Source organism: Glycine soja, chromosome 3, assembly GCF_004193775.1.
Source record: "Glycine soja cultivar W05 chromosome 3, ASM419377v2, whole genome shotgun sequence".
Classification (NCBI taxonomy): domain Eukaryota; kingdom Viridiplantae; phylum Streptophyta; class Magnoliopsida; order Fabales; family Fabaceae; genus Glycine; species Glycine soja.
This window is the reverse complement of record NC_041004.1, coordinates 43,007,238-43,114,541: the sequence shown is the minus strand read 5'-3', so window position 1 is coordinate 43,114,541 and position 107,304 is coordinate 43,007,238. Positions and strand designations below refer to the sequence as shown.

The 107,304-nt window shown below is 31.1% G+C and overlaps 12 protein-coding genes and 1 pseudogene across 19 annotated transcripts; 4 read left to right on the top strand and 9 right to left on the bottom strand.

The window, feature by feature from the left end:
- Positions 1-2,107: 2,107 nt before the first annotated feature.
- On the top strand, positions 2,108-7,437 carry LOC114407287 (E3 ubiquitin-protein ligase RHF2A-like). 3 transcript variants are annotated; one of them, XM_028370335.1, is made up of 10 exons: positions 2,108-2,239; positions 2,329-2,395; positions 3,123-3,260; positions 3,360-3,406; positions 3,772-3,834; positions 3,918-4,026; positions 4,139-4,497; positions 5,338-5,445; positions 5,529-5,897; positions 7,170-7,437. In XM_028370335.1, exons 2-9 carry the CDS (start codon positions 2,384-2,386, stop codon positions 5,842-5,844), a joined length of 1,152 nt encoding a protein of 383 aa, XP_028226136.1. In that variant the 5' UTR covers positions 2,108-2,239; positions 2,329-2,383; the 3' UTR covers positions 5,845-5,897; positions 7,170-7,437. The 3 variants fall into 3 exon arrangements, with proteins under 3 accessions (XP_028226136.1, XP_028226137.1, XP_028226138.1); XM_028370336.1 differs by having other exon boundaries at positions 2,145-2,245; XM_028370337.1 differs by lacking the exon at positions 2,108-2,239 and having other exon boundaries at positions 2,355-2,395; positions 3,064-3,260.
- Positions 7,438-9,301: 1,864 nt separating this feature from the next.
- LOC114407286 (fasciclin-like arabinogalactan protein 15) lies at positions 9,302-12,239 on the top strand. 2 transcript variants are annotated; one of them, XR_003665630.1, is made up of 3 exons: positions 9,304-10,773; positions 11,744-11,864; positions 11,965-12,236. XR_003665630.1 is itself a non-coding variant. In XM_028370334.1 (2 exons), exons 1-2 carry the CDS (start codon positions 9,471-9,473, stop codon positions 11,800-11,802), a joined length of 1,362 nt encoding a protein of 453 aa, XP_028226135.1. In that variant the 5' UTR covers positions 9,302-9,470; the 3' UTR covers positions 11,803-12,239. The 2 variants fall into 2 exon arrangements, 1 of the variants encoding a protein (XP_028226135.1); XM_028370334.1 differs by having other exon boundaries at positions 9,302-10,773; positions 11,744-12,239.
- Positions 12,240-15,446: 3,207 nt separating this feature from the next.
- Positions 15,447-20,200, bottom strand: LOC114407285 (protein WVD2-like 4). Its single transcript, XM_028370333.1, has 9 exons — positions 19,838-20,200; positions 17,890-18,127; positions 17,434-17,754; positions 17,273-17,331; positions 17,074-17,151; positions 16,836-16,917; positions 16,683-16,742; positions 16,213-16,320; positions 15,447-15,987 (listed from the first exon to the last, which is right to left on the bottom strand). The coding sequence occupies exons 2-9, from the start codon at positions 18,121-18,123 to the stop codon at positions 15,889-15,891; spliced, it is 1,041 nt and encodes a 346-aa protein (XP_028226134.1). The 5' UTR covers positions 18,124-18,127; positions 19,838-20,200; the 3' UTR covers positions 15,447-15,888.
- Positions 20,201-26,580: 6,380 nt separating this feature from the next.
- LOC114407284 (calcium-dependent protein kinase 26-like) lies at positions 26,581-31,041 on the bottom strand. Its single transcript, XM_028370331.1, has 7 exons — positions 29,870-31,041; positions 28,942-29,085; positions 28,680-28,832; positions 28,208-28,323; positions 27,912-28,079; positions 27,266-27,490; positions 26,581-27,082 (listed from the first exon to the last, which is right to left on the bottom strand). The coding sequence occupies exons 1-7, from the start codon at positions 30,705-30,707 to the stop codon at positions 26,954-26,956; spliced, it is 1,773 nt and encodes a 590-aa protein (XP_028226132.1). The 5' UTR covers positions 30,708-31,041; the 3' UTR covers positions 26,581-26,953.
- A 2,943-nt stretch (positions 31,042-33,984) lies between these two features.
- Positions 33,985-36,451, bottom strand: LOC114407283. The gene is made up of 2 exons (XM_028370330.1): positions 36,163-36,451; positions 33,985-34,593 (listed from the first exon to the last, which is right to left on the bottom strand). Exons 1-2 carry the CDS (start codon positions 36,336-36,338, stop codon positions 34,221-34,223), a joined length of 549 nt encoding a protein of 182 aa, XP_028226131.1. The 5' UTR covers positions 36,339-36,451; the 3' UTR covers positions 33,985-34,220.
- Positions 36,452-38,504: 2,053 nt separating this feature from the next.
- Positions 38,505-43,956, bottom strand: LOC114407282. Of its 2 annotated transcripts, none has more exons than XM_028370328.1 (11): positions 43,777-43,956; positions 43,122-43,270; positions 42,875-42,996; positions 42,249-42,357; positions 42,068-42,107; positions 41,756-41,845; positions 41,550-41,649; positions 41,329-41,453; positions 40,665-40,767; positions 39,188-39,957; positions 38,505-39,025 (listed from the first exon to the last, which is right to left on the bottom strand). In XM_028370328.1, exons 2-11 carry the CDS (start codon positions 43,258-43,260, stop codon positions 38,770-38,772), a joined length of 1,854 nt encoding a protein of 617 aa, XP_028226129.1. In that variant the 5' UTR covers positions 43,261-43,270; positions 43,777-43,956; the 3' UTR covers positions 38,505-38,769. The 2 variants fall into 2 exon arrangements, with proteins under 2 accessions (XP_028226129.1, XP_028226130.1); XM_028370329.1 differs by having other exon boundaries at positions 43,122-43,262.
- Positions 43,957-50,248: 6,292 nt separating this feature from the next.
- On the bottom strand, positions 50,249-52,993 carry LOC114407281 (dihydroneopterin aldolase 2-like). 3 transcript variants are annotated; one of them, XM_028370325.1, is made up of 3 exons: positions 52,853-52,993; positions 50,737-50,935; positions 50,249-50,594 (listed from the first exon to the last, which is right to left on the bottom strand). In XM_028370325.1, exons 2-3 carry the CDS (start codon positions 50,931-50,933, stop codon positions 50,393-50,395), a joined length of 399 nt encoding a protein of 132 aa, XP_028226126.1. In that variant the 5' UTR covers positions 50,934-50,935; positions 52,853-52,993; the 3' UTR covers positions 50,249-50,392. The 3 variants fall into 3 exon arrangements, with proteins under 3 accessions (XP_028226126.1, XP_028226127.1, XP_028226128.1); XM_028370326.1 differs by having other exon boundaries at positions 50,737-50,938; positions 52,853-52,992; XM_028370327.1 differs by lacking the exon at positions 52,853-52,993 and adding an exon at positions 52,236-52,376.
- A 3,386-nt stretch (positions 52,994-56,379) lies between these two features.
- Positions 56,380-63,355, bottom strand: LOC114407280 (ubiquitin carboxyl-terminal hydrolase 8-like). The gene is made up of 12 exons (XM_028370324.1): positions 62,824-63,355; positions 61,634-61,775; positions 61,460-61,519; positions 61,270-61,365; positions 60,686-61,030; positions 60,428-60,568; positions 60,058-60,228; positions 59,413-59,670; positions 59,138-59,289; positions 58,070-58,624; positions 57,595-57,868; positions 56,380-57,071 (listed from the first exon to the last, which is right to left on the bottom strand). The coding sequence occupies exons 1-12, from the start codon at positions 63,306-63,308 to the stop codon at positions 56,964-56,966; spliced, it is 2,787 nt and encodes a 928-aa protein (XP_028226125.1). The 5' UTR covers positions 63,309-63,355; the 3' UTR covers positions 56,380-56,963.
- A 10,589-nt stretch (positions 63,356-73,944) lies between these two features.
- LOC114407279 lies at positions 73,945-77,936 on the top strand. Of its 2 annotated transcripts, XM_028370322.1 has the most exons (5): positions 73,945-74,139; positions 74,238-74,603; positions 75,281-75,436; positions 75,549-76,232; positions 76,516-77,936. In XM_028370322.1, the coding sequence occupies exons 2-5, from the start codon at positions 74,256-74,258 to the stop codon at positions 77,611-77,613; spliced, it is 2,286 nt and encodes a 761-aa protein (XP_028226123.1). In that variant the 5' UTR covers positions 73,945-74,139; positions 74,238-74,255; the 3' UTR covers positions 77,614-77,936. The 2 variants fall into 2 exon arrangements, with proteins under 2 accessions (XP_028226123.1, XP_028226122.1); XM_028370321.1 differs by having other exon boundaries at positions 73,945-74,603.
- A 1,473-nt stretch (positions 77,937-79,409) lies between these two features.
- Positions 79,410-82,395, bottom strand: LOC114407278 (uncharacterized protein At5g39865-like). The gene is made up of 2 exons (XM_028370320.1): positions 81,397-82,395; positions 79,410-79,709 (listed from the first exon to the last, which is right to left on the bottom strand). Exon 1 carries the CDS (start codon positions 82,213-82,215, stop codon positions 81,421-81,423), a length of 795 nt encoding a protein of 264 aa, XP_028226121.1. The 5' UTR covers positions 82,216-82,395; the 3' UTR covers positions 79,410-79,709; positions 81,397-81,420.
- A 1,449-nt stretch (positions 82,396-83,844) lies between these two features.
- LOC114405307 lies at positions 83,845-86,768 on the bottom strand (annotated as a pseudogene).
- Positions 86,769-86,977: 209 nt separating this feature from the next.
- Positions 86,978-87,984, bottom strand: LOC114407276 (RING-H2 finger protein ATL70-like). Its single transcript, XM_028370319.1, has one exon. It carries the CDS (start codon positions 87,863-87,865, stop codon positions 87,350-87,352), a length of 516 nt encoding a protein of 171 aa, XP_028226120.1. The 5' UTR covers positions 87,866-87,984; the 3' UTR covers positions 86,978-87,349.
- A 6,505-nt stretch (positions 87,985-94,489) lies between these two features.
- Positions 94,490-95,605, top strand: LOC114405306. Its single transcript, XM_028367899.1, has one exon. The coding sequence runs from the start codon at positions 94,490-94,492 to the stop codon at positions 95,603-95,605; it is 1,116 nt and encodes a 371-aa protein (XP_028223700.1).
- Positions 95,606-107,304: the final 11,699 nt, after the last annotated feature.

Sequence of the window (107,304 nt, the reverse complement as noted above, 5' to 3'; positions counted from 1 at the left end):
ACTTTATATGTGTGTGTAGGGAGTGTATACTATGATAACAAGGATGTCCAGTCTCAACCATGATAAACTCAATTCCCAGAATCGTGCGACTTTGCGACTTTACAACAACTATACAGTTTGTTCCCACATAGAATCACAAAAGACCTAATGGTTGATACAATACAATCGCCGCGGAAGATTGTGGAAGTAAAGAAATGTGTGTCTTGCATTTCTGTTTGGCAGATCAAGTTGTTGTTTTTTTTTTTTGGTCATTTGAAAGCCTAAACCCTAGAAGCCCAAAACTCAAAACAAGTTTTTTAACCCCAATTTAGAGGTCTAGCATAGGTGTTCATGTGTTGTGTTTTGGTAATGAGGGTAGGCACTAAGCATTATAGCAATATTTTAAGTTGTTTTGTTTCCTTGTTTGTCAGTTTACTTCTTTTTGAATTACGTGTGGAGTTTATTTAGTCATTGACTTATGCAATTATGCTTATGAGTTTGATTATGAATTTCAGCTTAATTAAGTATGTGATGTGCGGTATAAGTGCTTTTCTTTTATCATAAACTTTTTATTATGTTGGATGCATATATTTTAATTTTAAAAGTTTGATAGAATCCATGTTTCAAGTTAAGAGTTCATAATGTAGGATTATGTGATCTATTTTTAAGTCAGATATGACTATCACAATTTTAATCTTTAAATTATAGTAGATGATTAAAAGATTTAAATGAATATTCACATAAGTAGTGGTACTTCTAGTATTATTGTCATTGTCGTTATTGTTACCATCAATGTTGTTATTAGTGGCGCTAGTAACAACAACAATAGTGTTGATAGCGACAATAATGACGATAGCAACACTAGTAGGGATTTCATGGTAACAACAATAAGGATGATGATGTTGGCCTAAGTGAATTTTCAAGTTGATATTTTCATCTCAACATTCATTTTTATTTAAGGATCATTCAACATTATCATTCTCACCTAAAAAGGTTAAATGTTATCATTTAAATTAGTCAATAATACTCATGTCAAAGTACTTATTTCTTTTATGAGGTCACACATATAGAACACAAGAGAATACAATTTTTTAAAATTTTTTCACAAAAATACATTGTCTTATTAAATATATGATATGAGATAGACTCATCATTATCTATTTTTTTAAAAACAAAATGTATTCACGTAATAATTATAAAATTATACAAAATAAACCAATAGTAGTAACATTTATAAACAAAATTCATCAATTAAATTATAATGTGCACTCGTGTTAGAATATTTAATTTGTTTATAAATAAAGTTTGACTAAGAATTATTTTCGTCAAGAATCAAACTTGGACTTAACGCCAACACATTACTCAGTTATACCCAATCACCTAGTTACACAAAATTATTCTAAGATGTGATTGGCCAAAAAGTATCACTTTCAAAAGCAAACTTTTTCTTACTGAAAATTAATTTTTTTTTAAAATTGATCTCATTCTTATCCTAATTTGAAGTCTTATAATCAACTGGACTGTTGATTTGGGCCCATTCCAAGCGATGACCAGGCCTTGTTTTGGATTGGTAAAAAAGAGTTTTTGGGCCATTGAATGACTTTCAGAAGGACCACACTTCAAAATAAGTTTAAAACGGACTTTAAAAAGCATGAACTTATGAAAAATGTTTTAAAATAAAGTTTCAAATATATTAACATAATATTAATGAATTTATAAATATATAATAATTTTTCTCCTAATTTTTAAATTTAATAATTTGAATCCGTTTATCTTTTATAAATATATTTTTACTTATAATATCTTTATTTTGATATTATTTTTTGTATATATGCTTAATAATTTGACTACATATTATATATACTAAATAAAATATTTAATATTATTGGGTATTCATTTTTTATATATTTAATTTTATTCTTTAATTACAATATTTTCTATAAGACTATTTAAGATATTATATTAAATAGTTGAAGAAAATTTTTTCTGTTTATAATATTTTATATGATTTAAATAAGATTAATTCTAATAAAAAAATAAAAAATAAGTATTTTCTGAAACAAAAATTACTATTGGATATTGATTAAGATGAAAATGGTGAATGAAGTGATATTTGGAAAACACAAAAATAACTGCGTCCAACGGAATTGAGTGGATATGTAAATGAAGCAGGAGAAAGATGAATAGTTTTGGGTTTTCCCTCCCCTCTGTCTCTGATGCGGTGGGGAGTGGGGACAGGGAGGGTTTGTCATTTCTCAAGGTAAAGGTGAACCACCGCACTCTTTTTTTTTTTTTGGTTTTTTCGTCATCATTACTGATTCGATTCATTTCTCTGCAATGGATTTCTAGCATTCAACCCTTCCTTTTCTCCTTGCCTCTGTCCTGACCCGTTCTTTTCTTCTCCATGCATTCCCAGGTATCTATCTTTTCATCCATTCTATTTCTTTCCCCTTAAATTCCTTATTGCAAACACTTTTTTTTATACGGGGTTGGTTTTGATTCCGTCCTTACATATGATCCTCTTCCTTTGGTATTTTACAGTTTTATTTTTGTGATGTATACGTAAGAAGAATGAATAACCTCGGTTTTCTGCCGCCTTATATATTCCATCTTATATTTTATGGATAATCGATAACTGTTAACGAATTGATCAAATGTTCGAGCCATACTTCCGAAACGGAAATGCTTTTTTTTTTAATCATCAAATAATTTCAGAATGTAAGAAACTGCATTTATTATTACATTTTATTGTGTTTGTTTGTTCTATTTCATTTTAACAACAGTTGTTCTTTATTCTCCGGTGAACTTTCTATTAGTTGGACCCTTTTTTTTTACTTTATCATCTGTGCTGGGGATTGTGATGGGGAGAAATAATTGAAATGGTGAGATTATGTACTTAGTTCAAACTAGTTGGGAGTTTGGCGAAGTAGAGTAGTATTGTGAGGCATTATTTCCTTGTTAGCTTTCTGCTTCGCTAGGTGATTTCGGGTAGAATCTGAATTTTACATGTACTTATTGAAATGAATTTTTGGATAATGAATCTAAATGGATTTCCTTTTGTGTTCACAATATTGTGCATTCAAGAGCACCCCTTGCACAATTCAAAGTATTGCATCTTACTAAGGTTGTGGGCTGATATGTAGAAAGTTGTAGAGATGGAAGACAAGACAGAAAGTCATATGAGTTCAGCTGCGGCCTTTGTTGAAGGGGGGATTCAAGAATCCTGTGATGATGCTTGCAGCATATGCCTTGAGGAGTTTGGTGCAAGTGATCCTTCGACGGTAATATCCACTTTTGTTTCTCAAGTATATTGAAAATCAAATACGGCTTGCTTGAAAAACAGATTTGCTTACTTCTTTTCTTTCTCTTGCTTTTTTCAGGTCACTACCTGCAAGCATGAGTTTCATCTGCAGTGCATTCTCGAATGGTACATCTTAATATCCATTAATTTTTCATATGTTTTATCTCTCAAAATTCAGACTTCTATTTTTGTATGTTTTTCCAGAATCCATTCTCCTGACTTTTATCAATGTTAAGGCCATTCACACTGGTTATGACTTGTGATCTGAGATTGGACTTTGCTGATTGTTTTGTCTGGAAAATTAGTCAACTGGCCTATAAATTTTTAGTATGGATTTGAGTGGGAGGAGGGTCTTTTCACTGTTGAAGATATTCTTGTTATATCTGTATTTCTTAATAGTTAATGCATTAAAAGTTTCTCTTCTCATAAACAAAAAATAAAATAAAATGGAAGAATATACTCTAGCCTTTGCTACTGGCTCTTGTTTCCAGGTGTCAGAGAAGCTCCCAGTGTCCTATGTGTTGGCAACCTATTAGCTTGAAGGATCCTACTAGGTTGGTTATGATTTTGCTTGTAGGATCTATGTTATCATTCTTTTGCTGATTGTGTTATTAAACTTTTATGCATTTTGTGGCAGTCAGGAATTGTTTGAGGTAGTAGAGCAGGAGAGAAGCTTGAGGGCTACCCCATCAAGAAATGCTGCTATTTTTCATCACCCTGCCTTTGGAGATTTTGAGTTGCAGCATGTCAGTTACCAGTCTCTTTGTGTCTATTTGATTGTCTTACATCTTAAGCACATCATAAATCTTTTGTTTGTTTATGTTAGTACTACTTTTTTTTTTTTTTATCATTGTGCAGTTACGCATGAGTCTAAATGATGCTGATTTTAAAGAGAGAATTATTCAACATTTAGCTGCTGCTGCAGCAATGAGGAGAGCTAACCAACTTGGTTGGAGGGAAGGGCAGCGAGCTCGTTCATCAGCTCATGGTCATCCACAATTCTTAGTGTTCTCTAATCAGCCTATTGCACCTTCATCAGTTGCTGGAGGAGAAAATGACCCAACTGCAATTCCTAATAGAAGTCCATCTACCCCAATAACATCCGTTGGAAATGAAGCATCGCAGCAGATCCTGCACCTTCAAACTCAAAGTTCTTCTTCAGCTTCTGGATCTCCTGTCATGGCTACAAATCCTCGAGGAATTTACTCTAATGAAAGGTCATTATGGCCTTATTATTTATTTTCATAAATCATTCTCCTCTCCTTGACATTATGTCTTAGAATTTGGACTTAGGGCCTAACTCAACCCACAAAGTTGGCTTGTAAGCCAAGGATTGCCCTTGCCTTATAAGGACAACATTGACCATTTCTCTAGTTGATGTGGGATCTCAACGCACTTCATCACGTCCAAGACTGGGCATTTGGAGACTGGAGTGTGGACAAATGTAGTTGGCCAAATAACATCAATCCCTTCGCCTAGGAATAAACATCTAGGGCATAAACAAATATGGGTGGATCAATAACAAATCTAAGATATATTCTAATACCATTTTAGACTTTAGACATAGGCCTTGCAGGTGGCCAAATAACAAATGTAGAATAGACTTTGATCCCATATTAGAATTTGGACTTAAGGTCTAAATGAACTCCACAAAAGTGGCTTAAAAGGCGAGGATTGTCCACACCTTATAAGGACTACATTGGTCTTATCTCTAGTTGATGTGAGATCTTAAGAATGTGTTTACTTGGCACACCTTCTTTCTATCTTGAAAAGCTACTAAAAATTCATTTGTATTTATATAAAATGGTACAATTAAATCCAAAATGTTGTCATGCCTAATGGATTCATTATCAGAATTAGAAACTGTTAATGTCTGAATTTCATTGTAAAGTATTTCTGTAAATATAATAGAGTTTTATGTAGATTTTCATAACAGAGGCAAAGTATGCACAATAAACATAAGGAGGGAAGAGTAATTTACTCAATTTATTTTCTTCGATCAATTATTGGTTATGTGGATTAATGAAATTATACCCTGTGCATTTATTTGCTTGCAGAGGCTCTACTGCTTGTTCTTCAACAGCAAACCAAGATAGAGCAGAGCCATCAGAGTTGCAGTCATTTTCTGATTCTCTGCGATCCAGACTTAATGCAGTGTCCATGAGGTATGTTTTTCTAGAATATAATGGATGTGCAAACTGTATTCGTCTAATCAACTTATCTGATATTAACCTATTTTGTGACTAAGATACAAAGAGTCAATCTCAAAAGGCACAAGGGGATGGAAGGAGAGGCTGTTCTCTCGTAGTTCTTCCATGTCAAAACTTGGTTCAGAAACAAGGAGGAGAGAGATAAATTCTGGAATTGCTAGTGTATCCCGATTGATGGAATCCCTTGAAACTAGTGAAAATAATAGAGTTGTGGGTACTTCTTTGTCAAATCATACGGAGGGTTGTTCCATAGGAGGGGTGAGCAACCAGAACAATGTTGAAGCTAGAGGGGAGAACTCTTCACATGATGACAATACTCCAGCTGCTTGTTCTGCTAACTCACATTTAAATTGAGCTCTTTTTTGGTTTCTGTTAATGCATCTCTCCTCAGCATCTCATATTTGGAGGTAAGCTTTGATCTATGTCTAAACCTTCAGAGCAGAATTAACAGATCCTGCCTTCAGTTTATTAACTAAATAGCTGCTTTGGTTCTTATTATAAACGTCACCAATTACTGGGGGGTACCTTTGTACTGAAGGGTTTAGTCTGCCTGGTTCAGGTGGCATAAGGACTTAGAAATGTGTATTAGGATATCATTGTAAAAAACCAAAACAAATTTTCATAGGAATAAGTAACTCATTCATCAAAGCTTGGAAGGTTGAGGGAGCATTTGTCAAACCAAAAGGCATCACTAAGAATTCATGTTGTCCTTCATGATGAGTACCAAATGCTGTCTTAGGGATAATTTGGTGATAAACAGATTTGAGAAAGCCATGGCAGCACCCGATTCATCTAATAATTCAGCAATGATAGGGATGGGAAATTTATTTGGGCTTGATAGTCATCATAAAACCTCCCCCCTCCATCCTTTTGACCAAAATCACAGGGCTTGATTAGGGGACACTACTTGGTCTAATGATTCAAGCCATCAACATGTCATTAATCATTCTCTCCATTCTATTCTTTTGATAATGGTGGTTTTGAAATGTTGCTCCTTCCTTGAGGACTATGATCATGCCTTCTAAGGTACTCCATCAATATTTCCTCAATTATTGGAGAGTTCTCCTCTTACTTGCAGTGTAAGTTAAATAAAATTCCATCCCATCCTTCAAAATTGATTTAAATGATGCTGAGGTTCTAGACAATGACGGGTCTCTTCTTAAATCCATGGCGCCACCCTTCTATGGAGTTTTAATTGTAAGCTCATTAAAATTTGTTGTAATCTCCCTAAGCTTGATAGATAGCTACTCCATTCCCAACATTACTTCAGCCTCTCCAAAAGGAAAAATAAATGAAGAAGTCCAAGTCCTGTTGTTTATCAAAACCCTGTATCAACAAGGTCAAATTAGGACATTTACCTATGGATTTTTCTGCCATTGCCAACTTCCACATGAAAGGGGGAAGTCTCTATAGCCTTCAATTCCATTTCCAATGCCAATTCAGTTGAATTGGTACCAGAAGTCACACATTTGATGCCTTTTTTTCTTCCTAAATTTTCCTAAAGGATGAAGCTATGATAAATTGTTGCTGTGTTATTTCATATGGTGTGATATTTCAGTCTAGCATGATTATAACTTCTTTGTCACGCTGTTGAAACAAAACTAAATGATCAATTTTATTTTACTAACCTTTGGTGCGTATTATATATTTGGTCTCACCCGAGTTTTTTAACCCGTCAGGTAACTTTCTCACGACATGGTGAGGAGCAGATGCTTTGGAAATAGTCGTGTGGCATTTACGTCGTGGTTTGCAATAAAGATTAAGATCTGAAAAACAGCTGTGCTTATAGCTAAAAAGTTAATGTTTCTATGTATATAAATTATGCCTGGAACAGTGAAGAGTTGTGCGTGTCTGGGTGAACGGATTTTTAAACTGGCATGTACTCTGGACATCAATCTATCCATGGGAGAAAAATGCTATGAAATTCAACAGAACTTATGCCCGTGATTTGTCCTAATTCTTTTACTTTTTGCTTATCAATAAGTCGATATAAGATGAAGGTGGCAGCTAGATTGCATGCTGTTTCTGCAACATTTCAACTATTTCATATGCACGGTTACTTGCGGTTGCAGTGAAAAGCCTAAACAAGTAGTTGTTTCAGTTTCTAATAATTGAAGCTAGAGGTCAAGGAGTAACAATGTATAAAATCTTAATATTAGGCGTTAATTGGAAAGTAGGGGAAATTACACTCATATTTCCTGTGGTTTCTTAAATTGCACTTTCTCTAATTTTTAAAAACATCTACACACTTTGTATATTTAACAAAGTGGCACATCCCTTTTTATTTTTATCTAGGAAATGTAAAATTAGAAAATCTTATAGTAATAAGGTGATATACACCCCTTCTTTAATGGAGCAGTTAGTGTTTATTACTTAGGTTTTATAATATATAAGATTTTTTTAACTAATTTATCTTCTTTAAGAAAAACAATTAATTTAATTAATCATATTAAATTTATCAGCAATTTATACTATTCTTTTAAGATTATCTTCCTTTTTCTCTTCATTTAAATTTAATTGTTTCTCACTTAATCAATGTGATTTGTTTTATTCTCTCATCCTAATAAGAGAGAGAATATAATTAATTATTGTAGAAAACAAATAATTAGAAGATGATCTTATAAAAAAAATAAGTAATAAAATAAAAATGATTTTATATATAGAGAAGGAAGTAGTAAAGATTAAAAAGGGTGTGAATGTCATTTAAGAAGAACTCAAAGGCAGGTAAATACAAATTGATCATTTAATTTTTAAAATTAATTTAATTTGATCATTTGATTTTTTTTTAAATTTAATTTGATCATCTAATTTTTAAAATTGATTCATTTTTGTGATTTTGAATTATCACAAAATATGATTTTTTATTATCTAAAATAAAGAATCAAATTGAATTAATTTAAAAAATTAAAAGATTAATTAAATCCAAAAAAATTTAAAAATAAATTAAAGAACTAAAGAACAAATTTAACCTATAAATTCTAGAAAAAAATATAGTTAAATTAGGTTTTCACTTTATAAAAATTATGTTATAAAAGTGTTTTGTACACAAGTGATTCTTGAGATCGCGACAAATTTTGCCAAAAGAAACAAGCATCAGAAATCTAGATACAAATTGTAATGTTAAGTTCACACGTAATTATTTCATACATAAAAGAAGTTTACGATGAAACTGGATCTATGTACAAAAGATATAAAACGTAATAATTGTAGAGATCAAGATATAGAATGAAGCACATGTTGGAAGGTGGATATTATTATAATTTGCTAATGTGTTGCTTTAAATTTTGTGATTTTTCTAAAAACAAGAAGGTTCTAAGAAGAGGGGAGATGTCCCGGTTTAAGGCGAGGGAAACCAGACGGTGATTGAAGAGCAAGTGAAAAAGAAATGTGGACGTCAAACTGTAAGTGAGAAGTGAAAATGAAAATTGACAAAAGAACCACCGCAGGAAGGGAAGTCACCGTCGTCTCCGAGGAAGGCAGAGAAGAGAGGCTTTGGTTTTGGTGACACAATCACGAGTCACGGTTGAAATGGAAAGAAAGGGAGCGTAGAAAATAAATGAACACCGACACTTTGCCTTTAACACACATCACACAACATTCACGTTTCCGCTCGCCCCTCAAAAACAATGCATCTGCTTTCATCTTCATTTGTCATTTAATTTAAGACGAAAGCCTAATAATTAAATTAAACAATGTTATAGTAGTAGTTTACATCAATTTGTTGATTAATTAGACCAATAATGAAATACTAGTACTTATACTTACTTGACTAAAATGGAGTTGTGGCGTGGCTTGGAAAGAAACACATGGAGCTCTGAGTTGCCGTATGGTCCCCACACACAGGCTGTAAAAGAATAGTATATGCTATATGTTCATTTGACATGAAGGCAAAGGAAGAGTTGAGATAGAGACCGAGCAACCATACCCCACACCCACGCATCCTTCTTCTCTTGTCATTTCCCCACACTCTCTTTCCCTCCATGAGCGCCATGGATTTCTCTTCCATCTATGGTGTCTCACACAAACCCTTCCTCACCCTCTTCCTTCTCTTCCTTCTACCTCTCCATTCTCACTCTCACAACTCTACAACCTCAGCTCAGATTAACTCTAACTCCATCCTCGTCGCTCTTCTCGATTCCCATTACACCGAACTCGCCGAACTTGTTGAGAAAGCGCTTCTTCTCCAGCAGCTTGAAGACGCCGTCGGCAACCACAACATCACCATCTTCGCCCCCCGAAACCAAGCCCTTGAACGCGACTTAGACCCTGAATTCAAGCGTTTCTTGCTCGAGCCTCGCAATCTCAGGTCCCTCCAGACTCTCTTGATGTCTCACATTCTCCCCACGCGAATCGCCTCTCACCACTGGCCCGCCGCCGACCTCCTCCACCGCACTCTCTCCGACCACCACCTGCATTTGGCCTCCAAGCCCTCCGGCCAGAGAACCGTCGACTCCGCCGAGATCCTCCGCGCCGACGACGTCCTCCGCCCCGACGGCGTCATCCACGGTATCGAGCGCCTCATCGTCCCCCGATCCGTCCAGGAGGATTTCAACCGCCGCCGCAACCTCGCCGCCATCTCCGCCGTCCTCCCCGAGGGAGCGCCGGAGGTCGATCCCCGCACTCACCGCCTCAAGAAGCCCGCTCCCGTCCCCGCTGGCGCGCCTCCGGTCCTCCCAATCTACGACGCCCTGGCACCGGGACCGTTCATCGCTCCTGCGCCGGCGCCGGGACCGGGAGGCCCGAAACACCACTTCAACGGCGAGCGTCAGGTGAAGGACTTCATCCACACACTCTTGCATTACGGAGGCTACAACGAAATGGCTGATATTCTGGTAAACCTAACGTCTCTGGCCACCGAAATGGGAAGGCTAGTTTCGGAAGGCTACGTTCTCACCGTTTTGGCCCCAAACGACGAAGCCATGGCGAAGTTAACGACGGATCAGTTGAGCGAACCCGGCGCACCGGAACAGATCATGTACTATCACATTATTCCTGAGTATCAAACCGAAGAGAGTATGTACAATGCGGTTAGAAGGTTCGGTAAGGTTAGCTACGATACACTTCGCTTACCGCACAAGGTTCTGGCGCAGGAGTCTGACGGCTCCGTTAAATTCGGTCACGGCGATTCCTCCGCTTACCTGTTCGACCCTGATATTTACACCGATGGAAGGATCTCCGTTCAGGGAATTGACGGCGTTCTTATCCCTCCCGAAGAAGAAGAAGAAGAACGCACTCGCCGCATCAGTCCACTTGTCAAGGTTGCTGCTCCTAAACCAAGAAGAGGTATTCCTTTTTATTAATTAATTAATAATCAATGCTTTTAGTTTTCCTTGCTTGCTTCAGTTTATTATAATTATTTATTTGTTAGGGATTGATTTAGTTTTTGGTATTCGGTGAGTAGTGTTTGGTCGGAGTGAATTGAGGGAAAACTTGTTTGGGTTAAGCACCTTTATTTTTATGTTGGCCGGCAATTCGTGTCTATATTTATGGCATTGTGCTTTCCGGAAAGGACTGGTGTGGAATAGAATACCACGTGTGAAGCCATGGTTTCGTTTCACTTTTTTCGGAAGGGAGTTTTTGTGATTCGCGTGTATGTATGGTAAACTAGTTTAGGGTTTTGGTATCCACTTTGCAACGCATTATTAAACTATTTCGGGTTAATTGAAGAGGAGAAAAGCTTCCCATTGCAGTAGTATTATGCTCTGTTGAGTAAAGCACTATGTATCTATGTGAGATTCTTAGAAGCGGTGAGGAACTTGCCAAATATCAAAGATGCAGACAAAAAGGGTGGTGAAATGAATTTTCATTTCTGTATAGTCTGATTAGCCTGTCCCTTTGTCTTGGCTAGTCCATGTGATTGATTAATAAGAATAATTCGGTGTGCCAAGCTGTAAGCCACATTCTACTTTTCCCACCCAGCCCAACTTAGGTGCTAAAACAGTCTTTCTGTCCATATTATAATCTGATTATTATATACACCCACACCCTCCATTTTGTTGCTTCATATCTTTTATTTACACTCTATTAATTCTAGTCAACTTACATATATTTGGATTCCTTTTTTTTTTTTAATTTAATTGTTTGGTACGAATTTAGGAGGGATATAAAATTCATTGATTCCAAATTTCCAATCACCTTCTGAATAAAAAAACTTGTTTTCTTTCTTTTTATTGTATGCATGTGAAAGTGTAATAGAATTGCCTGGCTATTAGTTGACTTAACATTTTATTTTTTACCTAAACGTATGTGGCAGGGAAGTTGATGGAAGTCGCCTGTAGCATGTTTGGATCTTTTGGACAAGTCTGCCAATGAAATCGCTTTCTCAACTAATTACAAAAATAATAAAGAGTGAATGTATGTAAACTCGATGAATGGTAAGTTTTACTTTTACCCACCACTCATTGCTTGCTTTTATTCATTTCTTGCAATAGCAGGTCTGATCTGATTCATATTTTCCCCCCATGCATTATGCAGTTGTAGAGTAATGATTTCAATACAAAAAGGATGGAAGCATCGTGAATCTATAGTTGGAGAGCGATTACACCGAAGATAACAAAAACAAATTTTCTGTCATTTTGGTCTCATACTGTAATTACATACCATTTTTTTATTAAATTTTATTTTATGTTGATTCTCCGTCTTTATGCGTAAATAACCGACACCCCTTCTTGGTTGCCTTTTTTTTTTTTTCTTCTTGTTTGTATGTATGTGAATCAATTCATACATAATCTACTTTATTATTATTATGCCTTCCAAATGATTATTATGCCTTCTCAATTTCCAACTCGTTTTCTTTAGCACATTTTTTTTAAAAAGAAGAACAACTAACGATGAAAAGGACAGCATAAGATTTATTTATTTAAAATAAACTAATGAAGTGGACATCTGAACTAAATTTTTTTTTCTTCTAAAAAAAGAAAGGAAAGAAATGGACCAGTGCTTAGTTTTGAAGCAGGTGTGTGTGTGCTTCATTTCCTTGTGATTGTAAGCGAAGCTGTTGTTGAGGGGTTTATTTCATGGAAAGCTAAAGCAATGGTGGCGATGATACTGTGGCAGGAAGGAAAGGAAGTAGTTGTGGGATTAATTATTTGCCGAATAAGACAGAGCAGCCAATGGTCTTGCATTGCTGGGCCTAAGCTGGTGCCGGTTATTATAATATTCAATAAAAGCCTCTTAATGGACTAAAAATAAATTAAAGCCTCTTGATGTAACGTCACGTTTGTGCTTTTGTAGGAAACCATTACTCTTAAAGTTGACCCTAACTTTTATAGATCTAACAAATTCTACTCTCTTTTCCAAATTTCTTTCCCGATTAAACTATGGAGTGAGAAAAATTACAGCACTTTCAAATTTCAATACGAAGTTAATTTTCTTTCTTGCACCCAAGATTTATTCCTTTACTCTCGCGTAAGAAAAGTCCTTTAGCTAGACGTATTCCTTGTATGTGTGCGTGCTAGACCTTTAGATGTTATCCTAATCTGTAATCCTTTGGAAGCATTGACATTTGTACTAGCCAAGAGGTGATATTTGTATAATACTTACACTATAGTAACATTCGTTGACAAAACCTAGCTTGCATACTAATTGCACGTCATCATCTTGTCTTTCTCTATTTGTTTATTGCCGATTTCAGGACTTAGGTATGGTGGAGGCAATTTAATAAAAAATAGGCTTAATTGTATATTTATACCCAACTTATTCTCTTCTTAAGAATTTTGCTTCCAATTTTTTTTTCTCTGCATTTTGTCTCTTATTTTTTAATATATAGCAAATTTACATGGCCGCAAGTCTAAAACCTAAGAACCTAATCTCATAATAGATTTTAAACATCCTGCTAAAGTAAGCAAGTGTTTTTTAACTCAAATATTCGAACAACTTAGGTTCTAAGTTATGGCAGAGAAAACATTAAAGCTAATTTTTAATTGTTCTATTAGATGAAAAATTTGTTTGACCTATAGATAGTATTTGATAAACAAATTTTTTTATTAGTTTGTAGTATTTTTTTAAACACCACTTCAAGTAATGTTTTTTGGAGAGGTAATTAAATTTTAAAATAGGTTCTCTTTGTGATTATGGTTTTCATGAACACCTGAGAATGAAAATAAGTATAAAAATTATTTTTTATTATTTAGAACTTATTCTTTGCTGCAACAAAAAAGAATGTAACATATGGGTGAGTACCTATTATGGCTATCATTTATTATAACAAAAAAGATAATGCAGTCTATAAGTATCCTTAGTCCTATTATCACTGTTTGTCAAAATAAAGAGATAATGTGATTATATATATATATATATATATATATATATATATATATATATAAAAGAATGAAAGCTCATATCAAATTTGTTATTATTTATTATTGATTATGATTTCTAATGAGTTCAGGAGAGAGTAGATATCGTTCCTTTTTACAATACCCTATCCTATTCAGAAAATTATCTTTCTCTTTTTTATAAGACGCTTTATTCACTTCACTTTCCTTCTTTTTTTTTTTCTTTTTTTTTTTCCTGTTTTCACTTTCCTTTTATCGTCTCCCACAATCACACGTTTTTTTTTCCTGTGTTCATTTTATTCACTGGCGATAGGTATGCCTCTTGCCATTTTCCCCGCTTTTTGTTTTTTCCTTTCTATAGTTCGTTCCGGAATCTTAATGCCGGATCATTGTTTGCTTGGTTAGGGAAACTAACATCTAGAACATAGTTTTTGCTTTCTAGTATTGCTCCAGAATAAAAAATATTCCAAGGAGCTATGATTTTTTATAGTAGCAGAAATTCAAACAATATAACGATTAAGAACATTCGGTTGGATGATAGCCTCAACACAAAAGTTAGTGAATAACATTCCATAGCCATCCGAGGTTAGAACATAATGTATGTAATTTGACTTGTCTCCGTAATATTTGCATTCAGTGCCTCTCTCAAAGTCTATAACTTCAATGAAATCTGCATTTGTCAATTTTTAGAAAGGTCCTAACTGCAAATTTTGTGAACAAAGAGACCCAATCAAATCGTTTCTCAGTTTATATATATCTTTCTTCTGCTGATGCATCCAAAGTATAACATGCTATCCCTACGTGCAATACTAAAGAGTGTTTGGTTTGGTTGTTTTCTATCTTTATTAAGTGATGAAAATGTGTTTGGTTGGATTTCTAAAGACATCTTCAGTAAAAATGAAAATAGGAAACAATCAGAAAATGAAAACAATAAATTCTTGTTTTTAGTGTTTTCAGTTGAGAACAGAAATCTTATTTCGGATAAAATGAAATTGCGGGATGACAATGAATGTAATTTTAAGCAAATATAAAAATACAAAAAGACAAGAAGTCAATATATCATAAATTTTTAATATTTTTATTTAATAAAAACAGAAAATAAAAAATCAAATCAAACATGTTTTCAGAATTCTAATATTTTAAAAATGAAAACAATTTTCAAAAAATAAAAACAGGAAATAAAAATAAAAAATGAAAATGCAAACCAAACATACCCTAATAATGCAGAAAAGGAAGACATCTATCAGTATGATGATGGAAGGCCACCATTTTTTTTATATATAAAAAGGGTATTTAAGTAAATAAAAAAAACAAAAAAAAATGAAACGGAAATTCATTTAGTAATTAGTTACAAATAAATTTATAATAAACAAGAATACTGATTAAATTTTTAATTATATACTCTCTTTCAAAATGAACATAAAAAAAGGAATAAGATATGCGCAGTAAAAATTGAGGTACTGAGCTTCAATGACTACTCTATATGCGTAGCCTAAAATGTCTTGGTGTTTCTTTCAACATGTGTATGTTACTGAATCAAATCATTTGTCTCAAGTGCATGTTTTATTCCTCCAACACCTTACTAAAAGCACAATTGTAACTAAGAAAAGAGTTGTAAGAGATTTTTCTTCCAGTGTCATTTTTCAATTAACGAAAAAGAGAGAATTTTAATCCGTCAAATACATGGACGACTTGCTAAATAATGAATTAATAAGGCATTTTAATGTACATCACGGAGGGTAAAAGCTCAACATAATAAAACAACTCTTATTTGCAATACACGTTTATGATGAACATGAACCAACCTCTATTCACAATGATAATGAAATAGTTGACAACATAGGGCTCTAATCTTACATAATTATCAAGTCCGATGATATAAATCTACACTCCAACAGTAACCTTATATGACACAAGTTCGGGTGTTGTTCAATTTAGAAGCAGTGCACTATTTGGTGCATGAACTGTTTCAGATTGTAACTCCATTTCATTTTTGCATTCAGAATTGTTAACATCATGTGGATCTTGGCATTCTTCTTTGTTTTCTGTGGTTACATTTTCCTTAGAATTCAGCTTGGCTTGGGTTTTCCGGATTGGTTTCTTTGAAACCACATCTTTATTATCAAGTCCGAAGATAAGACTTATCTTCTCCTGAATTGTTGTTCATAGTAGGTTCTTTGTGCCTGCCAAGCTTTGGGGATCTTGGGCGTGTTGTTGGTATCTAATTGGTAGATAAAATACATCAGAATGTGTAACGAAAAAAAAAACGATAGAATATCAAGAGAGAGATTAAAAACATTGTAGCAATACGAGATAGCTATATTATATTACTTCAAGATGAGAATCTATTACCATAAAAAATTAAGGAAAAGGGATAGATGGTAGATTGTGAATGTAGACAAACATTTCGTGACCACAATTGGAAGTTAACTTTTAGATTAGTTACCTTCTTCAGCTCAACTTTGGGAGGTGGTTCCTTATAGAAACTTGGCATTGGAGTTGCTTTGAATGCCATGCTCTTCCTCAATAGCTTGATCTCTGCCTCTTGGTTTTCCTGCCGGAAATCCAGAACAAAATATGGAGAGAATAAGCTTAAAGCAGCAGATAAGCTGTTAGTGAAAACTTAAGCATCAAGATGAAATAGAAATATGTTGAAGTCAGTTTGTATAAATTTTTCAACAAGTACTAATGAGAGAGAAGAAAAATAGAATCAATTAATGCATTTCAACCTATGAAAAAAATTAGATGAGAGATCTTTTAAGAAATGTTGGCATTACATCAGTTAATTTTAATTTAAAAGAAAGTTTGATTCATTTACCTCTTTATTTTTTTTTCTTTATAAGTAGTTATTGATAAGTTTATCTATAATATTTCCAAGATAGTTTAGTTAAGTTATTGTGATGAATGATGATATACCTTTGATTTAACTTGTAGGTTAGTTTTCTCTGCTTCCTTGGCTAGAATTTTTGAGAAAAACTGAGTAAAAAGGGATAAAATGGGATTAACATCTGGTTTAGGCATTTGCAATAGTAAATCAATGGGGCTGTAAGGTTCAATTCAAGCAACAACCTCCTTCCGCTTCTCAGCTCTTTCTTCCAATCTAAAGGAAAATCCACTTCCATTGCTTCTCAGACAAGGGGTAGCACTTCTGCTAACATATATATAAAAAAGTTTTCACCAACATTTTAGCTAAAGTCAGAGAAGAAAGGAAGCTAGTTCATTAAGAATTGAAAGAACTCAAATCCTATAAGAAATAGAAGAGCAAGGATGACAATATGTCCACAGAGTAATAGGGTATAAATCATACGAAGTTGTGGAATGAGAATCATCATCCTCTTTATTTGCTTTTGCAGTTTTTGCTGTGCTTGACACCTGATCAACGGGTCTGCAATAATGTAAAAAACCTTAAATCGATAATTCTTGATGGCAACACTACAAACCTTAAGACTGAAACAGAATGTAAAGATGGATTTAGTAAATCCTAATCTTGGGAGGTTGTAACTTACAACGATGCCTCAGAAGTTTGGCTCTTGGTGAATGCAGTAACTGTAGTGGACCTACCAAACTGGTACAAAAAACTAATGTCATGAACATAGAAACAAACCATTGATAAGAGGCAATGAAATTACACAAAGAAACGACGATGAGGAGAATTGAAAGTCTCTACCGCAGAGCGTTTCAAAGCAGGCATGCCAGTGTTGGTTTTTGCCAGGGAGTTGCCTTCAGAGTTTGTTGACTTGTTTAAATGACGAATGTGGCCCTCACCTCTGATCCCATTACCTTGAATATGTCTAACTTTTGGCTTCACAAGATACCCATCAATGCTTTTCTGCATAGCATCTTCACCAGCTGATTTGGCTGGGAAAGAAAGGCTTTGTGAAAGGGATGGCCTTAGTTTTTGAGATATTGAAATTGGACCCTTCAAAATGGGTTTGTCTTTGGCATATTTGTTGCTCCTGGAAGCAACACTTGCTCTACCACCAGTTTCCTAATCACGTTAACTAAATTAGTAAGAACCCCTTACCACGCTTATATTATGTGTTGTAAGTGTAAATACTCATCATGACCAGTAGTTAAGTTGAAACAAATAATAATAATAATTCAGATACATTCTGTATGGTACCTTGGCACCTTTTGAATTTTTATTTGCAGAAGTTTTAGAGGCTTCAATTACAACTTTGTCACCAGCAGAAATGGGGCCTTTAGCATCCACTGTGGGTTTAGAAACTTCATTCTTAGTCTGAATTTCTGCGCCATTACAGTCATTTTCTACTTCTTTCTTTATATTCTCCACCTTGGTTGTTACCCCAATAATACGTTTCTCTACCTCCACAGCAACCCTGTTTTCAGATTCCATTGTGCTGTAAATTTCACAAAGTAAAGTCGAGTTGAAGGATGATCCATTGTAAAAAAAAAAAGGCATATTTTTCTCTGTTTCTGATGCACACAATTTTAATCCATAAACTATACCCATCAGGAGTAATTTCTTTTATACTTACATTTTAATTTTAATCCATAAAAAAGAGATAACACTATATATATAATATAATTGTTTTTACTCAACAAAATATATTATCATATATGATCATCTTGTTAACTTTTAGGATAACTAAATTTTTTTACATTATGAATACAATTATTTTAAGCTCTAAAAATGAATTTGTTTCTTTTTGTGCCTTAAAAAGTTTAAAAGGTTTCAAAATGATTCTTAGCATATGTTATTTAGATTAACGTTAGAAATGTTATACACACATTTCAATACAAATTAACGGATAAAGTAAAATAAAAACAAAAACAAAGATCATAATCCTTTGATAAAATTATTTTTATTTTAAAAATATTTTTTCATCTAAAAATCAAATATATATTTACTAATTATGTGATATGTATTTACGTGTTATATCACATGTCATCTTAGGATGATTGTCGTGTAATATGTTCGAAAATATGTTACATCATTACTTAAAAATAAAATAATTATAAAGATAATAAAAAAAATAAAAAATAAAAAGAAAATCAAATGAATAAAATTAAATTTGCTACAAGACTAAAATTATAATTTATATATGCAAGAAATGACATAGGATCAAAATGAACAATTTTTTTAAAATGACTAAAATTAAGTTTTATATGAAACCAAAGATATATTTTAGAACAAATTTGAAGGTGCTGAGACCCTTCGTTCTTTCCACGCTCCAAAAATCGTGCAGTTCCAATGGAAAGAGAAAACAACAAAAAGAGAGTAAAAAAAGAAAGTAAAAAAGAGAGTGAAAAAAAAACTCTAAAATACAATCCAATTGTCTCGTGATGACGACTGAACAAATATTATAATACTATTGATTACACTCGTCCTCTCCTTGAGTTTTTTTAAATTACATACAACACTTCTATTTTTCTATTTCTAGAATAGCCTTTAATGTTTGAAAACTAAAAATTACACTTAGACCCCTATAAAGAAGCCTATTGTGTTATTTGAAAAAACCTCCAGGATGTTATTATGATTTGGGCTATGTTTTATATATGCAAGAAATGATGGCCCATGAGAGAACAAAAGCATACAATGCCATTGCAATTTATTTCATTATAGGTGTTCTTAATAGGGCAAGATCTAGAAAATATACAAGACAACTTTACTTTAGAGATCTTCTTTTTCATAATTTTTACTTAAACTTCCGTAAAAAAAAAGAAGAAAAAAACACTTAAACTTCGAAACCTTCCTTGCTACGTAAATTTGATGCGGTTTATACGCGCGCGCGTGTGTGTGATGATTTTACTTAAATTTAGACTTCAGCGTTGTCCGTTCATATAAGATTAGTCTCTGCATTTTTACAATCCTCGGAAATAAGACAAGCAATAAATAATGAAACGGAACTTCATTCCCCGCACTCCGCAAATTTAATAACAGATAAGATTCACTTGATCTAAATCTAAAATACACAAAATTCAATCAATGAAGCAACTGTAGAATCAAATCACAATGGATGGAAGGAAGACAAAATGCATATGTAAAACATCATGAATGTGAAAAATTCAGAACCAGAAATCAGATATAAAGTATAGACCACGGTTACCTCTAAAACTTGTGGTTCTTGAGTACTGGACTTGATTTAATAACAAGACTCACGTGGACAAACAGTGAAATGGAGATCGCGTAACGAACTAAAAGATTGTGTTGTGTTGTATTGTGCTTATAATTGGCAGTGCAGAAGACAGAACAGAACAGAGTAGAATGTGAGTATTGATGGTGGTTTGGATTATGAGCACAATAAGAGAAGACTTTTAAAGTGTGATCGATTATATAGTTGTTGAATTTGAAAGGTGTGAAAGAGAAAACTCAAGATTTGTTTTGTGGAAAGACTAGCTTTCAATGAATGGGATAAATGGATTGAGAGGAACTGCCACAATGACTTTTCTACCACTCCGTAACTGTCACTGGAAGCAAACTTCATTTCTTTTATTGTTTAACTGTCACTGCAACCCATCTTATGAATGGTGAAATTAAATTACATTACATGACTTCGGAAACAACGTCTCACATTCTTCCTCTTCCTTCTTTGTTAATCACCACTATTTTAATTAATCAATCATTTCTCTCATAATTATTATCAATTCCTAAAGGAAGGTTTCTTTGTAATATTTTTGGTTTGGAGATTTTGGCACAGGCATTTGTGGTTGTCTACAAAATGCTGACTATGGCTCAACCAATTTGACCCAATTATTGATGAATAGGATAATGCTTGTTTCTTCTCGGGAAAGAAGAGAACCTTACCTTGTCCACACCCCTATGAATTTAGTTATAGTGTGGAACAAATCACTCTCTTGGTTTTGTTCATTTGATTCTAAAGATTAATCAAACACATATTTGCATATCCATTTTTTAAGCAAGATATTTCTTAATCAAAGTTAGTGATTAATTCCTCCAGGTACTAAAATTCACTTAATGAATTAATCTCTTTTAATATATGTTTTTACATATACATAAGATCAAATCTTTAATTATACGTTTAATAAATAAGATTATTTATCGATCATATCATATTGTATTATTCATATTTTATTATTTATTGCATCAATAATGAACTCTAGGATATCTTTGTTTAAATTTATGTACTTCATTATGAAAGTTGGCAAGCATATACACCTCAGCATTATATTATACAAAAGGGGAGGGGTTATAATTTTTTTTCTCTTATAATATAGTTAGACCTTAAATATAAATACTTTCTTTCAATAAAAATTTTTGAATATTGATTTACTATGTTGTAAAAAAATAGTCTTTTCTACTAAATTCAACCCCGTTGATAAGCGTTACAATTAGATTGAAATCATGTGGAATAAAATACTTGAATTTTCATTTAGGTAATAAGTTAGATAAAAAAAATGATGGTAGAAATGAATGTTTGAAAAAGGAGGAATGAAGGAAGGGAAGGGGCAAGTGTAGTGTATGAGAAGATGGGAATGGTAAGGAGTGAGTGTTGTGGGATGACATGGCAGGAGGGAGCAAAGAACATGATTGGTCTTGAGAAGTACCCCACCACCTCACCTCACCTCACCTCCCACCAACCGCGCGTGAGCTGTCAGAACGTGCCGCTTTCACACCATCCAACTTCCCGGCTCCCCCTGTTATTTTCTATTTTCCTTCCAATTCAAATATCCTATTTAAAGCATTCCAATCGAATCCGCTAATAGCCCAGTTTTATCTTGTGCGGAAATATATTTTTTTTCAAATTTTATTTATTTATTTTCATCAATTTTAAATTAGTTACAATTCATTTATCTTGTTAAATCTGACTACTATTTAGTAGAGTCTGACCTTCTAGTCATATTTTTTTATCTACCCGATTTCAAAATTCAAAGATAAAGCAACTAAAGCTCTCAAGCTTTATATCCACCAACAAAATTAATATTTGCTTTTAGGTTTTATAAAGTAAAAAATGTCACATGTGTTTGCAAAAAGATCTAATATATTGTTATCTTATTTAAAGTAAAAATTTTCTTTTAAAAATTATTTTAGATCCTATTTGTGGTTGGACCAACCTGGCCAACATCTGATTTTATCTTATAAAATTATTTTATATTCATCACTGTTAAAAAAATGAAATATGATTGTGTAAATGGCTGTAATACCCTCCCATTATTATCAGGCTCAAGTAGGAGAGAGAATAAAATTAATTAGGAGATCAAACTATAGTGTAATTCAGACTAATGACTTGTTTAGAGAAAAAATAATGATTTTGTAATTTGTTGCTACTCATCTCCAATCCTAATAAAAGTGAGACAATTTATCTCATTGACTTCTAGCATTTAGTATTTTTGGCTATTCAATTTATTAATTAACTAAGAGTATTTTAGGGAAAAAATAATTAATAATTTTTTTGGTCTTGGATCAGAAATGTGTCTCTTAATCTATTTGGTTAAAGATTAATTTTACTTGTAATATGAGATAGTTATTGACTTACACATGGTAGAAATTGAATACAAATTCTCATGCTAATCCATCATTCCCACTCATGTGAATGGAGCGAGACCTTACATTTGCACCAAATCTTTGTGTTAAAAGAAAAAAAAAAGACAAATAATTTTTGAAAAAAGTTCTTACATAAGGACAAAGGTAATACTTTAAACATATTTTTTCATACACAATTTTCTACCTGTACTTTATTCAATTATTTTTACTAATTATTATGTTATCCTTCTAATTTCAAGATTGGTTAAACAATTTTGAAATATTCTCTCCACTTTTCCCTAACTAATTTTATGTTTGTAAATAGTAATGTTTCAAATAAAGTACTATTTTTTAACATGCACATTGTTTGACAGAGATTTGATCATCTATATTTTCTTTTTCTTTTCCATGATTTATAGTGCATTGTTACTTCTAATATATATATTATATTTTTAAAATTTTAATTATAAATTATTGTTGATTTATATTATATTACATTTTATTAACATGAAGTAAATTATATACAAAAATATCCAAAAAATTACAATTTAATAAAAAATTTGAAGACCTAAGTCCTTGTTATAATCCTTTTCGAACTAATTACGATCATGATCATGATGAAGCGGTAATAGAGGTGGTGATTATTATTATTTGGTTAAATTATTCATCTGATCCGTATAGTTTTACCATTGTTATCCTTTTAATTCCTATAATTTGAAAGTGATTTTATTAGTCCTTATATTTTACATTTTAATTTTCTTTTTAGTTCCTATATTTTGAAAGTGATTTTTTTAATATTTATAATTTAAATTTTTTTAATATTTATAATTTAAATTTTTTTTTTAGTCTCTATAGTTTCAAAGTAATCTTTTGAGTCCCTATATTTTATATTTTAATTCTCTTTTAGTCCTTGCCATCAAAATATGAGTAATATTATCAATTACAATTACAATTAACTACAAAAATATTAACAAGTAATTCGTAACTAATTTATCGCAAGATAATTTGTAATAAAAAATAGTTGATAATTTATAACTAATTTATAGCTAATTATATATATATATATATATATATATATATATATTTTGTAGTAAGGACTAAAAGTAATTAAAATACAAATTATAGGGACTAAAAGATAATTAAAATACAAACTATAAGGATTAAAAAGAATATTTTCAAACTATGAAGACTAAAAGAAAATTAAAATGTAAATTATAGGGATTAAAAAACTTATTTTTAAACTATAGGGACCAAGTGATTAATTTAACTTTATTATTTTATTCCAATAGCAATGAGAATCAATAGTGTCATACAAAAAACGTTTTTTTTTTTCTTTCTATTTTGGACTTTTTTTATTTTCCTATATATATGTTAATTATTGTTTTGTTTTTTTAACAGGCTCAGCACATTGCTTTACAATCAATTTATCCATTATATTTTGTAAATATTTTTTTTTTTGTCAGTGAACTCAGATTAGAAAAGACAATTTTTATCCTTCGTCCTTCTCAGATGTTCAATTTTTTTTCTTTTTTCAACTGACTATTTAAATTGGCTTATTTGACTTGCACGGTTAGGGTAAAGCTTTCAAGTCCTTATGTTATAGAGTAATTAATATACCATACTAAATTTAGTATGTAAAATTGTTTTTTTAGTTTTTTATATTATTTTTGTTAGTTATTGTTTCTTTGGTCTATTTTTTTTTTGTTTTTTTCTTAGTTGTACTATAGATATGTTGTCATTAATATTTAATGTAATATAAATTAGTCGATATAATTTATATTTAAATTGTATTTCTTATTTATTACAAGAATTTAACTTTTCTAATTAATGGCATAATTTAAACCTATAGCAAATATTTATATCTCATGGAGAAAGAATTTAACTTTTCCAATTAAAAAGGTCTTAATATAATTTTTTTTCCAAAATACTAATAAAATACTGTACCTTTAAATTAGGCTTTTGTTAAATAAACAAGTCATATTTATGTTTTCAGTTCAGAATTTGAGATATAAGTCAATCATCTTTAAAACAAAACTTACACTAACCACTAGGGTCAGCCTAGTAAGAAAGTTTAGAGTAATATGTAGGTTCAAACCTCAGTCATCATTATAAAAAAAACTTACACTTATTTCTAATATTCCTAATTTATATAAAACATGAAATGTACATAAAAAAAATACAATACCTATAGACAAAGAAAAGCAAAGGAAGAAATTATGAGGAGAGGAAAAACGTATTAGTTCACTCGGTGAACTTACCCTCGATAGCTGACCGCGTAGCAAGCATGATGACAACACTCCTCTTATATGTGATTCGATTATGAAGCTGGGATATATTTGACCAAGTGATAGACAATAGTCACCAAATCCTTCAAGAAAAAATTGAGGCCTAACTTTTTGATACGTAAAAATTGAATACAGTATGAGGAAATATAAGATTTATAACATTAATACACTATACTTAATCAACTGAGTTAAATCTTTTGATATTGAAGTCTAATTTGTACATAAAAGATAATATATATTTTTATTAGCAAAGAAATTATTATTATAAACAAACAGGATAAGGGTACAAGGAGTATCCAACCTTGGAACAAAATTGCATGCCACAAAATGTAATTGGAGTAAAATTACATGCCATAAAAGAGAATATTAATCCTAATTTGAGTAAAATTCATAATAAAAAAATCCTAATTGGAGTAATGATCCTCACTTAATTTAAGAATTTCATAATTAATCAGACAGCCAAAATCTCACTCATTGATCTGCCAGAACTTATGACCCATATATTGACAATTACACTCAAGCCAACTCCTGGATAATGAAAGGGGGATATGCACTATCACTCAACCTTCTTGTAGGCATCATGTTTTTGTTAAATGTTGATGTCCACATGATTTCTTTCATTATATAATGGAAATCACTGCAAATTGAATTTTGTCCAAACCTCTATCCATCTTAATAACAAATTTTATACATTGAAAGGATTATGGTGTATCTTCTCAAATAATTTTCCAATTACTGAAGGCCAAAAAGAAAGTGAGTCTAGTTGTTAAAGATTTGGTTAGGTTGCATTAGATTCTAGATTTAAACATCCTTACTTTCATTTTACATTAAAGGAGAGAGAGAAAAGAGACAAGAGGCAATGATAATTTAAAGATCAGCATATAGCCATATGCATATACCCACAAATTAAAGGCACTGACTAGCGTTCAGTGGACCTTCCATTGTCCTCATCCAAAATGCTCGAGGATATGTTGAAACTTGAAAGCAAGCATAGGAATCAAAAGGCCCGCGTGGTATGTTTCTCAGTATAAGAGTACATATACAGTGAATGGCAAATTCTACAAACCTGTGAAGGATTTTTACTCCCATTTAGCATTTTTTTTTGTTTTCTTTTTCATGAGCTATGAGAACAACAAATTTTAGTAAAATGTCACGTGTGAGAAGTGATACACGTATAATAAATTATATAATAACTTATATAACATTATATTTTGTTATATTTTGTGTCTATGTTTCTACTCTATTTTATCATTTATTATGTTTCAAATTCAAATTTATCTTTCTTTTTTCTCTTTCTCTCTTTTAGTTGTATTTTGTTGTACAAGTATAATTTCTCTTGTTTTAATGGTGCTGTTACCTTCTTTTCTTTTTTCTCCTTTGGAATTTTCCGCAGTTACCCCAGATTCTTTACTTCAGTTTTTCTTGAGGACTACAAACAATTGTAGTGTAATTTTTTTGTGCATTTTCATGATAATGTTTTTCAGTTTGTTTGTGAATTGGAGTAGAGGTTGAGATTGATAATGGTGAGAATCTCTAGTTAATGCTTATGCTCAATGAAATCATTAAAAAAAACATAAAGAAATGCTTTTGATGTTTAATGGGTGGAGAGGAAAGAGGAGAAACAAGTCACCTTAATTTAATGATAAGATCTTGATCTTTAGATTAAGGTAGAATAGAGAGAGAGAGAGAGAGAGAGAGAGAGAGAGAGAGAGAGAGAGAGAGAATTTTCCAATTTGGTGTAGGTATAAACTTTGATACCTACTGTCTACTGTTAATTAATCCTATGTCTCTCTCTCACACACACAATTATAATCCAAAAAATCACTATGAAGATACATTGACCATGGCCAAGTTATAAGATTGAGACAGACGATCATTTAAGGTTGTGTTTGAATAAGGGGATTTGGAAAGTTTGCAATTTTTCTTTTCCTTCTTTTTGACTTATTAACTAAATTTTGGCCATTGATCTTAAATGTTAAATTGCAAAGATTTATAATTGAATTGATTAAACCTTTTCCCCTTTTATATATAGGTTGTTTTACATTATAATTCTTATCTATAAAACATTCAGAGGCGAGACAAATAAAATTCAGATAGTGATATTTTTGACATTAGGCAACTCATTATAATCCTTTGAACCCTAAGTGTTAAGCATGACAGGCACTACTTGAAAAGCTCCCTCTACCAAACTCCATTATCAAGTCTCATCAGTTCATGTTAAACTTGCTGATATGAATTCTCCTAAAATAATGATGCATTCAACACTTCTAAATAAATGCTGGTATGGCTGAAATTTAGATGTCAACAAGTTGAAACCCAAATGTTTGAAATGAATTTTCCTCTATAACAAACCTATCAACAATTTTACAGAATAATAGCCCCTGACTAAGCTTTTCAAGGGCAATTAATTTCACCCCACCGCGAGGAAAAAGCATAAAAAATATTTCCACTTTTTCTCAACACACTGATAGTACCTCCCTAAATCCAATACTAAAATCAGTGCCACCCTTTAAACCGTTTTTACTTAAATCTGCATTGCCTCTCTGCATCATAGCCACGAATTCATTGTAGTCTATTCGGCCATCCTGAAAGGGTAAAACATGAAAAATATAGTACAGCATATATTTATTTGAACATAAATAAAAAACTTGTGAAGGTCACTTATGAGGATAAAAAAACCAAATAGCAAATAAAGCCTTGTTTAGAATGTTGATTTACATTACATTCAACTGGTAGTATAAAATTACGTTACTATAAAATGTACTCACATTATTCCGATCAGCTTCTTGGATCATTTCCTCCAAGCAGACATTCCCAATGCCAAATTCTTCGCAAGCTTCTTGAAGCTCATCTTGAGTGATGTAGCCACTTCCACTTCTATCAAAAAATGAAAAAGCTGCAACTAAATGATCTTCTCTGTCAACTTTGTTTAAATGCAATGTTGCAGCTATGAATTCTCCATAGTCAATTGTGCCACTGTTATCAACATCTGCCTGCAATCAGAAAAAAAAAATAAAAATGGGACAAATGGATTATAAAAATGTGATACTAAAAATGATTAACACTACCTTTACCATTTTGGTTGCTATTTACTATTTTATTTTTCCCTACTTGCATAAGAATGTTGGACTAAATGGTACTCAAATATCTTTCCCTTGTAAGACTAATCATAAGGAATGGAATTAGAAACACTAATCATGATCTAGGTCAAGTTACAACTTGAACATGTGAAGTCCAATAGGACTACTACTACAGTTCTACTTACATATTAAGAATTATACCTAGCTCCTAAAACAATAAGAATCTTAATACTATAAGGAGAAATTGTTTGGCCAAACAAGAAAAAAAGAAGAGAAAATGTAGGTTTATTTTGTGACATTAAGAAAATTTAAGATAATTCTTGCTAATACTTACAGCTTGCATTAGATCCAAAATTTCTGGTTCACTGAGATTTGCACCAAGCATTTTCAATCCAGCCTTGAGTTTTTCTAAAGTAATTTGACCACTGTTGTCCGTGTCTATCATCTTAAACATTACTTTCAATTCATAGATTTCTTCTTCAGAGAGATTCTCTGCAATAACCTGAAGAGAACAACAAGGAAAGCATTATGAGTGCTCGATTTAACAATTCCAAGTAGAAGTATGTTCATGTATTCTACTTTCCTAATAGAAGTTATAGTGCAGAGTTATGTGTTAGAAAAATTACTTACTCTAAGAGCCATTTTTTTTAGTTTGTTTGTTACAGAAAACTGCTTCAGGCGACTCAAAACTGCAGAATCAAGAGGCTTGTCTGGAGCAACTCCATCAACCTGAATCCAAGGGTGACCTGCAAAGAATCAACACATTATCACTTACAAGGTGATTGCAAAACTTCAACTTCTATGATATCGTGACAATGACAATTAGTACTCACTAGTCAGAAAGTCTAATAAAATGCCTAATACTTTGTCCGAAATCTTAATACAAGAAATTCCTTCTTAGAGTGTGTTTGATCAAACTGAGAAGATCTAACAGCACAGTAATTTTTTTAAAAAAAAAAATCATTGTAACTTTGTATGTGTTGAAGGTGCATCAAATGAAACTATCAGCAATTAAAAGAATAATATGGCCATGCTAAAGACAAATGTGGCATTGGAATGTGTTTCACTAGCATCTCAATGGAATATGAGTACAGAAACTTACGAAGAACTTCATGTGTTGTTATCCGTTTTCTAGGATCTCTAACAAGCATTTTCCTAACCAAGTCTTTAGCACTTTCAGAGATATCAAACCAAGGATCTGAAGAGAAATCAAGATCACCATGCAAAACTTCTTCAAATATCTCTTGCTCCGATTCTGTTACCAAGGAAAATAATTTTTAAAACAAGAAAAAAACTTAAAAGGGAATACAAATTAAGAAAAATGATTGTATCATTCAAGGGCTAGATATCTTAAGAACTCTTACCACCCCAAAATGGAGGTGTTCCGCATAAGAGAATGTATATGATCACACCTGCACTCCACACATCAGCTTCTGGACCATAATGCCTACGTAGAACTTCAGGTGCGATATAATAAGGACTTCCAACCACGTCCTTAAAAACTTCTCCTGTAAATGAAAATTGTTAGTGACAAACACACATAACAATCATGTAACTTAAACAAGCAGAAAATGTAAGTTTTTCAAGTAATTATTTTGAGGAAAGCATCAGCTACAATTTAATTCTTCGAGAAAGCTCTGCATGTTCTCAAATCAAACTAACTCTTATATTATAAAACAATTAGAAATTGTATTAGGTATAACTTTTAAAATAGTTATAACTAAAGTTAACAATTTTTTCATACATGACCCATAGCTGTAAATTGGATAACAAAATATTTTTTTTACACTTTCCGTTCATAAATTAAATTATCTTAATACAACAAATTTGACTCATTCACTGTGAAAAAAAGACTGACACCCAGATACATTGTCCCTGACAAAAACGAGAGGAAAAATCAAATAACTCCCTGTGAGTGGTACACGCAAGCATTTGCCTAATCAAGGAGATTTCCATATGATATTGGTAGCTAAATCAGTTGTACACTTTTTTAAATAAAAGAAATAAAATAACAGATTAACACACTCAATATCCTAATATTTTGTTTTTTTTATAAATAGAATATAACTCTCTTAAATTTTTATTTTTTAAATAAGAAGACATAAAATAGTAAATTAACATGGGTTTAACATCTTAATCTTTTGCTTATTTAAAAAAATAGTAAAAAAAGCAAGTTAATTAATTAATTACCCTCCCAAAAACAAAAACAAACGTTGGCGGAAGAAAAACAATAAGAGAAGGATGTTGATTAGACCAAAAAAGGGGAAAAGAAAATGAACGATTTATCCAAACCTGGTTTGAAGAAAACAGACAATCCAAAATCTATCGCCTTAAGGGTGGACTCTTCATTCCCATCAACGAAAAGAAAATTCTCAGGCTTAAGATCCCGATGCATCACTCCAAGGGAGTGACACCCCTCTATAACACTAACGATAGTCCTTGCAAGTTTTGCTGCTTTTCTCTCTGTGTAATGCCCCTTTTCCACAATCCTATCAAACAGTTCACCCCCTTCACACAATTCCATCACAACATAAACGGCAACACCATCCTCATAAGCCCCTTTGATTGATATCACATTAGGACACCCTTTTAAGTGATGCATTATCTCAATCTCCCTCCTCACATCCTCCACATCATCATCCATAACCAATTTCACTTTTGGAATGGACTTGCATGCATAGTTTTTCCCTGTGGCTTTCTCGGTACATAGGAATGTTGTTCCATATTGACCCTTCCCAAGCTCTTGTCCCAAGTTATAGTACTCCTTAAAGTTACCATTTTTTCTCTTCAAAATTGACTCTGCTTGAAGCCCTATTGGTAGCCTCTTAACTTTGTGAGGCATTTTCTGCATGTGCCTTGTTTGTTCCTCTGAAGGCATATTAGTCTCTTTGTCATGTTTTGGAACTGTTGGTTTCAGCTTCATCTCCTCGTGGTTAATTTTCACTACTTGTGGTGGGTTTTCTTGAACATTCTCTAGAAAATTTGTGTCTTGAATTTTAGTCACGAGTGAAGGTGCATCAGAAATTTCTGTGACACTAGTTTGATGAAGCCACCAGAATGAACCCGGAAGAACATAGGGAAATAGTGCATCATTTGAGGTTTTTGATCCGACACAATTGTTTCCCATCATGCACTTGTCACTGCCTTTGCATATAAGAAACAAGAAGCAGGTGAAGCCCGAAATCAAATTCGAATTTCTGCACCAACCCCACTATAGCCTAAAGCGAGTATGTGAAGATTGAAAGGAAAATCAGTGGAGATTTGAAGAAGAAGAAGGAGAGAATGATTCGCATTAACGAATGAAACCCTTTATGGAAACGAAAATGGACGAAGAAAAGAGGTGTAAAGGGATGGTTTTAAAAGCGTAAAAGTAGAAGTTTTCAAAGGAGTGGAAGATGTAAACTAGAAAGGGAAAACGACCCTTGTGAGACAGAGTCCGAGTGGGAATTGTTGGCGTTTGAATAAGAGAAAGTGTTGATGTTATATAGATGGAAAAGATCGTGTGCAATCTCGAGTACGCAATTAACAAAATGGAAATGATCCTTTTTCATGATGAGTGAGGAGAACGAATGCTCCTTCCATGATGACTTTTTAGTTTTTACACGTGGGAAATGTGTATTTTTCATAGAAATTAGTAAGTGAAATGAATCAAGTTATATTAAAAAAAATTGTGTATATTTAAGAAGAAAGAGATAAAGATGTGAGAATTTAAGATTCTCAATGGGTGAGAGTGAGAGGGATTAGGTACGACAAAAAGGAGGGAAGGTGTTAATGAAATGTTGGAGGAAACGCGTGCGAGCGAGCGAACCAATCCAATGGGAATGAAGGGATCCCACGTGTTGACTGGACGTTCCAGATTTCTTTATTCTACTCGAGTTCGAGTTGTTGTTTTTTGTTCCTACTCATGGTCTTCGTATTGCTATTTGGCACTCTTCTTCTTCAGTACAATCATGATGTGCATTATTAAAGGTTTTTTTATATGATTAGAAACATGTACTATACACATGTAATAGTTTTGCCTTACGAATTAAGTCAAGAGTTTAAATCCAACATGAACTTAAAGAGATAATTAATCTAACAAATTTGTACGAACCGAATAGTTTTTGAAGAAATTTTATTCTATGCCTTGTTATTTTCGACGTTATTTTAAGAAGGGATAAAAATCTATTTTGTTAGCATCAATCTTTAAAATGAATTTTTAAGTACCAATAAATAAAAAAATTATATTAAAATTATAATAATATTTCCTTTTTTAATAAATCTTTTCACTTATAATTACTTAAAATGTAACAAGACCAGAAAAACAATACCTTAACAAGTATGTTGCTTTTGGTTACAAAGTAAAGAGTTTCAAATGCTGAATAAATAATTTTATTTTAAAATAATGATGTTTTTAAAGAAAAATATAAATTATAATCACACTTGTAAGTTGTATGTTACATTATTAATTAAATACAGGATAACGTTTCTATATAGTTTTCAATGTCTTGTTTTGTATTACATGCTTTTGGAATTTTCATTTCAAAATAAAATTGTATTTTTCCTTTTTAATTGATTATTCAATTAAAGAAGATTCTTACTTTTCTTGTTTTTTTTTTACCGGTTCTTAATTTCATTAATTAGTATTTCATTTTTTTAGTTAAATATAATGAGATATATACGAGTTACTACTTACTATTGAAAATATTATATTAATCGTATTAATTTTAAATATTTTAGAATAATTTTTTTAAAGGCCTATACTTTTCAATTCAATATTTTTATTATCAATAAAGTAGTCTTTATTAATTAAACTATCTTTTTTTAGTTTTATAGTTGATATTTTATCACGTTTAATTTAAATTTACAAATATTCATGCAATATACGTAATATTTATTAGTTATTAATAAAAAATGTAAATTTTACTTGGTACTCGATGTTCAATATATTTGATCAATTCAAATATGTCATCATCGACACAAAGGTTGACTAATCCATCTGGACATACTTTTGCAAGCGACCCATTCATGATTCAGCACCAGTCAGTAGTATTTGTTAATAAATCCAAATAAAAATTAAATAATGAACATTGTATTCATCAATGAATACTTCCATAACTCTTTGATGATCTAACAACTAACAACACGTTATCAAATGGAAATGTTTTTATATTATCAACGAATCAAAATGAAAACCTTAAAATTAACAGTTTAATTAACAGAAAAAGAAAAAAAAGGTAAGGGGACATGAACATGGATTTTACGAGAAAAAAAGTCAAACAGATAAGTGGTGCCGCACTAACTTCCATTAGCGACTGAACTTTCTGAACGTGTTTTTTCAGAGGAACGAACAAAGTTAATCGATTCAGAATTTTGTTATGCTCCTAGTCCTTGGAGTTTGAGGACTTTTAGTCTTCATCTTCAAGACAGCAAAGTGGCGTCAATGATGTGATCAAAGCATGAAACGCAAAGCCACTACTACGAGTTAAAGGGATCGTGCAACATGGCATCCACTTCCACAGCAAGAGTCAAAGTGTTAAAGACTCAAAGCACTTTTTGATACAGAATCCCAAATAGTTTTGAACTTTCAATTAGCCCAAAATTTAATTTAATTTTAGATAAAAGTAATTTTAATTAAACATAGATTTGAATAAATTAATTTGTTTTAAAATATTTAATTTAAAAATTGATTTTAACATAATGAATATTATTTAGATTGTGTTAATAAAATCACTTTTAAATATAATTTTCAAATATAATCACTTTTCTTAAATTAATAATAGTATTACATTATTTAAGAAAAAGATTTATCAAGTGTTGGTATGAATAAAATTCAACTTAAAACTCTTGAGATATGAATGAAACTTAAATTCTCATATTAGAATCTCATCAATAAAAAAAATAATTAGAAAAAAAAATCATATTAATGATCAATCAAGTTCTTTAATAATAATAAATCTGATAGATATTTCAATATCACATTAACCCAAAAAATCAAACTTAACCTTATAACATTTTAAGTATATATTGCATTTAATTGCAAAAATACTTTTATCTTTTAATTTTGTTTTTATTTATAAAATAACACCTTAATTTTAATTTATTTTTAAAAATACATATACAATAAAAGTAGAATGAAACAATAAAATCAAACAAATTAAAAAGTCATAAGTTGATCCTTTTCATTTTCTTTACGATCAAATCAATCCAAGAATTTCATCCAAACCCATCAATGATCAATCATACAATAGCTGTCTGGAGTCATTTTGAATAAACTTTCGTCAACGCGAGAGGGAAACAAAGTTCACTCTCTGCTGCCTCAACTAATCGATAATTTAACCGAAATAATTAATCCAATCATCCGCTATATTAGGGATATTTGAAAAATGAATGTAAATGCACATATCTTTCCATCCACCCGCTGATAATTTGGCTTAAAAATGAATTGCTTAATCATTCTTATTGCCTACAACTGAGTGTAGGGGGAAAACAAAAATTTGGTCACACGCTACATCAGAAACAACTTCAAATAAAAAGTAAAAAGAAACATGTTAATACTTAATACAGAGAAACATGTTACTAGAGGACTTGATTGTGGTCCAGATGTCCACAATCTAATACAAAACTAAGAAAACTTATTTTATACCCAGGGCATATTTAAGGTTTAAACATCTTTAGCCATTGCAACAAAATCAGTATCTCCTGATTCCTTCTCCTTGGATTTAGGATAAGCTTCTGGCCGACGATATTCTTCAATAGGTATCCCTCTCCTCACAGAGGGTGAGGATGACTCTGCATCAAAGATGCTTGGAGACTTGGAAAAAACATCAAAAAACCCATTCGCTGCGTCGAAGAAATGACTGAGACCACTTAACAGGTTACGTTCCATGACTTCAATATCATTTTGTAGCCCAGGAAAGTCAAACACACCACTGGCACCGTCAGATGAGCTAAATGGAACAGACCTTCCTTTAAGTACTTCATCTGTGATATCCTCTTCAGTATACTCTTTGTTTGATTGCAACACTTCGGCGGGCCTGGAAAGCGTCGTAGGTAAAAATGAGATGAATATTTCAGTCACATTTAAAAAGAGAGGGTAACTGGATAGTCCAGCCATATTCTCAAATAATCTTAATGCCCAAACATTAAAATCAACCTATAAAGAACAGAATCTTTTAAAAATCCATATGAAAATACTCCAAAGGAGCACCTCTAAAAGGCTCTGCAGTACCTAAAGCCTGAAAACTGAAATCAATAAAAGCACATCCACATTCCACTGATGCACATAAACATACAAGTGCACCTACATACAAATAGAGATGGGTCCTTATCATAAATTTGAATGGAACCAAATTAGACCCTTTTTGAATAACCTTCTCCATGAGCACTTAAAATGTAAAATGACTAGAGCTTCATCCATAAGGCATAAGTTAAAATCAACTCATGCTCCTCAGCTTTTGGAGAAGTTGGATGAGAAAACTTCTATAAAATTAATTGATTAAGTTGATTTAAACTTATGAGAGAAATTCAATTCATTTTACCTTCTTATTTTCATCTCCTATGAGTATTTATGAAAAAGTTTATCCAAACAAGGCAATACTAGGGTACAAAGGTTCTTATAACTAGGGTTGCTTGGCCATCAAATATCAACTGTGCAGTATGGACCAACTCACTGATGACAAGCTCAATTGGAAGAATCCTCTGTGTGTGTGTAAGTGTGACCAGAATCATTCTCTTTCCCTCCACGTTTCCATACAGAACATTATATCAGTTTGCTTTTCAATTGAAACAGCGTACAATTAAAATCAATTGCATCTTCCACTACTAATAAGGTTATAGTTCTCTATCTCTGAGTCATCATAAGAAAATAATTTGACATCCAACAACCTAACAAGAAATTATTCAGAATTCTATAATATTACGAAGCCAATTATCTGGTTTGTCTACCATGATAAAAAAATTAATCATTCAAGTTATATCTTAAAAAGACTAAACAAACTAGATTTAAAAAACTAATCCGGCCATTACATAGTATGCCTTACTCTTACTTTCAAATCATTTACCGTAGTCATATTAAATAACAAGCTATTTTTCACCTGGCTTTGCATGAACGCAGATATATGAAATCAAAGTAAGATGGAGAGAAATAGAATAGGTGTGATGCAGGCCAAAGGAAGTAATTTTTATTATTTATTAGTAATATATTGATTTGAGTTTAATGGCAATCTTAGTTATACAGTTTTGCTTCTGTTCTGCATCAATAGAAGAACAGGAGCAAAGATAGAACATAATTTACCCTAATTCTTAAACAGAGCAAAGATATAACATACTTTACCCTAATTCTTAAACGGAGCAAAGATGTCAGTGCATCCGTTACCAATTATATCCAGATTTTGATTCAAAAAATTCATCAAATTAGTTTGTGATCAAGGAAAACACACACACACACACACACACACACACACCGTAGGCTAGAATTCATAGCAAACCTCTTCCTAATACCTAATCAATGAATCGTATTTTCTTGGGAATCACATTTGAAAGTATTGCCAAAAAATTAAAACGATTTTAATAAGTGATAAAGAAGAGGAAAAAAGAAATATTACTTTCCGATGCAATTCCTGAGAATCTCTTCGGTTTTCTCGCACTTTCTGACGAACTTTCCAGTTTCAACCTCCTCTGTTCTGCACTGAGATTTGACGACCTTGGTGGTGGCGCATCGTTCCGAAGAGTTATCGCGTCGAACATCGTCGCTGTTGTCATCCTTCCAAACCCACCCCATTTTCGTGCTTTCAACTTTCGCACCAAGTCTCCTTTTCCTTTCCTTCCTTATAGCTGCTTGCTTTTGTGTTCGCGACTTGTACTTGCACAACAAGACTTCGGGTTCAAACGGTGCGTTTTGCGTTCACGCCTTAGATGAATTTATATACCGTACAAGTTTTTTTCCCCGTAAAATATTAATAATTAATTTATTAATTTTTATAACAACCAATCTTATTTTATATACAGTAATAGTATTTAATAGTAGAAGACATTCACATCATCCTAATAAAAAAAAAGGCATTGAACACAGTATATATCATTGTTTTTTAACGTTGACAACATCTTATTTATAGAAACTATATGATGCAAAAAAATTCAAACAAATTAAGGAATTATTGTAAAGTATAAAAGATTTCATAATGTTTTCAAACGATTGCGAAGGTTCATATAGTGACAGAAAAATGAAGAATATCGTGTGCAATTAAAAAAAAATCAAAAGACATTAATATCATTTACTCATTCGAATATTATTTTTCTATGCAAGTAGTAAAACATAAATTAAAAAATAATTTTTAAAATGATTAATCAATAAAAATATTTTACTATCGTTGTTGAACTTTTAGTTTTGAATAATATTAAATTATTTTAGTTAATAGAATATAATTTCATTGGTAATTTTAAATATTCAAATAAGTTTTTTTATTTCTCATAAGTATCCTCTTTTATAGACAATTATATTTGAGACAATGTCAAATACTAATTATGTGAGTACCTCACCGAGAGAATTTGAATTTTGTTCCACCATTTTGTGATCTGAGCTTTCAATATTCAAATGAGTTTAATTTTGATTGAATTTTTTAAAATGTTGTTTAAGTAAATTCAATATTCAAAATTTTATATATAAACTAATTTGTAAAAACTTTTTCATATTAAAAATAGTAAGTAATTAATCTTACAGACTTTGCCTTCATCACCATGCTTATTAAAAAAAAAACCAATTTGATTTTCTTAGCATTAATCTTGACATTCGCGGTAATTTTTAAAGTTATGGTCCTCCTAAATTTCTTTTCTGCCTTGTAAAATCTAGATAATTAAAAATCAAGTGACATCTCAAAGGGAGCACTCACGTTGGCCAAAACTAAAGGATTTCAAAACTGAACAAATTTACATCAGCACTGCCATATAATCCAAATTGATCCTAATTCATGAATGTTATTCATGTATCAATATCTCATTATTTAAAATAAAAAGTATAAAATGCATATTTAACTCCAACTAATAAAAATTTTAAAACATTTAATTTTATTTCTTTTGGGCTTCATTTTACCCATCTTATCAACCACATAACAACAACAACCAACAAAGCGCGTGAAAGCCGATAGGGGAGATGCGTAAAATGTCAAGGGTATTTTGGGGGTTTACTTTTATTTTAATATACTAAGCGGTTGCAGGAAGTAACAGCCTCAAGGGAGCTCCTGCTTCAAAGACAAAGTACAGTGGGCCAAGCCCAACATTTAGTTGTCATTTTTTCAATAATGGCATTTTCAGGAGCTTCAACACGAGATTTTAACTCTTTTAATCTATTTTTTTTTATGTCTTTAAGTTTTAATTATATTGTGTGTTCCCTTACTCTTACCAAAATTTCCATTAGATCCTTCAACTATTTTTTTGTTTTAATTAGATCCTGAATTTTTTTTATTTTCAATTGAATATTTTCGTCTAATTATCGTTATGAAAAATTAATCACATACTTTGAAGACAGGAGAGTATGTTGTAACTTGTAAGAACAAATGAGGCAACTTTGAGAGTTTTCGGTACATTTTTAACTTTCGAGCCAAACAATTTAGGGACTTTTAAAAAAATATTAACTGAATTGAAGATTAATTTTCATATAGATAATTAAATAGGAGGACCAATTGACAAAAAATAAATTAGGAACTCAAACTGAATTTTGTAAAAATATGGACCTGCGAATCAATTTAACATAGCTTTAATTCTAATCTAAATTATAATATTTTTATAAAAAAATTATTAATGATTAAAAAATATCATAACACGATATAAATTATTTTTAATCAGTGAATAGGGATCATCGAATTAGTGAATGGAGGATAAAAGTCACACCAAGTATGCTAGGAACAAAATAAAACTAACTTAATTATAACATTCATAGACTACGCATATCTAATACCTAATTAATCAATCATACATTTCTAAATAGACTTAATTCTAGAGAAAGACTGAGCAGCAATAATAACAGTAATTTGACATTACATATATTATATTTCTGATAGAACAAGACGGGACAAAACTAGTCCAACATATATGACCATTATACAAGTGATCTTCGGATAAATACAAAATATTCACCAAACATGTTGGCAAGTGGACCTCATGCCTCTAAGTACCCTATTTTCTTGTTATTGGCTTTCAAACTTTTCTCTTTTTAGCTAATGCATAAAACAACAGTATCGATACTTCATCTCCCTGGTTGACTTTTTCAGGTCATATGAAGTCATATCTTGGACTGCGTCACTGTTTAATTGCTTGTTATCACATATTGTTTGGTCCAGAATTGTCCCATTTTTCAAAGAATATGAATCAGCCTGGCTTGTTTCAATTGGTATTGAAAGATTCTGCTCTGGTGAAGCCGGTACTATTTTCTTATAGTTTACTTCCTTTAAGTTAGGATTTGTTCCTGTGTGCCTGAAGGTACCAAAAAGAACAAGAGCATCAGTTAAATACATATTCATAATAAAACTACACTATGAACTAGTTGGCTTATATTGCATTAGATGTTCCCAAAATATTATTCAAAAATCTTTGTTCCTTTAAATAACAAGAGTTAGAGTAAATAAAATAAATCACCTGAAGCTTTGTATCGTCCCAGGTTCTTCTAAATTTTCCTCCACTACATTGCTGCTTGATACTTTGGCACTATCCTCATTTTTCAAACATACTTCAATAACTTTTGCAGAATCTGAATCAACTGTGCCACCTTTTTCCATGCAGTGGAACTCTTCACCAGCAGAGTTTAAAGTGGACCCGAGGGGATGAAATCCACATTTTCTAACTACTGAAATAACCCTCTCTATTGTTTCTATAGCATTTCTCACGTCTGAGCGTATATATACATTCATTCTGTCCTTCAGTACACTCTTTGTATCATCTTCCTCAACTGGAATGCCATGCACTTTGTTGACATCTTTCTCAGTCTCAACAATCTCTTCACTAACTGTTTCTACAATCTCTTCGTTATCTGCATCTACAATCTCACCATTTTCCTTTTCCATCAGTACACTCAATGAATCACCTTCCTCAATTGGAACGCCAAGTACCTTATTGACATCCTCATCAATTTGTACAATCTCTTCACTACCTGCATCTAAAGTCTCTCCATTGTAATTATTTGCGCATTGGTTGCTGCTATCATCACAGGATACATCTTTTGCCCCGTCCTCACTTTGAACAAGTTCTTCTGTAGGAACAATGCTTGCATCTTGCTTAAGCTCTTCACCATCCATAGCCTTTGATTTCCTAGTGCTTAATAGAGCTTCGCGAATTCTAACATACAATGAGTCCTCCAAGGCCTTGCTGAAGTCTTTATCTTTATCATTGCCCATCATAGAAGTCACAGCCTTTAACAGTATGAGAAATTGGTTAATGTCAAAAGGTGATGAAAAATAATAATATAACAATGCACTGAATGCAGTATACATGAGCAAGCAGAAAATGGTAAATAAGCTGCAACCTATCTTCTAACTAGCCATTGCAAATAAAGTGACTATAAGTTCATGAGCCAGGGCAAATTCTCCTAGATAAGTTAAGGAGAATGTTAACAGTTCCCTTGGAGCACCAGTTAAAGAAACAGAAATAGAAAGTATTGAATGAAAAGGAAAGTGTTTATTATTAAAAGCATAAACATTATTTAGTACTTCATTTTTATGTAATAAGAAGTATTTAGTTGTGTGTCAATTGTCAAATACTCCTTACAAGAGTCTTTCAGACAATCATTAGCAAGACCCGAGTTAAATACATGTAGCAATTAAAGAATCCGTATTAATGAGTACGAATGTTATCCCTTTTTTCCTTTTCCCTCTAATCCTGATTTCCGAGTGATAAAAACAACTCTTTTATCAAATAATATTAACAACAATAACAATAAAGAATCGATCTTTAGAATTTAAAACATAATGCTGCCTTACATTTACTTATAACTTGTTCATTTTGTTTTTAGAAGAATTTGTTGATCTTATTAGTTGGATGCCAGAAAGTAGAAACAAAGTCAATATTGGTTGATGCAATGATGCTTAATAACAAAAACAATCTGAAAAGAATCTACAACCTTCTGATAAAGCCTGAAACCACTGCCGATGAGCTGCCTTGAAATGAAATTTAGGAGGGTTGGAGGTACAAAATCTAGCTTTAAATCCAAATTTGCTATTATCCTACAAAATTTGACAAAAAAAAAGTGTTGGAATAACGATTGCTGACCAAAATCCTTTTTCATTTTTTCACCACATTTTGGAAGTTAAGCAAAACCATTAGTATATAAATTAAAGCCAGTTCAATTAGTCTAATAATATTACAATAATGATAAATTAATATAAATATCAATTATATTAAGAAAAAAGGAATTAAAGTAAAATAAATACATGAAATATAAGAAATATATATTAATGTAATTGTATTTTATTTTATTTAATATATATTTTGTACTCATAATCGAATTTTTTTAAAATATCATATTCACCTCGAGAAATTCTATAATAATTCTGAAAATTTAAGGAATTCAGTACGACAAACTCTCTCCTCCTCTCCTTACTGTGTGCAAGCTCGGTCAACTATATATTGGCATAAAAAACAATTATACCAAAACTCTAGATTTCTTTGGTACCATACCAACTTTCATTGTAGATTACTCAATACTTGTACTCATCTTTGGTTTTCCCCTTTGATCTCCACACTCCAAGTTACTTCTAATTTTTTAGTACTTACTTAAAACTCACCGAAAATAACTTCTTTCTGATGTCACCTTTTGCATAGCATAGCCTCCCACCAAATCAATTCTCACGACATCCTTTGCTTCAGGAATTGCATCCTTGTTTAAATCATCAATTTTTGACTCATGAACCTAAAACCAAATTAAACACACATTTCTTGGAGCTTAGATCTAGTTTATAGTAATTAACTTTCTTGAGAAAAAATAAAGAAGGGTCTAGGGTACTACCGTATTCAAAAGAATAACTACTAAGTCATCTTGATAGTACTCAAACAGATAATAATGCACTATAGCCTCCCTTGTAGCCAGCGGCCATGGAACCTTCATCCTTTCTTCCACAATGAGCAATATAAGTATTCAAAAGTAAAGGCTTTTAGCATGGTCAGTGACACTAAAAAGTAAATCTTTTTTAACTGATGCAGGTAAAGACAAACCTAACTAGTGATATTTGTTCCCCAATTTGGACCCTCTGCAAACGATCAGATACTAAAATTTTGAAACTGGGAATAGTAAACTGAGGCCACCTGAAACAATGAAAATTGTGAAAAGGATATCAGCTAGAAGTATCACTGAGATTTTTATAGTGATCCCCTAACATAGATTCAAATAATTTTTATGCTATACAAAAATAATGTCAAAAGGATGCAAATAGGATGGGCTTGTAACTCTAATTGAATTCATTGGTATAACTTCAATTCTAACCTTAAATAGAAAATTAAAACCACATATTGCAATATGATTCTTACCATTTCTTGTAGAGAGGGGTCTCCCACGATAGGCATAAAGCTGTAAGTGTAACGAAGGTTAACATTTCACATGTCAGTACCAAAAACAAATTCACATGTTAAAATCATAACATGACCTTTGTTATTAAACTAATCAAAAGGGCGATGCTAAATTTTTTTGGCTCATTATAACATGACTCACAAAGATCTAGAGGTCCATCTACATAGCCTTCAACTAGCAATGTATGAATGGGAGTTCCCTCTGGTCCTTCACGATACATAACACGAAACTCTTCATTATCCTGTTTTAACTGTTGAAAGAAGTAAAATTGTCAAAACTTACAAGTTGATGGAACAACTCGCGTATATCTACTGTCCAAAGCATAAGCAGCACCCAGCACACACAAATATTACACAAGAATGCATCAGTACATTGAATTATCAATAGGTAAATCACTGAAGCAAGAAGTTGATCAGCCAATGTCAATTTCTGATTTCTATTAAAAGAACTCACCAGTTAGGTAAATAAGGACAAAACATAGGTGTAATTCTATAGGTGTTTTTGGTTCTGTTTTTCAATCAAAATTGGAGTTTTACTTTGGTAATCCGCTTAATAAAAATTTCATTAAATGTCAATATACTGAATTTAGATTATCTAGGTAAAACTTTAATTCTAATGTAGAACAACGCCACAAAATAATGTGAAACTGTATCAAAGTTTTGTCTGGTAAATAAGACCAAGACAGGAATGTTCAAGATCTAAGTCAACGGATGATGATCTAAATAAGCAATTGAAATATCAAGAAAACAAAACATAATATAGCTTACTTTCCAATCAGTGTGTGATGTACTACTAGATCCTCCACCATTGTCTCCAGAAGCACTTCTCAACATATCAAGAAAGTTGCATAGCTCTGTAGTCTTGGTTTCTACTTCTTTCTCATTACATCCTGCAAAACCAAATATAGAAATAATATAAAAAAAGATAAACATAACTACCTAAAATAACAACACCTGTCAGCTAGTACCCTTTTTTGTGCCAAAGAGCTCAAAGCAAATAAGGGAGTGCTATTACCCTCAATTTCCACTTCTGAAGAACGTTGGAGTTGACTTTTGACAAGCGTTTTGAGTGTCTGTTCATTAGTCAGATCTGGTAAGGCAAGGGTGTTGTCCAACCTTTCCCTATACTGCACAATGTTTCCTTTTTTCACCATCTCTATATCTCTAAGGAAAAAAGAACGAGCCTTCTATCAGAAAGTCATGTGCTAAACAACCATTTATGTTATAATAATTCTAAGATTCTGAACTGAACATTCTCCAAAAACAAGACTAGCTAGCCATCCATTAAGGTTAAATTGAATTTCACATCTCATCGAAGCAGCACAAAAGTAGCATATTGTATCACATCACTAGCCCCACTAATGTTAACAAAAAGAAAAAATAAAGGCCAAGAAAGTGGTTATATGCATAACTCTTATGAGTATGACATATCCATTTGAAGATTTGAGTCTGAGCTACCAAGGTTGCGCCAATGAACTCAGAAATTATTGAAAATTTGAGCCACTTGTTAACAGAATTAGGACACACACACCCCAAGAAAGAAGGGTGACAAAAATTAATGAAGCCACGTGAGCAGAACCAAACTCAAAGACCATTCATAATGGCTAAAACAGAGGCGCTAATATCCAATCTAAGAAGCAAATTTTATTATTAAAACAAAACTCACTTACACGAAACTTTCGGTGGATCACTTGTGGTTTTTAACAAGAAAAGGCTGAAATTTGCATCGACCAAAGAGTAACTCAATTGTCCTCACCGTTCAGAGAGGAGACAGAGTTTTCTGAAGTGAAAACACCCATGCGGAGGCCAGCAGACATGGGAACAACCAAACCAAGTTTAATATTATGAGGAACACTTTCTTTTTAACAATTACTATTATATGACAAAATTCTCTTTTTGAGAATTTAATGTAATAACGTTTAAAGTTTTGAACCCAGAATCATTTATTAAATTAAAATAATTTCATATAAATTGATCAACGTATTTCATGATCATATTTATTTTTAGTTTAGAAAATAGTTAATAACATATGTATATCTCATTGAAATTAGCTGGGACTTCATGTTCTTTTGGTCTCACACAATACAATAATTTCTTCTTTTATACATATTCACTTTTATTAATTAAAAATGATTAAAACTATAAAATCATAAATATAACTTACTACATTAAATAAGAAGTGATTTAGTATGATTTATAACAACTTTCAATAAATAATAATAATAAAAGTGAGTTATAAAGTATTCTGATTTCTGGTAGTGTTATTTTGTCGTTTTATGGTATGTTTGGATTATTTATAGAGATCCGTTTGGAGGGTGTTAAAGGTCCTTTTAGAAGAAGATATCATCTTTGGTAAAAGGAAAGGTGTATGAGAATAGGGGTGTACACAGACCCCCGAGGTGGAAACAATCATGGAAGGAAGGGTGAGAATGAGTGAATGGTTAATCCTTGTAGGGCAAGGTGCAGAGGAAGAAAATGTGACGTATCATAGTCAATGAATTGAATTGAGGTTAGGTTGGTATTTACAAGTCTAATAAAGAAGGTAAGACTCAGGCCACGTGGTGAGTACAAGTATTGGTACAATAGGTGGTGTATGAACCATAACAAGACAACAAGCAACTTACCATGCACGTGTCTGTCTCTCTTCCCCCAAATTGAAACACATAATACAATTAATTAACAAGAAATGCTAGGGATAACTCTCTTTAATGCTCTTCCTCATGTTATTTTTATTACAATTTATTCAAAATTAATAAATTTCATTTTTTATTTAATATAAATTAAAAGAGAAAATCATTAAATCAGAAATAAAATCTAAAAAAATTATTATTTTCAATAAATTTTAACCAATTATACAATAAAATATAAGAGAAAGTATCGTCAATAATTTTTAATTAATTATATATTTTTTCTTTTAATTGATTATTTGGATTTTAATTAATTTTTCTTTTACCAAAACAATCTATTTTAAGAAAAAATGATATATCTAATCACAATTTTATGCTCAAGATGATAATCAAATATCATGTTCAAGTGTAATCACTTGCTGAAGAGTCATAAAACTAAAGAAAGACTCAAAAATCCCAATACCCCATTACTCAGATGCATAAATGTATTTATACAGTGGTTTTCTCTAAAAAAAAATAGGGTATTTAAATGACAATGGTGATAATTCATTGTTTGATATATTTGTAATGTGGCTTATAACCTTGATATGTCAAAAAGTGGTAAGATCTTTATAGTTGTCACGCATTTGTGTCCAAGTCTATCACATGTAAGAAGACGACACAACCTTTTCACTATACACATCTTTTCATTTTGTGCGACATTAGGCTTGATAACTCGATTGTATATATACTAAGCATATCTACTTGACAAAGGACTCAAATGTACAAAAGGCAACAAATGAGTGAAAGATTCCTCATTAGGCACAACATAGTCAACCTATAGATTGAACGATTCACAACTCCTTAACGCCGAGCTAATAGGTGTGAACGCTTGCAAAGATCGGTCCATAGTGATCCAACAATTCATAACCCCTTAAGTACAAAGTTGAAAGGCAAGAGCGTTTGTCTAAGTTGATTCGTAGGGATTAAATGGTTCACAACCCTTCAAGTCCCTTAATGTTTTCTGACTAATATAACACTTTCTCTAATATTTTTTTTCTCTTGTCTTAATCAAATGAAAGTTAAAAAATTTCTGTTATTAAATAGAGATTTTATTACCTAAATGTAAAATTATTTATAATTTGATTTATTTCAATCTAACTTGTAAAAATTGAAATGAAAAGTTTAAATTTAAAAATAAGTTTTCTTCTTGAGAATAATATTAATATAAAGTATTTATGATAAAAATAGTGATTAATTTTCATCGATGATCATAAACATATACATACAGATAAGACTTATTTCATACTCTAATTCTGACTTATGTTAATAAATATTTATGAGAGATGTAAATTGAAATAATTAATTTTTATATTTTGAATGTGATTTTAAAAAAAAAATCCAATCAAGTGGTGCAAATCCGGCTGTGTTGACCCGATTAATGAGGTGACATGAATGAATGTGATTTGACAAGCATCATCCATCTAGATAATATCTACATGTACCAGATATCATTAATTAAAATTCAATTATGTACGTTTTCATTTTTTTTTTAAATCATCGAGTACTGATATGTTATTTTTTTAAGAATATTTAATAAGTTATTCCTTTGAAGAATTTTTAATAAATTTAAGAGTATTTTAAAAATGAATTTTTAGATCCAGTAAATTTTCATAGAGTTATTTAATATTTTATGATATGAATTCATCACGATTAGAAAGAGCATAAACGTTTTAATATAAATGAGATATGTTTTTATCACCAACAATCATTGATATAGGTGGTAATGGTTAGTGTTTCTTAATTAATTAAAGAGACTTTGTTTCTTATATCTAGTTTTCGTGTGATTCAAAGTCCAGGGATTTTGTTCCATGCGATTCTAAATTTTGTGATGTTATTATCTTGTATCAGGTTTGAAATTGTTCCTCTTTGTTGTTAGTGATCTGTCTTTTATTCAAAATGCAAACGCTGGATTGCATATCCTCATTTGATTGGATATACTCACTATTAGATTCCACCTTTTCATCTTCTCGGCCTCGTGTGTTTGTGTGTGATTTATGTAGACATAATCTGTTTTAATCTTTCTAAAATATCCTTTGTTGAGGTTAAAGAAATCATTAATTTGGATTTGTATTTAAGAAACAATGCTTCATTTTAATGGTTCTGTCTACGGTTAAAAACTGCTTCACCGGTGACGCATTACAATTTACTATTAGATATATTAATAAAAAAATAAACGGCTTAGATTCTTTACGTGCAACCGGTTAGTATATTTTAAGGATTTTGCATTTTAGTCCCTATATAAAATTATCATTTAGGGTTGAATTTGCAAATTATTCATTCAGAAATTACAAGGTTCTTGTTTAATTATTTTGGGTTTCTTTTCTCCAGATCTGGGTTTTTGTTTAATTTTTTGATTGATTTTATGGTATCCATAATTTATCGATCCCAAACAGAAGCACTATAAGTATAACCCCAACCTGATTCTTAGATATGGGTTTTTTCCTTCGAGTCTGGGTTTTTGTTTCTGTAAATTTTTGGTGATTGTTCAATGGAAAAAGATTGTGGAAGCCACGTGAAGGGTTCTGGGGGCAAATTTGGTCCCAAAATGACAATATTTTCGTTTGTGTTCAACGTAGTTTTGTAATTCGTAATTTCTGGACGAATTTGTGTTCTATTGCATACTGTGTGCACGCGATTTTTCTATTTAATGTAGAAAGGGTTATATGCTAATTGGCTGAACTTGTTCTTTACAAAAAAAATTCCTTATCTTTTCCACATTGTACATGATTCAATATAAGATTATCTAATAACTATGAATGATCAAGCACCTGTTTTAAACTAATTAGTAGTTCACTACTGCTATCTCATTTGACTCCTTTGTTAAAATTAACAGACCTTTTTTAACAATTTTATTTTATTACAGACCTACTTTAGCAATTTTAGTTTGTAATAAACACCCGGTCATTTACCTGCGATAGCAGGTGAAATAAAGTGCTTCACCCGTGGACCAGTTTTTAGCTACTTTACCATAGCCAGCACCCATTTTAATATTGAATAGTTTCTTTGCCTTCTCTTTTTTATGTTGAGGTGATTTTTGAAGTCATCCTCTTACTTTTTCTTTGGTGAGCATTTTCGAGTCAAATTTGACCCACCATTTTATCTTTATTGATTGTAGTATTGTACCGAATATTGGACATCTAAACCTTGAAGGATCTTGATAATAGTATAATCCCAAGATATAATCCAATTAATACCTAGACTTGCAACAAAAGAAACAAGGATAAATCCTAAGATAAAATTTCTATTTTCTTTGAAAGGTTGATAGGTGGTTTTGGCATAAGTAGGAAAGATGTTTGTTATTGATCCAAAGTCTTAAAACCATTTAATGAACCATTTTGAAAATTTTAAAGAAATTCCTCTCTTGAACCATAAGACTCAAGTGTGTTGGTCAAGCTTAATTATAATAAAGCATGCATGTTGTATCAGATATAACAATAATCTTGATAATTATAGAGTTGGAAATTAAAGGACCCTGAGAAGGTATAAGATAATGTATGGATTGTTTGTAATCTTGGAGTTAAGAATTTAATAATCTTGACTTTTGAATATATAATTTTCCCGTCTTTATTGGTATTGTGAGTAATCTCTATGGAATTAGTGTAAATAAGGATGAATTCATAGAATCTCCAACTTTTCAAAGGATCTTGACAAGGGTATTGCCACAATTGAGCAAAAATATATCGAGTGATTTTTCTAGGAACCATTCTCTTTCAAGTTACTAGGATGAGAATTGGGGGAAGCTGATTTTTCATGATAAAGATGTTCAGGTTTTTGAGGTTTTGGGGAGACAAGGTAAAAAGGTTTGACAGGGATACTGTGATATTGTATGGTGATAAATTTATTGTAAGACAGAACTACAAGATTTTTTATAGGTAGTGGTGTCCCTTATTGAACAATTTGAGCAAATGGATTGACAAGGAATCCGTTTAACTGAGTTTAGTTGAATTGCATGATTAAATCCACCAATTTACATAACTCATCCCAATGCAACCCATTAATCCGACAAGTCAATAATCGATTGGATTGAGTTACCCATCAAGTTCAGATTTTTTTTAATTTTTTTGTAATTTTAAAATTAAAATATTTAAATAGTTTATTATATTAGTAGCATAATTTATTTGCATTTGCTGTGTAGTTGATGTATATAATAGTAGTTTATCTTTAAGGACAAGTTGAGTTGAGTTAACTCATTTGACATCGCTAATATTGACAATTTATAGATCGACAATTCTTAATGTTATTGAATCAAATTTTGAAGTGGTAGTGTTAAAGGTCCCAGAGGAGGGCGTATTGATTTTTGTTCAAGTTTTTTATTTTTCACTCATTCTTTTCCTTAAAAATATAATTCAGTAAGAAAATTATGTAATAATTTTTCTCTCTTTTAATGTACAAAATAATTTCAAAATCAAAGCAAGATAATAGAGCTCATGTAAAAAATTGTTTTGGAACAAGGTTGTAATATCATTTTGAAGAACATTGAAAAATAGTTTACAATCAACCTTCAATAAAAAAAACTTTGTTGAGTAAATCATCTCAAATTTTGTAATACAAAAAGTATTAATAAAATCTCTTTTGTAGAAGTAGAGTAATTTTATTGGGCATGATGTTACATACCTAAATGATATATTTTTTTTCTTTTGAGGAATTAGAAATAACTTATTTTAAGATTCTCCTATATCCTATTTCTGGTAATGAAATTAATCCTTAATTTTTTTTTTAAAAAAATGTCATTTTTGCTTCTAAAACTATCAAATAATGGTTATTATAGTTCCTAAAGTTTTGATAATTGGGACTAAATAAGGATCAAAATGGCCTATGTGTGATAATTTCAAGACTAAAAGGATACTAGTATTATAATTTTGAGCACTAAATTGGTTGATGGTACCAAATATGAATGATGACGAATTGACGATATAATATCGGATGTCTGTGAATTTTGGAAGATGAAAGAAGAGCAAGAATGTTTCTAGCATGGGATGCTAATCTGAAAAAGAAATGGTCATTGAATAAGCTTTGTTCAGTACGATTTATTAATTATAACGGCCTACTTCATCTGATGAGTCAGGCATCATAAATCGAAGCTACAATCATGCATTGATTATCTTTGTCGACATCAAGACGACAAGACGATAGTTATTGGCTTTGAATTTCCTTCGGTTCAAAGTTATGAAATGTGATTAAAGTTATACATTCAAGCTTTTATAAGCCCATAAAAGATATGGGAGGAATTACAAATAAAGAATTTGTTATCAACATAATTTTTTTTTTTTTGGAAGACTGAACATAGTTCTCTTCATAAGGAAAAATTGAAATCCGAAGGTTATTCTTTTCAGGCTTCTTGAATATTCTATCTATGATAGTTAATTAGTTACATATAAAATTTACTCACACACTTAGGCAACTCATTAAATAACTGTCTCACTGCAATTTTTTGTTTTGGAGAATCCAAATTAATTGTATAGTTCCTTTAATATGCCTAACTTTGATCTTTTAATTTCATTAGCAAGATTGCTTAAGAGAGAAAAGACTAATGGGGCATGAAGGAAAGAGTTACATTACTTTTGTATCAAGTGGAATGTGAAAATATAAAAATTGTGCAGCAATAAATATGAAATTTCTAGCCTGACAAGTCGCTTCTGCGTCTAAGAATCTCAACGCCTAAGTAATCAACTGGACCCCGAACTGCCACATGAGGCTTTCCAACCTTCACTCGGACAGCAGATATTTCTTTATGATTTGTAAGAGTAGTGATTGCAATTTTTTGGGCCACTGACTCCAGAAGATTGTGAGGTGACCCTTCAAGAACTTCCTTAGCTATACTGCATCACCAATTATTGATATGTTAATAAGATCTACAGCTATTAGATTAGCAAATTACCAATATGAAGAGCGCTACTAGCAATTTATGCAATCAAACAATGAAAGCGGAACAATGACACGCTGAATTTGTTGGTTGCTCACTCATATATTTCTGTGTAACTAACAGAATCTGATAAGTGATCAGATTTGCCAGCTGCTTTGAGATCCATCCAAGCATCTATATCTATGAAGAACTTCTGGCCCAGTGTCCTTTCTTCAGGCTTTGCTCCATGAAAACCATGGAATGACAATCCCCTCAACATGAGTTTGTCTCCCCATGTCGGTGCATCAGATTCCATTTCTGCTGAAAACAATGGCAAGTAAAGATGCAAAGGTGTATTTAGTTTTAAAAATCAAATTTAACAAGTGCCTTTGTTAAATATAACCATCACTCAAAACTCTGAGTAACACACTGATTCACAAAAAGAACTTCTTGATTTATTAATCCACCTCATATTGATTCTTATAATAAACACATGCAAAAAACAAGTATAGAACAATACACGATGAGGCAGTAAATCAAAGCAACAACAAAATTAAAGTGTAAAACTTGTACATCAATACTTTCCAGCTGCAATTCAATTAGTGCCCAACAGAATATGCTTTAGCTTATAATCAAGACTGTGAAACATTGGACCTTGACTTGCTCAGTATTATACACAATCACACCGTGCACATTTTTGTCCAAAAAGTAGTCTGTAAACTATACAACAGTATATAAATATAAAATAAAAACACAAGTTCTCATCATCAGGCCACACTTTCCAAAAGCAATTTCATTCGGCACCTCTCAGCTATTAGTTGAATCACAGGTTCAGTACCCATAAAAGGTTGCTTGTCTGAATTTTATACGTCCCTATAACAGTCTAACATCTCAACCAACCAGAGAAAACAAGGATTCTTGATCTCCTAGCACAACAGAAACTAAACTAAAGGAAAAAAAAACCCCTCCTTGAGATTTAATCAAATCCACTTCCAACCAAGGTTTTGAAAAACAGTTTGTGAGCACAATTTCAACTACAACGTCAAGGCTTTTGGAGTCACCACAACTGCAGTTGTGGCTGCATCAGCCACATTTGTTTACAATTTTCCGCAACATCAAGAATTTCAACGAAACAACAACTATAACCGCAATTTAAAACTTTGCTTCCAACCAAACCAAAATTCCAAATTCTCACACACATACCTAATACACAAAATACTAAAAGTATACAGTTTTATTTGTCATAATTAGAATCAAAATCCATACGGATAATTGCACATCATTATGGCAAGCAGAGAATATATGCATTTTTGTGGCAGTTGGATCATTGAACTGTATAGTTGCTTCAAAAGAAATTATCACACCCTGGAGAAGGACAACTAAATTGTTCACATGGATAAAGAGTCGAATTTTAAACCAGAAAAATAAGAGATCGTGGGAGCTATAAAGATAGTCCAAGCACAATTTCGACTACTATTAAGTTTAAGTTCTCTAATCTATATATACTTGAAACTCAGGATGAAATCACTAGCATGCAATCACTACCCATTCCAACACAAAATGACGAAAAAACATAAAAAAAAAAAAATGAGAAACCTAGAAAGAATAAGATGATGACCTCTGGAGCTCGTAGGGCTGTGGAATGCAGCATCCAAATGAAAGAGATCCAAATAATTTTGAAGTTAATTTTAGTATACGCTGTATGTTTACCCCTTTATTACTTTCAAAAACATTCATGATTGGCACTACCAAAGGAACATTTTTTTTTTTAAGTTGAATGGTTAAAGCAACTTCACCTGATTGGTTAGTTTTTCTTTCGGTACAATCTTGCTAATTACATTTGTACGAAAAAAAGAAAGAAAAAAATAGCAACCCTTTCAAAAGATTAAAAGGAAACATCGAAAAATAAATAAACCAAGTGGTCCTAAGTTAACAATGGGAAAGTGAGACAATTAATAAAAAACGTTGCTACATTTTAAGTCCGAATCCATATCATCATCCGCACTAACCTGAATAGAACACAAATTTCTGAATCGCAGAAATAAGAAATAATTCTGGGGAAAGGTGGGTGAGGTGATATGGGTAAAGCAGTGGTAAAAAGAGTAGAGGAATTATAATTAAAAGAAAAGGAGAAGAACGTGTAAAGTAATAGTACTGAATTGGTAATTATGTTTAAATTCAATCGAAAAAAGAAGTAACAGATGCATAGTGAGAGATGGAATGGAAGGAACTCACATCACAGACACAGGCGAGAGTGGCAGCGTCGACACTCACCACCGTACACCAAACAATATCTTTCTGTGCTAGTCCCTCACTCCCTCGCCTCTCCGTGCCCCACACTTTTAAACCAACTTTATCTTTAAGTGATTTATATTACCAAAAGAACTGTTCTATACTATTATACGAGTAATCTTTTACTTTTCGGTACATAATTATAAAATTCTTTAACTAATTCACCTTCACATCCCATAATTTTTTTTACTAATTAACTTAAATTTATCAATTATTAGTATTATTATTTTAAAATTATCATTTTTTTATCTCTCTATTCACATAATTGTTTTTTAATGTTTAAAGAGAGAATAATTTGTTAAAACAAAGCTTGAAAAGCATGAAGCCCTAATTTAATTTTTAGTTTGATAGTTTTACAATGTCCAACACATTTTGATTGATGAAGCATTTGTATTGATTGTTTTTAATCTAGGCATATGTGTATCTTATTTTTTATCTGTTACATGCATAATATTTGATCAGCTGTGAAGTATATGAATATTTCTTTGTTTTTAAGTTTTTTAAGAATTCACTTCTACTTGAAATTTAGTTAGCAACATCAAATTAATTGATTATCTCATTTGGTCATCGATTGCCCAAGTCAATTTCAAAAAAGGAAGATTATGCAGCTTAGGATAATCGATTATCTCATTTGATAATCAATTACCCAGTTTCAGGAAATAAAGAGAAGTTCTCTATTTGGATCTATAATCGATTATCCAGACAATAAATGAACCGATATTCTCATATTGAAACAAATTAATCGATTACCTTTTTTGATAATCAATTAACCAATTTATGAAATTATAGAACAAAGAGAATTTTGATGTTACCAGTTTTTATAATTGATTAGATTTGTTTTAACTATAAAAAATTTATAAATACCCTTGTGTGTTTTATTTTTTAAAAAGAAAAACTCTTGATTTGTTCAGAATTTGTAAAAAAATATTTGAAGAGAATCTTAAAGAAGAATAGCACTACAATATGTCTAAAGATTAAAGTTGATCAAAGAATCACTCATTTTACAATCATGTATTGATCAACATGTGAAGAAACATTGAAAATCGAAGAGTTACACATTTTTGGTGTATTCGATCATTATCTTTTAATCTTTTTAAAGTGTTGTTCTTGGTTAGAGTTACTAGGGATGTTGAAGAATTGAGAGTTTTAATTCTGGATATTTTCTTATAGGATTCAAGAGAAATATTTGTTTTCTATTAGAGAATTGTGTGTGCATAGTATTTGTACTAATGTTCTCTATATAGTAGGTGTTTTAAGAGGACTTAGAACAAACTAGATGTAAGTTCAAATTAGAGTCAATCAACATAAACTTTTGTATGATTCTCATTCTCTACAACTTAGAGTTTTGTAATTATCTTGGGAGTGAAATCGATTTCAAAAGATCATCATAAAATTTTCTGTTTTCTAAAGGTTTTTTGAGAAAACTTTGATTGATTTAAATGGTTATTTTTAATCAATGTTAAGAATGATTTGGTAAAGATTTTAAAAATTCAACCCCTTCTAGATTCTTGACATGATCTAACATAATTTAATAAGGATATGTACGAAAAAAATTTAATACATTGAAAAATTAAAAAATAATCTTATAAAAAGGTCAAACAAATTTTTAAAAGTCTTATAATTAGAAACGAAAAAATATATTCTTAATTTATTATAAATAAGACATCTATTTATTTCTCATGCAAGTGAAATATATTTAGACAAATTAGTAATTCAAGCCACATTTATCAGTGAAAAAAAAATCTCTCTAATTACAAGTAATATCATCAAATATAATTACTAATTAAATTATTTAATTTTATGAATATTTATTAAATAGAATTCTTAATTTAACTATTTTCATCATTCTTAGTTAATTAATTAATTCTTAATTTTATATATATATATATATATATATATATATATATATATATATATATATCTTATTTTATGTATTTATATTTAACAATTAGTATATCTTTTTCCTTTACCAAGTAACCGTCTCACTCTCACCCTAGGCCTAGGGGCTTCTCTCTGCTAAGACTCAAGCTCAAGTACAGCACATGATGCAAGCTCCATTGGAGCTTGTAGGCCTAGGATCTTCTTCATCAATGGATTCCTTTGCTTCTTGAAAGATGAATGGCAGCGGAATGGAGAAAGGAAGAGAGAGATGAGACGTCACTTCAAGGAGAAGATGAGTCTAGAAGAAGCTCACCACCATAGGAGACCATGGATAAGAGCTTGGAGGAAGAAGGAGATGAATGAGGGGAGAGGGAGAGAAGAGCACGAAATTTTGTGCTCTAAATGAGCTTTGAAATCTGAAGTTTAATATTCAAATGATCAAAGTTGAAAAAAATGCATACACATGACCTCTGTTTATAGCCTAAGTGTCACACAAAATTGGAGGAAAATTCAAATTTCACTTGAATTTGAAATTGAATTTGTGGAGCCAAACTTTGGAGCCAAAATTTCACTAATTATGATTAGTGAATTTTAGTTATGGTTCAGCCCACTAATTCAAGATCAATTCCAAGATTCTCCACTAAGTGTGCTTAGGTGTCATGAGGCATGAAAAGCATGAAGGACATGCACAAAGTGTGACTATATGATGTGGCAATGGGGTGTAATAAGCAAATGCTCACCTCCCCCTCTAAAATTTAATTGGATTGGGCTTCTACCAATTCAATTAAATTTATTTTCAACCACACACATCAAATATCCACTTAGTGCATGTGAAATTACAAAACTATCCCTAATACAAAAACTAGTCTAGGTGCCCTAAAATACAAGGGCTGAAAAATCATATATTTCTAGGGTACCCTACCTACAATATGGAGCCCTAAATACAAAGACCAAATATAATGACATTCTAGTCTAATATGTACAAAGATAATTGGACCCAACCTTGGCCCATGGGCTCAGAAATCTACCCTAAGACTCATGAGAACCCTTGGGCCTTCTCTTGCATCTTTGGCCCAATCTTCTTGGAGTCTTCTATCCAATACCCTTAGGGGATAGGATTGCATCAGCACAGCCCTTTTTTGTTGGACAATATGATTGTATGAGATGAGATTAACGTGCAAGATGGTTATTCGATGAAGTTCTTAAAATGGTGACTAAACATTGGATATAAAGTTCGTAAAAAATCACTACATTTCTGCTGTGACCCATCGTTGTTCGATTATTTCTTCAATTAATATGTAACTTGAATATTTTATTTGAACAAAACACAAACTACATAAGCGTAAATAATTTATTAAAGGTTAAAATAAGACATTTTTTAGATAAACAAACTCCATTGCAAAAACCTATGGACTTGCATTTCTAGAAACTCGCTTACCAAACTGCCAGAGGTGCAGTTTCTTCACTAGCGTTGTTAGCAACCACCGTTTTAGTTCGGAAAGAATCTACTACTCCCACGTCATATTTTGAAGCGTATGAAAATTGCAAATGACCACACAAACACTATTGACCAAAAAATAACCAATAAATATTTCTCAAGCATTTCAGTTTCAGATATTGCTAATTCAACACTTACAAACAATTGTGAGTAAAAAATTGAAATACAATATATCGACGTTTCCCTACCGAAGATAGGAAATGTATAGCATTAACTGAACAAGTCAGACATACAACTTGAAAGCACGGGCAATTTTGGCCTAACCAAAGAGCACCAAGAAGAATGGGATTGAACCACGGAGGCAAAAAAATGTGTAATTTTCCATATCTAACATAATCATGACTTAAAAAGAACCCAAGCTACATCTGCTTTAAAAAAATGGTTAAATATTTTCAGGATGCATATATACATGTCCGACATATGTAATAATCTATCCTTCCGGGTTTAAAAATTGAAGTCCTACCCTCTTTTTTTGCCTGTAGCTTCTAAAAGCTGTACAATCTTAAATTCTTTGCATTTCTCTTCACTTGTCTCAGTAAAACCCAACTGGTACCCGCTTAAAGCAGCAATTTTGAGGAAATCAGACAACTGCATGTATAGGCAAAAGGTCTGAAAAGCCTCAAGCATCCCATGTTGCTATATCACTAATTACACAATTGCATCTAAAATTTCCATCTAAATTTTCCTGTAGAAAAGAACATAAGCAGCAGGAGTCTTTATCATGTCCTCACTAATAGATTCGACCCTGCTGTCATCAAAATCATACCATTTATCATAGCCATACTGCAAGGGGAAAAAAGTTGGATAAGCATAATTATAACGAATATAATATTGTATCAAGAGATTTAGTTATAGCAAATAACCCGAAAAACACTAAAATTGTATCAACTAAAATATAAATCAATAAGATTAAGGATGGCAAATAAAAACTACATGAAAGTCATAAAATTATATGGAAAGCTAATGTGCGATAGCATCCTCTGGAACAAACTTCTAAAAAACTAAACTACCAAAACATATTTCACCGCCTCTGTTAGTCTGTAAAGCTCTCTTGATATCTAACATATTACATTTGTTACTTTTAAGTAATAATAACAAACACTTTGTTCCCTGATTTTAAATATTTGAATTAGAAATGGTCAAAATTTAGGTAATTATTAGTAAAAACAGAACATAAAAAACAAATGTCTTCTCAAACCAATCAAGCTTAGTTTTTCTATCCCCTAATATTATAAAAAGAAATAGAGAATAATTCATTCTAATGTTTTAACAGAGCAAGAGCCATTACAAATTGTGAGGTACTTACACGGACAAATGCTGTATAGTGACCTCCTCCTAACCCTCCATAATGACAACTAATTGCATATAGCACATAGCGGTTGGAAGACTGGTTATTCCCGTGGGCTACATATGTTGACAAGTCCAGATCATTAATTGGGAAATCAACAAATGTTTCCAGCTTGTTCTTGAAGTATCGGCTGAATGAGAACCTCTTCAAATGAACAACAAGAATTTCAGGCAATCTCCAAAGATCTAGTTTCTTAGATGCTTGCTGAGGATTTTTGCAGTTAGGACAGTACCTTGCGAACACCAAATTGCAATATCAAACATCAGAAAAACTGTAATAATATATCTATGCCCATTTAGAAGATAGGGACATTGATCTTGATTGACATATAAAACATGCTGACTAATATTATTGAAGATATAATGTCTTAAAACAAAAAGAAAACATCTTCATAGATAAAATAACAGACTTGATTTATCATATATCAACTAACCACATGTCTTCTGGCCCAAGAGGTTCCTCTTTCAAGAAAGCTTCAAGGCACTTGTAAATAGAAACTGATTCTTGCATTCTCTTGGCAAATAGCTGGGGCTTGAAAACCTCAGGCAATGAATCAAGCAGGTATGTATCATACATTTTAAGCATCTTATCTGACCACAAGACAACTACCGCAGGCAGCCTTCCAGACGACATTGTGACTTGTGGTAATGGTTTGTTCACTATTATCTTGGCCCTCTCTAATCCTTGCAAGTAGAATTCAAAGTCAGTTGAAGAATGAATGTCATCCTCTGTTCCACTGTTTGAGTCTGCATCATTTACTATTGCTGCAGAGTTAGTAGCATCACCCAATTCATCATGTTCACTTACTCTTTTTTTAACACCATCATTCTTATCATACTCATCTAATACACCTTCAGTGCGCATCAGAAATGGATTGATTAACTTCAGAAACTCCCTTTCAACATCATCATATCCACAGGAAATACTGGACCACCTTGTAACAAGGGGAATACCAAACAACCTGTTTTCTAACCTCTCCTTCCCAAAACTGTAATACATGATACATAAACATAAATTTAGTGCACCAAATAAAATCAAACAAAGGTATTAAGGTAAGAAAATTGAGAAACAACCAACAGAACAACTTCAAAAACAGACTCATCTACCTAATACACATGACATTTAACACCAAAACATGCCGATGTAACCATTTCAGAAGCAAAAATTATTGCAGAAGTCCTGAAAAATGTGTATGTTTTATACTCAAGGCATACAAGCCCAACTTGTATAAATCAATCAAATTAGCAAGCTTAGACAAAAAGGTAGGTTGTTTGGGTATTTGCAAAATTATATGATGACAGAATCTAAAGTTCTTTTTTATTCAAATCTTGGAGTGGTAAGGTGCTCCCAACAGTTGAGGTCATGGCATGATGGCCACAGTGGGATCAGTACGTATTTCAGGTCTTGGGGTACACAATAATTATTCATGACATACAGGTAAGAGTATTGTAGGAATGAAACTGAAAGGAAAGGAATGGAATGGGAGTATAGAAAAACTTACTTTTCCGCCAAATGTTCATGCAGAAAAACAACCAAGGGACTAGGCTCATTACACTTCTGCATTCGGTAAGCGACAAGTTTGTCCTGATCTCTAATTTCAACTAACAAATCAGATGGATCCTCAAATACTCGAAAAATTTTATTCCTGTATATCTGTTTAAACTCCATCAAGTCATAATTTTAATAAGAATACACACAAAAAGTGTTTGCATTAGATAAATTATAGTTAAAATATCTTAATAACGTTTTATTTAATTTCTAACTTTTGCAACATACCTCAGCCACCAAGAGGGTTTCATCATCTCTCAGAGAACAAGAAGCACTTAAGGCCCCAATAAGATCCTTAAGTGTTCCACTTTCAAGCACTGTTACTGTAATTGCGGAAGGTGATGTATTCCCATCAGTGCTTATGACTGTCAAAGTCATGGTCCGTATCGTAGTAGAAGGTAAAGGAAGAGATAGATACATAAAAGGGTCAAATGTGATCGAAACCTTCTTGCAAATAGGGCAAACCAATGTCGACCGAAACTGACCCTACAAGATAATGGAACAAAGTATAGTGTTGTTATAGCTTCCTAATTACTGTATTGCTTTTATCTCTTAAAAAAAAAGTAATGAAATAATTGTTTTAAACCTCATATTCAATGTGGATGTCAACCAGTCAATAAAAGTGAGCACAGTGGCAGGTGGCAACTAGTAGCCACTTCACCATAACAATATTATGCCAACTCCTTTAATAAATAATATTATAATCTGATATACAACAAATTAAAATATCTCTTTTGAGATATCTATTTGATTGATTCCATCAAAATTTCTAATGCATCTCTGGTACAAAAAAATAGAGGGTACTGAACCCAAAATCATGTTAAAAATCCAAATGATATTCTCACATCACGGGGAGGGTCCTATAAGACTCACTTGGCATAAATCAACTACAATGGAGTCATTGCGAGCAAGGTGATTTCGCCAATACTCTTCTGCCACTTCTTCATCTGGACGACCATCTGCATCCTTAACTTCATGATATGGTTTGCGTTTTACACGATTAAGGTCTTCATGCAATCCATCCAACAAAAAAGCAAGAAGTTCCTGCATGCCGGAAACTTCAATATTTTATAAAATTACTTCCTTTTTTGAGAGGTTATAAAATTACTTCCTCTCATCAAAACAAAGGAAAATTCATCAATGATAAGAGATGCCCATGGAAACCAGAATTGTTTTAATGCATATTTTGCATTACTACTACTACTACAACTATTATTAATATAAAAAGATGTAAGGTATTAACTTGAGAGTCATGCTGGCTATAACCACTAAACTGAGGAGCAAAATTAGCTAGTTTCATCTTAAACGTTCTTGGTGCAATGGGTGCTGCTCCAGGAACCCACAGCTTTCTAAGCAAGTCTCCAAAAGCTAGAGCAAGTTCTCCCTGAAAAATGTTTTTACAAAAAATAAAAAAAGTAAATTAATAAATAATATTACAAAAAAAAAAAACTGTTTAGAAATGAGACTACATAACTTATAAAACAGAAAATAAATAGCATACATTCATTCCCAACGGATTTTCATAATTTATCTCTTTACGATAATCTCCAAGGAAAAAATCAACAAGCTTTGGGGTGTGAGCCAAACACTGAATGGCACTATTCATAAAACATGTATTTCCAAGATTCTGTAGTCCTGTCAAGCCCAAAGATCGAATTGCTCTACAGCTACTGCCTCGAAAATGGTTGGTCACTGATACGCAGGGGATCACATTGTCAGTGCTTCCATTCACTATAACAGAGCCACTATGTGAACATTCCATCTGAGACCTATCTAAAATCATCTCATTGCGCCCATTACCCCCCATAGAATCTGGAAGTCCATGAACTTGTAACTCCAGAACAACCTGAATAGACATGGAGCATCAGAAAGCTATAAACAGACAGAATAACCGTAAATAATAGATAGAGATATTAAAAAAAAATGTGAAAAAAGTTCAAATTTATCAGGTACACACATTGATTTCAACATCCCACCAGTAGTTATCAAACATCTAGTTCCTTACTAGACCGCCACAAAACTGATATTTCTTTAAAAAGATATATATCAAAAGAAAACAAAGAAAAATAATGGATCACCAACTACCTCTTTTCTAGGTTGACCAGGAGAATCGTTTGGCAACCTAGATTTGTCATTCAAGAAGAACTGGGTTGTCTGCCCGGAAAAGTCCCAAATATGCACCTGCAACATCAATAAAATAGAAATATATGTAACTAAGGTATGATAGAAATTAGAAACCTATAAACAAAATAAAATCAATAGATAGCTAACTTACAGGGTTATATGCAGAATTGAAAATGTCACAAGCTTTCTCATAGAAGGCAGCCACATTTTCCTGAAATCATGCCACTTATTATCAATTCGAGCAGCAGGAGTACTGTTTATACAAATCTACTTTAAAATAAAATAGAAAATACAATTCAAGCAACAAGCAAATCATTAATTCAACCTTTTGGCTTATCTTTGCTACCAGTAAACTGGTTTCCCATGAAACAAATATCTTAACTTGCAAGGGGAACAAATCTGGCAAACAGTCCTCTTCATATGGGATGCTTCCAAAATCTTTCACTGCATTATTAAAATCATTATGCCTACAAGAAGAGTGAGATGAATGATGAATCAATTTTCTACTTCTGCAAACAATATGTTCTTCTTAGAATATCTGGCGGAAGATCTTTCATCAGTAGAAAGAAGACTTAAAATATCATTCATTGCTGTTAAATCATTATGCCAGTGGAAAAGCAACAATAGAATATAAATCAATGTTTATAATATACGCATAGAATGATTGAGAAAAGAATAAAATCACTGTTGCCTCCCATTCTGAATAAAACCTGATGGCTAATGTCACATTGGCATTAAGAAAAGACAAGCACACCAAGTGGGATACTCCTAGCAAAGTCCATGACTCGTTTACTGCACCCTGTTGTTCTTGTAACCATTTCTGTCAACTGCCAACATCATATGATAATAACCAACAGGCAGAGTTGGAGGAACATTTATTAGCACCACACCACAATCTGATCCTTAAATAATTATCCACCACTTCCTTTTTTTAGGCTCTTGGTATTTGCTTACCAGCTGCCAAGTGCCAAGGCAAGTGCAGGCAGGTGAAGTAATGCACAAACTATTTGGCCTATACAGTTCCTAGTGTTGAGTTAATAGTTAGTACCAGACATGCCTGGTGCTGTTTCAAGTTTCAACCATGGTCTCTAATGTAAACTTAATAGAGCAGGCACAGCCTGGGGGACACGACACACGTTTGGGCCTTATGGATGGTGACATCATCCATAGAGCTGCAATTAAAACAAAGAGCATGACCATCTCCAATTCGAAATCCAAACTCCATCATCCTTCTGTGCATAACCTTGTAAAGGTTAGAACTTGCAACAACCCCTTAACATGGAATTGGAAACAAAGACATTAACACATTATTCTCGCAACTGCCCAATGGACTTCTTCAATACCACACACACAAAAACAATTATCTAGACTACCCCATTACCTATTTTGCAACCCTAAGAGGAACAACATGCCTAAAACACAACAAAAATTCCTACGAACACATCAAAATTTCAATTAAAAAAAATGGCAGCAACAAGTTAGAACCACAATAACATAATTATTGTGGTGACTCACCGTTTGAGAGCACGCAACCAAAGTCCCTCGGGAACCAAGGCATACTGACGCGCAGAAACCCCAATGTTGTTGTTGTGTGGGTCCTCTTCCTTCCTGAGATGAAGCAAAATCTCGGCTTCGGAATCGGAATTGCACGACACCGTATAAAGCACGGCCTCTCCTCGATGATCAGCTTCTTCATTTTTTTGCGCTTCTTCGAGCCACCAGGTGTAGGGGAGGAGGTAGAGGCGCTCGAGGGCGGCGAAATCGCGGTAGTGGTCGTGGTCGTGGTCGCGGCGGTGGGGACGGTAGGGGGAGGAATCGAGGTCGTCGGAGAAGTAATCGGAGAAGAGGTTGTTATTGTCCATGGTGGCGGGTAGGGTTTGTGAGAGTAGGAAGCGAGCGAGGGACTTGCAGAGATGATGGAGAGTGGAGAGAGAAACAAGAGCGAGAAAACGGGTCGGTTTCGGAAACAAACGGACCAGCCTCTCGGATAAACGGGTCATAGAATAGAGTTCTCCCTTTTCTATTTCTTAGCTACGTCGTTTTAAAACACACACACTTCTTAATTCTTTCTTTGCTCCCTTTTTATCTTTTCCAAAACAAAAACATACCCTAAACTGAACGATTAATAATGGATTAGTCTGTTCAGATTTCTCATAATCTTTATATAATTACTATTGCTTTGTGAAAAAAATCTCTATCCGGAAGTTAAAAAGAATTACCCCGAACTGCTATTAAAGTTCATTGATTATAAGACGAAATCTCTACCAACAAATTAACTTTTAATGTCATAAAAAAATAACTTTTAAAACAAAAAATGTTTTAACGGTTGGAAAATATTTTGAGATTATTTCTATTTTTTTAGAGGAAGATTATTTATGTGTTTTTAATTTTAAAAAACGAGTCAATATAAAATATTTATATTATATTTTTAAACTATATGTAAATTTTCAAATAATTGCTGAAACTATTTTTTAAATTGAATCCTTAAACTAAAAAAGTATTGGGTCGTGAAGTTACTTTTGGCGGATTAAAATTATTACAAAATAACAAATTGTGTTGATTTTTAAATTTTAAGAATTTAATTAAAAATTTTACATGATCAGTGACCTAATTAAAAAGAAAATAGTTTAAAAAGTTATTTAAAAATCCCAAATAATTCAAGAACCTATTGAGAATAACTTAGCCTTCAATCAATAACCATTTTTATAAAAATTTGTAAGAGGGTTCTTATCTAGAGTTTAATTATCATTAAATGTTAATATAATGTTTCTTTTACATTAAAACAAAATTTGAAATCATTCTTTGAAATGATTTTGAAGATAATTATGTCTTTATCCTGTAATATATATATATATATATATATATATATAATAAATTGTAAGTGTATTTAAATTAAATTTTATTATCAAATCAATAATCATATATAATAATAATTTGTGAATAAATAGTAATGTTTTTTTACATTATCAATGTATTTAAATTTTTTTAAAAAAAATATGCAAGTATTACACAATCTTTCAATTAATAAAAACCTTCTTTATTAAAAATAGTGAAATATAAATTAATGAAATCTTAATTTTATTAGTGATTTTTTAATTATTTAAAGGTAACTTAGTTAGGATAAATAATTAAATTTAAATTTTTTTTAGAGATGGATTTTTTTGGACTGATTAAAAAATGGAAAATATTAATTACTAAACAATTTTATTTAAAAAATTAATGTATCAAACTTGCAGTAAAATTTTCTAGTGGGAAAACATTAATTAATGTAATTTCATTTTATGAATCGTTAGGATTTTACTAAAAGTTTCAAGGTTTGGGGAGTTGTGATAAAGTATCGGTATCTGGATGGTTCCAGCGGACCCTCTTTTCTTTTGCACTTGTTTTAGCAAAAAAAGCAATGCAAGGCCCCTCTTCCCTTCACCTTTCAATGGTAGGATCCATTTTAGCTGTGGACCAATATTTTTTAAGTAACTTTTATTTTTCTGATTGGTCAAACTCGATCTGTTGCAATAGTATATGCTGCTTATGCAGACATGGATCAACTTTGGCGTGAAGAAAAATTATACTCTTAGAGTGTGTTTGGTTTACATTTTCATTTTTTGTTTCCATTTCTTATTTTTATTTTCTGAAAATTATTTTCATTTTTAAAAGATTAGAATTCTGAAAATATATTTGGATTGACTTATTGTTTTCTGTTTTCATAAAATAAAAATATTAAAAATTTATGATATATTGACTTCTTGTCTTTTTGTATTTTTAGATTTGTTTAAAATTACATTCATTATCACCGCAATTTCATTTTACCGAAATGAAATTTTTGTTCTCAACTAAAAACACTGAAAACGAGAATTTATTGTTTTCATTTTCTGGTTGTTTTTTGTTTTCATTTTCATTGAAAATGTTTTCAGAAATTCAACCAAACACATTTTCATCACCATTTTCTATTTTCAATAAAAATGAAAATAGAAAACAATCAAACCAAACACTCCCTAATATTTTGAAATAGATTATCCCATTTATTGAGCAACAATAAAATGGAAATACTAGTAAATTTAAACCCCTCCCTTTTGTCGTTGCATCATACTCTGAAATTAAATTAATTAAAGTTTGCCCACTAGAAAATTTTACTGCAAGTTTGATATTTTTTAAAATAAATTGTTTAGAAATGTTTTAATTAATATTTTCCATCTTTAAATTAGTCCAAATTTTTTTTTGTCTCCATAAGTCCATGGCCCAATCTTTTGAGGAATAAGAATAAAAAAAATAAAAGTTGCTACTAAACCGTTGCCGAATTAAGTTTAGTCCTGGCCCAACAAATTCTTTATTGTTTAACAAGTCCATTACTGCCCTGTTTTCTTTTGGGTCAGACTCATAGTGAGAGAGTAATTATTCAACCCACCTAATTATTTGATTTGGTACACTCCAACTCCAACTGCATTATAGGATTTACAATCTGTAATACAACATGCATCATGGATTGCTCAATCCATAATGAACAAGAAAGCATTATTGTTCTTCTTGGGATTTATTATATTTAAGTTCAGTAATATATTTTAATTATTTTTTTAATTTTTTTAACTAAAAAATTTATTTGAAATAAACATTTTTTTAGTAATTTCTCAATAATTTCTAATAACTTTTAGAACGTTATTTGAAATAATATTCTTAAAATAATAGTTTTAAATTTTTTATATTTTCTTTTATTTTATCCTTAATATATTTATCAAATTTTATGCTTATCATTTTTAAATAAACCATTATTTTATTTTATTTCAATCATTTTATACTTTTTAATTATTTCAACAACTAATTTTATTAAATATTTATAATTTAATAAATTAATTTTTCAACTAATTTTATTAAACATGCCCATAGGAGAACAACACACGTTGAGTTGTCAAAGATGTGATCAATTGACTTTTAAATACTCATAAAAGCGAAGGGGAACCAAAAAATTAAAAGGAGCTGTTGTCAACAAAACTAACTAATGGGCAGTTAAGAGAACAAATAAGAAAAAAAATCTATTAAAAAATATATTAAAGTAAAGAGATATGTTCTTATAAAACAAAAGTGAAGAGAAAGGTAAAAAAAAGTAAAAATCGTTAAATGAGTTGTATTTATTGTGTTTTTAAATTAAAATAGCCAATGGACTTAACTTTTAGTGTAAATACTTTTAGTGATTAAACAATTAAAAATCATTTTAGATATAACTTTTACAATTTTTTTTACTTGTTTGTAGTGTTTGGTTATCCCAAACTTATGTTAAAGACTAATTTTATTTATAGTATGTGATTATTGCTAATACAAGAAAATTGAATATAAATTCTTTTGTTAAGTAAATATTCTCCAACATGTGTCCATAAAGAAACTTTATACTATTGTATCAATCTTATGAGTCAAAAAATTATGCATAAAATAATATATTAAATGAGAGAGTAACAAATATTATTGGTTCTGAGTGATATTTGATTTAATATTTTTAAATAAGATTTCATGTTTAAATTTTATAGATGAAAAAATATGAATAGAAAAAAAGATAATCGATAAAAAAACAAAACTGATAAATATTTCGTACTAATTCTAATTTTAAAGAAATAGTAACAAATAGTTACTTTATCGCTCAATTATAATTAAATTCATAAATAATATATATTTTTTAACTTATACACCTGTTGGTGGTTCTTAAAAAATGTAAATTTTTTTTAATAAAATCTCACTTTTTTTTATCACAGCGAAAAAAGTGTCAAAGATGGTCTCATATGATATAATATAACACCTTTGACTTTGAGGGATATTTGATTATAATGACAAATTAGACATGCACTTTAACTAATCCATGGCTTACCCATCTCTTTAATAAAATAATTCCACAGAGGCACAGCCAATCATGAAATTTCCCCCACGAATGTTGAATACGCTTGTGAACCTCAGTCATCTCCACTCTCCTTTCAATTGGTGCCCCCAGCTCAAATATTCCACTCTAATCAACAAAAAATAAAATGCGTTCACACATATTGTCAACTAATCCCTCCCTCCCTCTCGATCTGCCACGGAAAATTCCTATAAAATCCTACTCCTCTAAACAACATATTATTAAAAGAAAAAAGCATGAATATATATAAAAAATATTTATTGACTTCATTAATGAATAATCTTAATTTATTTTAAAAGAAAGATTATTTTCGTGATATTTAATCATTTTTTTATCTATATAAAGCTTTAATATAAGATTTTACTTAAAAATTCAAACACTTAATTTGACTCTGACTAACCACATATTAGTATCTTATTTTCTAGAAGATTTTGAAAAAATGACCTCCTTTTTGCATTTATGACATGGAGAAAAGCGAGCTAACTATAACATCCTTCTTAATTATTCCGACACTGATGGAAGTTGAATTGGTTGATTACCTATATATATAATAATACTTTTATAGCAAAGGAATACAAAGAAAATGGTGAGAGGTCCCCTCATATGTTCTTTTCGACTAAATAACAACCATTACGGCTGCATTTCATGCTTTCTGACTTCTTTTTTATTTTTATTTCTCAGAATTCATTACGGGGAGTTTAGATCCTGTGAAGTGTGAGCGACGATTGAATTGCAAGTAACAAAGCATAGAAAATTAATTAATTAAGTGAAGAAGTTAAAGAAGAAAAGAAGAGTGAAGAGAGCCACAAAAATGTTGTTACCACTACTCATATATTATATATTATCCAATTTGGTGCACTTCTTATTTCAAAGTTTCAAATTACTAACACTGCTTTGCTCGTAGGCAGCTCTGTTCGATTGCTTGCATGATTTGATGGTGAATAATTGCGCCTCTATGTTGAATGCAATAATAACAGTCTCATAACTGGTTAACTCAATTGATCATCTTCTCATTTTAATTTATTTGACTGGTTTTTATTAAGCTTTAATTTGAATTAATCAAGGAAAAGAGAGACACTATGTTTTTAATAACAAAAATAAAATAAGAGAGAGATGGATAGAATTTAAATAGAAAATGAAAGTGTACAGTTAATTACTATGTTTTAGTGTTAACTAATCTTTGCTTAAAAAATTGACTGGACACCCTCATTGAATATCCCTTTTCGATCGGCCAAGTTTTTTTTTTTTTTTCTCATTAGTAAATTTTGAACCAAATATATTAAGGGCGAGCACATTCCATTCAAACTTACTAATGTCTGTGGTGTACTATTTATTTGAAATTAACTAGACATGAAGTTCAAAATATTTTTTACTTCAATTTGATTATGATCATATTTCCCAATTTAGTGTATCCTTTCGACTTCTATATACCAAACTTTGTTGATTTATCATTACCATATGTGATATTTGGCTTGACTTGTAAACACATTGTACATTCGAAGATGAGCAAGCAAGTTAATTAGCACATGCACATTGATGATTTCACAATACATGACGTAGTAGCTAGCAGTTTTATTCGTGTAAAGAATATGTTCCTCTCTTAGTCGACGCATTCCAATTTCCAATAATGCGGGCGTGCGTGTGAATCACTCCGTATACGCCTTTGTCTTGTTGTCGTAAGGCTTCAGAATAAACGACCCTGATTTGAAACCGAATTAAACTACACATTGAGTATTCACCATAAGCATCACGATGCCACTGTTTCATGTTCTATAATTTGTGTTACATTTTAAATAGTAATTTCTTCCTTGACAAACTCTTTATAAATATACAAACAGAACCTAAAAGGAATTAATTGCAATTATATTTTGAAGACAAAGTTATAATTCAACACTTCAACCTCTTTGCTTGTTTTTTTTTCTTTAATTGAACGAGAGATTAAATTGAGTATGAATACTTTTTGTTATAATATACGGAGTATTTTCTCTCTCTCATACACTAATTAATATTATCTATGGGTGTGTTTGATTTAGATAATAAAAATAAAGATGATAAAAATAAAATAAAAATACAATGACACCTTAAGAGGGTAGATTAACTTATATGTGGGGGCTTTGGCCCACCTGATATATATATAATATTTTAATATTAAATTAATTATTTTTATTTTAAGATTTTGATTATAGAAAAACAAATTATTTAAGTTGTACATTAATAAGTTGTTGGTTCAAGTAGTAGTGAATTCAAGTAAAATCTTTAATTCAAGTTTTATGGATAAAATCAAAATGTGATTGAAAAGAGAGACACAATAAAGGTGTACAGTTAAATTTTTGACAAAAGATTAATTTTAAACAAAATTAATAAATATTTCATTTCAATAACTTGATATAATAAAAAGAAGGCTAAAATGCAGTTTTCACCCCTACTTTTTAAAATCTACAATTTTAGTTTCTCTCTATTTTTAATTGAGACATTTTGTCTCTCACTTCTAAAAATTTTGTAAGTTTAATTTTCTTATTTTTTAATTGAGATATTTTCATATAAATTTATAATCTTAGTCTCCTTTTCTAGTTTTAAACTTGACTGTGTACTTTATTAATTTTTTTTAATAAATTAAGTTTATTAGCAATTAAATAATTTAAAATAACATTTGTCATGTAGTAATAAATAGACACATGTTATTTAACGTTAACATAATACATATTTAAAATTGGTCAGGACTAAAATTGCATAATTTTTAAAAATGAATGATGAAATGTTTCAATTAAAAAATAAGAAATTAAAATCGTAAAATTTTTAAAAGTAGAAGATGAAATGTCTCAATTAAAAAAAAGAGAATTAAAATCACATATTTAAAAAAATAGGGAATAAAAATTGTCTTTTAGCCTAAAAAAATATTAAGCTGTACGAAACATTCATCGATATTAATTTTAATATATTTTTTATTTTTTCTTATAAATAAATAGTTAATGTTATAAAATTATGTAAGTTACCCTGATTTTTTTGGCTAGGTCCACCCCTGCACCTTAGAGTACTTTACATAATATAAAAACTCATGAAGCGCCATCTAATATTTTTTTTGAAATTAAAGTTGAGTGTAAAATTGTGGGTTCTAAAAAAAATGTACAAAAATTCTCTCTAATATTATTTTTCTCCTTCAGTCCAAACACAACTTAAACGAGAGATCATTAAATATGTGTGGATTAATCTTATTTAATTTTAGATTTTCAAATAATATTGATTATGAAATTAATGTTCTGTTATTTAAATTATGTTGATGGATATTTGTTTAAAACTTATAATATGTGAACAAGCCTATATGATGAGTTAAACTCTCACTTGATAGCGGATATACAAATGAAGGGTCACTAATCTTATCTAGAAGCAATAAAATTATCATTTTTTAAAGATAAAATTATCATTTTTTAAAATTAGAAGAAAAACTCTAAGGACCAGATAAACAGGAGTTTTTCATCATTTGGTTGTTTATGATTTTCATCAAAGTAGAACGTATGGATTCAAATTCGTAACTCTCCTAAAATTATTTTCTTATCATTAAACTCTCCTAAAATTAGTTTATATGCTAGTATAAATATATTGTAATTGTACAAAATTATACATATATATATATATATATATATATATATATATATATATATATATATATTATAAAATCCATGTAATAATATCCCAATTTCTAACACAACCATAGAAACAAAAACAACTCATAGTCAGGGCCCACTAGTGGGCCTACGCTGCATAGTCAAATGCATTTCCTTCATCTCCACCAGAAAAAAAAAAGATATCCAACAAATATTGCTGCATTTATGATTTTTATAATTTCAAATGCCGAGTTATGAAGTAGCTGATAAATACGTATGGAAACATTAATGCAAGTTCATGGTACCACTCAAATTCAAATTGTGGCCAACATTTTATACGACGTTGGCTTTAGTATTTTAAAAAAAATACTTAATCGGATTGATTGGGTTCATATTGACTGATTTTTTTTCTCTCCGAAACATTAGTAAATCAATCCAATTAAATACAGTTAATTATATTCAATTTTATCCTAAACTCGAACCAGTGAAATCCACAAACACAAGATATTTTATCATGATTTGTTTCCTTAATTGACTATAACTATGATTACTATTTTTTTTATCATTGAATTATGATTACTATGAATAAAGGTACCGGAAGTTATCTCTTAATCATAATCCTAACTAATCAAGGAAATAATTATTTTTTTTGTAAAGGAAGAAAATAAATTATGACAATATAAAAAAATATATGACAATTAATCATGAGAAATAAAGAAAAAATATCTAATGAGTGTAGCTCGACAACACTATGAATTTGTCGAAATGACCCAAATTCGAACCCCTTAGAATATATTAACTCCAAATCGAGTGATTTCGGTTATTGTTAGTTTTAAAAATAAATAAAAAATAAAGAAATTAATCTTAGAATATTTTTTTTTGTGCAATTAGAATATACTCTAAGATGTACATTTTGAAATATGTTAATATATTTCTTATATTTTAACATTTTCCTCAAGTTAGAACTTATTAAACTTTTATGCTTGTTAGAAATAAATGTTTTTTAAGGGAATAAATATTTGTTCTTTGGTACAATAAATATTTTTTGGTACAGATTGATACGATAAATATTTTTCTAATACACATAATACAACACAATTAGAAAAATAATAATGTAATTATATAAATTGTTAACAAAAAATAATCTTAGATATTAAAAAATATGACAAGATATTTTCATATACTAGTATTTTAATAAGTGCGTGCTTGTTTTAGTAGTGTGCGCGAGATTATTATAATCTCCCTCACAGTTCAATTTGAATAAAACAAAAACGTATTTGTTTTGACTAGTTATGATTCTTTATTTTGAGAGTTGAATTTTGGATGGGAAAAAAATGAGGGAGCCTTTACTTTTTCCATTTCTAAAAGACATTTACTACTTTAAATCCTTTATCATTTGTATATAGAAATTAAAATAATTTACAGTGATTTTAGAAGCTATTTTTTTCTTCAACAAGAGCGTATTTTCTCTCCCTTTTTCTATCTTTCAGTTTATCCTTTAACTTTTTATCTTCATTTCTAAATTAAATTCTAATTTTTTAGAATAAATTGTCAATAATCGAAAATAATCTTATATCAAGAGAAATGTATACATAATATTAACTATTAAATTTTTTATCATCAATTATTATTATTATTGTTTATTTTATTTAAAATTAGTCTGATGATCTGAGTTTAGGTGATTTTAAATTGTTAGGTAAAGTCTCACATTTAAATTTTGTGATAAGATATTTTTTTATTGCGATATCTAATTTTTTAAGTATATAATGTATCACAGTTTAATAATAATAATAATATTTATATACTTTGATTTTAAATTTCAATTTTATTTAAATGTAAAATAGTATGTACGGACAATTTGTTAATATTTCCAATATATTATATGTGTTGTGCATATAAGACCACCAGTTAAAATAAAACTTAATAACTTTGGTTTGGTCAACGCTTTTCAATCATATACACTTGTGCCCCTCACTTGCTTATTCATTTGAACCCTTGTTCATGTACTTGTGAATATTAAACAAGAACTTCCATTTCATCCTATTTTGTTTTCTTTTCCTTTTGTTTTCATTGATTCCTGTCATTTCAAAAGAGGCTTCCAAAGCTAAGGTTTATAATTCAAAAAGTCTTTATTTCCTATGTGCCAGTGTTAATATTCATTAAGTCAATGGACTAAATAAATAAACAACTCTTTACAAGTTCGATGTTATCAAACTCGGTTTGCAAAATGTGAATAAAAACAAAAGCATGACTAATTATTTTTTTCATAATTTCTTTATAATGATTTTCCTAGGGTTTAAAGTTGTCTAGCCAGAGCATAAAGTATATTATGTCTGTCTATTAGTCCCTCCGTGCCTTATATAAGCTCTTTTTCTTATGATAATATATTGTGTTTCCTTTATTATGTTCTAATAGTATAAGATATGATATAATTAGAATATCATTGAAATATGATTAGGCATAATATACCTGAAATTTCGGAATATTATTATTCAAGTGGGTAATAAGTTGATGGATGAGACAAAAGACATTGATTTGAATCTGTCTATCATCGACTGAGAGAATACACAAGTTGTTAAACTCGATTGCATAAAAAAGAAGAGATTAAACATAAGATAAAAAAATACTAAGTATATGTATTTTTATTGATGCTACAGATAATTGGAGTAAAATGATATTTAAAAAAAAAAAAACTCAGACCCTTCTTTTTAAGAAATTGAATTTGTGAAACATTAAATTTATGTACAGTGCATTTTGAACCAAAATTCAAACATAACCCAAGTCATTCTGTCCATCAAGAATCGAAGGGTACAAAAATCAATTAAAATATTGGACATTTTGAATAATGAAAAAAGTTTAATATAGTATAGAATTAAATTCATTTTAGGATTTCAAGATCCTCCCGCAGATCGATAGAACGGATATGCTACTAGTTAGATAAAAATATAAAAAAAAAATGTAAATGTAATGTCTTGCATATCACGGAGAAAGGATAATCTATATTAATCTTGTAACAACTTACAAGTGAAAAAAAAAAAACAAGATAGAGTTGAGTCAACCACTGCTTATCATATCATATGACGTGGTTACTGATTTAACCTTAATCCGTTCAAAGTAGTAACGAGTAACAACCAAACCAACAAACCCCTAACTCTTAACCCCAAAGCACACGGTTTGTAACCCAAGTTAACTTGTTAGAGCCACCCACGCTTTCTCTGTCTCTCTCTTCTTATAACAAGTCTCTAACTAACGGCATATTCTCTTTCTCTCTCCATGCCGCAGCGCATGCTTTGATCGACCAAGTCACCTCTCTCGCATTCTTCGTAGTTCCAAGATCCGAACTCCGAGATTCCGGTGAACCCTCCTTTCTCTTTATCCTTAAATATATCAACAACCACGACAACAACCTTGACCTTTTTTGTTTCCACCAAACACCATTTTTTTTACAACAGACTCTGAGAAAACGAGTAATGGTGGTGAAGATGATGAGGTGGCGGCCATGGCCGCCTCTCCTCTCGAAGAAGTTCCAAGTGAGGCTGCTCGTGCGGAGGCTCCAGGGCTGCGATCTGCTGCGGAACGCTGCACGTGAAGGTTCCAAATTGGTTCTTGAGATTCGCTGGAAGGGTCCTAAGTTGACCCTTGGCTCTCTGCGACGGAGCTCCGTCGCGAGAAACTTTACTAAAGAGGCGGAATTTGACGTCGACGGCGGTGGCGCCGCCGTGGTTCACTGGGACGAGGAGTTTCCGACGTTGTGCAATTTGAACGGTTACAAAGACAATGTTTTTCACCCTTGGGAGATCGCTTTCACTCTCTTTAATGTCAGTCTCTCCCTCTCTCTCTTAACCTTTTTCCCCCTTACAGCGGAATTTGTTTCAAGAATTTAAAAATTGGATTGTCAAATAAAAGAACCCATATTTTTTTATTTTTTTATAAAAAGACTATTTGAATTGGTGAAATGTTGTTCCTCCTTGAAAATTGGGGGATTATTATTTGATTAAAATAGAAGGATTATTGTTCTAGGTTATTTTTTTAATGGGGTATTGAAATTTTGGATGATCGGGTTCTTTTGGGTTGTCACCGTCCTTGTCTTTCATCTATTTCTTTTTCTTTGTAATATTTAGGTTTGCACGTTTCTTTGTGTGGGAGTATTGTTCTGTCTTATCTTTTATCTGCCCATTTAAATGAATGTCATAATATTGAATAGGTGAGCGTTCATTTGTGTTCCGCGTTACCAATAATGGTGTTGACTTATTGTTTTCTGACCCACTAATAGGAGATTTTTTTTTTTGGATTTTTCCTTCCACAGTGGAAACTTTTGTGCAGTGGTGGACTTTTTTGTCCGTATGATTTTTGTATTTTATTTTAGTTTGTCATAGGTTAATTAAGGACCAATTTGAAATGTTTTTTTTTTCTTTCCAGTTCCATGGGTTAATAGGCATGGCATTGTGTCATTTTTTTTTCACTGAACAGAATTTGGATTCATTCTATATTGCAGGGATTGAATCAGAGGCCGAAAAACAAGGTTCCTGCAATTGGAACCGCATTATTGAATATTGCTGAATTTGCATCTTCAACTGATCAAAATGATTTTGATTTAAACATTCCACTCACACTAACTGGAGGTTCTGGGGAGCTTTCTCCTTTACTCTGTGTGAGTCTCTTTCCTGATTTCTTTTTTCTCATGCCATATAGGCATCACTGTATATAGGCTGGTCCAATTTCCAGTCTTTGTATTTGTTATAATAGATTTTGAATGTATGCAGATATCAATAAGCTTGACGGAGGTAAGCGTAGCTCAAGAAAGCGTGGAGCCAATTCAGAGATCTATAGTGCCTGGGCCATCGCCCTCCGCCAAGTCGGGAGAAACAGCCTTGGTAGAAAAAGATGAGCTTTCTGCTATTAAAGCTGGTATTAGGAAAGTAATGATTTTGACGGAGTTTGTATCTTCCAAGAAATCAAAAAAGGGATGTCGTGAGGAAGAAGGAAGTGAAGGTAGGTGCTCTAGAAGTGAGGATGGTGAATACAATTATCCTTTGGATTCTGAGTCAATTGATGATTCTGAGGAAGGTGAAACAGATGAGGGGAAGGAGGATTCCAGCATTAGGAAGTCATTCAGTTATGGAACACTGGCCTCTGCAAATGCTGGGGGATTTTTTCATTCCAATATGAGAGTAAATTGTAATGATGAAGACTGGGTTTATTACAGCCATCGAAAGTCTGATGTTGGGTGTTCACTGATGGAGGATTCTACAACTTCTTCTTCTGACCCTTATTTACAAAGTTCTAAGCGCAGCATACTTCCATGGAAGAAGAGGAAGTTGAGTTTCAGATCTCCTAAAGCTTATAAGGGAGAGCCGTTGCTAAAGAAGTCATATGCAGAAGAAGGTGGTGATGACATAGATTTTGATCGCCGTCAACTTAGCTCCGATGAATCCCTTTCTTTGACTGTAAGAATTCTTTCTTGAAACTTGTTTCCTTCTCATTTGAGTATCAGTCCATGCCTTGTTTGCAAACCTTCACAGTTGATTTTTTCCGGGGGCGGTTTTAGCCTAGCCCTCATTTGTATGGTAATGATTGTAAACTAAATCTAGTGTGCGTAAATCTCTCCATTGTTCTATGAAAGTATGATACAAAGCTATTAACTTAGACATAACTCCTGAATACTTTTGAAACTTTTGTTGCACACTTAGTTTATTTTATTCATGTTAATGGCTTTATATTTTTTGCCAGTGGTACAAGACTGAGGATGACTTGTCTGCACATCGATCGTCAATCTCTGAATTTGGGGATGGCAGTTTTGCTGTAGGGAGTTGGGAGCAGAAAGAAGTCATGAGTCGTGATGGTCATATGAAGCTTCAAACACAGGTCTTCTTTGCTTCAATTGATCAGCGCAGTGAACGTGCAGCAGGTGAGAGTGCATGTACAGCTCTTGTTGCTGTGATTGCTGACTGGTTTCAAAATAATCGTGATCTTATGCCCATAAAGTCGCAGTTTGATAGTCTAATTAGAGAAGGCTCCTCAGAATGGAGGAACCTATGTGAAAATGATGCCTATAGAGAGCGGTTCCCTGACAAGCATTTTGACCTGGAAACAGTCATTCAAGCAAAAATACGTCCGCTTACTGTGGCTCCTGGGAAGTCCTTTATTGGTTTTTTTCATCCTGAAGGGATGGATGAAGGCAGATTTGACTTTCTGTATGGTGCCATGTCTTTTGATAATATTTGGGATGAGATTAGTCGTGCTGGACAAGAGTGCCCTAGCAATGGTGAACCTCACATTTATGTTGTTAGTTGGAATGATCATTTTTTCATCCTCAAAGTTGAATATGATTGTTATTACATCATTGACACTTTGGGAGAGAGACTTTATGAAGGGTGCAACCAGGCATATATCTTGAAATTTGACAGCAACACAATGATGTACAAAATGCCAAATGTTGCTCATTCATCAGATAACAAGACATCCAATGACCAGCAAACTGTAGCAGAAATATTAGATCCTAATAATAGTCAAACCCAACAAGTAAATAGCAAGGAGGTGGATTCTGTTGCAGGGGAGGAAGAACAGTTGAGGAGTGAGACAGAAGAAGTTATATGCAGAGGGAAGGAAGCATGCAAAGAGTACATTAAAAGCTTCCTAGCTGCAATCCCTATCAGAGAATTGGAAGCAGATGCCAAGAAAGGCCTCATTTCTTCAGCATCCCTTTACCATAGACTACTACAAATTGAGTTTCATTACACCCAATTGTTAGGAGGTGAAACATCAATGGCTGAACCAGAGACCTTAGCTCTTGCAATAACTGAGGCTTCTACCATAACCAAGCTGTAAATTGAAGAAAATGCGTCTATGCTAACTTATTTTACTACTTTAACCATTGATGTTCTTCTGATTTTGAACTGAATTTAATTATAACATATGGAGGCTCGTTTAAGCTTTTGGTGCGAGCAATGAGTGAGCTGAGCTTTTATTTGCGCAGTTCTGTTTGGCACTTGCCTTGTTTTATATTTACCTGTAATCTTTCTTGGGAAGGTTATTCTGTAAATGGCTATGTAGTTTCCTTTTCAAGTCAGTGCATACGTTTGGCATCTGAAATGTAAGTTCTAAACAGATTCTACTCTTAAATGGCAGATAGCTTTTAGTTTTTACGGACACCTCAGACTTGTTACTTTAGTTTTGCACTCTGATTCTTGTTTTTTTTTCTTCCTTTACCGTTTGTTTATTACTATCTGCTTATTAGTATTTTATTATTTGATGTAGATGTGGTTTTTTCTTGCTTTGTTACTCAACAATGAAGTCCAAAAGAGAAAACTAATAATTTTGGGCACAGAAATGAGTTGTAGTTCACTTTTGAATCATAGGAACATAATGAATCATAGTCGTAAATTTGAACTAGAGAAGATTGTTCTCTATCTCCTTAAATTCCTTGTTGACTTAAAGACCATTCTCATATTCAAATGATTAACCATACCTACTGAATTATATAGTATAGTGATCTCTGGAACACATCATTCCAGAGAATCCTACATCAACAAAACGTTATATGGAAGGTTTAAGTGATTTCTATTTTGAAGTATCAAGTAGCCCTTATGTTAAAACCCCGTTAGTTCAATGGACAAGTTTATGGTATCGTGAGAATGAAATCAATGATTTTCCGTCTTCTCTCATTTGCATATTTCTTCGAGCCTTCCTCGATCCTCTTGTATCTGTCATAGGCTCCTGACTAAAATAATCCCACATCCATAGCTCAGCACCCACCATGTCCAACTTCAGTAGTCTTGGGGTTGAAGTAGGGATGCTAAAAAAAATTAGTTTAAAAAAAATACCTGTAACTATAACTAGCTTTATATAACAAGTTATAAAAGTAGGTATGAAATCATAACCAATTTTATAATTATAAGTATTTCAAATAATTTATTTTTATTTAAAAACTAGTTATAATTATAAAAATATAACTAGTTGTATAGAAATGGATATTTCAAATGATTTATTTTTGGTCATCCATAATTAGTTATATAATTGATTTTAGACATAATTAGTTATATAATTGGTTTTATAATTAGTTTATTCATAATTAGTTATATATCCATATTTTAAAAATAATAACTAGTATCAAATTACTCATATTTTAAAAATTAGTTATAATTATAGTTATAATATCCACTTTCAATCTAATTATTTATTAGATATGATTATAATTATGTAAAAACCCAAATTATTAACATCATGGGGGGAAGGCATCTCCAGCAACACAAACGTTCCTTGGGATTCCTATGCGTGTGTTTGCGAATACGTTCGAAACATGTTGGATGGGAAAATTAGGCTTTCCAATGCAAAATTCGTAAAGCAACAAGACTTGCTTTGGCGTTGCATCAAAATGAACGCAAACACAAACATACGTTTTATCTCAATGGGGCTGATAGGAAACCTTGTGCGTGTTTGGACTGGCGTCATTGATCTACGTTAAGCCACTTTGTAGCTTCTGCTTGATCCACGCTCAGGAACTGCAAACGTGTTACCAAACACGCTATTTATCTAGTTCAATTTTTTCTATGAAGGATCTAACATGATTCTTACCAACACATTATTTCTGTTTGAGTAAATAACTTTGCAGTTAAAATTTTCTCTATTCACCTAGCATTGTGGTATTTAAAGAAAAAACGAGGAATGAATTCCTGATCACAAACATTCATAGACAAACATTTCCCTCATGTACAAACAAATCACGGCTGAAACCAGTAAGACAAACAATGATATCAATAGCCGCAAAAATTTAAGAATTCCTGCATCTACTCTCCGCATAGCCCCAACATCTAGCATAGAATTTTCAAACTATACTTCATCATCATTTGCAGATAAAATCTAGCATAGAATCTTCAAACTATACTTCATCATCATTTGCAGATAAAATTTTGAGTCTTGCTCACCTGGAAAAGACAAATAGGAGCAGCAATTAGCTCAGAGCACACTTCTCTTTTATATGCTTTAAGTTGTTTAAATATTTGAAACCTCTTTTATGAGTGCTAACTGTAAACTTTTATAGGCTTCAGAAAGTACGTAGAAATTGTCATCAATCATAAAAATTTACATTTACTCTTTCAATTAATAATACATCCCCTAAAATTAATTAAATAACAAAATGGAAGTTTATCTTACTTTGAAGTCATTTCCATCATACCCTCTATGCTTTTGTCGTGGGAAGATCTTCATCAATAGATACGAGCGTGTGTATATATATATATATATATATATATATATATATATAATATTATGTAAAATAAATTTTATATCATATTTTAACCCAAAATTTTAACACATTAGGCTTGTAGGTCTTTGTTATTTATATGTTATTCAATTTGTAAATTTTTATTTAATATGAAATTTTTATATTCACACTTGCATTTTAATAATTTCTTTTTTTTTATTATAACCCAAAGGAAAAATATATTTGACATAAGAGATAGAAAGAAAGAATATATAACTGATTAATAAGATTGATGATATAATATGATAAAAAGAAAGAAAAAAAAGATAAATGAGATACATTGGTGGAGAGTGTTTGTAATTTTTGGGTTCAAAATATCATTATTCTAACTCAAAATTAAGACAAATTTTGGATAATAATACATGAATACCCTTTTATAATAAACACTTATTTCACACTTTTCTTTTGTCTGTATCTTGCTTCTTGTGATATCCCATCTCCTATAAATCCATCACTTTTTTCTTTATTTATTCATCTCTCTAGGTGTTGATGGGCATATCAGTGTCCATCAAACATTTTCCAATCATTTTTACCTGAGCTTCTGTTGAAACTACTTCTGCTCACTGTTAGGCCTAGCACACTGGAGTCTGGAGGAGTTTCCTCGTAACTCTGTTGTGTTTTTTGTGGAATTGGGGGTTCATCATGTGAGGATGAGTTTCCTCGGTATCTCGAGAAGAGATCAATTCACAAGGATAATACTACCTTTACACAATTGATAGCACACCTTTTCCATTTCATATATTGTTATTTCTTCAAAATTGTTTCTTTTCTTCTTTTATTTTAGTTTCTGCATATAGTAGTAGTTAAATCTCCAGTAGTCTCTTCTATATTCTAACGGAATAACTTCTTGTCCAACTACTTTTTACGAAGTTTGGCTTCAAAAGCCATGGATCCTAGCTCCACTTAAATTAACATTTCTTTTAATGTAAACATCGAATTCAATTTTCCCATTCATCAATCACTGGACAACACTAATTATAAACGAGCAACATGTTTACTAAGGACTCTACCAGATAGACAAGGCTGGTTCGTTACAAGCCAAGAAAAATTAAGACTAAATAGAAGAAAAATCAATATAATACAAGAAGAATCATATAATTATGGCCACCATTGATTTGTTTTTTTTTTCTTTCTTTTCATTTTCAGTTGATACCAATAATTATAAAAAATAAACATCATTTTATTTCTTATTTTCACAAATTTATAAAAAAAAAGTGACAACAAAACTAGATCAAATTTGTTGTCACCTTTTCTTTAACAAATTCCTGAAAACAAGATATAGAGTAAAAATAAAAATGAAGCCTTTGTAATAAAAAATATATCAACTGAAAAATGAAAACAAAACGCACCAAAGGTGAGATAAATATCTCTTTCTAGCAGCAAACGGGGCATTTGACAAGGCCGTTCTCGTTGCACTGAGAACATCTAACGAAGCAATCATCGTTGTTGTCAGTGAACACTTTGCAACTTCCACAACAGTTGGAACAAATAGCGAATCTCATGTTGGCGCAGCCAGAACATGGAGAATCACTTGAGTGAGTTGGTGTTCCTTCAAGAAACTTCCCAAGCCACCCCATCTCATGCAACCCAACCACTTCATCAGCTCCTCCAATGTACCTTCCCTTGATGAAAAGCTTTGGAGGAATCACTTTCCCTCCCAAGATTTTCCACAACTCCTCTCTGAACTCCAAGTGAAGAGACACATCCCTCTCATGATACATTATCTTGAAGCTCCTCAACAAGAAACGGATCGTGTTACATTCCTGAAAGGTTTTCCTTATCCCTCTCAAGCTTGTTGTGTAGAGAATGATTGAATGGTTACTCCCCCCTGGTGGACATAACTCTTTGAAATCACTGAGAGATGGGTATTCATTATTATTGTTGCATGATGGCATTTTAGTTCCCACTAACTTTTCTTCTGCGACTTCTGTGATCTTTTTGGACCCTACGGTGGTTTCTTCCTCCTCAAAATGATTATCATCCTCAACTACTAGCTCCGACAGGTTGTTTCCTTTGTAGTCATCATATGGGGTTGGGAACTTTTTTTGAAGAACTAGGCCTTGTTTCTTCAAGTTGGTTATGGTTGGGACGAGTTTTAGTTTTCTCACAAACCTTCCTCTCACCGTTATTCCTTTTGTGTTTTGTAGGTCTAGAAAATTGGATGGCATGTGATTGGTGTTGGTGTTAGTCACTCAAAGATTCAAGAAAATAAGAGGGTGAGAATGAATGAGCTAGCACTAGCTCAGTGGGGTTCACGATGAGTTTTCTCTTTTGGTTTCAAGAGAGTATATAAAGTGGAGATTGTAAAGCTGTGATGTTGGGTTTGCTTTTGAATGAGAAAAAATGATAATGACACTCTCTATCTGATAGTCTCTTCCTAAAATTTTCTATATATGATTGTTTAAAATTTATTAAAAATTATCATTTTTAATAAATATTATTTTTTAATTTATATTAAATGAACAATAAAATCTATTAAATTTAATGATTTTTAATAAATTTTGATCTGGTGTTGGTGTGGGGGCAAGTCTATACCCACTCCCCATCTTTTATCCGGTTAGAGTGGGACTGACCCTTTACCTACCAATTTGGTGCCTCAATCACGGTGTGGAATATGAAGGATATTTGTTAATTGAAAACTATAAAGTGGCTAATATTCCCTTATATCATTTGCCAATTTGATGGGGGAAACTATACCAACCTTATGTAATCTCAATTGGGCACATGATTCAGTTGGTTTGATACCAATGTTACTTGGGGTGCCCTTGGACCACACTAGCTTCTTTATTTGCCGAATGCGAAGGAGACAAAGTGTGCCGGTGATCATGATTCGACACATTCGGGTAAAAGCCGCGTTGTCCTCAAACTGTAACAACCTTTGGGATAAATATTTAACATGACTATGACTTTGTTGGAAACTAAATGAGAATAAAATTGAATATTAATTTACATGCATACGATTCGTAGCATCTCTAATGCTGCAATCATGATAGAGTTGCTTAACTCACTTTTTAATGAGTCCTACAATTATATCACGCACAATTCTTAATAACCCTTAAGAACTAGTACTTGTATAAAAACTGCTATATATTGCTCAAACGATGAAACTAAATAATAATAAGTTCTCAAGGATAAGAAACCCTATATGCAACTTCCATTACAGTACGTATGATCTGACTGATAATCTTGTAGTGACTCCATTTCTTTGTTTTCTTTTGGTTAGTTACTTGTTGCTAATAACACGGAAAAAGACACAAGTAATGGAAAAGGATTGAACATATATAGGGCGAATTCTCAAATTTGCTGATAAAAATTTAATTAGTAACCGACACGTTAGTCAGTAACACTGTAAACGACAAACTAATTAGACTATTAGTCCTTTTCGAGAGAGCAATATCTGTAGTTCCTTGAGTCATGATAGAGGTTTTGCATTAAAGTAATGCCTATTGTGAAATTTCTCCTGGACAAATTTAAAGATTTATTATTGATTTTAGTAAGATCAAGTTTACAATTTCTTCTCAGTTTCGTTGCCTTTCATCCTTCCCAACTTTAACTATCATCTACAATTTTTTATTACTCCAAAGTCAAAATATATTCATTTCATCTCCCTTTTCAAACAAAGTTTACAAGACTGGACCTTTTCTGCACAGAGACAACATATTTTAAATCCTTTCCCATTCGCAATCAAATGCTGTTATCACGCACATAAAGTGGCACACTGGAAAGACCTAAAGATTAATTGATGCAAGTATAAATTAAGTAAAGCACTAGACATTGCAACCGATGATATGTCCATTTCCAAAAAGGTGCATCTCTAATTTGTCCACCAAACATGTTGAAAGTTGAAACACGTACATTTGTGGCTTTGCATATAATGCACCCTTATTAAGTCCTTGCATGATCTATAGACATAGGTATAAGATTCTCTGGATGCATTTTATATATCAAGTACATGAATGCAACTCACCTTGATACTCACTCACACCAGACCACAGAATCACCAGCAGTAAGCTTTAAAGCAGAGTACAACATGTGTGCCAACTTTTCCATGCTCCCTCCTGCAAAGGCTAGTCCTTGCTCGTGGGTGTATTTATTATATGCAATACAAGTTTAATCTCTGCAAGTACTAGAAATATATATATGTAGTATATGATTTGTGTACTGTAGCTCAGAATACTGTTCATCAGGTTGGTACAATAGAAGGAACTAAGTATTAAAAAGATTCTTTGCAGTTTGTACAAAAATAAATAAATTATGACTTATGAGCCTGATCAAGACCTATAAGTGAGTTTACTCAGCTATCAGCCACAGTGGAAGTAAACCCAACACCAAAACCAAATCCAATTCAAGTCAAGTCTCGTTTGTTGCCATCAAACATCTTCATCTTCAAAGAGCAAACGTGAAACACGGTGAGAAACGTGACACCGCAAATAAAAACTAACACTAATTTTGCAAGAAAGGAGACATTATCTTTAAATTTAAACGTCTACCCAAGATGTCTTTAATTTGGCAACTAGACAGTTGAAAGAACTGAACATGCTACGTCAAAATCCAATTACCAATCCCCTCCCTCTAGTGTACAGTCATGGAAAAGGCCATGAAAGGTAACAAGGTCATGACACTAGTTAAAGACATCAAGACTTGATTCATTGTGCTTTTGGCAGAAAGAATTAATTTATGACAAATGACTATTGTGGTATTAATTAATCATGGATTTAAAGTAATTAACAAGAAAGAACAAAATATGATTAACAGTGAGAGTTGGAGTGTATATGCGCATGAAAGCGAGTACTCAAACTAATCGTACACACACAAGGGGGAAGATATGAATAAAGAAACCTTGTCAAGTCTTTTGGGCAATATTAACATGTATGCAGAAAAGGATAATCATATGAGCTAGGAATTCGTCAACTTGGATTTGACATTTGAAAAAACTTGTTTGTATGGTTGTTGCTGCCTTGCCGGATTAGGAAACAAAGCTGCGATAGCAACAAAAAAGTAATGTAGTTTTCTAATGGCAGTAAGCACGATTTCAACACACTAATAGTGTTTTTTGTATTGATTGTAGTATTAGTCTATGCATTCTTATCACAAAGTTAACTACATATATAACTCACCTCAATTGTAATGAATTACCCCTCTAATTGCCACATATCAATGAGAAACATTGCTAATGATAATACAAATTAAAAAGTACCATCCAATAAATAGGTAATTAGTACATCAATACTAATAGCCATAATCAATTTCATCTGTCTTCCAAATTCCAATTATTATTAGAGAAGAAACCAATAATTTAGCTAGTAAATTTGGGATCAATTGAAAAGTCTCTTAAAGAAACGAATAGAATAATAATGAGTTACAGGTGGAGTGAATCCTGGTGAAAGTTGTGTATGAGCAACCACAAAGTCTCCAATTGAAACAGGGCAAGATGTCTCTCCACAAAGGCAATGCTGCCCATAAGATGGAATAGAATAAGATGAAATTACTTATTATTCTGTTGATTTATTATAAAATTACTTTGCTACCCCTAAACTTGACATATATTTTTCATTTTTACATAGAAATAAGAATAATATAAAAATAATAATTAAAATTATAAATCATAGTATTCTTTCTAATTTTAAAAATTAAATAAACATTTTATTTCCTTTTATTATAAAGTATTAAAACAAAAGAATAATAACTTTATTTTACTTATCATTAAATTTCTAAATATAACTTTTTCTATCGCTAAATGTTGGTATGTTCAGTTGTTCACCGATACTTTTATACTCTAGCCGTTGGCTTTTCGTTGTTTTCGGATGATTGTATTATATTGGCCTTTTTTGGGTTCAGTCACTTATCTTTTGGCTAATGCAGAGTTTTGTTAACTAATTATTGGGAGCTTTATGAATTTATGATATAATTAAGCTGGTTGAAATTGATGCTAGCGGTGGTTTAATTTGTATTTAGGATCATATAAGTTGTCTTTGAACTGGATACGCATCTACCTCTTTTAGTTGTTTTGGCTTTTCAATTAACATTGAAGTACAAGAGCTTTTCAATTATTGGCAACTGTTTTTATTGAGGTTGTTTAGAATTGCATCCGTTCTTTTTGTTCCTTGAACTTTTATATTGGCTTCTTAGTGCTATATTTGAAATTATTTCACCTTTTTTATTTTTTTTATTGTGTGATGTTCACTTTTCTGATTTCCTATTTTGTGAGACGTAGGATAAGAGAATATTTCTTTAAGTTAATTTGATATTGAGTTGAATTTTTTTTTTTAAAGAAGGTGAAATATATTTTTGAGAATCATAAATCACGTATCAAATAAAGAATGAGTTTTCTTATATTTATCTTAAACTTGAAAAATATAATATGTTGGATTTTAAAAGACGACATGTTTTAATATTAATATGGTTATTAGGTTGAAATGTTGAGCTATGTATACGAACAAAAAAATATACAGGTTGTGGAAAGAATCTATTTGCTCCTCGGTGATAAATGCTTAACCGCCAACAAAAGTAACAAAGCTTAACCATCAAGATAATAACTAAAATATGAAGCCTAGTCACTCAAGACAGAAGCATTAAAAAGAAAAGCTTTACCAGTTAAAGTTGATTAATGTTCATTCTATGAATCGAAGAACTGTACTACTGTTCCATTATAAGCCTTACCGGTTACGTACTTCAGATGCTTTCTCCAATTGACACTATGATTTAATGTTTCTGCAATCATTCTGGAATTTTTAGGCATTTTAAATAAATATATTATAGGATTTTTCTTTCGTGTAAAAATAATAAGTAGTTTTGAAGTTCTATGAATCGGATATAAGCTTCGCAAAGGTTGTAGCTTAAATCCTTAGATAGGCTTTTTAAGGTGTCACGCACGTTCAAGTATTGTGTATAAAAAAAAAAATCACAGATATAGCTAATTTTACCATATTGTAAATGAAAAACTTGGATTGAATTTCCTCATGTTACAGATATTTTAGGTTTTGAAACATGAAACAATTGGTACGCTGGAGCAAATGGTGACTCAGTTTTCTATGCAGACCCTCCTGAAAATTAGAAAATGAGGCATCCCCAAGAGTTTGTACTCTTGATAGGCCAATATTTGAACAACAACTTTAACTTTTACCATACGAAGGGTATACAAGAAAAAATTAAGTAAAGGATCAAGCAATTGACAACAAAAAAAATCCCCTATGAATACAAACAAGCACCTTTATCAAATTGCCAAATCTGATATATTTTGTGAATCAATGATGACTTGTGATGAGGACATCAACTTGAGTCAAAATTATGCTATTGCCCTACCTATGAATCCTGTCTGCTAGCTAAAGGAACCACTTCAGCAAGAGGAGTTGAGAGTGGTGTTGGAATCGGAGAAGTTCTGCAAACTGGACAAGTAGGATGCAACCTCAACCATGGATCTATGCACTTGAGGTGGAATTGGTGCCCACAATCTGGTAGCATCCGAAGCATATCCGTACCCTTGTAATCTGCCAGACATATGGAGCAACATGTAGCAGTGGAATCAGATTTCTTGAGCTTGGCTTCAGAGTACAAAAGGGTTGGATAACTCAGAATTGTGGCTTCATCTAAACTTACATCAACTATAGAGTGCTGTGGTTCAAGGACATTTGGGGTGCGTCTCCTATTCCTAGTGGCTGGAGCAAATGACACCTGTGATCTGGTGCAGAAGTAGGAAGTTAAAGTGATGGTTATAATGAGCAAGAGAATTCCAATGGAAATTCCTATGCCATAGCTATAGCCACTGATGTTGCTTGAGCCAAGGAATCCAGGGGAATTAACTGTTGTGTTGCTACTCATCTTATGTATGGAATAGTAGTGGCTTGTTCTAGAGTTTAGGAGATCATAGAAATGGTTATGTTATGTCATAGTGAAGGTTAGCGGTTTGGAAGATTATATGAAAGTCAACGGTAAGATAAAATAGAAATAGAGATTAGAAGATAAGTAACCATGTTAACCATCAAGGTTGATACAATTGGATATCTCTTAATCAAATAATTTAAGGTTTCAATCCTGATTAATTTTTAGGTATAAAATTAATTTTGTTGGTATACAATCCCAATAAAAATCAATTTTTGCTTTCCACAAAATTTCCTTTATACCAATACATCATCAGAAGAAAAAAAAAGTATTATGGTTGTTAGATGCTTACGTCTGAATCAAGGAAAATTGCATTTGGGATAAATATATGGAGACAAGGTAATGAGGCATTGCATGTGGAATTCATATAACTTTTCTCGACCTAGTTTATGGTTACCCTCTTGACATGCTTGTGCAGGTCAATGATCCTTGTAATAAGCCACATTAATATACTCCTATATGCGTGCTGATATTTCATGATTTGAGTTGACGTCTCTCTTTCAACTAACGTTACTAAATTTTATCTCTTCCAATCCAATCAAGTGTGTTGATGATGTGCGGGCTCCACATGATGCTATTCATTTTTAATCTCACTGAAATTAAAATCAAATGTACAAACAAAAATATTAGCAGTTACACTCTTGTCTCTGTAAAGTTTTTCCAACAAAATTTTTTAACATAAACATTATTGACATGGTAATGCATTATATTAACATAAACATTTATTTATCCAAACCCTTATTTTTTTGGATGGAGAGGAGGGGGGAGAATTGAAGACGGTTAAATTTTAGAAAGAAAAAGTAGTTTGTATTAGATAGAGAATAATGGTTTTTTAATTTAATGTAAAATCAGGTTGTTTCTGTTTCGTCCTCAACAAAAAAGTAAAATTCGTTTAATAAAATAACCATATTAACTAACTTGTTCAAGTAAACTACAGTACGTGGGTATTTGGTTCAAATATTTTGGTGCATATTATTAGCATGGGTAAATTAAAATTTGGATTGAGTCATATTAACAAAAAAAATAATTAATATTAATTTGCTGATAAAAAAATGTGTGTGCGCAAAGGGATTAACTTATATTAGTACAAATTACACTCACATTTTTATTTAATATCTCATTTATGTATATCAAAATTAATGTAATAAATATTTTTGAAATATATAAAAAATATAAAAATTGAATCAATCAAAATTACATTTTATACAAAATTATTGATCAGGTAAGACTAAGTGTAACTTCCAATGCTACAAGTCAATTCTTCTTCTCTATGTGTATATACATAATTGTGTTGGCATAATTAAAATTTCTGTTAGACAAAGTATATATATCGATGAGAGCATACTAACAAATAACAATTTTTTTTTCTTTACAGATTCTAGCTAAAGAGAAATTTTTATATCTAGTAACAAGAAACTTCTTGTTTAATATTGATTATCTCTTACTTTTAGCAGCAATCTACATTTTTAATATTATAACTACAAGAACACTCCAAAAACTTGTTAGAATTTTTCTAATTCCACATTGCGCAACTTAAAAAAAAGAAAAAAAGAATGGCAAGTGTAGACGTCGTCTCCTTCCGTCTTTCTCATTCTGACACACACAAACAGACATATAAATGTATAATTAACAACGAGATGATTGTCTGCATTCACTTGTTTTGGGTTGGAACCGCCACCAATCAGCTCTGTACTATAATGTTTAATTATGTAAATATATATGTAATCAATTTTAGAAGCATTAGAAAAAAGTCAAATTCCCCTAAAAAAATAAAAGAAGTCAAATTAATTATATTAAAACACTTGAGATTAAATAAAATTGCGATTGGATAATCTATTGTATTCTAAATTAAATTAGAGAAAAACCTCGCTAATTAATGCACCTTGCGTTAATAATCCTGAATCAATGCATGTTTTATTTCACAATTAGTTTTTTTTTTCAAATGAAGGTGGGAGTCCGAAGTACCTAAATAACAAAGGAAAATAAATAGTATAATTTACTAATAACCCTATCGGAAAGTACTTGTTGATTACAACAAGAAGGGACCATCCTACAACAAAGATCATTTTTTTTTGGTGAACAAAGGGATCATCCTACAACAAGAAGTCATCAAATATAAGAATTATAAGATTAACTTGATGATTAAAGAAAAAAAAGAGAAAAAAAAATTATGTTAATTTTTTTTAATTAAATACTAATAATTAATAACTAATATTTATTGATAAAAAATCAAATTAATGTCGGAAATGTGAAATGAAGTAAGAAACTTCCAAATGAAAACAGGATCAGATGGTACTCAATAACGTTCAATGTCTTAGTTAGTTGGCCTGGTATATATATCTATATATAGCTACTCCGCTACTAACAAGTACAAGAGTTCAGAGGTCTACCAACATGCATGTTTGGAATCTTCAAGGAGACAAGGATCATGGAAGGTCATCATTTGGTTTTCAATCATTTGTTTTATTTGGTCACGAATCTGGTAAATTTAATTTTCCCTTAAAGAAAACAGATAATAATATTCAAGATATCCTCAAGTATGTGAAACTCATGAGCTCATGGATCTAACCTATTCTACCTAGCTATGAAACTTGCTATAAATGATTGAAACTCTTTTTCAATCATTTGTCTTAAAATTGTTACAATCTAACTAACTATTCTATCTTCCTATGAATGGCTCCTCCATCTTGCAACTTGCTTGAATATATGTATGCGGTTTATCAAATATTTAATTTATACCTTCTGTCAAGGTTTTTAATGTGGTTGCATGCATGTGATACATTATTATAGGCTAAATTAAGCTGGTGGTGAGAGAGATGTTGATTGGTGAACCGACCTTTAATTTTTGTATAGATCGGTTCAGGAATTGATTAGTAGAGGTGATATCAGAATCTAAATTGTGATATCTCTGATTCTTAATTCATTCTTGTTTTAATGAATTTCATTTTGATGGTATAGAAAAAAAATCTCATAAGTTGTTAAATGAAATTTTGTATAATTTTTACACCTTTTTTAATATTATATTATTATTTTATTACCTTGAATAATTCAAATAACTTTTTTATTTTTACTAAATAACTCTAAAAATATTCTTAAATAAATGACATAATCGATACGAGTGTATTATCTAAAGAACAACTAATAAGAATACAATTAAACCTTTAGCCTCTGGAACATATCAAAAGTAAAAGGGAGAGTTAGTACTATTTTCAGTTATCATTTTTCTTGCCCTGTACGAAATGAGTTCAAACTTTCTCAAATTATTATTCAATTAGAGTTGTTTATAAGCTAAGATTTAATGAAAGAGCAATTAATTTCTTTTGGAGATAGATTAATGCCAGAGTTGTTAAAGATAACATGGATAGTAGTAGCATTTGTTATTGGTGTGAATAAGTACTGAAAAAAAGTAGCCTTTGTAAACCCTTTGATCGATGATTATTCTAGTCTTTTTTTTTATTGATTATTTGGTCTTAAATAACTTTCATTTGAAAATCAATTTACTATCTACATGTTTACAAATTTTATGCAAATCTAATGGCTCTTAGGTGTAATTATTCACGCGTAAAAAAAGTGTAATTATTCATTATATATGAAATTTAGTTAGTTGTCTTTTTTTGTTGTTAATAGAATTAATCTTTTAATTGCCTTTTTTTTTCTTTCAAAAATTGGAATGTATTAACCTTATTTCTTCTTCGTATGTTTAATTTAGAAATTCTATTCTAACATATAAGCTCAAATTGCTTCTTTTGTGATCTCATCAATATCTCTTAACTTTTCTAAAAACAAATTAAGAAAGTGATAATGAGTGATGTTTGTTTTATCTTGGCCTTTTTATTACTTTTAGGTTCATCTAATTTTAATATCATAAATATATTTAAACATAAAAAATCAATAAAAATAGAATTAAAAGTTAAAGCAATATCGTTCATCAATTTTCTTTATGGAAAAATGTGTAAGATTTATAAATTAAAAATGTTAATTTCATTATTATATTTATTCTATAAAAATAATGTGACTAAAGTTATAATATACATACTGATAAAAAAAAGTTATAATATGCATATTATACTAACAAAATGTTTTTATATAATTAATTAAATATCAAATAAAACACACACTCACACAATCTTTTTATATATAATTAAATATAAAATAAATTATGATTGCTTATTTTAAATAATAATTAATGATATAAAATAATTGGTAAACTATTGTTAATTTTCAATATTTATTTAATATATATGTGCGTTAAATGTTGTATAAATACCAATAATTAAGTCATTGATTTGAGTAGTATCAAACTCGATCCGTTAAGCAAGGTATCAAATTTAAGTTTTATGAATAAAAAAAAGAGTAAATCTCACTAAAGGTGGACAACCTAGATTTTTGAACAAAATTAATAATTGATAAAATTAATAAATATTTCATATAAATAACATGGTAATAATCTTTTATACAAATTTATTTTTATTTATTACTCTTTTTTAAATGCATGTAGATTCACATAAAAAATGTAACATATTTAATAAATATATTGCATTTAATAAATATAGTAATTAACAGTATCATAAAACTTATTTATATGTTGTATTTCATAAATAAATTATATTTATATAAAAGTTACTTTAATTAATAGCATTAAATATCCATGTTCAAGACTAAGTCTATTTTACTTGTCAATAAGTCATAATAATTTTTAAAATAATAATTGAATTGATGATAGAAAATATTGATAAATTATTATATTTATATTTCAATTTTCATATATTAAATGATTATTAATTAACTAAATTTCATTTAATAATATATTTTAATGTATATGCATTCACATGAAAAGTTATACATTTAATACACAGAAATTACATGTATTAAAGTTATTAAATGTATTCTATTTAATAAATTCATTTTTCATATATTAAATTATTATTAATTAATTAATTTTTATTTAATAATATATTTTAATATATATGCATTTACATGAAAATTTATACATTTAATAAACATAAATTACATGTATTAAATTTATTAAATATATTGTATTTAATAAATTCAATTTTTTATATTAAATGATTATTAATTAATTACTTTTTTTATCTAATAATAGATTTTAAAATATATGCATTCACAAATTAATTTTTAGATTTTAATTAGGTTTTTAATTTTTAGATTTTCATTAGGTTTTTAATTAATAGATTTTCATTAGGTTTTTAATTTTTAGATGCCAAAATTTTCTATTTTAATTAAAATTTTCACAAATTATCAATATATTATTATCTATTTAACGCATACTTATGGGAGGGGATAAAATGAGCAATTTTCATCATTGAGGAACTAAAGAAAAGCAAATTTGAATTTAGGGACAAAAAATTAGGATGCCTGAAACTGTAATTAAGTTTATTTAATTGTTGCTAATAAATGAAATATGATGTTGAGGTTTTTTCACACACCAAAAAAATTCACACAAATTTATAACTAAAAAAAAAGAGCATCTTTAGGTCTTCATATAAGCAATTTTATGTCACCTTAATTTTAAATAACTCGACTAATTTTCTCTCTAATAGAAGTTAATTTTTATTAATAAGTTATTTAACTCATGAATATTTTATTTCTGTTTCTCATATTTAATATAAAATTAAACAACTAATGAGCAACAATTATTTATATAAATATCTCTCTAGTTTAAAGTAACTCAAAATCACTTGATACACCAAAATATTTTGAATGCTCTCTATTTTTTTTAAGGAACTCATTAAATAACTCCCATTATGAATGCTCTAAGTATCATTCAAATTGTTCCTATTGTGATTTCGACAAATTAATATATATCAGTTTAACTTTTTTGTTTATTCCAAAACCAATTAATACTTTATGTATCTTGATCAAATTCTGATGCATCCTACATTTAAATTAAGAAATTTATATAACTTACCAAATTATCAAAATACTAAAATATATCAAAAAGGTAAATTATTAATATTTCTTTATTTTCTTACTTTTAAGTCCTGAATTTTTGTTAAAATTTCCTTGATGTCTCTCCTCTTTTTTTAATCTCTACACTGACTTTTTTTTTTAATGATTTAAAAAATATTACGCTTACATTTCTTATATATTCCATAAATCTCCCATAATTGATTTAAAAACGTTATACTTTGTACCCTATAAAGGGATTGCTATAAACGTTTAAAAAAGCATGAGACCATGTGAAATCTCAAGATACCTAAAAGAGAGTCAGTTTATGTACTAATTTTTGTATTAGCACCTCCTTAGTTCTAAGTTTAGAGTTAAAAAGAACTAATGAGAACCAAATCATCACCAAACACCCTTTCATTTTTCTTTCCTTTTTCCCCCATTTAGTTTACTTAGCTTATTTATACCACTATTATCTTCAAGTTTAAAGCAAGAAAAGTCTCTGTGTGTGTGAGAGAGAGAGAGAGGAGAGGAGAGAACCATCACCATATCAAAGCCATAGTCATGCCTAGGAGAAAGAAAATTACACAAAAACCGATTGAGGATTTTGTGAAAAGAAAAGCTTGCTACAGAAAAAGGCGAGAAATTTTGTTGAAGATGGTGGAGGATCTTACCACCCTTTGTGATATAGACGCATGTGCATTCATCCTTGGTCCAGGGGATGATGTGCCTAATGTGTGGCCATCCCATGACAAGGCTAAAGAGATGCTCGATAAGTTTGAGAATGCTCCATTGTCGACTCGACTGAAAAAAAACATCACCCCACAGGTTTATATTGAGCGAGCCAATAACAAGGTTGAAAATCAACTTGTCGAGCTTAGGAAGAAGAACGATGAGATAGACATGTCAGATTTAATGCATCAAATCCATGATGATGGTAGGTCTTTGTCTGATTTTGATGCTAGTGATATATCTCGTTTACTTTCGTATGTAGAGGAGAAACTGAAGGGTGTTAGAGTGAAAACTGGCTTTTCTGAGCAGCAGTTGCCTCCTAAACCTCCAACACCACAAGTTTCTTGTCCTCTACAGAATGATAAGATTGATTCTTGGGATAACATAGATGAACAAGTTCTCCAGCAACAATCATTCATCGATGATCTGAAAGAAGATGGTAAGATAAATAGTGGTTTTGATAACAATCTAGGGAGCAACATAGGGCTACCACCACCAAATACACATGTTGGTGATGTTGATTTTGAACCTTTCAATCAGGGTTATGTTGATATGATGTTGCCTCCAGAAAATTTTGGAGGCCTCGCTAACGAAAGTGGCTTAGGGTTTGGTGTGTTGCCTCGAGATTATTTTATAGGTAGCAATGGTAATAATGATTCAGAGCTTTTGTATGGAAGCTATTATAGTGAAATTGGAGGCAATGACATATGGTCATCTTATGGAAATTTTGGAGGCAAAATTGTTGGAAGTGATGATGTGATGTTGCCTTTCAACAATAATTCCCAAGGCAACATTAATGAAACTTGCCTGGGAATTGGACAACATGATGAAAATCAAGGAGGATCCATTAACAATGTCGGGTTATGGAATCATCAAATCACCCTTGGAGCCAGTAATGATGGAGTTGCCTTGGAGAGATCCAATCCAAACTTTGTTGGCACTACCAGTGGCGAAAACTTGAACCTTGGATTTCCTTCTCATGCAAATCTAGCCAGTAGTGGTGAAAGAAGTGATATTGAATTGCAGGAATTTTCTCCTTAAAGTGTTTGGTATGCTACATAGGTACGATATATACTGAGACATGGTCAAACTGCTTCTCTTCATGAATATCTATTTATTTTAACGGTTATATATTTTTCTTTCATGTTTAGAATTATTTGACAAACTTATAGTATAGTATGCTGCACCCTTCTTTCACGTAATTGTGAAACTCTTTTCCTTTCCCTAATTTTGTTTCATTTTGCAAAAAAAAAAAAAAATATTGTGACGTAATATAATTCTCTTTTACTGCAGGTGAAGAACACCCCATTTCATGGAGATCGTTAGTTCTGAATTCTGATCATGCCATGGGCATTCGAATTTTTTAGTCTATCTTTCTATAAGAATATCCATCCTTTTTTTTTTTTTGAGAATAAAGAATATTCATCCTTGTTCTTACTGATAATGCATGTTGGTTTTATTCACTTGTTAAGGATATTTTATCTCTGTATGTCAGTTTTTACTTTTTAGTGTGTGATTCGCATTGTAATGATCATTCATTTCATGCTAAATTACTTTCCATAATATTGAAATTTTTAGCTTGCAAGTTGTAGTCAATGTTATTTTGGCAATGTTGTTTTATGTTACTAGTAACATTTTTATAAATATTACGTACAATAATGTTACAAAATGTTAGATAGATATCACTGTAAAAATATTGTCATTAATCTCTAACTAGTATATTAATTTATTTATTTTTAGGTTTGGCGGTTTTTTTCTTCTATTTTAACACCCCAATTATTAAATATACATTTTTCCTTGTTTTTTCCCCAATAATTTTAGTTAAATCACCCATCCTTTCTTCTCTTTCGGAGATTGGAACTTGCCTCCTCCATTCTGCTACACCGATCAATCCATCACAACGCTTTTAGCACTTGCATAAATTTAAAACTAACACAATTGTAAGAAAACAAATGCTGGTGCAGCAAGCAAGTTGGGTTTAGGCGGTATACTTAGTGGTGATAAATTCTTAATGTTGCAGAAAAAAGCTCTTAATAATTAAGTTAAAAATGACAGTGCAATAGCTTTAGGTGAAAAGCTTGATTTAATTTTACCGGCAAATTACTTAAACAAAAAATAGTAATTTTCAGAGGGATACAAATTACCCAAACACCGTCATAGCGCATTAGAACTTGACTTAGAAATTTAATTAGGAAGAACGATTAAATTGTAACGACAGATTTTTAGTTAAAATTTCAATAGCTTTGATAGAGATGGAGGTGCAGAAAGTTTTTATACTAAAGGGTATTTTAAATAATAAAAAAATGTACATATAAAAGGAAAGGATGTATGTTGAATATTTAGGGAAGGTATGAATAACAATTGCCGGTTTTTCTCAGAATGGGTTCAATTAGACCAATTTCCTTTTTCTTCTTCTTTCATATTGGACTAAATAATGGCCCAATCATAATTTTACTGTTTTTATTCAAAAAAGGATAAATAAATAAAATCATAGTAAAACGCTCAAATAATGATGGTAATAATAAATAGGGGGACAAAATTAAATGTACACAATTCACATGTGATATCTATGTTTTTCGCCTTTTTTTTCAATTTTAATTTGTTAACTAATAAACAGAATGTTGTGTTCCATGTTATTGTGACCTATTAGTAGAATTATTTTCTTGACATATTGGTGTTTTATTAATTTAGTGTTTTCCACTACATGTAAAAGCCTTTCTTTTGTCAAGAAATCTTGTAAAAAAAAAACTTTCTTTTGTATAAGATTTGAAGAAATTACCACTCCAAGCTTCACACACATGATCATCCTATAGACATGATAGACATGATGCGAATGTTTATGTAAGTTGCTTAATTACTTATTCAATAAATTAATATGGTCGATCATATGAGAGTTTTATTATAAATTTTAAATTGTGAGGTTTAGAAAATAAAAAAAAGTGAGTTTATTTTAACAAGTATTTTTATTAAAATATGTTAAAATAAGCTTAAAAAAAATAATAAGATCACAAGTCATTTATATAAAGTTCAAATAAACTCAATCCATAGTTTTTTTTTTTAAAAAAAAAATACTTATCCTATATTGCAATTCCAACTTTTCACTTAAAATTTTTGTCCAAAATTGACTTAATTTGTGTTGTTTTGTACGTTTTCCAGCCTTGCTAGGGTTTTTATTCCAAACTCCACGCCTCTTTATTTTTTATCGATAAAACAAAATATATAAATTAATGATCATACAAAAGTTACTCTTACCTTTCTTATTATATATAATTGGTAATCACATGACGTGATCTTTACATCAACGTATCTTTATCTTTATATACTACGTAGTAAATTAATTTGCCAGTAATAGCTCTATACCAAGCACCTATGCTTGGTAAACCAGTGAATAGTTCTATACTAAACCCACTATGGCATTATAAATATTATATATTTGCTAATGTGTGGATATTTCTTGTCTAGTTTAACTTTATAGGAATTCATTATGCATTTTTTGAAAGTTCTTTACTGAAATAATGGGAAGAAAAAGTTGAAGGCATTCACTTTTCTCTCCTATTGTTCTTCATGGAGCTCAATAATTCGAGCCTTGCATCTCATGACCTCATCTAACTAGCATTATTTGTTATAAAACCGTAGCTAGACTAACGAACACCCTAGAAACCATGGTTAGGGATGCAAAGGTTACAAAATTGGGTTGTGCTTTTCAGATGACTTTCAGTAGAAAAGGAAACCAACATGTTTAATTTACCCTTAAAATATTATCCTGGGTAATCCTTTTTTCCCTAGCCTTCTGATGTCTCAGGATAATCTTAGAGTGCAGCGAAAGGTTGATGCTAGCTCTCATCGTAATAAAGTAAAATGTGATTTCACAATCTCATTATAATTTGCGCTTAAATTGTTTATAAGTGCAAAACTTTGACTTCTCAGTTATCACATCCCCCATTGACGATTATATAAGAAACTTAGGGAACAAGTTTACTTGTGTTCATAGTTATTTTCTTAGTGAACTTTCTTTTCCACTTAAACTATAAGCTTATTCTGAATTCATGTCTTTCATGCTTTTAATTATATTTAGTGATTAATTAATTTTAAAATTGATTTTTGGTTAATAATTAGTATACTCTTGAATGTAAATATACAAATTTAATGTATTGATCGACTTTTTTTTTTTACCAAAAAGTATTGAATATTATTTAAGCGTCCCTTTACTCTAATTATTTATTCGATATTGTTATATACAGAGTCTTGATTGTTTATGTTTTTTGGAAACATTATTTTAATACGAGAAGTTATAATTTTTTTAAGAATTAATTTTTTTCTTATTTATTTCTAAGGATTAAGTTAGTATGCACTTTAGAAATGTTGTGCACATAAGTTGAAAGAAAAATAATCATAAGACTAAAATATCTGTTGCATCTCACATTCGCATTTTTTTTGAAAAATTATTTAATAATTTTTAATCGTAAATTAGATCAAGTAACTTTTTTATGAATCGAATTAGATATTTTCTCTATTTCAACTTTTTAACTTTAAATTTAGGATGTTCTCATCAATATTTAAAGGATTGTGAATGGTGATCCTCCACGAAGCTAGATTGAGAAGACCGACTTATCGAAATGCTCATGTCTTTTAAGCTCAATGTTTGAAGGACGTTGAACTATTCTCTTACAGGAAAAAGCCGATTGGACATAACAAATATGAGAGCACACTAAGAGCTCTTGTGACTTAAGCTTTAAGCTTCTTGGTGTTTTTATTTTTTACATGAACAAAATTATTGTCCATCCAAGTGATTTTTGGTTTAGTAATTCTCATAATTTATTATATATATATATATATATATATATATATATATATATATATATATATAAATTTTGAGTTATATTATTTATATAATATTTTTATGAGTTTTTTCATCGCATTATTAATCTTATCATGCTTTATTTTTCTCTTATTTTCCATGGAATGTTTTATACAAAAGTACAGCTAACATTTGTCTAAAATAAGTACTTATATTACAAGGATCGATGTTGCGCATATATAAGATAATATAGGGAAAAAATTATTATATAAGGTATTTTTTAGCTAGAGATAGAAACAAAAAGAAATTAAAAATCTTTTACGCGTGCATATATAAATAAGTGTATACAAGTAATATTATCTTTTAAACAAGAGTATATGAATGGTGTATCCCAACTGTTTTCATCACAATATATTAAATTTGTTTATAGATGCTTGATTTAATAAATAATTATGAATGGTGAAAATAATATTACTACTTTTGTATATAAAGCTTCAAAAGTTATGTGTACGGGTACGGACAAATTAAACGTAGAAACAAAAATGCGATTAGCATACCCACTTGAAAGCAAATGCAAGCCAAAACTTTTAGGAATGGACGTCTCTTTCTCTACACCACAACCTGATTTCGTTTTTATTTTAATTTTTAACACAAAAAGTAAGAAAAGGTCTCTTGGCCTATCCACACGAAACTCGTAGTGGTAATATGCTAAATGCTAATCTTTTAGCAAGTGCAATAGCTGTGGATTCACATCCTATGTGGAATGCAAATGCATAGTAATAGCCAAAATAAAAGCACCCACCTCTTTTTTCTACGTGCCCTTACATTAGATTTCCACTTGGAACTCCATTGTGCTTTTGGGTCACCACGCGCAAGTTTCATTTAATTACACTTTTATTTTTTGGAGTATAGTGTTTGGGTAATTTTCTAATTTTTAATATTTCAATTTTAGTCGCCACATTTTTAAATTGTGTAGTTTTGCGACATATTTGATAAAGAGTATTGATACCAATCTTAATTTTGAAAATCATAATTTGTTTTAAAAAAAATCATTTCACAAAATTACAAAAGTAAAAATTGTTTTCTTAAAAAATTATATATTGAATTAAACATATATTAAGAATTCATTTTGAGAACGGTGGAAGAAATAAGCAATTTCCTAATTTACCGTTAATATTTCTGATTATATAGCTTTAGACTCGTGGATAAAATTAAATGAAATGAATATCTGTTTTGTTTTCTATAATTTTACCTCTTGGTAGAATTAAAATATATATATATATATATATATATTTTTTAATTTCATGGCTGTTCATTTCTTTCTTAAAGAATTTTCTTAAAGTTTATTATAAAAGATTAACTATGTTTTTGCTATTTGAAACTTTTTCAAAATTTTACTTTTAATTCTTAACGAAGTTTTGACTGAATAATACAATGATGAAATGACAGTAATTTTCTTACAAGTTCATTTTCTGACCGTTAAAATTTGATAGAAATTATTTTGTCAAATGAACTAAATAATTACTGACGGCTAATAGCCTCCAAAATAACTTTTGCCTTTTATGATTTTCCCATTTCCCATCAATCAACGCAACCTCTGAGCCTCAGTTCAAAATCAAAGATCCAAAATCAAAGTAAAAACACAATCCATATCAAAATCCAAAAGCATTTCTTTTGTTTTAACACTGCAAAACGAAAGAGAAACATAAGCTCAAAATTTTAAGCGTCGGTTGATTCTGAAGAACACTTTGTGTCTTAATGTTACAGCCAATCCGACACAATACCCAACCCGGCCCACTTCGCATCCTTCGCCGGCGTTTCCTGCTCCTCTGTCGTCTACGACAAACTCGACGATGCCTGCTCTACACCATAGGCACACTCGCACACGAAACAATCATGTTGGGCCGAACCGTGATTCGGAACAGCGCCATCAGGTGCTAGATCTGGAATCAAGGCATGTTCGTCGGAGCGATGCCTCTGGGAGCTGCATGGGTCCACTCATTCCCAACCCCTTCTTCCGTAGTTTCTACTATTCGGATTTGGATCTAAATATTCACGCTGCATTTTGAATTGTCGTGGCCAAGGAGTATGATACTTTAGCCTCCACTCCCCTTCCGCATAACAGATCCAAGGTTTTTTAGAACTTTTTTTAACTTATTTTTTGCTGGATCTGTGTTTAATTTTGATATTGATTTGTGTTTTTATTTTGATTTTGGATCTGGGTCTGTTGTTTGCATTGATTAAGAAGAAAGGCAAAACTAATTAATAATTTCTGGAGGCTAGTAGCCGCCAGATAATTTAGCTCAATTTAGCAAAACATTTTTTTTTTACAATTTTTAACCGCTGTATAATAAAGCTGCAAATGTCATATCATCAAGGACTAAAAATATTAACGGAATAAAAGTTCAGTGATTAAAATCGATCAAAATTTTATTGTTGGACTAAAAAGAAAAATCTTGAAAATTTTCATATATAAAAAACATAACTAATCCTATTATAAATCTTGCATGTTATGTTTCTTAAACTTCTAGTATGTTTATCAAACAGTACTTTAAAAATTAAAAGACAAACATTATGTAAGGTTAGATAGTATCGCAGAATAGTTTACTACTAAGTACATGTGTATGTAGATTTGGAAATTTCCCTTTCTTGTCTGGACTTGGTTTGAAGAATTAATTCCTCTAATTGCTGAATTGATGAATATTCATTTTTTGTCGTTGGGCACTTGGGCTACTATGATTGGATCTACTCTGTCTTTTCATCATAGTGAAAAGATCCTCTATATCTTGCTAAATGAAAATATATATTTCGTGCACTGCATAGAAAGTAAAAGGGATACGTAAAAAGAAAAGAATATGGAATACACCCTATACATCAATTTATATGCGAAAAAAGAAAAAAAGGAACAGCAATCACTAGCAACAACGTTGTTGGTTTGGTCCAAATATATTTTATTTGTCCAATATTCTTCTTTTTATAAAGTAGCATTTATATATAAACACTTACCCATTTTTTTTTCAGTCAACCTGATTGCACACAAATTTATATAGTTAATGTAACACTTAATAAGTATAATTTAATTGACAATATATATAAAATTTGTAGAGAATAATTTAGATTTAGATTCCGTATAATATATCTAAAGATGAATGATAAACTTTAAATATAATTAATCTCAAATCAAAGATTAATGTTATAGTTAATCTAAAAAGTCGTAAAGAGTCTAAATTTGTAAGAATAATTTTGAATTCTATCAAAATTAAAGATTCTAATATATTTTAAAAAATGAATAGTTTATGCAATCTTCTTTTGATATCAACATTCATATTTATTTGATATTTCACACTTATTCCTCTTTTCTTGTTAGATAAAATTACACTTTTTTTTTCAAAAATTAATTAATTTTTTTTAAAAAGTAAAAAGATAATATATATATATATATATATATATATATATATATATATATATATATATATATATATATATATATATATATATATATCATTTAAAGAGTGTTTGGTTTCGCATCAAACACTCAAAGACACTATGATGCCAAAATAAAAAATAAATATTACAAGCTTCTGTGTTACTTATAAAATGTAAAACTAAATCGATTTTGGATAGACTTGATTTACTGTACTTAGTCTTTTTGTTACTGTATTATTTTAAACATTCCAAAAGGCAATTACACTAATATGAAAAAGAAGCTGCATTTTTATATTATTGCACGCAACCAATTCCACGAGTAATGTATTTTAATTACGCCCATAACACCCAAAAATCCTATCTAAAAACTATCCAACTCCAATGATAATCATATGACCCAAACAAAATAAAATCACAGAATCATATGCATTATAATTTCTTAAGCTTTTCCCTTCTATAAATCCCACGCTGTACAAAATAGATTTTTCCTTCAAGCTGTAAAACTAGGCTTGCAGAAATCATTAAACACAAATGGGTATTAACCATACTAGCCCACTCTATTTTGAATCCATTTTACTGTACTATTTTTTCCCCCATCCAAAACCACGTCTTATTTACCAATTGAAATTGGAGTATGTAGATAATGTTATCTTTCTTAGAGCTTCTGATCATTTGATTTGATCATCTTCTATTTTGATGATTCTACTTATATTTTATTTTCATGTCATTTGTTCTTGTCTGTATTGGGGGACTAGGAGAAACCAGAAGTCCAGAAAGGAAGAAACCAGAGAAAGAAGGAGAACGAGAAATAATGGCGTGCGCATCGTAATGTATCCAAATGTAACATCGACCAGATCAATACTATGTTGATGGTAGAACATTAATGCATTTGAAACAAACGATATAACTTCCATTTTTTTGTCGACTAGAATCAATGCTAAAAAAGATATTTACCTAGCGTCAATTTTGCCGACGCTAAATTGGAAGCTATATCATAACGATCAAATACATTAATTTCATAGTATTAGTTAAACTGCTATGTAAATATCTCTTTTAATGCCAGCAACCGCCAACATAATTTTGTACTGAAATTCACGTCATTAGGAACCTTAATTCATTGGCATCCGTATAGAGTCGGCTAGCTGATACTAAATATTATATTTCTGTTAAAATAAATAAATTTGAAACTTTGTTTCCACTTTGCGTCAGTCCGGCCAACACTAAGGTTAGTAAGGTGTTGACACTATTTTAGTCGTTTTTTTTGTAGTGATACTGGCATTAAGGTTTCTAAATCTATGATTAAAACATGAGACAATTTATTCATGACAGGAAGTGGTGTTAATGTACACTTATTGGCTTTTGCCAAATCACGTCTGTTAAAAAAATATTAAACACGGTAATTTATAAATTTAACACTTAATGTGAGTTCTGACCTATGAAAATGTGGGGACACATACATGGAATGGGACGAATGTTTGAAGAAAGAATCTAACTATGACATCTCATAGAATTTGGAGATGACGAGCTAAAACTCCAAGAGTAAAGGGTATTATCTTCCAAGTGACACCTTGGATATCCCTTTCTGATTGAAATTTTAAAATAAGGAAAATAACCTTTCATACAAAAGAAATAGGGAAGAGTAGGAAAGCAAGTCTACATACAACTGTGAACCTAACTATATGACATCTCATAAATTTTGGAGATGATGAGTTAAAATTCCAATAGTATATATATAGGTATAATCATTCCGGCGACACCTTGGATCCTTCTCTACTAAAATTTTAAATTGAGGAGAGCAATCCTTCATCATAGAAAACTAATTAAAGAAACAGGGAAGAGTGGGAAACAAGTATACGTATAACGGAGAATATATACGATATACATATGATCTATATAAATAATATGGAAATCAAAATAACATTGAAAATAAAGAGCACAATCTATTAACTATACTTCAAAGATGCTATATATAGAGAAAGTTTCTCTTTAAAAAATGCGTACGTTACGAAAACATACAACACGCGAATATTCTGTTCTAAATATTTTCGGATTCCTTTAGCAGTTTCATGTTTAAATTTAACTCAAGCAACAAAAAAAAAAAACAAAAACAAATAAGAAACAATAGAGAACATAGTGAGAGGATAATAGAGATCCATAGTTATTTCTTGACTATAACGAGAAAATGAGAAGTTTTGAACACGTAACCATTTTTTTTTCTTCAAGACAGTATATCTATTGATCCAATCTTAAATCTAATAAACAAATATAAACAATGACTGTGCATTTTTTTTGGAGGGAGCTAAGACATTCCAACAAATGGATATTAATGTGTGGTCCTTTTTCTGTACCTTTTTCTCTCTGATTTTTTCCCCTTTCCGTTTCCCTTCACATCTCTTTTTAGTCAGTGGTTAATGATTATATATGTTGTCATTGCATTTAAATAATGTATAATTATTAGCTGACAAGGTTCTTATCATAAAGACAGAAAGAAACGAAGGGGGGAAAAGTAACAAAGGCGAATGAAAAAGGAGCCGGATGATGCTACAAAGGAGCTCTTGCTAATTAAGTAACAGTTAGCTCATGAGCTATCTTAATTTGCAGTATTTTCAACGTAGAAATTAAATAAACAATTTAGGCGGCTAATGAAGTGTAAGGTGAAGGGAACATAATCTTCACATGTCGCTTAAATTCAAATGGCTCGACAGGCTCGTAAAGACAACTTCTAAGTACTTATAAACCATTTTCCCCCTTACTATATTTTAACACTAAAAAAGCTATGGACTTAAGCTTTACTCTGCTGATTGTTTATTGTATGAGGATGGCTTAAATTATTCAGTCAAAATTAAAATTGCCACAACCTGTACTTATGTATACTAATGATAATTTTAAAATTCTACCACGTACATATGCATACTTATTCCGACCATATATAGAAATAACATCCGGTGTTGTGACCTTTTCACCTTGTAGGTGGGTTTCTATATGTTATACGTGTACGTAAAATTATTTAATCTACACAGTATTGCAGCACCAATGAACTAGTTGAATGACCAATTTGATTTCAAAAACACAACCACCGTATCATTTTTCTTCCTTTAATTAGAAAAACCAGGATACTACATGTAACTTAAAACTAAATTCTAAGCGAACACCAGAAGGCCGATATATAGCGAAAGTGATAGATAACTTTAAAGGTAGTTAAGTCAAATTAATTTTCAAAGGGCGTGAACGGTTAGACTTTTGAGTGTTGGAAACAACAAATCTATTAACGTTTTGCAGAGCACTAAAGAAAAAATGACATATCTAGACAATTTTCTTGAGCAACCAAATGGGGCAATTAAAGGTATATATATATATATATATATATATATATATATATATATATATATATATATATATATATATATATATAGGTTACTATTGTTGCCGACCCCTTCCATGAACAAATGGACCAAACCAAAGCCTACTCATTCATTTCTAGAGCTAAGAATGAAAATTTGCAAACTCAGGACCACATCTTCTTAAGAATCAAGGGCATGAATTGATTGTGGAAACAGAAAATTGGGAACTAAAATGGAGCTATCTTTTTATTTTATTAGCATAAAAACATAACTTATATACATGTGATAACATGTCATCTGTTATCAACAGAATAACAAAAAAATAACTTTTTAAAGCTTTCAGCTAACTCTCCTCAATTAACCAGCTAATATTATACCACATGCAACAATCTTCACCTTGGTCTAATGCTTAGTTAGAATCAATAATATTCAACAACGATAAATAATAGTTGAACTTCTCATACGGTAAAGCCTTTGTGAGTATATCTGCAACATTCTCATTTGTAGATATCTTCTCAATAGCAACAATATCACTCTTGGTCATATCTCAAATGAAGTGATATTTGACATCCGCATGTTTTATTTTGTCATGATACACTTGGTTCTTGCTCAAACTCACTGCACTTTGACTGTCACAATGAATTATAGTGGTTTTTAGCTCTTTCACTTGGAGTAGTTCTGAAACCAAACATCTTAACCACAATGTTTCCTTTACAACTTCACTAGTTGCTATGTATTCAGCTTCGGTACTGGATAACGCCACTATTGACTGCAAATTAGTCCTCCAACTGACTAAGTTTCTAAACACCTTGAAAGTATAGCCAATAGTGGACTTTCTTGTATCAATGTTCCCAACAAAATCAGAATCCACATACCCTTCAATACTATGAACTTCACCACGATTAGCATACTTCAGCCTAACATCAATGATCCCAGATATGTACCTCAAAACCCATTTAGCAACTTCTTAATGCCTTTTGCTTGGGTTTGCCATAAATCTACTTATCACACTCATATAGTATGGTAGATCTGGCTGCAACACATCATGGAGTACATGATACTTCCAACAACACTAACATATGGCGCTTTTTGCATATAGGCTATATCTTCATTAGACTTTGGTTCTTGTTCCTTAGACAACTTAAAGTGTTGTGCTAGGGAAGTGGTAACTGACT

Excerpts from the sequence above, each read along its gene's own strand:
- LOC114407279 (XM_028370322.1), top strand. The coding sequence starts at position 74,256 with ATGGTGGTGAAGATGATGAGGTGGCGGCCATGGCCGCCTCTCCTCTCG. Across the intron at positions 74,604-75,280 it reads TCGCTTTCACTCTCTTTAAT|GGATTGAATCAGAGGCCGAA; the intron begins GTCAGTCTCTCC and ends TCTATATTGCAG. Across the intron at positions 75,437-75,548 it reads AGCTTTCTCCTTTACTCTGT|ATATCAATAAGCTTGACGGA; the intron begins GTGAGTCTCTTT and ends GAATGTATGCAG.
- LOC114407285 (XM_028370333.1), bottom strand. The coding sequence starts at position 18,123 with ATGGAATCTGAAAACAGGGTTGCTGTGGAGGTAGAGAAACGTATTATT. Across the intron at positions 16,918-17,073 it reads GATTCTCATTCCACAACTTC|CAGAAGTGCTACCCCTTGTC; the intron begins GTATGATTTATA and ends TATATATGTTAG. Across the intron at positions 15,988-16,212 it reads CCAAAGTTGAGCTGAAGAAG|ATACCAACAACACGCCCAAG; the intron begins GTAACTAATCTA and ends TCTACCAATTAG.
- LOC114407286 (XM_028370334.1), top strand. The coding sequence starts at position 9,471 with ATGAGCGCCATGGATTTCTCTTCCATCTATGGTGTCTCACACAAACCC. Across the intron at positions 10,774-11,743 it reads TGCTCCTAAACCAAGAAGAG|GGAAGTTGATGGAAGTCGCC; the intron begins GTATTCCTTTTT and ends CGTATGTGGCAG.
- LOC114407281 (XM_028370325.1), bottom strand. The coding sequence starts at position 50,933 with ATGGAATCTGATGCACCGACATGGGGAGACAAACTCATGTTGAGGGGA. Across the intron at positions 50,595-50,736 it reads AGTTACACAGAAATATATGA|TATAGCTAAGGAAGTTCTTG; the intron begins GTGAGCAACCAA and ends TTGGTGATGCAG.
- LOC114407276 (XM_028370319.1), bottom strand. The coding sequence starts at position 87,865 with ATGAGTAGCAACACAACAGTTAATTCCCCTGGATTCCTTGGCTCAAGC.
- LOC114407283 (XM_028370330.1), bottom strand. The coding sequence starts at position 36,338 with ATGGGGTGGGTTTGGAAGGATGACAACAGCGACGATGTTCGACGCGAT. Across the intron at positions 34,594-36,162 it reads CTCAGGAATTGCATCGGAAA|GCCCGCCGAAGTGTTGCAAT; the intron begins GTAATATTTCTT and ends GACGCTTTCCAG.
- LOC114407280 (XM_028370324.1), bottom strand. The coding sequence starts at position 63,308 with ATGACCCGTTTATCCGAGAGGCTGGTCCGTTTGTTTCCGAAACCGACC. Across the intron at positions 59,290-59,412 it reads AAACCCTCTTGGTGGCTGAG|ATATACAGGAATAAAATTTT; the intron begins GTATGTTGCAAA and ends GAGTTTAAACAG. Across the intron at positions 57,869-58,069 it reads CTTGGGCCAGAAGACATGTG|GTACTGTCCTAACTGCAAAA; the intron begins GTTAGTTGATAT and ends GGTGTTCGCAAG.
- LOC114407278 (XM_028370320.1), bottom strand. The coding sequence starts at position 82,215 with ATGCCATCCAATTTTCTAGACCTACAAAACACAAAAGGAATAACGGTG.
- LOC114407282 (XM_028370328.1), bottom strand. The coding sequence starts at position 43,260 with ATGGTGAAAAAAGGAAACATTGTGCAGTATAGGGAAAGGTTGGACAAC. Across the intron at positions 41,454-41,549 it reads TAGTTATTCTTTTGAATACG|GTTCATGAGTCAAAAATTGA; the intron begins GTAGTACCCTAG and ends ATTTGGTTTTAG. Across the intron at positions 39,026-39,187 it reads GGGACGATACAAAGCTTCAG|GCACACAGGAACAAATCCTA; the intron begins GTGATTTATTTT and ends TGGTACCTTCAG.
- LOC114407287 (XM_028370335.1), top strand. Across the intron at positions 3,407-3,771 it reads CTGCAGTGCATTCTCGAATG|GTGTCAGAGAAGCTCCCAGT; the intron begins GTACATCTTAAT and ends TCTTGTTTCCAG. Across the intron at positions 4,498-5,337 it reads GGAATTTACTCTAATGAAAG|AGGCTCTACTGCTTGTTCTT; the intron begins GTCATTATGGCC and ends ATTTGCTTGCAG.
- LOC114407284 (XM_028370331.1), bottom strand. The coding sequence starts at position 30,707 with ATGATGGGAAACAATTGTGTCGGATCAAAAACCTCAAATGATGCACTA. Across the intron at positions 28,324-28,679 it reads AACAACACATGAAGTTCTTC|GTCACCCTTGGATTCAGGTT; the intron begins GTAAGTTTCTGT and ends GATTCTTTGCAG. Across the intron at positions 27,083-27,265 it reads AAGAAGCTGATCGGAATAAT|GATGGCCGAATAGACTACAA; the intron begins GTGAGTACATTT and ends TTACCCTTTCAG.
- LOC114405306 (XM_028367899.1), top strand. The coding sequence starts at position 94,490 with ATGGTGGAGGATCTTACCACCCTTTGTGATATAGACGCATGTGCATTC.